Source organism: Mesoplodon mirus, assembly GCF_964341445.2.
Source record: "Mesoplodon mirus genome assembly, chromosome: 12".
Taxonomy (NCBI): domain Eukaryota; kingdom Metazoa; phylum Chordata; class Mammalia; order Artiodactyla; family Ziphiidae; genus Mesoplodon; species Mesoplodon mirus.
Window position 1 is genome coordinate 3,676,070 of NC_138988.1, and position 141,590 is coordinate 3,817,659.

At 51.7% G+C, this 141,590-nt stretch overlaps 1 protein-coding gene across 2 annotated transcripts; it reads left to right on the forward strand.

The window, feature by feature from the left end:
• The first annotated feature begins 18,753 nt into the window (after positions 1–18,753).
• Positions 18,754–99,392, forward strand: SLC6A6 (solute carrier family 6 member 6). 2 transcript variants are annotated; one of them, XM_082637373.1, is made up of 15 exons: positions 18,754–19,036; positions 31,224–31,261; positions 57,664–57,906; positions 59,837–59,971; positions 61,054–61,288; positions 70,707–70,839; positions 77,770–77,904; positions 79,057–79,160; positions 79,293–79,417; positions 83,119–83,231; positions 88,022–88,159; positions 89,097–89,199; positions 89,788–89,888; positions 92,450–92,620; positions 95,274–99,392. In XM_082637373.1, exons 3-15 carry the CDS (start codon positions 57,678–57,680, stop codon positions 95,412–95,414), a joined length of 1,863 nt encoding a protein of 620 aa, XP_082493499.1. In that variant the 5' UTR covers positions 18,754–19,036; positions 31,224–31,261; positions 57,664–57,677; the 3' UTR covers positions 95,415–99,392. The 2 variants fall into 2 exon arrangements, with proteins under 2 accessions (XP_082493499.1, XP_082493500.1); XM_082637374.1 differs by lacking the exons at positions 18,754–19,036; positions 31,224–31,261; positions 57,664–57,906; ... (3 more) ...; positions 77,770–77,904; positions 79,293–79,417 and having other exon boundaries at positions 79,082–79,160.
• Positions 99,393–141,590: the final 42,198 nt, after the last annotated feature.

Below are 141,590 nucleotides of genomic sequence, written 5' to 3' on the forward strand. Positions count from 1 at the left end.
GACAACTAAGACCCTGCAAGCCAAAAAAAAGAAAGAAAGAAAGAAAGAGAGAGAGAGAGAGAGAGAGAGAAAGAAAGAAAGGAAGAAAGAAAGAAAGAAAGAAAGAAAGAAAAATAGCACACCTATGTGAAGATAAGGCAAATATGCCAAGACATTAACAGTGGTTGTGGGACGTCCCTGGTGGTCCAGTGGGTAAGGCTCTGCGCTCCCAGTGCAGGGAGCCTGGGTTTCTATCCCTGGTCGGGGAACTAGATCCTGCATGTAAGCCTCAACTAAGCGTTTGCATGCTGCGACTAAGACCCAGTGCAGCCAAAATAAATAAATATATATATATAAAAAAACAACCTAGTGGTTGAACCTAGGTGGAATATATGAGTGTTTATTCTATATTCTTTCAAATGTTTCAAATGTTAGGACATTTTTATAATAAAAGTTGGGATACAATGAATAAAATCTAAAGGTCTGTCTGTGGCCTGTGTGGTCCTGTGTCATCCTGCCCCTGCCATCCCTGATCTCATCCCCTGTCACTCTCCCCCTCACTTTCCCTGCTCCAGCCACACACGCACACGCACACACACACACGCACAAGCACATGCACAAGCGCATGCACACGTGCACACACATGCACATATGCACACACGCACACACACTGGTCCAGAATACACGAAGCTCCTTCCTGCCTGGGCCTTTGCACTGGCTGTTCCCTGTGCCTGCAACACCCTTCCCCTCAATTATCACACGGCTGGCTCTTGTCACTCAGGTCTCAGCTCTGATCCCAGGGGGACTCAGTAGCTCAGTGCTGTCCCAGGGACCCCAGCACTTTCTGACGTCCCACCCTCGGTGATGACACCTTCCTCAGCTTGTCAGAGACACCTTCCCTCATGGACACGGATGACGGCTCCAGCCCGGTTACCAAGTGCCCTCAGCTGGGAGAGACGGGGCAACAACTTCCTCCCCTGAACAGTGAGGTGTCCTCTTCTCTCCACGAGGAAAACCTTTCCCAAAAGCCCCTCAGCAGACTCTCTCTTACGTTTTATTGGCCAGAACCTGGTGGCACATCCACCCCAGACCTGTCACTGGCCATGGGCAATGGGAAGGCTGGTGCTCCCTCCCTCTAAAGCAGAGTCCTCTTGGCCACAGGGGGTGGCTACTGGGGAGACCACGCCAGGGTGGTTCTCCCACGTGTCTGGAACTTGCAGATGACAAAGCTCATTTTGCATCTGGGCCTTCTTTTCATTCTTCCAACAGGCCAAGGGAGCAGCTGGTAGTCTCAAGTCCCATTTTACAGATGGGCAAGTGGAGGATCAGAGAGGCAGAATTACTTACTTAGACTTGGCTGGTCCAACTCCAAATTCCCTGTAAGTACAGAAGTTGCAAGGGCAGGGTGGGAAAAATGTCACGGATGTCCAGGAGCTGGGGGTTCCTTGGGACTGGGAAATGCAGCAGGCTTCCCGGAGGGGGTGGCCCTCGATGGTGCCTGGAGAATGGAGGGGGTTCAGCAGGGACTGGACAAAGTGTCAGATGAAGAGAACAGAGTGACCAGGGCAAGGAGGGGCAGAGCACAGGGCACATCTGGGCACCACGGAGGGGGAGAGCTGGGAGGAGGGTGTGGCCAGATGTCAAGGCCTCCTGGAGCACCAAAGGAGGGGCTGTTCTCTGTTCTGCAGGTAGCGGGGAGCCACCGAAGGTTCTGGGGGCTGAGCCTTGCAGAGCAAGCTGAGAGAGGAGGACTGGAGGGGTGAGATGGAGGCTAGGAGACTGTGGAGGAGGCTGGCACAGAGCTGCGCACGTGGAGAGGACAGTCAGGGGCCACTGCTTTGGGGAGAAAGTCTCGACTTCCGGGGGATTAGGCCTCATCTGTGAAGTGGCATCTGCAGTGCCCCCACCTCGTGGGGCTCTCACGAGGACTGAAGTTCTAACGGCGCCTGCTCATGGGGGCCTCCCCTGCCCTGGGCCCTGTACTGAGAACTGCGCTTGCTTCTCGTCGCACTGAATTCCTGCAGCCCCCTGTGAGGGTCGCGTTATTTGAAAAACCTCATCCACCACACACAGCTAGGGAAGGGGCCTGGCCGCGGTGTCCTGGAAATCGGGGCCTTTGCCCCAGCTGCCACGTGACCGCCTGCCTGCAGCCCCACTGAGTCAGGCCAGCCCAGCTCAAGGGACCTGCAGTGGCCTCTGATGACCTCACCCACCTCCAGCCCACCTCTGGGCCACCTCTCAGGTCCCCCATCCCTGCCTCTGTCCAAGCCTCATCTCCCAGCCCCGACTCCCTTCTGACAGTGCCTCTGCCCTCTGGCCAGGCAGAGGGATCTGAGCCTCCTGGAGGCCAAGAAGACAGGCTCGGTGCCAGGCGCCTCCTGCCAACCCCGGGGCACAGCAATTTTGGTCTCCAGGAAACCTCCCACTTGGAAGAAGTACCTGGAGTCGGCAGTGAGCTGAGGAGTTCCTTCCACTGCTGACTGATGCAGTCCTGTCAGTCATGGAAATTGGCACAGGGTACAGCTCTTCGCAGCAGAACCACCATTGGCAACAACGGCCTCAGGTAAGCCTCTGGCCGGCATCTTCTGAGATGCTTTGGGTGCAGGATGTTGGGGCTTGCCGGCTTCTCAGGTTCGCTCAGGTTTGGAGGCCCCTTAGGCCTAGATGCTAAGTCTCCGCTGCCTGATAGTCCCCTGTTAGGACACTGGGACTCCACTGAGGCTTATCTCCTGTGGTTTCTTGGGCTGAGAGCCCACCACTGTTCCATCCTCCCCGTGAGCCTGGGGAGGAGGTGCAGGGGTGCAGGGGGTACAAAGAGGGCCAGACTCTGCCCCCAGCCTCAAGGAGCTCAGGAGTAATTGTGCAAAATGCACAATGGTCAGACAAATTACCAAGCTCTGTCCCCTAATTCAGGAGGAGCCCTCTGCTTGGCCTGGGGAATAGGAGGGTGGACCCACAGAGGGGCTGCTCAAGCAAAGGCATAACAGTGGGAAAAGCCTAAAGGAGGGCTTCCCTGGTGGCGCAGTGGTTGAGAGTCCGCCTGCCGATACAGGGGACGCGGGTTCGTGCCCTGGTCTGGGAAGATCCCACATGCCGCAGAGCGGCTGGGCCCGTGAGCCATGGCCGCTGAGCCTGCGCGTCCGGAGCCTGTGCTCCGCAACGGGAGAGGCCACAACAGTGAGAGGCCTGCATACCGCAAAAAAAAAAAAAAAAAAAAAAAAAAAAAGCCTAAAGGAAAGAGAATCCTTTCATGTGGCTGGTCAGAAGAGTTTAGGGGAGGCAGCTGGCAGTCCTGGTGGAGAGGTAGGCTTATGAGAACTTGAGGGCTGGGCTGAGGGATTTGATCATTCGAAGGGCAATAGGGAGCCACTGAAGGTTCTTTAGCAAGAGAGTGACATGTGAGTTGGCTTTTCCCCAGGGGCTCAAGTGGAAGTGAGCCAGTGAGGAGGGTTCTGGCAGAGGCCGGGCAGGAAGCAGGGCCTGAGTCAGGGACAGGCCTTGGGCATTGCATCCCCATGGCCTGGGGACAGGGACTGACGGGGGGCTGACTGGGTGGGGCATTTAAGCCCCCGTGAAGATCAGGAAGAGGCCAAGAGAGAGGACCCTCTAGGAATTCAAGATGGCTGGGCTTAGCCCCTTTCTGGCACAGGTAGGGTAACCAAGGTCCGAAGAGGGCCAGGGTCCCACAGCAAGTCTGTGGCAGTTCCGGGCCCCAACCCAAGACTGCGAGCTCCTCATCCCAGGCTCTGTCTGCTCAGACAGCCACCCCCTTCCCTGATCGCTCTGGAATCAGGCCGCCAGGATTCCAGTCCTGCTCTCCTCCCAGGTTCAGTCACATGGGGTGGATTGCTTCATTCCCCTCTTGGCAAAGTGCAGATGATCACAGCACCTGCCTCGCTGGGCTTCCGTGAGGATTAAATGAACTAACGCGGTCGGAGAGCTGAGAATAAGAGCTGCACTCAGGCAGGGCTCAGGAGCCTTCCCGCCACCATTACCCTGTCCCATGTCCCTCCTGCCCCTCACCTTCCTTCCTCTACTCCACAGACAACTCTTCCCCCATTTTCTTTTCCCCTTCTTAAAAAAAAACAGGCATTCACCTGGTCAGGTGTGTTTCACGAAAACAAAAATATCAAACTCACAGCTCCCTGGGGGATCCGCCAGCCAAGGGGAGCCTCTCCCACCCACATGCTGATCACTGAGCCCTCCCTCCTCAAGGTCCCCCTGCTCCTTCTCATCAAAGAGCCTGAAACTACCACAGCTCCACTGCACAGGGGAAGAGGCCTTAGCTCAGAGAGGTGAGGTCATTTGCTCAAGGTCACACAGCTTGGACGTATGAGAGCTGGGGCTGTCCTACCCGAGAGCCTGTGTGCTGGGCCCCAGCGCTTTGCTGGGGCGAAAGGCTAGCCCTTGGGGACATTTACCCAAGAAGATTTCACTCATTCATTGGTTCATTTATTCATTCGTCCATGGTCTCTGTGTCTCCTCATGGATCTCGTGTTTCTTGAAGATGTAGACTGTACTGTTTACTTCTGTATCCCCCAGACCGTCGGGGCATAGGAGGTGCTCCTAATAGAACTGAAGAAATGCATACATAAGAATATTTGGGAACATAATACGTCCACACTGCATGCCTTCCCTTGCTCACCAGCTCACTCCCTGAGCCACTGTGCTCAGACTTCCGTCTCCTGCACTCCACAGAATCCCATCTCTAGGGCCATTGATGGCTGGCCTCCAGGTGGACACATCCAGTTGTCACTGTCAATCCTCTTCCACTGACTCGGTTAACCCCTCCTCCTCCTTCATGATTCCCATGCTCTTCGCTGGGCTCCCAGGACATGCCCTCTTCCCTCAACCCCCGCCACTCGTCTTCAGGCCCCTTTATGAGCTCCTCTTCTGAAGTCCACTCCTTCAAGGCTGGGGTTCCCTTCTCTCTCAACATGCTCTCTCTTGGGTGTCCCATGGATTCTAAGACACTAGTCAAGGAGGACATGAAGGGTACCTAACCCCAAGCCACCAACAGGAGACCCTCTATAACTAAGACATGGAGAAGGGAACCAATCTCAGGTGAGATAAAATTGGTGGTAAAACTCACCAACCCCACAAGAGGCCTCACCTTCTTTCTTTCACCTTTGACGCAGGAGTAGGAGAAGACCAGCACTTAGTGGGCATCCTCTCTGTGGCCGGCACTGTCCAAAGTGTTCCTTACTCCTTCCCAGCCAGAGAGGATTGGAAGAGGAGGTATTAGTTAGCTCTAGCTGCGTAACAAACATCTGGAAACTAAGTGGCTTAAAATAGTAGCAACTTATTTGGCTCACAATTCCATGGGTTAGCAGTTTGGGCTTGGCTCAGCTGGGTGGTTCTCTGCTGGCCTGAGTCTATGGTCAGCTGGTGGGCTTCCGCACATGGTCTCTCATCCACCAGTGGGCTAGCTGGGCTTTTTCACGTGGCAGGGAAAGGTTCTGAGACAGCAAGAGCAGAAGCTGCAAGGCCTCTCATGGCCCAGACTTGAAGCCGGCACATCGTCACTCCCGCTGCATTCTATTAGCCTGAGCAAGTCACAGGACAGCCCCGAATCACGGCGGTAGCAGCAGACCCCACCTCTTTTTTTTTTTTTGCGGTACGCGGGCCTCTCACCGTTGTGGCCTCTCCCGTTGCGGGGCACAGGCTCCGGACGCGCAGGCTCAGCGGCCATGGCTCACGGGCCCAGCCGCTCCGCAGCATGTGGGATCTTCCCGGACTGGGGCACGAACCCGCGTCCCCTGCATCAGCAGGCGGACTCTCAACCACTGTGCCACCAGGGAAGCCCAGACCCCACCTCTTAATGGGGAAGACTACAAAGCATCAAGGTCATCTTCCTATCTGCTGCAGAGACAGTCTTCATTTTACAAAGGAGGCTGGTAGTGACAAAACAGCCGGGTGGACTCCAGCCCACTGACCCTCCCACAGACACAGACCTGTGGGCCTTTGAGCTCGGAAAGGCAGGCCTCACCGAAGAGGCTGTTCAGAGGGGTCCCAGGCAGGCCGGTGACAAGCAGGCGCTTGACTCAAGAGGAGGATTAAGGACACTAAATCCGTCCTGAGGTTTGAAGGGTGGCCAAAGCAGCAGGGCACCGCTCCAAGTGCAGGCCTCCCTCCAAGGGAGGGGAGCACAGTGGCCTCCCCACCCGACTGCCTGGCTCCAGCCTTGCTGGCCCAGCCCACTGGGAATCTGAGTAGCCAGCATGTGCCAGGCCCAGGCATCCGATGACCAGCCATGGTTCCTGCCCAGACTAGCAGGGCACACAGGTGCCACTGACAAGAGCCCTTGGTGTTTCCCCTGTGGGTGTCCTAAGGGCCAAGGCTGAGAAAAATGAGGCTTTGGAGCCTGCCTGTGTAGAGCCCAGCCTTCCTGCTTCCCAGTAAGGGTCAGGCCTTGGGCAAGTACTGCTCTCTGTGGGCCTCGGTTTCCTCCTCTGTAAAATGGGATTGAAGATGATGCTTTCCTCACAGGAAGGTGACAAAGATTCAGGAAGACAAGCACATAAAGTGCTTCTCTCTGGGCTGGGCAGATGCAACATTGTCCAGAAATGGTAGCCATCACCAACTATAGCCTAGGGCCCTCAGTCCTCTCTCCAAGGCCCGAGTCCCAATGTGACTGGGGATTAGAAAAGCGATGTGATGCATATACCACATAGTACACGTCACCCCTCGGGGCTAGAGCAGCCCCCATCCATCACACTGATTTGTCTATGGTGGAGCTTGACTATTCAAGGCATCTGGGCTCAAGTTTCCAGATAGCTTCATAGAATTTCAAGTTTTCCCACTAAATCAGTTTTTTTTTTTCAATTTCATTTTTCAACAAATTGTTGGCTATGAGAAGCACAGGTAAGGGATTCTTTGGATCATCGTAATTATTACTCAGCAGTCCTCAGTCTTGGCTGCATATTAGAATGAGGTGGGGAGCAGGTTAAAATGCAGATTCTTGCACCTGACACCAGACCAAAGGAATCAAGTTTCAGGAAGTGGGTCCCGGGGAACAGCATTTAAAAAGCGCTTCCAAGGTGAGTCTGATGCATAGGCAGGGATGAACCGTATTCTAGAGATTATAAAACAGGGAAGGGGCTTCACTGGTTTAGGAGGGTCAGGGAATACTTCTCCGAGGGCAGGACCAAGGTTGAGGAAACTGAGTGGGTAAGAAAGGGGAGGAAGAAGGTTCCCAGCAGAGGGGACAGTGGGCACCAGCTCCTCAAGGCAGGAAGGCACTCAACAGCAAGTTAAGGGAACGGAAAGGTCCCGGGTGGGCTGGAGGAAGGGCGAGCTGCCTCCTTGGGTTCTTCTTTTGGTGGGGTTCATGGGGGAGATTTGAGACCGGGACCTTCCTGAGGGCGAAATCTGTGCAAAGAGGCTCTTTCTTCCCAGATAAAAGGGAGCAGCAAGGCCAGGGGAGGGGAATAAATTAAAATCAGCACGTGGGGACTTCCCTGGTGGCACAGTGGTTAAGAATCCGCCTGCCAACGCAGGGAACAGGGGTTCGAGCCCTGGTCCGGGAAGATCCCACATGCCGCGGAGCAACTAAGCCCGTGTGCCACAACTACTGAGCCTGCGCCCTAGAGCCCGCGAGCCGCAACTACTGAGCCCACGTGCCACAACTACTGAAGCCCACGTGCCTAGAGCCCGTGCTCCGCAACAAGAGAAGCCACCACAATGAGAAGCCCGCACACCGCAACAAAGAGTAGCCCCCGCTCGCCGCAACTAGAGAAAGCCTGCGCGCAGCAACGAAGACCCAACGCAGCCAAAAATAAGTAAATAAATAAATGTATAAAAAAACCAAATCAAATCAAATCCGCATGTGTTGGGCTGGGAGGCATCCCACAATCCGATAACCCAATGGGTTTTAAGCGTTTTTAAGTTATTTTGGTGGCTTTTTGTCAAACAAAATATTTTGCTACTGTCCCTGTAATGGTTGGAGGAAAGTGATGGTGATGTAGGCGATCTGGGGTCCTGCCCCCTTTGACCTTCGCCACCAACCCTCCCCAGGTCCCCTTGGGACTCTGAGGAACCCAGTTTGAAAACCCCAGGGAACCAAGGCTCAGAGAGGTATGATGGGATTGCCCAAGGTGCCCCCAGTCACGAGGGCAGGGCTGGGGCAGGACCCTGGCCCCCTGGCTCCCTTTCCTGTGCTCCTTTGTCTTGGGCAGAGTCCCCCAAATCTTTGTCAAGTAGGTCTCCCTTTACAAGTTTTTCTTTTGCTACAACTCACTTATGGGTTGAACTGTGTCCCCCAAAAAAGATATGTTGAAATCCTAACCCCCAGGACCTTATTCAGAAGTAGAGTCTGTGCAGATGTCATCAAGTTTAAGATGAGGACATTAGGGTGGCCTTTATCCAATGTGACCAGGGTCCTTATAAGAAGAGGGAAATTTGGGGACTTCCCTGGTGGTCCAGTGGGTAAGACTCCACACTCCCAATGCAGGGGGCCCGGTTCCATACCTGGTCAAGGAAGTAGGTCTCACACGCACGCTGCAACTAAAGGTCCCGCATGCCACAACTAAGAAGCCTGCATGCTGCAACTAAGACCCGGTGCAGGCTAAATAAATAAATAAATACATTAAAAAAAAATAGAAAGAAGAAGAGGGGTATTTGGCTGCAGAGGAAGGTGGCCATGTGAACTCAGAGACACATGGAAAGAAGGCCAGGTGACCCCCGAAGCAGAGGTGGGAGCGATACAGCAGCAAACCAAGAAACAGCAAAGATTGATGGGAACAGCCAGAAGCTAGGAAGTGGCAAGGAAGGCTTCTGCCCAGAGCCTCAGAGGGAGCACAGCCCTGCTGACACCTTGATCTCAGACTTCTGGCCTCCAGAAATGTGAAAGAAAACATTTTAGTGGTTTTTAAGCCATCCAGTTTGTGGTACTTTGTTACGGCAACCTTAGGAAATTAATATACCTCCTAAATCATTACTCATTTAATGTTTTTCCTTCAAACAGACTCATTTTTAAACAACACATTTTGCTAAAGAGCACACATTTTGCTAAAAAGTAAATCTCCCATCACTGCTAGAAATGGAAGCCCACGATCCTTTCCATAAACAGTAGGTGCCTTAAAAGTAAAGACAATGAAAACTGGCTAATCTAGCTGGAGGAAGTTGCCTGACGGCTCTGATCTGGGGATGTCTTTGTTGGAAAAGAAGATGAACAGTTGACAGAGGGCATTGAAGACACACAAGCCCCCAGCAGAGACCTCTCCATGTATCAGAGGGAGAAAATGAGAATTGAAGAGAGAAAACTCCCTTATTACCCGAAAATGTCTCATCCTGAGATGTGTCCAATGATTAGGATTTCAGGGTGGCCATCCCCCACCAAGCCCATCCTCCTCTTATGTTTGAGGAAATTGAGGCCCAGAAAGCTTCAGTGATTTGTCCAAGGTCACACAGTGTTGGTGGCCAAGGTTGGATTTGAACCGAACTCCTATGTGCTTTCCAGGAAATTACATGTGAGAGACTTCTTGGTCCCATCCAGCAGCCCCGGGTCATGCTCGGGTGGCCATGGACCAAGCACAGGGACACAGAGTAGGGGCAATAAGCTCTGAAGGCCAAGCAAACAGACTCAGCCTGTGTGTCCTAATCCCATAGCAGTTGTAGCCAAGTGAAGGCCATGCAGAATTATTACTATGCTTCAAGGCAGTTGGACCTGAGCAAAACTTGGCTCACACCGAGGGTTGTAATTCAAGTGATGATCACAAGATTTTTTTACTTCTTGCTTCATTAGACTGTCTGTATCGAAAATCAGCGTCGATGCAGGCAGCCGTCCTTGTCCTGTTACATATAGTCACATGCTAAACAATGGAGGTCATGGGGCCCATCCCCAAACCAGGCATCTCCTTCCCCCTCGTCTGACCAGGTGGCCACCCTCTTCCCTCTCCCTCTGCTTCTCTCTCTTCATCTCTTAGCTTCCATTGCCTGCTATGGCCCCTGTGAAGGAGCAAGGCTTAGAAAGTAGAATCTGATACACTTGAGTTCAAATCACAGCTCCCTGTGTGGACTTGGGTGAGTGGCTCATCATCTCTGAGCCTCAGTTTCCTCATCTGTGAACTGGGTCTCTTCCTCTGAGGTCATGTCTATGAGCGTTTGACTCAGCGCCTGGCACATGGCAGAAGCTCAATAAACACTGATTTTCTCCACCTTCCAGGATGCAAGCTCCTGGTTTCTCTGCCAAACCTCAACTGCCATGGGAGTTTTCAACATCACCAGCCATAACGCTAACTGTGCCTCTTTATGAGCCGAGTCCTGTTCCTGCATTAACCCATTTCATCTTCCCATCAACTGTGTGCAGGCCATACTGTTACTGCCCCAGACAGAGGGGCACACACCTCAGAGGACCTCTCTGGGATCCTCCCCTGCTGCACACCTTCCCCCAGAATGAGGGTTCTGCAGGGTCAAAGGGAGGTGTACATACAGAGCCGGCACGCTACAGTACCCCAGCCCTGAGTGCTCCACTGTCAGCCCCTCCCCCATCCATCCACCTGAGGGTGGAGAGGTCCACGGTGTGCACCAGGCCCAAGGGTGGATGAGCGGGGCTCCGCGAGGGAGTGCGGGTGTGGCTGAGCTGGAATGGGAGGCCGGGTTGTCCATATAGGTGAGTGTGCAAAGCTGCTCAAGGGTGAGGGCGGAGCCAGGGGTGGCAGGAGAGGGGTGAGGGGGGCCACCAGCCATGGCCACAGGCGGAGGACGGGTTCTCCCTTGCCCCCACTTGAGGTATAGAACTCCAAGGAGACTGAGACATTTTCATTCAAACCTGGCCCCTGGCTCGCCATGAAAATACACCTGCCAAGGTGAGAGAGCAGGATAGCTTCTAGTTAAGAGCGCAGTAGCTTGATGTGTAATTTGTCAATATCAAAACAGTTACATGTGGGTCTCTTTGAAGCCTGGGGGCCACCCCACCAGCGTGAGGAACGGCCTGGTGTCATCTCTGTTTTCTCAACTCCCGACCCATAGAGGACAATGCATTTGTCAAATAAAGGAATGTGCTGGGCCCAAGGCTTTCTATACACAAGTGGAGAAGACCGGGCTTAAAAACAGCAAATAGCGTCTAAGCACAAGCGATGATAACATCCCTGGAGACCAGGTTCAGGGCCCCGGTGGCAGCCACCTCCTCCTTCACTGCCTCGGTTTCCCCACTTGCACAGGAAGGGCATTGGCTTCTCTCCTACCCCAGGGCCTGACTAGGATCCCCCTTGGTTATCTAGACCTAGACCTGTCTCTTCCCTTCCCATCCTCTAAAACGAGCCTCTTACCCCAGGTCAGGCATCTGAGATCTAACAGATAACGTCCTATATCCCCCTTTCCCACCGTCCTCCACATGGTCTTCTCACTTGCTCATGCCAGCTGGCTTTGTCAACTTGGCAAAAATAATCAGAATGATGGAATCACTTTAAGGACTCACCTTGTACAAGCCCTGACCTTCACAGAGCCCCTGGAAGGGGCTCTAGTGCCATCCTCATTTTACAGATGGACAAACTGAGGTTCAGTTAGGGCCTGGTCCCTTGCCTAAGGTCACAGCTGGTAAGGGGCAGAGCCTAGAACCGAACACACATCTCTCTGACCCCTAGATCCCACACATCTGCCCTACAGCCAGAAATCACAGAGAAGAGGGGCCTTCTCGGCACTGCTGTGTGTCCTGGGACAAATCACTTGTCCTTTCTGAGCCTCCATTTCCCCAGAGAAGTGGCCACGGAGGGCGCCTGGGGTCACCTAGAGCTGACAGATTCTGGGATTCCAGGAGTGGAGCTGGGGCGGCTGGCATGCCAGGGGCCCACCCTGTCTGGCTCAGATGACCAGTCCTGAGGGCCCAATCAGGCCAGTCTTGGATCAGGCCATAAGTGGGAACAAAACAGTCAGGGAGCTTGCCTCCTCAGCTTTGTTTATTGTCTGGGAGCTGGGAATATTTTGAATTGTTGTGTTTGGGGAGGGAGGGAAAAATAACCAAATATAAGAAGGCAGCCAGCGAGAGGCCTAGGCAGGAATGCAGAGGAATTAGGCCTGCCTGGGTATGTCTGGGAGACGGTGATGCTCCCAGAAACCCAGCACCCTCTGGGTCAAGGATCTTCCACTCTGACGAGACATTCAGATTGCCTGGAGAACGTCATTTAAAAAAAAAAAAAAAAGCCTCATTTCCTATTAAATTAGGATTTTGGAGGGAGGGTGGGACCCAGATAGAAAGATTTTTTAAGCTTCCCGGGTGATGGGGATGGGGATGTGCACCGAGGTTGAGAACCAATGCTGCTCTCGGCAGTGCCCGTCAGAGGGCTGGGGAGACGCGATTGCTGGCCCTGACCCAGAATTCCAGATTCGGGAGGGCCGGGCGGGGCCTGGGACTGGGCGTTCCTCACAGGTTCCCAGGCACTGCTGCTGGTCTGGGGGCCACACTTTGAGAGCCTCCCCTCTGTACTCTTATGACTCAAAGCGTGGTCTGGGGAGCAGGGGCATCTGAGCACATCAGAAATTCAGAACGTCAGGCCCCATGCCGGACGGTGCCGTCGAATCTGCCTGTGAACCCGTGCCCAGGAGACTGTATGCACTTCGCAGTTGAGGGTCTGACCTAGGTCACCTTGGCTAGCCATTCAGGCCACAGATGGGGAGACCAAGGCACTGAGAAGCAGAGGCCCTCAGGGCTACAGAGCCATTAAAGATCCCTCGGTGCTTGGATCCAGCTCTCTCCGGGGAGGGGCTTCCATGTGGGGTTGAATGCACAGTCTTGAAGATGGGGGAGGGAGGGGCTTTAACCCCAGCTACACAAACGGTTAGCTTTACAGTTTGTGGACCTGAGTGTGTAGGAGGGGGTACCCAGCACAGGGGTGGCGAGGCATCTGTAGGCGGCTACGGTCCCATTCATTCATTCAGCAGAGGTCTGGGGGCACCTACCAAGGGCCAGGCACTGCTCTAGACCCTGGGAACCAGGTAACTCAGCCCTGCCGTGCGAAGCAGGCAGCCCAGATGTGGAAGCAGTTATGGACAGGTGGACATAAAAGCGATCAAGGTACATTGACATGGTTCTCTGAGTCAGGGTGAAAATATAACCAGGGAGGAGACATTGGCCTAAATGATGGGAAGGAGCCAGCCCGGGAAGGGTTGGGGGGAAAGTATTCCGGGAGGGGGAGCAGCCGGCAAAGACCCTGAGTGGAGTCTGGGGTTTGAGGGAAGCCTGAAGGGCTGTGTGTGTGGCTGGAGGGGAGGAAGAGGTGAGTGACAGAGCCGGGGGGCGGGTCTCAGAGGCTGTGAGGAGTGTGGGCATGGGGCCAGCGGGCAGTGCGTGGGCTGCTTCAAAGCAGGAAGAACTCAGGGGCTCTGGGGCTCTTCCGTTTGATTTTTACTGAGGTATTCATCGCATTGAGTGATACGTTCAGATCTAACGTGTATGGGTGTTTGCAGATGTACACACCTGAGGGGGCTTCACTAGATCAGGAGATGGCACCATTCCAACCCAGAAGGTGGTCCTTCCAGCCAGCCCCTCCGCCACCCCAGGGGCAACCACTGCTCCTATTTCCAAGACCATAGATTCGCACTCCTGATTTAGAGTCCATATAAATGGCCATTTAAACGGTGGTCTGTGGTGCCTGGTGTTTCGGCGATCAGCCCTGGTTTGGGGCATCTCAGGAGCCCTCCATCTGTCTGTCTATTTTGCTTAGTCCTCCTCTGGATGTTCCGTCTTTTGGCTCTTAAGAATAATGCTGCCATTCACATGCTTGTACAGTCCTGCGTGGGCGTCTGTTTTCATTTCTCCTCGGTCAATGCCGAGGCATAGAATTGCTGGCAGATCGTTTAGGTGGATTTTTAACATTATGAGAAATGGCTGAACTGTTTTCTGCAGTCTCTGTGCCATTCCTGCCTCACCAGCCATGGAGGAGAGTCCTGGATCCCTGCAGCTGCCGAGTGGAGATGGGCCGGGTGGGAGGGGACACAGGGAGGAGGCCTGCAGTCACCAGAGGGAGATGAGGGTGGCCTGGCCTGGGGAGCTGAGGACCTGGACAGCTGAGCTACGTGGTGAGTGAATACACAGGCGCACGTGTTCCCTCCCCACAGGTTTGTCTCCTGCACTGTCCCCTTCCCTGGGGCAGATTTGCTGTTCCCACCAAGGGAGAGAGGGAAGGGCGCCCTGGAGGCCTGCCACCCACAGACCACATCCAGGCAAGGGCTTCCTGGGATCCTCTGTGCTCCGGCCTTGTGCTGGGCACTACCAGGGCCCCCTGCCTACTGGGTGCTCCCAGTCGGGCTGAGATCCAGGCTGCTGGAGGGCAGTGGGCAAAGTGCTTTGGGGGAAGGAACAGCATGGGGCAGGGAAAGGCGTGGGTGAAGGCCGGGAGGTAGAAAAGCCCAAGACACGTAGGCGGGAGGGTGGGCAAGCGCCTGGTTAACCAAAGGCTAGACTGTGTGCAGTGCTCTGTGTGAACCTCCACTTACTCCCCACAGCAACATGGCATAGGGGTTCTGACCAGTCTGGTTTTACAAATGGGGAAACTGAGGCACAGAGAGGTTACACAATTCCCTCTGGGTCACACAGCCCCTGAGAGATGAAGCTGGGATTTGGCAGCAGATAGGAGGAGGGTGGGTGGGCGGGAAGCAGATTCCTGAGGCTAGATGTGCCGATAAGGCCTCTATGGTGCCACCATCTGTCCGTCCACATCCAGAGATGTGGACACGGCCGTGCCCAGGAGAAAGTGACCAGGATGGGGACCACTCGGCCACTCCATCACCATCCCTTCCCTCTTCAGGGAATGAGGTTCTGAGAGGCAGGGAGGCCGGCCAGACGACCCTCGGCAGGGCTGGTGCCAGGGCCTCCCTGCACTGGCCAGATGGCCCAGCATGGCTGGACCCTAGCAGTATTTCAGCAACTCTTGTTGGTCGCCTGATAGATGGATGAGACGGACGATTCCCTGGCAAGGGACGAAGGGTTTTGTTCAAAGCCCTGGATCGATTTTATGTTATTATTGCCAGCTGCTGAGAAAAGCATCATCGAGCAGCCTTTTCAAAATTTCATTCACTGCCTTTGAGTCCAGGGCCTTCCGTGAGCTTTCCCTGCAATTGATTGCTGTTCTTGGAATGGGAGGAGTTAGTCCCCACGGAATTTCAGGCCAGGATGTGGCTTCTGAAGGAAACCTCTGCCTGGGTTTCCTTGAAGGTCCCTCCTCCTGCCAACATGTTCACTTCCTTGGTGCTCACAGCCTTGTCCTGGAGCTTCAGACACCCCACCCTGGCAGGGGGGACAGGGCCGTGCACAAAGGACACCCAGGTCTCACACTCAGCCCTTTGCAGGGAACTGGCCGGGTGGGGACTGGCCTCTGGGGAGCCACATCCCCATGTGAGGGGGTGGTTGATGCCTCTCAGCTCCAAGTGACAGTAGGTAAGTGCTCTGAGGTGGCTCCATCTTGCCGCCTTTTCCAGAGAAAGCAGACATTCAAGTTTGTAAAATGTCAACCCTTCCAAACTTTCATTCACGGCAATTAACTCAAAATATTTTAAAGCACAGTGGAGGCCAAAGAAGTACATCTGGGAGCCGGATTCCGTGCAGAAGCACCAGCCCCGGCAAGTTTGAGACCTCTTGTCACAATGGCTCAGTGAGGCCGAACTATGATCTCCTAATATGGATGAGGAAACTGAGGCCCAGAGAGCGGGCATGCAAGCCCAAGTGCCAGCAGAAGGGGGCTGGAACCTGGGGGTCTCTGGCCTCCATGCTGGCTCTCCCCACCTCACCCGGCCCTTCTCTGCCTCTTGCTGCTTCGCCTTGGGGTGGAGGTTGGAGCATTTCCTGGTGCCTTTCCTCCTCCTCCTCTCCCTCTCCTGCCCTCTGGGGTTGGGTTGCGGTCTGGCAACCACTAAAGGCCCCAGAATCCCTTCAGTTGAGTGTGGCCTCTGGAACTAGATGGCCTGCTGAGTGACCTTGGGCAAGTTACTTAATTTCTTTGTGGCTCAGTTTTCCTTTCTGTAAAATGGGGGAGATTAATAGTACCAACCTCACAGGGTGGTTGCAAGGATTCGGCAGGTTAAGATATTTAAATGCATTGTACAGCGCCCGGCATGTAGCTAAGTGCCATACGAGTGTTCGTTAAAATAAATGCAATGGGGCTTCCCTGGTGGCGCAGTGGTTGAGAGTCCACCTGCCGATGCAGGGGACGCGGGTTCGTGCCCCGGTCCTGGAGGATCCCACATGCCGCGGAGCGGCTGGGCCCGTGAGCCATGGCCGCTGAGCCTGCGCGTCCAGAGCCTGTGCTCCGCAACCGGAGAGGCCACAACAGTGAGAGGCCCGCGTACTGGAATGAATGAATGAATAAATAAATAAATAAATAAATAAAATAAAATAAATGCAACGAACATTTGTTGAGTACCTGCTGTGTGCCAGGCCCAGGTCTCGATGGAGGCACAAGGACAAGGTCCTGTCCCTCGTGGAGTTGATGGTCTAGAGGAAGAAGGCAGGTGGTTGAAAGGGCCTCGTCCGTGGTCCTGCACCGATAGCGTCTGCACTGCACCGCCCCACCTGGAGGTTAGCCGATCCAACAGGCCTTTCCAAATGGCAGCCGTGGACATGCCGCTCCCCATCACAGGTCCAGTGGCCTCCACTGCCCTTGCTCACTCCCTGCGGCCCACAGGCCCACGTTACCTTTGCTTACGGCCTCTCACTCCTGCCAGCAGGCCTACGCACAGCAGATTCCTCTGCCTGGAACACGCTCCCTCTCCCTTCCCCTCAACCCTCTGGCTTAGTCACAGCCTCCTCGTGGTTCAAACCTCAACGCCAGGGTCACTTCCCTGCACTGTGACGTGCCACTCTGCGCTGTGTGCAGTGACACACGGGGGGTCTGGGGAGTTTTTGCTTGCCGTCTGCTCCTTCAGCTCACGGGGGAGCCTCACGCACATCAGGAGAAGGGGACAGGTGTGGGGACTCAGTTGCTCGATCTCCAGCTTTGGTTTCCTCACCTATAAAAGGGGGGGCAGGTACTCTGAACTCAAAGGAGAGAGCTGAGGTGCCCAGAGTAGATGCCACCCAGGGTGGCTGGGGTGCTAGAGGCACTGCTGGTCTGTCGGTGCTTCCTGGAGGAAGGGGCACCTGGGCCAGCAGAGAAGGGCAGGGAAGGCTCTGGAGCAAGGTGCAGGAGGATATGTGCCAGTGCCTGGCTTGGCTGGAGCTGCCATGGGGGCAGCCTCTAGAAAGTCAAGATGGAGCCAGAGATCAGGAGCCTCAGTGAGGAAACCAGGGAGAGATGAAGGGTCACTCCCGAAATCCTGTTCCTCGCATCCCTGGGTGCCTTCTGGGGCCGCTCCAAAGAGGGTGTTACACAGCACTTTCAGGAGGTGGATACAGGCGGGGCCAGGTCTGGCAACGGGGATGGCTCTCTATGGGGCCTGTTTGGTATTTCTTCTTTCAACCTCAATCTAAAAGGTTCTCTGCACACAGCCTCCCAGGTGCAGAGACGGAGTGAGAGAAAGTGAGAGACCAGCACTGGGCTCAGAGAGGGGAAGGGCATGGTGGAGGTCATACAGCACTTCCCTCAGGCCTGGCCAGGGCGTGGATGTGGAACGTGGTCTCTGAGGACCTGCTCATGCAAATAAGGACAAGAATAATGGCACATTCCCCATTTTTAAAAATTTTTATTTATTTATTTTTGGCTGCGTTGGGTCTTCCTTGCTGCGCGCAGGCTTTCTCTAGTTGCGACAAGCGGGGGCTACACTTCATTGCGGTGCACGGGCTTCTCACTGTGGTGGCTTCTCTTGTTGTGGAGCTCCGGCTCTAGGCGCGCGGGCTTCAGTAGTTGTGGCACTTGGGCTCGGTAACTGTGGCTCGCGGGCTCCAGAGCATAGGCTCAGTAGTTGTGACACACGGGCTCATTTGCACCGTAGTATGTGGGATCTTCCCAGACCAGGGCTCGAACCCGTGTCCGCTGCATTGGCAGGCGGATTCTTAACCACTGTGCCACCAGGGAAGTCCCACATTCCCCATTTTCATTTAAAAATAGACACTCACTTGGCACTTCTGTGCCGGGAGCTCTTCTGAGCTCTTTGCACTGTTAACCTTGTGTCTTCATAGAAGCCAGAGAAGATAAATTCCATTATACATATTTCCATTTTACAGATGAGGAAACTGAGGTAAGGAAGAGAGCCTGAGTAGTCCCCCAAGGTCAGCCAGCCAGGGCAAAGCCAAGAAGCCGGGGTGGTTTCACATCACTTTCTCAGGTCACCCTCCGGCCTGGGGGAGGCGGGAGGGTGGAGTGGTTGTGCCTGGTTTTGGGGGGGGGTGGTTGGGGGGTGCATACAGAGGCTCAGAGAACCTGGATGCCGCCCAGGAAGACGCAGTGGAGTGCTTCAGACCTCACCACTCAAGGAGCCCTGGCCCCACCCCATGAGCCAGGTGGGTGACAAGTGGTGAGCTTGGTGGCTCGTGTTGGGAGGGAGCGAGTAGGCGTCGTGGGCTCTCTCATTCCTAATCGGAAGACAGGAAGGGGCTGAGGACGCGCTGCACTCACTCCTTGTCTCCAGGGTTTGGAGTAAAGGGTTTCCTCGGAAAGAACGCGCTAAGGGGGAGGCAGGGGACCGAGTGCTCGCCCGCCGTAGGAGGGTGTGTGCACGCGCGCTCGGCGAGCCCGGGCTCTTTGTGTCCGAGCCCGAGCGCGCGTGCGTGTGCGGTGTGTGTGCGTGCGTGCGTGTGTGTGTGTATGTGTGTGTCCGTGTGTGGGGCGGGGCTGGCGCCCCGGCCCCGCCTCGGCCCCGCCCCCGCCCCGGCCAAGCTGGTATTTTTCCACCCAGCAGGATGGGTGATGCTGAGAGCTGCCTGCTCAGACAACAGACACGCGAGGTCAGGAAGAAGCCGCTTATAAATTACCGCTTCCTCCGCGCCGCCGCCAGCGCCGAGCTTCGGGTCCTGGCTGCAGCACCGCTCGCTGGCCGGCACCGAGTCCCGAGGACCGCGAGCTCTGAGGCCGAGCCCAGACTAGAGGGAGCGCCGAGCGCGGACCCCGCGGGCCAGAGATCGAGCCGGCTGGCAGCCCTCGGTGAGCGGAACCGACTGCAGCCGAGTGCAGCGCCGCGGCCGCCCCAGGTACCGAGGGAGAGGGAGCCGGGCGCGCGGAGCCCCCTCCCCATTCCCGCGCCCCAGCTAGCCACGACCTCCTCCCCGCCCAGGGACCCCGTTCCGGCGCCCCTTTCACCACCCAGCGGGGGACGGAGGGTCGCCCTCTCAGTCCCGCTGCGGGGCTGTTATTGTTTCCCGGGCGAAGGGGCTCGGGCTTCTCGTGCAGGAGCTAGGTGTGTGTGTTTGTGTGTGTCTCTTTTGGTGTCTCGATCTCACTGGGGGTCTGCATGTATCTCCGTGTGTGTCTGTGTGTTTCTGAGGGTGGCTGTTTCTCCATGTTCCCAGCAGCATGCACTTGTGTGTCCCAATGTGTGCCTGCTGTTCTGTGACCTGGGCTGTGCATGTGTGTGTTCTAGTGTGTGATACCTGTGTGGCTGTGTCTTCAGATGTTTGCTCTTGTGTGTCCTGGAGTGTGTCTGTGTGAACCTGTGTGTGTGTGACTGTATCTCCGAGTGCCTGGCTGCGCACGTGTGTGTCCCAGAGTGTGGCTCTGTCTCTGGGTCCCTGCTTTCGGACACTCATGTGCCTTCGACTGTACCCGAGGGAGTGTCCCCGGTGCCTAGAGGGCCACACAGCCAGAGATGGTTCTCCAGAGCAGGCGCTGAGTGGGTAGAGGTGATAGGGCGGCATGGCTCCAAGGGTGCCGCCTGTGTGCAGCGTGCAGGTGGCAGTGCCAACGTCCAGCAGCCTTCAGTGGCAGGATCCAGGCCCCGAGGGACAGCTGGGAGCCAAGTGGACAGCGGGCAGGGAAAGCAGGACACATCCATCTCTAGACCTTTCCCTTCCTTCTGGGGGTTCCTCTTTTGAGCTGGAGGTTCTGGTCCCCCTCCCACTAGGAAAGCCAGAGAGAGGATCTCAGGGATTTCATCCTCCAACCGCTGAGGTTTCGTCCTGGACCGGAGGGGGACCTCTGGGCTACCCTCCCTGGCACTCAGAGGGAGGTGTGTGCTGGGCAGGGCCACCGGCCTGGCTATTTTGGTCACTGCCCAGCCTCTGCCAGATCCTGGCCTCCCCCAAGACCAGCCCCAAAAGCTTGGGAGGCAGCCTGGACCCCCATTTCCTGCCTGGAGAAATAAATCAGCTCAGTAACCGCCCGGACACTTGAACAGAGGGTCTTGGGGCTGAGGTTAAGAGGCACGTGGCTCCGTTTGGACTTGGGTGAATTGGCCCATGCTTTGGCACCGCTGATGTTCAAATAAATGTCATGGGGGAGATCTTTTTAAAATTTCTTTTTAATTTTTTCTTGGCTGGAAAGGAGGGGATCTCATCCAGAGTCTCCCAGCCAGAAGGAGTTTATTTTTATGAGAAAGAGCGGGTGAGCGCTTAGCAACCGCCTGCCTCCCTCTCGACCAGGGAGTCATCCGGGGAGTGTGGGGTGGGCACAAGGGAGGTGTGGTGTGGGGGCGGAGTGGGGGGAGGAATTTGATCAGGGTGGTTTTGGGGGCGTTTGGAGGGGGCCCGAGGGCAGTGGCTGAGAACCCACCATAGCGTAGGAGTGGGAGACTGGCTAGAGGTCTTGGGCCTAGCTCAGCCCCCTGTTGACCTTGGGCAAACTTTTTTTGTCCTCTGTTTCCTCATCTGTAAAATGGGTGGAGTAAAGTGGTTATGGGGTAAGCTGAGAATGAAAGGCAGGAGCTCTTCCCCAGGGAGCTGAGTCCAAGTACTGTGCCTCTGTCTTAGTCAGCAGGCGACCTTGGGTGATTCCCTCAGCCGCTTTGAACCTCAGCGTCGCTGTCTGGGCAGCAAGGACGCCAAAGCCGGCCTCACTGCGTCCTTGAGGGGATTGAGGGAGATGAGGCAGAATAAGCCTGTGGTAAGCTGTAAAGCCGGGCTCGGCTTCGGAGCTGCCGATTAGAGGGTGTCACGAGGTCCTAGGTCACTGTGGTATGTGGCAAGGGCCAAGGCTCGCTCTCAAGCTCTTGTGCTTCGGGGATGTCCTTGTACCGACCTGTGGCGCAGCCACAGTCACCTCTCCTGCCCTTTCCCTCCCATCTCATCCTGCGGAGATCCGGTCCCATCTGCTTTGTGGAGTTGGGAGGCCCTAGCGAGCGGGTAGTGCCCCTTTTACAGATGGGCAAACTGAGAGCCGCCCAGAGGACTTTGCCTTGTTTGGACAGCAGCAGGATTGGGCTTCAAAGGCCTTCCCTGGGCCAGCCGCGAGTTTGGGCTCTGTGGGACTTTAATCACTGATGTCCTGGGGAGTTGAAATTGGACCAGAACCTTGGGAGAACAAGGGACAAAGACTCCGGGTCTTCAGGGTTGGAGGGTGAGGGCATGGACCCCACTGGCACCTGGATTCCAGCCCTGGTTACTCATTCTCCCTTCTCTGTGCCTCTCAGGGAGCCCTGCCACCCTTCCTACTCAAGTGTCAGCCCCCCACGAGGCAGTGTGGGCTCTGGGGATGGTGTTTTCTATCACCTATCAGCCTATCGGCTTGTCAAAGGATTTGGGAGCCTGTGAGACTTTATCTGGAAGTCTTTCCAAAGGTCCCGAAATGATAAGACACTTGTGAGTCATTCAACACATTCCTGTGTATAGGAAAGAGGTGAAAAATAAATGACAAGGAACACCTGGGATGCAGCCTGGTCACAGCTGGAAGGGGTCTGGGTGGGAATTCGGGCTGGCCTTGGAACCCCAGGGCCACCCGCCAGGTGTGGGCTGACCCCCGCCCCCCAACTTCTGGCGAAGGTCATAAGTGAGGGTCGGATTCTTCAGGGCTGCATCTCCGAAGAATGCAATCCCGTGTTGCAATCCCCGTCTCCAATCTCCATGTTGGCTGACTTATCTTGGCCAAAGTGTTTGCTTGAATTTACGGGTTCTGGGGAGGAGCCCTGGGTGTGGAAATGCCCAGGGTGGCCTTCAAGTGTGAATGGGAGCTCTTTTATAACACGCCTTGTTTCTTTGCTGCTGTCAGTTCTGGCCAGGCACTGGATTTGGGGTAGAATATTGGCTTTCGAGGATCTCATAGCCCAGAGGGAGATGGGCAGTGCGGCAGCCGCTGTGACCGTGCTGCGCGTGGGTGCCCATGCTGCGCGTGGGTGCCCGTGCTGCGCGTGGGTGCCCGTGCTGAGCGTGCCTAGATGGTAAGGGTCACAGGCAGGAGGCATTTCAGCTTCTTAGAGGAGGTGATGCTGGAGCTGGCAGCTTCTGTGGGCAGAGGAACAGGGTGGGCTGGCATTCCGGGAAGGGGGCATAATAGGTGTAAAGGGACAGGGCATGAAATAGCCAAGCGTGTTTGTAGAACAAGCCTCACAGGGACCCAGCGGGAGAGAGGAATAAGAGCCAGGTGTGGCGGGCCTTGAGCGCTGGGTAAATGGGGTTAGGCTTTATTCTGAAGGCAGCAGAGATAGAAATAGCATCAGGCTGGGTTTGGGGACAGCAGTGTCGAAGCCAGTTAAACCCGGGAGACCCTCATGGTGAGTGAGGAATTAGGCTGAGGTCCAGGACTGAAGGTGGCCGGGCCACTGCTAGTCAGGGCACAAAGCATTTTCCATGCCAGCGAATCTTGCCCTGAGCTCTTTTTGTAAACATGGGGTGAAGGCCTGGACATGCTGTCTAACAAGTACACAGGCCATTAACTGTGCCTCTGACCTCCCCGGAGCACACAGCCCTGGCGCCTTGGGTGAATTACGTCTGTCCTGGACAAGGCTTCTTTTGGGGTTTCCCTGCCCGCCTCACCTGCTCAGAGTTTCCTTTTGGAAACCTAAGCTGAGGGGCAGGGATTAGGGGTGGTGGGGAGAAGGCAGAGAGAATGGAAATTGCTCTTCTGTTTCTAAAAACCAACATAGAAACAACAAATCACCCAAAACAATCAAAGGGGGAGGGGGTGTGGGGGGAGGGGCAGGTCGCCTTAACTCTAGTCAGGCATCAGAATTACCTGAGTGACTTTGTACAAATTCAGGTTCCCAGGCCTGGACATATGGAATCTGAATCCCCAGGGGGTGGAGCCTAGGAATCTGTATGTTTAAAAGTTTTCAACTGTGACTGTTAGAAATATGAATATGAAAATTGAGATATAATTTGCATTCAGTGAAATGCAAAGATTCTGTTACAGTTTGTTGAGTCTTGATACACCCGTGTAACCACCATCCAGATCAAGATATAGAAAATTTCCAGCTCCCCTGGAAAGTTGACTTGTGCCCTTCCGCTCCCAGAGGCAACCAGTTTCTGATTTCTATCACCATTAGTTTTGCCAAGCCTAGAACTGGATGGATTTGTATGGTATATACTCTTTTGTGTCTGGCTTCTTTCTGCTTGATGATTTTAATATACATTCATGCTGTTGAGTATATCAATAGTTCAGTCCTTTTATTGCTGAGGAGTAAACCATCATATGGATGCCTCACACTGTGTTTATCCACTCTCCTGTGCATGGACATTTGGCTTGTTTCCAGTTTGGGGTGATTATGAATGAAGCTTCTATGAGCCTTCGTGTACAAGTCTCTTTGTGGGCGTATATTTTCACTTCTCTAGGAGTGGAACTGCTGGGGCGTAGGGTAGATATTTGTTAACTTTATGAGAAACTGCCAAAAGAGTCTCTTTTAATTAAGAAAACAATAGATCTCAAGCAATACAGCACTGTACAAACAAAAGGTGATTCTTAAAGATCATTTTTTTAAAAAGTGCAATCTAGTCTTCAGTCGTCTGTCCATCATCTCTATCTTCCTATAATAACAATAAAAGCCTTTAAGATTATACATATTCCTCTGCATACAGCTTTGACTGTACCCCTCAGATATCTAGATGGACTTATATTCCTTTTTATTCTTTTTAGATCAGTTTTCATTTCAGTTTTGATTTCCTCTTTGACCCAGGGTTATTTGGGATCATCTGTTGAGCAAGCTAGCTGTAGTTCTGTTTTGTTGTTAACGAAAATGACATCATACTGTTCTTGGTTCTGCCACAACACTATTCAAACAACAGACCATTGTGGAACGGTCATTTGTCAGAACATACAGATCTCCAGGCCATTCTGAACAGCTTGTCTGCATGTGGGAATCACTGACTGAGTCTGGCTTGTCTTAATCACCCCGAGTACTGCCACCTTAGTGAATGAAACGCTTCCACCCAATGGCTTTGAACTTACTCTGAAGGTGGGCAGAGAAGCAGCCCAAGGCAGCTCAGTATTCTGAGATGGGAAGGAACCAATACTTTTTCAGCACCACTAGGTCCTATCTCCCTTCCTGCATTTAAGCCCTGTGCCTGACTTGGGGGTTCTTACCTCCATCTTCTGGAAGAGTTCATCCAGTCTCAGAAAAGTGACTTACCGCCCCTCACACAGCTGGGACCTGGGAGGGAGAACCGGAACCACTGCCCATCCTCGTTCCACTGCACATGGTTTTCACTGAGCACCTACAAGGTGTCTGGCATAGGGCCAAAGCCAGAGGGAGGGATAAACAGAACAGCCCCTGGGCTCAAGTAGCTCACAGTCTCACAAGAGGGGAGAAGATCTGTATCAGGAAGAGGTTAATGAACAATCCCAGAGGATTATGCCAAGGGCAGGGAACCCAGGGAAGGTGTCAGGGAGGGTGCGCGGTCCACTGGCTGGGAGTGTGGGGACTTTGGGGTCATGGAGTTAAGCCCCCCTGCCCACCCACTTAATGGATGAGGAGACTGAGGTCTGAATGAGGTCTAGATCAACAAGAGGGCCATTATTCACAGACTTAAGGTTCTCCCCCTCCCCGCCCCGGCCCACCTGCCGTTCAGTGCTGATGAAGTTACGGACAGTGTTTTTACTTCTGTCTCGCACTTTCGATGACTCTCTTCACAGCTCTCCGGTCCTGATTGTGTCACAGCAGTGGGAAGGGGGATGGAAGGGCCAAGCCATACAGATCCGAACGATTCCTTGGGCTTGGCTGTGCAGGAGACACCTTCAGCATCTGGAACAGGGCTTCCTGGGCAGCGGGACCGCCTGCTCAGGGAGGAGCGGGGAGCCTGGCTCTGGTGGGCAGCTCTGGCCACTGTGTGGGACGGAATGGAGGCAGTTGTGAGAGGGCTGGCGAGTGTCCCTCCTGGAGGGGCGGGGCAGCTGCCTTCTGGTTCCGCTCACCTTGGGTCCTCAGTGGACAGACACCAGGCCCTCAGCTTTGCCCCCGCCCTCCTCCACTGAGCGGAGGCTGGGACCACATCTCTGTGGTGTCCCTAGGGTGGACATTCTGAGAGTTTTTTCCTTCCCACCGCTCTCCTTTGCACACGATGAAGGAATTCTACCATCCGCTTTCCTGCAGAAAGTTCTTAACGCAGCCAGGTTGCCAGCCAGGTTGCCATCACCTGGTGGTGGTGGAGGGGTGTGGTTGGCCTTGGGTTTCAGCAGAGTCATGCTTCCTGGGGGAGGGGCTTCAGAAGGGGGCGGTCCTGAAGGCTCTGCCCTTTTGCCCCATGGCCATTTGGCACCTGGAGACAGAGGGCTGCTCAGTCCTGACGGTGGACTCAGGCCATGGTTTTAAGAACATTCATTCTATCACCAGATGGCACCTGGTGTCTCCTCTCTGGGTGGATGCCACCACAGCTCAAGACAACAACCTCCTCACCAACCTCCACGCCTCCTGGGCTCTATAGCATCGGGGGCCAGCTCTCAGCATGTCACTCTCTCCTGCTCCCAAGCCTTCTGTGGCTTCCTAGTGCTTTGTGAAATCAAGTCCAAACTCCTTAGCCTGGCATTCAGCGCCCTTCATGATCTGGCTCCTGGCCAATGTTTATTGTCATCTGCCACCACTTCTCTCTGTTCCCTGTGATCTGGCTGGTTTCTGCTCTTAGTCCGAGCCTCAGGCTCTCAGCCCTGCCCAGACCTCAGCCCGAAAGGCTCTTCCTCCCTTCCCTCCTAATTCCCACTCTTCGAGGGCCAGCTTGAGGCCACCTGCTTCAGGAAGGCTTCCTGGAACCCCTTAATGGTACATGACACATCATAAGCACCCAGCAAAGATCCTCTGAGTCAAAGTGGACTTAACCTCGCCCTGCTCTGAGCCCTGTGGACCTTTTCTCTGGCTGGAACCCAGACCTGTGTGGTCTTACCTTTTTTCCAGCCACCTGACCAGAGGCACATCAGGGGAGTGACAGATGCCTCAGCAGCCAGCCAGCACGGGGCCTGGTGCACAGTAGGTGCCCAGCACAGAAATAGAGGCCGTCTGATTCCCTCTGTCCTGAAATGAGAGCCTATGATTTGAATATCTGAGTGGGTCCAAGCTTGGAAATTATATCCACCCATCACTATCCATCCTTCCAACAAATGTGTGTTCTAGACCCTGTCGTAGGCCCTGGGGATGTGGCTGTGAACAGGATGGACCAACTCATGCCCTCAGGGAGCTGACCACAAGAGTTAAGTGAATTGTTACAGGAGCACTGTGACACCAGGGTTTGGATGCCCTTGGCCACTGACTTGCTGTGTGACCTAGGCAAGTCCTTTCCCTGCTCTGTCCTAACCTGTAAGGAAGCTTCATGTTTGAGGGAAATACCTGCTGAGTGAAGGGGGGAAAGACCCTTGTTTCTCTCTGTTGGGGAGCACATGTCACTACATGGGTGATGGTCCTGTGGGATTTGATTGTAGTCCCATTGGTTTTCAGGATGTTTTAGCCCTCGCTCTGAAAGGGGGCACCCGATTTGGGGACTGGAGTTCAGAGATGCTCTGAGTAGAGCTGTAGCAACAGGATTTTAGTGGAGAACACTTCCTTGGAGAAGAAAGTGGGGTTTCTTTTAAAAATATTTATTTATTTATTTATTTGGTTGTGCTGAGTCTGAGTTGCGGCAGGCAGGCTCCTTAGTTGTGGCACGTGGGCTCCTTAGCTGCAACAGGTGAACTCTTAGTTGTGGCATGCACGTGGGATCTAGTTCCTGGACCAGGGATGGAACCCGTGTCCCCTGCATTGGGAGCGTGGAGTCTTAACCACTGCGCCACCAGGGAAGTCCCAGAAAGTGGGTTTTTATTCCATCATTGGTAGAAGAGTATAGATCAGAATAGACCTTTAAAAAAAAAAAAAAAAAAAGACCCAACCTGCCAGCCTCTGTCGCCGGGACTGAGCAGAATCTGTTTCTGCTTCCACTTCTCACCAATGCAAGGTGTGGGCTGTTTGCAAAGGATTGCATCCCAGGCCTGAGAAAACAGTACTAGTCGCTGCAAAATCGTCCCCCACAGGCAGCTCCAGGCCTCCTGTATGGTTTGTGTTGTCCACTCAGAGTTTCGTGAAATCGAGCCAGTATTTTTTCAATGTGGGTTTTTTTGTTTGTTTGTTTGTTTGTTTGTTTTTCTGCATCTGCCTCTGGCCATTTGGTTTCTGTGAACGGCCCTCCATTGGTTGGGACCCGGCTGCCTTGAGGCAGGGACATGCTGCCGGTGGGTCCTGGGCAGGTGGGAGCCTTCCTGCGGTGTTCCTCCAGCAGGACTGATGGTGCAGCGTAGGGAAGAGGGATTCCTACCCCTTTCAGGGGACCCGTAGTGCTTTCAAGAGGCATTTCAGGGCTGGAGCAGGAGAAATCCAGCCACCCCTACCTGCGCACTGCTCTGTGGGTGGCTCGGGGGGTGGCCTGGCTGCAGCACGCACCTCCCAGGGCAGCCCCCTCTGCCAACCTCTGCTGGGAGTTCCGGGTGGTGCTGCAGGCAGAGAGGGTGATTTGCCTCCTTGAATGTAAAGCGTTCAGCCTTCTGGAGAGCAGACCAGGCAGCCGGGTCTCTGCCAAAACCCGCACATCTGAGATCTGTAATTTTTTCAGTGTATTTTGTTGCCTTGACTGAGCCGTGAGTTAAGCCCGATGGTCCGCACCTACTCGCTAAGCCCTGTGTCGTTAACGACAAGCTTGTCGTTAGTTGGGAGGCTGGGGAAGCTGGAGAATTTTTCTTCCCTCTCTCAACATTTCATTACCTTTGACCCCTGCCTGCCATTCCCCCAGGCCTAGGGGTTGTGGGTGCATCTTGGGTCTGCCCTGGGGTGTTGCAAGAACGACAGTAGTAATTATCACGTACACCAGCACTCCTCAGACGTGGAAGATGTAGGCCTCACTCGCGATCTTGTTAAAATGCCCCTTGCCTGGCAGGAGGGCTAAGGTGGGGCTGAGATTCTGCATTTCTAACCAGCTCTCAGGTGCTGCCATGTTGCTGGTCTGTGCGGGTAGGGCACACTTTGAGTAAAGGAGGTTCATCATAGCTTTTGCCACACTTTGTAAGCCAGGCCCTGTGCCTTATAAGCATCATCTTCCTAACCATCACAAAAGGTACCATCTTCCCATTTTGCATGTGAAAAGCTGAGGCCCCAGAGAGAGCAGGTAACTTGCCTGAGGTCACACAGCTGGGAGGCGGCTGAGCCAGGCCAAGCTCTCTGGGCCGGTGCCACCTTGGAAAGGCTGCTGGTGGGGAAGCCCTTTTCTGCTGAATGGTGTCCGTGGTCCAAAAGCCACAGGAGGCTTTTCAAGGCAGCCAAGTCGGATGTAAATCAAGGAGAGCCAGGGGCCAGCCAGGCCGCGCTGACAGCAGGGTGGCCCAAGGCAGTGTGTCAGGACCAGGCCTGCTGCGGGATTTGGTGCTGGCATATGGCCTGGTTGGGGGAGCAGCTGGGGGATGCTCACAGCTCCTGTACGACCGGTGTGGGGCTTGCCTGGAGCCCAGAGGCACCAAGTCACACTTATTGGCTCCCCATTATTTAGATAACTCCCAGGATGCAGGGCTGGCTGGAAGGGTCAGCAATGGGACAGGCGGAAGCTGGGACCTGGTGCTTTAGTTGTTTAAAGGCTGGCTCATCCTTGCAATCACATGGGCACTTTCCCTTAATTGGCGGTCTGCTATGGGGACTGAGGGGCTGTGGTCTGCCTGTCTGGGCCTTCATTTTTACACTAGACACCTGCCCCAAGCAACTGGGAAGAATAGAATAGATTTAGAGTCTGGGTCCTCAAAATGTGGTCACTGGACGAGCAGTCTCAGCATCACTGGGAGTTTGTTAGAATGCAGTATCTCGGTCCCTACCCCAGCCCTGCTGACTCAGACCCTGGGGTAGTACCCAGTCCTCTGTGTTTTAACAAACCCTCCAGGCTTAACTTTGAGAAGGGCTGATTTCTCCATCTCCAGCCAAATGCCCAGGGGTAGGGGAAAATCAATCCTAACCTTTGCAGTTGGCTAGAGTGCCAGGGCTGCAGGAGGACCGCAGATGTCATTTCATCTGTGCCTCCCTTTTCTGATGGCCTGAGTGTCAGAGAGATAAAGAGACATGCATAAACTTACACCGCAAATTCAAGGCAGATTTGGGTCTGGGTTCTTAGGATTGCAAGTGGCGATAATCAGTTCAAACATTTACTGACTCATTTAACAGAAAAGCCCAGAGTCGTACTTCAGGTATGGCTGGATCCAGATGCTGAGAGATGTCACTGGAGCTCAGTTTCTTCCTCTCCCTTTCTGGCTCCATGTCCCTCCTCTGTTGGCCCCATTCTCCTTGGGGTGCCCCCAGCTGCACAGGGTGTTGCCCACCCGCACCCCCAGCAAAGCCATCCCAGCCTAGAAAGAGCTTTCTTTTTTCCCAATATTTTCAGCACAAGTCCCTGTTGTCACTCTCAGTGTCCAGTCTTGGTCATGTGCCTGTCCTGGAGCCACTCATGACAGCCCTCTGATTGGCTCAGCCTGGCTCATACACCCAACCCTGGAAATAGGAGGTGGGCTCAGCCCCACCCAGAACCCCATGGGCTGAGAGTGGCATGTGGGCGTCTCCAGGGGGAATAGATGCAGGCTGTCCCCAGAAAAAAGGGTCCAGGTGCCAGCACAGTAGCTAGAGATACAGGGACTTGGTGCCATTTCTATTCTCCTCTGAGTTGGACTCATGCAACTGCTAATGTCTCACCTCAGATAAAATTATACTCTCATTCCTCTGGTTCCTTTAACGTTGTGCCTGTAATTGTGCATTGAACATGCTACCTTCATTTCCCCTTTGTCCCTCTTCCCTTGGTATGGTCCTGGATAACCAGGAAAACATTGCCACTTCCACCACCCACACCTGCTGCAGACATTACTAATCCACCCAGACTTCACAGAGCCGTGCGTCCACCCAGAGAATGAAGCCTCGATGGCATCCATGTCAGCCCCTCCTATGTGATTCCAGGCTCCAGGAGAGTGGCAGCCTCAGCTGTCTTGTTCACTGCCGGGTTCCAGTGCCTAGCATATAGTAGATGCTCAATAAATAATTGACTCAGCATTCCTACACGCAGTGCCTCAGACACAGTGGGTGCCCACTTGAGCCTGGTGAACGTGGAAGCCCAAACACGGCAATGAGGTTGTCTAATTTGGGGGACAGGGGGCTCTGTAGACTGCTGGAACCCAGTTCTGAGTCTGGGGAAGAGGCTCCAAGGGCAGGGCTGCAGGTACAAAGAGGAAAGAAGTGAGCAGCCCTGGAGGCCTCTCTGCTCTTCCACCACAACCCCCTTGCCTGCTAATCTGTTTAACTGTTCATTGAAGTGTAAGATCTTCCTATAAGGAAGCATTTCCTGGTTTTCTGCATTTTTTATTCCAGGAAACCAGGAGAGCCTTCCAGAACAGCTCTGCCGGTGGAATGAGGCAGAGGTGATCTGCCCCCACTTGCATTGTTTCCCAACCGAGTCCAGAAGAACAGAGGTGGTCTATTTAAAAAAAAAAAGCTTCAGGGGTCAGTCACACTTGGGGACTACTTGACTCAGCACAGTTCAACAGAGTTCCTTGGCACGGTGACGCTCAGCCTCTAACCAGGTGATGAGTATCGGGTTCTCCATCTGGCTTCGGCGCATCCCTGTGCTCACAGGGGACGGTCACTCACAGACCTGGGCAAGTGGCTGAGCTCGTGGGGGGCTTGGGGGAGCGCAGACTTTTGGGTTAGGGCTGGGGAGCTGCTTACCTGTTCTCAGCCAGCCACCCCTCCCAGCTCTGGTTCTTGCCACTGACAATTTCAGGGATGCTGCACCCGGGCGAGGGGTGTGTAAGCATGTGCCTGTGTGTGAACACGTGGTGTGTGTGTGTGTGTGTGCATGCATGTGCGAGTGTGTGCAGGAGCACCCGGACGCCTGGGTTTCCCCCGCCCCGGCCCCACTGGGTGTGGACGGGGCCCCTCCCAGCTGTGTGTGCTGGGTGGTCACACGGAATAGAGTCTGGGTCCTGAGTACATCACACCCTGACCAGATCTCTTCTTTCCTTCTCCGCCTTCTTTCCTTGCAATAGGTCCAGAGCGACAGCGCTTTGTGAGGAGCCTCCAAAACGTAAGTGGCATTTGACCTCCCCATGGTCTTGGTGTCTCGCCACGGGTGGCAATGACCCCAGGTGGGCGCTCAGGATCTCAGAGGAAGAGACAGAACCCCCGAGGCCCCAGGACCTTGTCCACAGGTCACCTCTGGGTGGCGGGTCCACGGCCCGGCTTGGCCACCTGTGCACATCGGTGGCAGGGAGGTAGCCCTACAAATGGGCTGAGCACTGATTTTGGAGTCCTGGCCTGGACCCCAGCCTGGCTCTGCACCAGGCGGTGAGGGGACCTTCGTGCAGCTGATTCTAAGGTTCGGGGTCAGAAGCGTGTGAAAGGGTGAGCTGCTTGGCTCCCAGCAGACAGGATGCTCTAGGAATCGGGCTGCTGTCCCAACTATCTCTTTATTGAAGGTTTTATTTTTTAAAAATTGAATACCTTCAAGAAAGTTGCACGAATGTTACAATGAACTCCTCTAAGTCCTTCACTTAGATTTTCCCATTGTTAACATTTGCCTCCTTTGCTTCCTCGCTTTAATATATGCTATAAAAACAGTCACATTGATATCCTGAATCACTGGGGAGTTTCAGGCATGATGCCCCTTTACCTCTAATCCTTCAGCATGCATTTTGTAAGAGCGAGGCCATTCATTCTCTTATATAAGTACACAATGATCAGCCCTGGAACATTTAACATTGACACAATTCTGTTATCTAACCTAAGAACTTCATGACGTTTTGCTGATTGTCTAGTATTTATAGAACCTCCCGCGCCTCCACCCCAGTTCAGGATCACAGTAGCGTTTTTAAAAGGGGTTTAATGGGGCAGGAACCTGACGCAGTCACTTTTCTGCAGCTGCCTTCTACACCTTGATTTAAACATTCTCACTATAGGGGCTTTCAAAGAAGTCTTTGACTCGTGACATTCAGTAAGAAGTATACTTTACAGCAGGATGCCGCGTGTACTTAACACACACGTGAAACTGAAACGAAAGTTTCACAAAATAAAACTCGTAGCCTCACAGTCTGCAGGGCTCTGTTCTGTTCTGTTCTCTTTTATAAAAATGATAGCCCTGACCTCCTAATTTGATTGCACGCCCCACTAGTACACCCTCCTCTGGAATTTGAAAAACCTGGCTTCCTGGGCAGAAACTTCTCGGGATCAAGCTCCCACAGCTCCGGGGCCAGGTTTGGTTGATCGGGGTCCCCTAGGAAGTCAGGACTGGGAGAAAAGCCTGAAGGCCCTTGGCCTCTTGCTGCCGGTGGTGGACCCGATTCCACCCCAGTCATCAAGCTCCCAGCCCTGGGTCTCTGTCACCGGCAGCCACCGGCCTCTGGCACCACCCAAGACCTGTTCTTCATGCTGTGACATCAGATGCGGAGAATCAGGCTGGCATATCCCTGGTGGTCAGGAGATGCCCCGTTCCGGATCAGCCTCCAGAGTCACCACTGTCATAAATAGCAAGAGGAATAATCGCGAACATTTACGGAACTCTTTAACAACGTTCACGATGCTGCCGAGGGTTTAATGATAGCAGCAGATTTTATCCTGCACCTGTCCTGTGATGGGCGCTGTGGTTCCACCATTTATTGAGCGCTTGCTCTGTCTCGGGCAGTGCTAGCACCTTAGTCGCCTGCAGTCCTCACAGTAGCCCTGTCAGGTGAGCACTGTACAATGGTGGTCCCCATTGTACAGATGGGGATACTGAGGCTCAGAGGTGGTGAACTGCCCGCCCCCTCACCCCCAGGTCACACAGGATTTGAACCTGGTTGATCTGACCCTGGTGCCCACACCATCCAGCATGGCCCTCCCCTCCCCCTCCCCCAGGCTGGAGCAGACTCTGGTCCAGCCCCTTCCTGAGGCCTCTCACTGGTTAATGAGTAGCCCAGGGCAGCCAGGAAGCCAGGTGCCTGCCGCTGTGAAGCTGGAATGTGAGTTCTGCTTCCAGATAAAGAGAATCTTGTGCAAGGGGCTTGGCCTTTAGAGGCAATAAACAGAGGCCGGCCTCGGTTCCTCTCCCTGAGGCTTGCTGATCCGTCATACTTGGTGGGAGCCCATTTTACAAGAGAGGCCGCTGAGGCTGAGAGGCCTGTCTGACACCTCCTCCAAGCAGCCCTTTTGGTTTAGTCTTGCCAAAAGTGCTCACTGCCGCCTGACATGGCAGGCAGTGGGATTTGGAGGGAGGTGTCTTTAGAGAACAGTTGTCGTCTCTGAAGTCTGAGCCCTGCTGGGTGTGCGGCCTTCAGTTCCCACCTGCGAAAGGGGATGGTGATCACTCAGGAGCCTCCGCAGGGTCAAAGAGATGACAGATGTGTGCATGTCCGTTGGGTGTTCAGCAGAGCCTGGGGTATTAATGAACCAGCCAAAAATAGTATTCCTGAGCTGGGGGCAACCCGGGTAGTAGAAAGTCCTTGGAGCTGGAGAGTCAGACAGCCCAGGTTCAAATCCCGACTCCATCCCTGGCCAGCTGTACGACCTTGAGAGGGCAGTCAGAGCCTCTTGGAGCCTCCTCTTCCCCACCTGTGAAATGGAACAATAACAGCCCCGGGAGGAGCAGAAAGTGAGTATGGGATCAGGGGTAACGATCAGTCATCACAGTGGGGTTTAGAAGAGCGCAAGGGGCCTAACAAAGTCAGTGCCCCGCACCCAATAGCATTTCTTTTATTTATTTATTTTTTATAAATTTTATTTATTTATTTATTTATTTTTGGCTGCATTGGGTCTTCGTTGCTGCGCGTGGGCTTTTTCTAATTGTGGTGAGCGGGGGCTACTCTTTGTTGCAGTGTGTGGGCTTCTCATTGCGGTGGCTTCTCTTGCTGCAGAGCATGGGCTCTAGGCACACAGGCTTCAGTAGTTGTGGCTCACGGGCTCAGTAGTTGTGGCTCGCGGGCTCAGTAGTTGTGGCATACGGGCTCAGTAGTTGTGGCGCACAGGCTTAGTCGCTCCACGGCATGTGGGATCTTCCCGGACCAGGGATCGAACCCGTATCCCCTGCACTGGCAGGCGCATTCTTAACCACTGTGCCACCAGGGAAGTCCCCCCAGTAGCATTTCTTATCTCATCTCCCACGTGGGATCCCCTGAGCGACTCCCCCCAACCTGAAAATCAGATCCACCCTCTTGGGTGCCCAGGAATTTTAGGGAGGGGGAACCTCTCTGGGCTTGTCGTGAGAATTCCAGCAGGGCCTTCTCCACCTGTGCCTCCCCCGACCTCACCGCCCTCCCTCCCCAGCTTGTAAACTCTGGCAAGGGAGGGGGTGTGTCAGTACGACCTCTGACCATCCACCAAAGCACTCGCTGCCTAGAAGGGCCAAGACAGTGAGAAAATGGTATTTATTGTTTGTTTACCCTGATTATAAAAGTCATACAATTTTTCAAATATTGAGATAGGGTTGGCATACAACGTCGATGTAAATTTAAGGTGTACAGTGTGTTGAGTTGCTCCGTTGCTATTGTGGTATGAGTGTCACCATAGCATTAGTTAACAACGCCATCCAGTCACTTAATGATTTTTTCTAGTGTTGAGAAGTAATATGTTTTACATACAGAAAATTTGGAGAGCACAGAAAAGTCAAAACAAGAAAATAAAATTCATCTCTATTCCTACCATCCAGAGATAAGCACCTAATGGTACATTTATACACGTGTGGATAATATACCTTATTTAAAATTTTCCTTTCCAAATTGAACTCGTAACATGGCTCTTTAGGAGCCGGTTTCTCCCAGCACACCCTCCAACCTATTTCTGATAGCGTTTTGGGGTCTTGGGTCTTCCAAGTCCAGGTTTGGCAAACTTCTTAAAGGGTTGGATAGTGTGTATTTTGGGCTTGTGGGCCATGGGCTCTCACCTCTGCTATTGCAGCCAGAACCCAGTCCAAGGCAATAGGCAAATGATGGATGGAGCTATGGGCCAATAAAACTTTATTTACAAAAACAGTGCTGAGCCTAACCCAGGGGCCACAGTTTGCCGACCCCCTGTTCTAGTTTGTTTTGATTCGTTTGGGTAAACCATCATTTATTTAAGTAATCCCCTAGTGAGGAGAGATTGGCTGTGTGTAGTTTCTCTTTCTTGAAAACCACTCTGCTGTGAACATTTTTTTGGTCTATTTTTAATTATGGTAAAATACACATAACATAAAATTTGCTGTCCTAACCATTTTTAAGTCTACAGTTTAGTCGTGTTGAGTGTATTCACATTGTTGTGCAGTCAATCTCCAGAACTTTTTCATCTTGCAAAACCGTGTGCGGTAAATTACGCATTGGTCTGGTCAGGAAACTGGAATCGCTAGCCTGAAGGGAGTGTGCATTTTTAAGATGCTGGCACTTGTTGCCAAATTATTGACCCTCCAGAAATTGCCCTAATGTCATCAGTGACAGCCCTCAGTCCTTGAGAGAGAGAGGTGGCACGTTCCTGGTGAATGTGCTTTCAGGGTCTTAGGGGGCAGAAGATTTAAAACAATCCATCCCAGAGGAGCTGCTCCCAGTCTGCCAGCCTTCCGTTTTTGGGAAGAACATAAAAACTCAGGAAATATAAAATGCTGTGAATCCTAGGCCTCCTCCGAGGCTGGTAAATACACCCTTTAGAGAGAGGATAGGTGTGTTTAGGACCTAATCTCACCATGAGTCTGGGTGTAACTGTCTTTTGGTCTCTACCTTGCTGTGTGACCCAGGGCATGTCACTTAACCTCTCTGGGCCCCGGGGTCTTCTGTCAAAATAAACATGATGTAGAATCTCCCTTCTGTGGTTGTGGTGAGGATCAGGGAAAAAAAACTATGAACCTTCTCAGTACAGTGACTAGCCCATAGCAATTACTGAAAGTGGTAGTTGTCACTGTAATTGGTCTTCCTATTGCTACTATGACTCTTAATACTTTTGGTACCTCTATCAGGGTAGGCTGAACATATGGACGATAGTAGCGTGCGCAGCTCTTTGCAATTCTCAAAAAGGTCTCCCATCTTTCATACTTGCATTATCATATAGCGTAGTTATTACTGTCGCCACGTAACAGGTGAGAGGTGTGAGGCTCAGGAAGGCAGTGGCCAGCTTGAGGTCAGCCGTGTTTCAGGAGGGGACCTGGGGTGAGCCACATCTTTGGCTTCTAGTCTTGAAGTCAAAGGTGCTGGGAGACGGGTCCTCTGGACCACCAGGTCAAGCAGGAGCCTCCTCTTCTGGCTTAACCTGTGGTGGGAAAGCTTGGGCCTCAGGTGGAGAGAAGATTCCTTGGGCGTTATCTTCCTGTCTTGGCTCTGACCCCAACGGGGGTCACACAGGGATTTCTTCGAGGAGAGAGATTATTATTTTAATGTGTGTGGTTCTCTCCCCACACCACCAAGCAATTCTCCAGCACCAGCTGGGCGTCCTACGACTTAAGTCAATACTGACGCTGTTGGTGTGGAGGTAGCCTCAGGTTCCCCAGGTGAAGGGCTCAGTCCCACAAGACTGCCCCCACCCCCGACTTCAGCCCGAATGGCTATGAATCGGAGGGTCCCACGACCCCCTCCTCGGGTTGGATTAATTTGCTAGAGCAGCTCACAGAACTCAAGAGAAACATTTTACTTACTACATCACCAGTTTATGACAGAACGATATAACTCAGGGACCAGATGGCAGAGACACACAGGGCGAGGTGTGGGGAAAGCGAGGAGCTTTCATGCCCTCTGCAGGCACCCCTGTCCCTGAATCTCCACGTGTTCACCAACTGGAACCTCCCCAAACCCTGTCCTTTCGGGATTTTACGGAGGCTTCATTACCTAGGCGTGATCCATTCAACCTCCAGCCCCTCCCCCTCCCCAGGGCTGGGGGGTAGTGGGACTGAAAGTTCCAGCCCTCTAATCACTGGTGGGTTCTCCTGGCAACCAGTCCCCTTCCTTAGCTCCCTCCTAAGTCGCCTCATTAACATAACAAAAGACACCTTGATCCCTCTCACCACTTAGGAAATTCCAAGGGTTTTAGGAAGTCTGTGCTGGAAACGCGGATGAAGACCAACTTTATCTTTTTTATCATAAATCACAATATCACAGTTTCCACCCCACCCCCGACCCCCGGTTTTCAAAAACCAGAGCTTCCCACAGTGGTGAAACCTGTGAGGTTTCTGAAGGATACTGCTAACTGTTAGCCTGTGCTCAGCCACCAGACAGCAAGTCCAGAAACCTGGGCTCCTAAAGCAAAGCAGGCACCTCCCAACCCCTGGGGCTGCATTTGGCCTCTGGCCTCGGAGGGCCTGGCTCCCTGGGGCAGTTCCCTCTAGCACCTCCTTTATTTACCCATTTGCTGGGGGACCTTGGACGAGTCACTTCCCTTCTCTGGGCCTTAGGATTTCCTCACGTGTAAAACAAGGGTCTGGAATCCTCTCCCTGGGGTGGCTGCTGGCGTGGCAGTGCCGAGCTTTGGCTACGAATGTCAGCTCTGCCATTTCAGAGTCAGGTGCCCTAGTGTAAGGGGTCTCCCTGACTGAGCTGGGTGTTCTCTGTAAAAGGGGCAAAAGTGCACGTGCCCCCACCCCCACCCCCGGGGTCTGCAGGCTTAGGAAAGGGGCCGCCCCCACCGCAGCCTGGTCGCTGCTGGCACACCCTCCGTGGGGCCTTACACGGGGACACCTGGCATCCCCTCATTGCTCCTCCCCCAGAGGGAGTTTGGGATTGGCCTGCCCTCCTGCCCCTCATTCCCACCCTCCTCACCCCCGAGTCCCCCTCCTCACTCCTCTCCTCCTCCCGGAGCTCCTGCTCTGTGGGTCCACGAGGGCCCACACCTCCCTCCCTCCCTCCCTCCTGCCACAGTGAGGGGGACGTGGCTCTTCTTTCTGTTTTTGGGGTCCAGTGCCGTGAGATTCTGCTTGTCTTGCTGCCCCCCTAGTCTTTTCTGGGCATCCTGCCTGCCCCTGACCATCTCCCTCATGTGAGCGCATTCTCTTGTCTGTTAAGTTCCTGAGGTCCAGAGGGACGGGGTTCTGATAAGGAATCTAAGGCTGAGTCCTGATGATCAGTGGGAAGTATGCCATGATCGATTAGCAATGTCTGTTGGGGGTGCGGGATAGGATAAGGTGGCATGTAGGTGGTACACGACCCCCTTTGGTAGCAGACACCTGCTTTGGAAAAAAGGAGGAGCTGAGAGGACTGTGAAAGTTCTCTGCAGCCACCAGGCAAGAGGCTTCTTCTGGGTGGGAAGAAAGAAAGGAACATGACTATGGGAGAGGGTGACCCTCAAGTCCCAAGTTCCTTAATTCATATTTAGGTGGAGGTTTTCGGACTAGGCACCCAGAGTATTTGATTACTCTTATTTTCTGGGTCTCATATTTTTGCTAGATATGGGATGGCGGGGTGATAACACATCAAGACCCTCCAGATGAGGTTGCCAGATAAAATGCAGGTGCACCTGAGAGGTGCAGCGACCTGCCCAAGGTCACACAGCACCTTGACGTTGGGCACCTCTCCTCTGCTGCTTCCTGGCTGTGTGACCTCACGTGAGTCCCATCCGCTGCCTGGGCCTCAGTTGCCCCATCTGTTAAATGGGGACAGAGATCAAGATGCTCAGCGGGTGAACTGGCACACATAGGAGAAAGCAGCTTGGTGTATTGAAAAGTTGATGAGCTGATTTCTTATTAATGTGGCTTATGAATAATAGCTGTAATAAAGTGCTTTCAGGGAAGGGTTAGTCACACTAAACAGACCAGACACTGAGTGAAGTCTCTCGCCCTAAAAGAGACAAAACTAGAAAAGCTTGGAAGGTGCCGGGTGGCTGCTTCTGGGCAGTGATTCCCGACACCTCGGACCTCTGGGCTAGCTGATCCCCATGTGGCCAGTCCTGAGAGCGCCACGGCTTGGGCACCTGGCCTGAAGTGCTTCTGGGGAGAAGGGTCCCCCCTAACTTTATTAAATTAAGTTTATTTCATATTCATAAACATTATGACAGGTGCTGGTGATACAAATGTAAGCAAGATAGTGTCAGTTTTTTAGAATTTACAGTCTAGTAGGTGAGACTGTGTGAATGTGTAAATTACGTTAAATTTTGGTGATTTTTTTTTCCAGTTTTATTGAGAATAAACGACATACATCACTGTATGAATTTCAGAGGTACAGCATGATGGCTTGATTTGCATATACTGTGAAAACAATGACCACAATACGTTCTGTTAACGTCCATCACCTTGCGTAGATACAACAGCCCCCGACTTAAGGTCATGAGGGGCAGACCTTTGCCTTCCCTTGGGCCTTTCCAGTCCATTGAGAAATTCGCATGTTTTCAAACCCTTTCCAGCTCTGCTGAGTGGGGGAAAGGCCCAGGCAAGAACATTTGATGTCAGGGGAAGTTTGGGGAAAACCTGTAAGCATCTGAAAACCGAGAATTGAAAGTCTGCTCATTCAGTCATCAGGGAGTTATGGACTTGTCCCGTGGCTCAGGCCCCTGCTGGGCCCTGGGGACCCAGAGATGAGCCTCTCTCTGCCCAGCCTGGGAACTGCCTGGCCAGCAAATCGGGATGCTGCAAATTGGGCCTCCATTGGCGGGGTCTCTTGAAGATGCTTGGGCACCCAAAGTTCAAAGAACTTTCCCAGAGGCCTTGAATGGCAAAGCATGCCAGCTGGGCACAAAAGGGGAAGGGCATTACTGGTGAGGAAGCAGCCCGTGGAAGGGCTGGCAGAGCGTGAAAGCGTGGAGCGAGGACCCCGGGGCTGAAGGAGCCTGGGTGGCTGGGGGGCTGTGTTCTGGGGCGGGAGGAGGAGCCGGATGGGTGTTGGTGTAGCCTGGTGACCCCAAGTGCCCTGCTGAGTGCTTGGTCTTGATTCACTTTGGGGAACCAGCCTGGAATCAGAGTCCTCATTTAATGCTTCCAGGTGTCCCTTAAAGGTAGTAACTGTTTAGTTGTTTTGACAACTGGCTTCTGCTCAGGAAGAAAAACAAACAAGCCCAGCCCTCACCACCCAGACCCGCTTGTAGGAGAATCACAGGCTCGGCCAGAGGTCCCAAGAGGAAACCCACTCTAATGAGATGTCTAACCTAGTTTTGCTGATTCACGTGGTTTGGGGAGCACACGAAGTGCCTTGGGAGGGGATGGCGGTGCCAGCAGACTTGGCTGCTGGTTTGACACAGAACGCTGGATGGAGAAACTGTTTATTTGGTATTTTCCCCGCTTGACAGATCAGCCCTGGGTGTTTGCTTCTGCCTCTCCCAGCACTTAGCTGGATGATGCTAACAACTGGTGGAGTCCGTGTTTGTTGATTTAACTGCATGAAATGCAAGGTGGCTGATCTCTCTGGTTCAGGGGCAAACTGTTTCTCCTGAGAGCAAAGCCAGGTTTGTATTGAGGCACTTCCTTGTACCTTCCCTTGTGTAATGTGAGGTGGCCCATTTTACAGATGGTGCAACTGAGGCCCCGAGGGGAAGAGACATGCCTGAGGTTACTATTTGCCGCTGACAAGTGGCAGAGTTAGGTTCCAACTAAAATCTCTGATGGTGACGCAGAACAGGCGAAAGCGGAACCAGGCAAAGGGTATTTGGGGAACAGAGTCTCACTGGCGGGGTTGGGGGCGGGAGGCTCACTCTTGGGGAATTCAGAGAACAAAGCTGGAGAGGCCAGGAAGGTCTTTCCTCTCCACTGACATTATGCGGGGGAGGGAATTTTGTACAACTCGGCCATCTGGGGGTCAGCCGTAACTGACTGACCAAATAAATAGATGAGTCAGTTAAAAAGGACAACGGATTTCTCGACTATTTATAGTTGTGGCCTAGATCTCAGGTATCCTTGCCCCCAAGGAGTAAAAGGAGACTTTTTCAGATGGCCCAGGCTCTGCACAGGTTGAATAAGCTGATTAAGTCCCAGGCTGCAGTGGATGGGACACTTTGAGGGGGGTCAGGGTGAGAAAGGTCAGAGGAGGTAGGGGCGGGGGGATGCTTCTGGGGCTGAGAGGGTGCAGACAGGCGGGTACACCATTTCCAAAAGCGGTGCAGGCTAGCAGACCCCACAGCCCTCCCTTCCTTTCATCAGTTCTCTGAGATTAGCCGCATCCCTGGACATTAGCTCTGGGCAGGCTAAATTTAAAGGGTTAAAAGCTCTTGCTGGCCTAAGGGGCCAGTATTTAGCCATCCCAGCAGGTATACGTAATTAAATGGGAAGGTCCTGTAGAGCACACAGCCTCAGTGAGGTGGATTCTTTTGGTTGCTGCTGTTCTGTGGTTGAGGCCGCTGGGTCCTAGTCCATGAAGATATGTGTGATGTGGGCCCACTCAGGAGATTCTAATCCTAGCTGGTGAATTTGCCAAATGACACCCCTACCTCCTGCTGGCCTCAGTTTCCTCCTGTGTCAGGTGAAGAGGGAGACTTCCTGGTATCCAAGGTCATGGCCAGGAGATGCCCCAGAGCCCTGGTCGAGGACCCAGGACCCTCGAGTCTTGCCTCTTCCTGGCTGTGCAACCCTGGTTAAGTCGATTGATCTCTCTGAGCCACAGATGGGTAAGATCAGTCATCTCATAGGGTGGTTGGTAAGGACTGGGTAAAATAGGGAACCCAGGTGCCAGGTGGTGCCCCAGGCACACTTGGGCGCTCAGCCCAGGGATCTGGTATTCCTCTCTGGAACTGACTGTGCAGCTGGAGGATTTTTCCATACATTTAAGGTATTTCAAGTGTGCTTTTTCTCCTATCAGACTCTCTGAAAATGCTATAAAATCTCATTACCTTTGGACTGGTTATAGGAAAAAAGTGAGCAGCCATAATCAGTGAAAAGTGATTTAAGGAAATAAAAATATTTAGCTTTTTTTTTTTTTGTGTGGTATGCGGGCCTCTCACTGTTGTGGCCTCTACCCTTGCAGAGCACAGGCTCCGGACGCGCAGGCCCAGCAGCCATGGCTCACGGGCCCAGCCGCTCCGCGGCATGTGGGATCCTCCCAGACCGGGGCACAAACCCGTGTCCCCTGCATCGGCAGGCGGACTCCCAACCACTGGGCTACCAGGGAAGCCCTAGCATGTTTTTAAAAAGTTACTATTAACTAAAATCATATCAAGTGGCCAACACAGTGCCAGGTACATAATGTCAGCCGCAATTATTATTGTTTCCAGGATGTAAGAACAGCTGGAATTAGAACAAAGGGTTGTTATGACAGTGGTAGACCAGGCTCCTCATTCGCTGCCGCCTGGGAGGAAGCCGGGACCCCTGCACTAGAGCCCCCAGATCAGGGGAGGAAGAAGACACGAGGATTACAGCTGAGGAATGAGCACCTCGTTCCTCTGGGAGATGGGCAGGGAGGGGACGGTCAGGGAAGTCTTCCTGGAGGAGGTGGCATTTGAGGATGGAGAAGAGTGGAGATGTGCATTCCAGGGCCTGGAATGGCCTGTAAAAATGCACCAAGCTGTGACAGCCTAGGGTCTTGCAGGCAATGGTGTGTAGAGACGGTAAGCTCTGTGATCAAGGAACCCTCTCTCTGGCTTTAGTTCTGCTAAGGGATGTTCCTAATTGGTGGCATTTTTCTGGAGAACGAAGTCTCTGGGCACCTGGGCTGTGTTGGAAGGGGCATTGTGACCTCATGAGCAAATATTCTGAGACCCAGAGCCGAGGTGCTGGGCATCTTCTGTACTCTCTCTGGCCTCCGATGGCATCCCATTTCCCAGTGCCTGGGGTAAGTCACATTTGCTTGTCCACCCGTGTCTCTGTTTGCTCACAGAGCCCCTGTCCCCTTAGAGAACCACCCTGGGCTGTCTTCTATGATTCAAGCTTGTGAGGTCTCCAACAGCTGCAGTTGCCTAGGAGATGGTGTTCAGGGAGACTGCCCCAGAGGGGGAGCAGGAGACAAATGTGGGAGCCCTTCAGCACTTACAAGTTCTGACCCAGTGGTCCTGCTGGGGGCCTGGTGGGAGGAAGGTCTTCCTCAGAGGCATCCAGCTCGGAGCAGGCCATGGCTCCCCTGGCTGGAACTGCTCTACCAGGTCACCCACCCCGGACCACCAGTAGGACCCTCTGTTTACCCACCTCCTCAGCCCAAGTCCTTGCTTGATGGAGCCTCTCAGCCCCTGAGCTGACTGCAGGTAGGTCGCCGGGTGAAGAGACAACGGCATTCCCTTGGAGTCAGGGGCCTCCATGGAACCTGGGGCTCTGGATTTCCTGAGCCTGGGAAAGGGTCCTCAAATAAGGAGTCGAGCTGGTCCAAGGCATCCAAACAGCAGGAGCTGGCGGGAAGGGGCACTGGCTGTGGAGAGCTCAGAGCTGAAACCTTGGAGACTGAAGCTCGTGCACCTGGGCCTCAGTTTCCCCACCTGTAAAATGGGCACATTAGGCCAGATGATGGTGCTGAATTTCATGAACTAGTACATGTTCAAAAATCAAATTGGGGTTGAGGAGCAGAGTGGCCCACCCTCGGGCCGTACACCTATCATTTTACCCCTTCACAGCAGTTCTATAAAAGTGACCATCTGGTCTCACTCCGATGCTGTGAAATAAAGACAATTTTAACCTCCCCTCCAAATAGGAAGGCTGCAGTTTCAGAAGGTGGGGGCACATGTATCTAAGAAAGAGCCCTTGCAGCCTCCAGGCTTAGCCTCTTACTGCACCATGGGCTGGAAGAGGTCTCATCCCAGTTGGCCCCGCCTGGTGTTGGGCAGCTCGGAGTACAAGCTCTGAGAACCACCCCAGCCCTCGCTGTGACTCGCCTTCCTGCTGCTCGGCCCTTCCCCAAGACCAGCCTCAGTGTGAACAGACGCTCGTCCTCACGCAGGACGTGGTGATAGCACCTGTCTGTGTGCCCGCCCCATGCGGAGCGGCGCACCTGCATCAGCTCACGCGGGAGCCCTTCCACCCTGAGAGGTCGAGGCTGCTCTTGGCCGCAACTTACAGCTCAGGAAGCAGGGTCACCCTGAGCCTCCTGGCAAGCCCCCTTCCCTTTCAGGCCTCAGTTTCCTTATCTGTAAACTCTGGGTATTGGGCTCCTGGGTTGATCTGTCACTCAGTGATGGCCAGGAGAGGGGTCTCACATACCCAGGGACCTCCAGCTAGGATCCTTGGGCTTTCGAGGCTGCCAGGAGTTGAGGGGTCACAGAATCCGATTTCTGCAGCTTCAGCCATCCTGGGGGACACCAGCGAGACCACCTTCCCCTCATAAAGGTTTTCTTGACTGCTGCCCAGGGCCTCTGGCTGTGACCAGGGGGATGGAGGGAGGCTGCTTGGCCACTCTTCGATTAGCTGGTCTGTAGTTCACGCCATGGGTTGTCACGGCCACTCTGTAGCCCCATTTCCCAGCAGCAAAGCCTTTGTCTGCTCTCAAGTTCAGGTCCAGCCCCTGTAACTTCCACCTCCCCTGCTTGGCAGGTGCCACCACCCAGGGGCCCGAAGGGTACCAGCACCTTGTATGGGGAGCTGCCTGAAGTGCTCTCCAGTCCCACCCCAGGACTAGGCCAGGGAGGTGAGGAAGGTTTCCATAGCCAAGCTCAGATCCCCAGGGAGTACCAACCCAGGGGACCCCAGGGTCCACCAGTCCCACCCACTGTGGAAGCGGACAGGAAGTTGGAATAAGAGGGGGCAGGGGTGTTAGGGTGACGCTCCGAGTCTCAGAGCTGGTTGACCCTGGTCCTGGCTCTGTGGGGTATCTGTCAGGTTCCCAGTAGGCCTGGCACACAGGAGGTGCCCAGTAGGGCCTTGGCTGTGAGTCCAGTCTGCCGCTGGCCTCAGGCAGAACACGCGTGAGTTTGTTCACCGTCCTGACGCTGATAGCGCACACGCTGTCCAGGTGCTGTTCTCAGTGGTCTGTACATACTCGCTTATTTAATCTCAGCAGCCCTAAGAGGCAGGTCCCCATTCACTATTACTGTCCCCATTCTACATTTGAGGAAACTGAGGCACACAGGGTTTACTGATGATGTACATTTTCTCCTGCTGGGGAGACTGCCTTCGCTGAGGGAGAGAGGGCTGTGTGTACACGTGTGTGGGGAGGGACAGGACACTGCACCTCCAGGCTTGGGGTCTCCTGGTCCGAGGGTCTAAGCCATAGCCCAGAAAGGGGAGGCCCTCTCTTGGTCAAGCAGCTGTCACTGGCAGAGCTGACCCCACCAGGGCCTTGTGCTTGGGCGGCTGGCATTTAAAGGACAGGGGTTTCTTTAGGGAAGGCCCCACCTGCTGCCTCCACCTTAGAAAAAAGTGACTGCCAGGGTGACAACCACGGGGTCCCCGAGTCCCAAGCGGTGTGCCGTGCACCTCGTCCCTGTCCTTGGAGAAGCTGCCTGAGGTCTGCTCAGCTGGACTCTGCCCTTTACCAGGCTTCAAAACCAGGTCCTGGCTTCCTTTGTGTGTCCCACTCCCAGGGTAGGGGGCTCTCTCTGACGCTTGTCCCTCCAGGATCACATATACCCACTCAACTCCCTGCCCCAGAGGCCCCAGGTAATGCACCTGCCAGCCCTCACCTTCAGTTCTCAGCCCCCTTTTCACTTAGTAAGCGGATATAAAGGAGCACTGGCCTTGTCCTGGGTTCAGTCCTGGCTCTGTCACTCACTCTCTGGGTAACCTTGGGCCAGGTCCTGTCTCCTCTCAGAGCCTCAGTTTCCTTATCTATAGAACGGGGCAAAAGTGCCCATGCCCCGGGGTGCTGCAAAGAGCAGCGGCAACAGGGAAGATCAAGTCTGGGATGGCCCTGGGCTCAGCAGGGCTGGCAGAGGTGAAACCCAGCCGGCCCAGCCTCCAGCTACTCACAATCTGGCGGAGGAGACCACGCACGTGCGCTCACACACGCACACTCACGTGCTCAGGTGCATTGTCATCACCAACAAGAGTCCTTTTCATTGGTTGGTTTTCTTTTGCATTTTACCAAGAGTCTCCAGTCCATTGGCACCACTGTCCCTGGCCTCACCTGATGCTGAGATTCGCCTGGGGGCTCGTTTAACAGCTTTGAAGATTCAGTCAGGAGAGGTGGGTGTTGGGGGGAGGCGTCGGCATGTTCAGCCAGAGCCCCAGGTGATGCTGGTGTTGAGGCCCGTGTGAGGGTCTTGGGCATCTACTAGCTCTGCCCGAGAGCCCAGAGACTTCAGCCAGGAATGGCTTTATAGATTAGGAGGCCCATTTTACAGGAGAAGAAACTGAGGTTTCCCAAAAAGAACTTTGTCCAAAGTTGCACAGTTCTGAACAAGAGCCCAGCACCTGGGAGATGGGGGTGGGGGTGTGGCACTGGCCAGAGGAGGTGAGGGAAAGAGTGGGGTGGGCATGAAGGGCTTCCTGGAGGAGGCGACACTTGGGCCAGGTCTTCAAGGTGGGTGGGATCCACCTAAATATAAGGGAGCCCACAAGCAAAGCACAGGGCGGAAGGGGATAATGCTGGGGAGAACGAGGAGGCCCCAGGATTCATGCAGGACAAGAGGAGAAATAAGGCGGCAGGGACTGCGGACAGGGCCAGACGTGTAGAATGAGCCTTGGTTTCCAGGTGGGGAAATTGAGATGATTAGTCTCCAAGCAGCTGGGATAGTTCCACTGATAGTTGTTGAGCTAAGGGCGACATGGCGGGCAGCGGGGTCTGCCAGAAACAAGCTTGGCTAAGCTGGTGGGAGCAGAGTTCAGGACGCCCCTCTGGGGAGTTTCCAGGGGCTGGGTCGGCCTCGTCTTGCGGCGCTGTTTGAGTGGCAGGCTGTGCCAAGTCCCCCACACCGTGCTCTTGGCAGGCACCATGGAGGCATAAGTGGATCGCAGTGAAAGGTTAGGGGTCATGGAGGCTGTGTGGGGCTGCCTGGGAGGTGGTCTGCACGTGTAGGAAGACCACAGTTGAGGAGTGTCAGCCATCCCTGGAGCCCGCCCCGCACCCCTGGGGTGGATTTTAATGCTGAGTTTTTCTTCTAGCCAAGCAGTAGCTGCCGTTAGGCACCGTCTTGTAGCCCTGGAAGTCGCCGCTGCTGCTGCACCAACATTCACCAACCTGACGGAGTTAGATATGAATCCGGTTCACTCAGGTTTGGAATAAGACCTTTACTTTCCGCCTCTGGCACCCACTGTGCTCCACTGGGTTGGGGGTGTCGGGAGCATCCCTGCCCTCCATCAGCTCCTTCCAGCCTCAGTTTCCCCTCCAGCTCTGATGGTCCGTCCGTCTGTGAAAGAGGCTGATCCTCTTTGTTGATCCGCCGTGGGTCCAGGGCCTCGGTTTTTCCATCTAGAAGGTGGGCTTACGTTCACACATGCCAAGACCTCTAAGGGCCCAGCTGGAGCCTTCAACTTTTGTGCAGGATCCACTGGGATCTCCAGCACTGGACAAACCTTTAGGGAACCAGAGAGAATTCACTTCAAACTCATTTTTGGAAGATGCCCGGGGAATACAATTAATGAAAATTGATTTCCTAAAGATTTGGGGCTCATCTCTCAATAAAAGGCAAAGCTTTGTGGAGTTTTGATCCTTTGGGGGCAACTGTGCTCAGATGCCAGGGATACATGTAATAGAGTTACATCTACAGCTCTTTGCTCCATCACCCTCATCGAGGGGCCTCACAGCTGCAAAGTGGAAGAGACTTGCTCCTGCAGTGAGTGTCCCCAGAGTCCTGAGCCCTAAGTGTTCCCTCTGACAAATACTCACAGTGCCAGGCCTTGTACTGGGTGTCGGGAAGCAGGCCCGGGGAGTATGGGGCAGAGGTGGAGGTGGTGTGGCCTGTGGAGCCCAGGGAAGGCACTGGGGGGTCCTCGGGGCCACCATCCTGGGGGATTGCCTGTGAGTTACTCGGGGAGCAGCGTGCTGGGCTAAGGAAACAGCAGGAGCCGAGGTATGGAGGGAGGCATGGGAAAGCATGGGCTGTGTGGGTTCAGAGGCCCCTGGGCATCTTGGGTGGGCTCTGGATGGTGGAGGATGCTTGAAACTTGACTTCCAGACAAATGGGGTAAAAGCCCAGGCAACAAGCCCCTTTGCTCTGCGGTGGGCGCAGCAGCAGCCCGTGCCAGTGGATCGCCCCCTCTTCCTTGCTGAATCCCAGGCTGTTTCACTCCACAGGCACCAAACTCTCCTTGAGCTAAATTTCTAAGTGAGGGAGAGGTAAGCGTGGAGCTGGGCAGGAAAAAGAAAGTCCTTCCTATTTGAGAAGAAACATGATTAAAAGAGGAACAGTGAGAACGGGGAGCTTGTTTACAAACACTAATGAGCTACGAGTTGTCACAATGTAGACAGGATGTGATGCCCATCTTACGGAAAGTGCCACCAAGGCTGAGAGCAATGACTTGCTCAAGGCCCTACTGCAAAGGCTGCTCTGGCTGGTTTACCTGGAGCTGTAACTTCCAGCAGAGTCCTGGTGACAGAGTGGGGGATGGCCGGCTCTGAGCGAGCACTGGGCCACGCGTGCCCTTAGCTGGCCTTGCCCCCAGGGCCTGGCTCTCTCCAGTTTCTGTAGAGGGAGGGAGGGGCCTGCCCTCTGTTTGCTTTTTACAGCCAGCTAGAGAGGAGTGAGGAGCGTTAGGGTTCTTACAGCTTGAAAGGGGAAGTTTGAGGAAACAGAAACCGAGCCTTTCTTTTTTCTCATGTCTCTTTTTTTTGTGGCCTCCAGAAATAATCCTGGGTTCTGCAGAGCCTGCCTCAGGATCCTGGTTGACCTACTCTACCCACACTTCCGGCAGAGCCCGGCTGGGGCCGGGGCGGTGGGGAAGCAGGCGGGGAGAAGAGTGACAGGCTTGCGGCTGGTGAGTCAGTGGCAGGAGGCCGTTGCCTGCTGACTCACCGCCCTGTGCGTGAAAACAGGCCCCCTGAGTCCCCCGCAGCCACGGCGCCCTCCCGGCTCCCTGCTTCCTCTCTTTCACCTGACTGGTGGTTACAGCGCGTGCTGGCAATCTCAGTGGCATTTGGGGTCCAAGCCCCCTCAAACGGATTCATGCAGCTTGACTGTTCCTGGACATCCACCTTACCCCAGGGACCAGGTCCAGCCTGGCCGCGGGCCCAGCCCAGGGGGTGTCACGGGACCTGCTCCTTGAAGCCTCGCTCCAACCAGACACGTGACTCCTGTCCTCCTCCTGAGCTGAGAACCATTTTTGTGATATTGTGACAAAATGAGACCCCCACCCCCGGATAGTAGTACCCTGAGGACAGGAAGGCGGTAGGTGCTCGGTCCAGGTAAGGCAGGTTCGGCTTTTCCTGGAACCAGTCCGAGGGAAGTGACGTGTCCCAGATCGTATAGCATCAAAGACTGACCCTGTTCTGTCCAAAACCCATGGGTTTTATCCACGGAGGGGCCAGGGGTCTAGACTCACAAGGACATTTTCTTCTCTCGGTCACCCATGTTATGGTCCTTGGCCAAGGGACAGCAGTTCTGGCCGCCCATCCTTGGCTGGTCCCTCTTTGCAAAAGATGGCGGTCACTTCAGCCTGTCCCATGGGTGCTCGGCTCACAATGAGGAGGCCAGCGGCTCTGAGGTGTCGGGGTTCAGGACTTGGGCTCTGCAGGCCCCACTAGAAAGTCCCTACTGGCAACAGCTTATAGAGGAAAGCCCAACATGGGCCCTCGAATCCCTTCAGGGTGGACGGGAGCCAGGTGGTCAGGGACAGCCTGAGTTGAGCACTCCTTGGACAGCACAAAGCTCTCCAGGGTCCCTCACCACCCGCTAGATAAATCCAGGTTCTGACCTGGCCTCCAGGCCTGGCTTCCTCTCCGCGTTGCCCCATGCCCTGTCCCCCTTGCTCTGTCCCTCTGTTCCTTTGCCGTGCCCAGTGTGGCTTCTTCACACACGCTGTCCCTGCTCTGAGAACACCGTTCCCCCAGATGTTTGCTGTGCAGATCCCAGCTTCAAGGTGGTTGAAAGCACAGACCCTGAAGCCCATTGCTGTGTGACTTTGGGCAAGCGACTTCACCTCTCTGGGCCTCATTCCTTCATCCAGGCTAGTGAGAGGAGTAGATGAATTGGTACCTGCAAGGGCTTAGCACAGGTCCTGCCCAGAACCAGTCTTTAGTGAGCGTCTGCCACTAGGAAACGTCACCTCCTCAGAGGGTCCTCTGACTCCCTGTGCCCTCATGTTGCTTGGTTGTCTTCTGCTCACCGGTCCGAGTCGTAAATATTTACTCATGTATGTATTTAGTGTCTGTCCTCCCTTCTGGAATGTCAGCTGCAGGGCTCACCTCCGAGTCCCCAGTCCCTACAGCAGCGCCTGGCCCCCAGTAGAGGATGCTCTCAGTAAATATTTATTTGGTACTCACTGCTTGCCGGAGCTGCCCTCTCTCCGTCTTATCCCCAAATATCCAAGAGGCACAGGGGAAGTGCTTGGCCTGCAGAACTGGACCTGGAACCAGACCCAGTTTTCTGACTCTTCACCTACTGCTCTGTCCCCTGACTCGGTGGCCTACTGGGCCAGTGCCTGGGGCACCTCTGTTTTGGGCGTGTTGTGTGCCCAGCTTGCTTTCCCCTCGAGGGCAGCGCCTGCCTTCCTGCACCTGCTGCCCGCCCATCCCCGGGCCACCCGGCCACCGAGCAGCCTGCTCGCGCCTTCCTCCTCCCGCCCGCCTGCAGGTTTGGTGCCGGGGAGAGGAGAAGGCTGTACACTGGGCCCACATCCTGCTCCCCGCCCCGGCGTTGTCCTAGAGGCCAGTTCTTTGGAAAACCTGCCCACCTTCACCCACTTTTTCCTCTGCGAACCATAGATCAAGAAGTATGACCTGCTCTGTTAGGTCCCTGTACAGAGGCCACCTTACCCTGGGGTGTCACCAGCTACGTGGAGTCGGGATCTGGGTGCAAATCTTGGCCTCGCCTGGTGGCTGTGTGACCTGGGCCAGACCCTCCCCTTCTTTGAGCCTCAGCTTACTCATCTGTGAAAAGGAAGGCTCCGTGAGGCTTGGGGCGAAGTCAACGCTCCTGTAGGTTGAAGGCCAAGCCTGAGCCAGGCAGGGTGTTCTTAGCAGAATGGGGGTAGACATGAGCCTTCGTGGGGGCAGGGGAGGGCCTTGCCCACGGATGCTGAGCCCAGGAGATAACAAACCCTGTCCCCAGAGCTGCCGTGCTGAAAACAATTCCCCAAACAGAACTCACTTTCACTAGGACCACAGAATTGTCGCTCATTGTTTCGACTTTGTTCCTGGCAAAACAATGCCGGGCTTCCTGGATGACCTCACTGGGGCGAGCCATCGGACCTTGGAGGCTGGGCTGGTCAGCATCTCCAGCCGAGCCTGCACTGCCCTTTGCTGCGACTGCCTTGGGTGACCTGAGACAATGGTCTGACCAAAGAGGACAAACTGGGTATTTGGCCCACACGATGTTACAGAAATTGGAAGTTGTATGTGCACATACGTCTCAGATTTCAACACCTCTCCAGAAATTGGAGGATCTGGCCTCGGTGGCCTCGATCCCAAAGGCGACCACAGTAGCTGGAGCTGAGGAGAGCTGCCCGTGGCGTATTCTGCAGGCCCTTCCCCACTGGCCTCCATTCTTTGCCTGCCAGGTCCCTGGAGGCCTTTGAGCTTGTCATGCTTGAGTTAGCCTGAGTTAGGAATAGATAACCAAGAGAGAAGGATACAGACCTTCTGATTGAAGGTCAATCAGATGATCAAATCTTTTAAAGTTGTACCTTTTCATGAAAAAGAATAAAAACACTTTTTAAAAATTAATTCCTGCTTTCTTTTCAAAATCAGCTACCCTAGGTAGTGAAATCGTGCTCCTAACACACGTTTTTCTTTTCCTTTGGTGCTTAACTGTTAAATACTCTCTAGGGCCAGGATTGTATGTAAGCAGCGTGCCTGGGGTACACATTATTAATTGATCCTGGCCCTCCTCCTTACTGAGCCTGTCCCTCACCTGCAGTCTGTGGGGACAGTGCTCGAAGGAGCCCCTCCAGGGCTATCAGAGAAGTTTGGGAGAAACTCTTCCTGTTTGCTAGAGGAAGCCTCAGGTCCATGGCTCCATCCATCCTGCCCCAGTGAGCGTTCCATCGGCCTGCTCAGCCCACCCCTGTGGCCCTGGGCACTGACTGCTGCACGGGTCCCCAGGCCCTGCCCTGTGTGTCTCTGTCATGTGGCCCCTCACTTCCCTGTTTGCCTTCACCTACTTCCCTAATTTGTCAGCATAGCCCAGTAGCTTGAAGCTGGCATAAAGGCGCCAGACCTGATTTCACTTTGTGACATATCTAGAGCAAGTGATCCAAAACAGCCGAGTGGTTGAGAACGTGGAATTGAGAGGCCAAAATAGACCTGGGAGCCATTCGAAGCTTCAGCGGCCTTTTGCTTGCTATGTGACCCTGGGCAAGTAACTTCACCACTCTGTGCCTTGTCAGCGAAAGGCAGATGGAAATGGCCACCCATGGACAGGGTTAATTCAGAAAATGCTTGCAAAGTGCTTAGCACAGTGCTAAATAAGTGTGCGTTGCAGCCAATACCCAATAAATGCAGCTTGCTTTCTTTTTCTTTTTTTTAAATGCTCAGGATATGATGCCTGCCACATATGTAGTAAAATCCCAGTGTGATCAGATGTTTTCTTCAATAATAGCTAATATTTATTAATCACTTATATGTACCAGGCACTGTGCTCAGTATTTTACAGGCATCATCCTATTTGATCCCTGTAAGGCGAGTTTTATTTTTACCCCCACTTTTTTAACCAGTGAGGAAACTGAGGCACAGAGAGGGTTGTCACTTGGACCAGGTCACTCAGCTTAGTTGTGGCCTCTGTGAGCCCAGAACACTGGGTCTGGAGTGGAGACGGGGGACAAGGAAAGGAGAGAGGAGGAGGGACGCTGCTCTGGAAAGGGCAGACAAGGGGTCCAGCCGCTTGCTTGTTTCCATAGCAGGCCCAGCGGGCTGCGGGCCGTGCAGGCTGCAGGCTCCCTACCTGTGAAATGAATGGATCTGTCGTCCAGCTGTCCTCCTGCCCCAGTTCGGGGATTCTGGGAGTCGCCTGCCAAACCCCAGATGTCAGGCCCAGAGATAGATCCTATAGCCCAGCTGTGGGCTACGCCCTTTTGGGGTGGGGAAAGTATTCCAAAATGGAAACAGAAGAAGTACCTGCCCTCTTATTTAAAAACCTTGTAGGGACTCCTGAGTGACAACAGGGGACTTGAGTCATTGTTCTCGACAGGAGAGAGCCACACGGGAAACTGTTTACTTGAGAAAGTTCAAGTTCTGCAGGGGAGGGCAAGGCAGAGAGCCCCCCAGCTTCTGGGCTTGGTTCCCCCAAAGCCTTGGGCTGAGGTGGCAGGTGTTGGGGAGGAGCCTCAGTAGCATCTCAATTTCAAGACCCAGATGGCTGGTGCGTGGGCACCTGCTGGCTCTGTACCTCTGCGGTCCTTTCCCTCTGAACTCAGTGTCCCCATCTGCCAACCCTGCAGAGGCTGCTCTCTAACCTTCGCTCCAGTGCTTTTAGCGTTGGGCAGACCAGCTGGGAATTCTGCCTCCAGTCTCCTTCCCACCTGTGTATCCTCAGCCAGGCCACTCTCTTCCCTGCTTGAGCCTCAACTCCCCCCATCCGTAAAATGGTCCTAAAAATCCCTTCTGCTGTATTGAGGGTGTCTGAAGAATGCCTAGAAAACTGTGTATAGGCAGCTCAGCACAGAATTAAAGTACTCAAAAATTTGGTAGTTTTACATTGGGAGGAAGCAGAGGAACATCTTGTCAACCCATGGCATCTCTGGCCCTAGGTTGACTGTGTCTGAGTACGCGCCACAAGCCAACCAGGTGATCTGCACGTTGGTCTTCAGGCACCGGAAGCAGGCCCTGGCTGTGACCTCCACCCCAGGAACAGAGTAGGAGTTTCAGCTGGGCAAGAAGGGAGCCCTCGTCGTGGAACCTCTGTATTGGAGCCGATTCTAATCACTCGTAGCTGTAATAACCAAATAGGAAGCTCTTAAAATGGGGAATAATGTATCACGGTCGCTAGAAAATAGCCCTGGGCCTGGCGCCAAGGAAAACAGCGCTCAGCGGCGGCCTGCAAGGCAGCGGGCGTCTGGGATGCCTCGGAGGGGGCTCGTTCCCAAGTGCTGGCTGCACCGGGGGCGTGATGTTGGTGTGTGACGGGCGAGAGAGAGTTAGTGAGTCTCTTGGGGGCCTGCAGAGTTGGACGGGCTGGACTGGCCAAGGGACAGTGAGGCGGAGCTGGGGGCTCCAGAACATCATGGTCGCTGTCACTCCCAGCTTCGTGACCTCAGGAGTGTCACTTGGCCTCTCTGGGTCTTGCTGATCTCACCCTGAGTAGGACTAAGGCCTTCCGTACCGCATGGTCAGCGTGGACCCCATAATAATTAGAGCAATAACAGCAGAGCTGTACTGGCAGATACTAGTTCAGGAGCACTTGCCATGGGCACCCCCTCGTTCAATCCTCATAACATCCCTATGAGGTGGCCACAGTTATCCCCCTTTACACAGGAGAACACTGAGGGCCAGAGGGTGGAGTAACTCGCCTAAGGTCACTCAGCCAGGAAGCGACTCTCAGCTTCTAGGCCGGGGCTCACCCTTTGATTCCTGCAGGGGCCAGGCTGCCACTAGAGGGCCTGGAGCGGCCATGCAGGAAGCCCGAGCCTGAGGGGTGGGCTGAACTAAAGCGCTTATGTGGGACCAGTGTCCCAAGGAAAAGGGGCCTGTGCTGAGACCCAGTAGCTGTGGTGAGGGGTGTGTCTTTTCTTCCGGGAGGGACGGAGGGTTGCGGCGGGAGGGCATTATGATCTGAGTCTGCTTCGTAAGTTGCCTTCAGCTGCTGTTTTGAGAACAGATTGTAGGGGTGGGGTGGGCAGAGTAGCAGCAGGGAGACCCAGGAGGAGGCTGCAGGGGATGCCCATGGAGGGCTGTCGAGCCTGGAGCCACGCAGTTGCCATGGTGATGGAGAAGTGGGTGGATGCCAGGAATGTACAGGAGGCAGAATCCGCAGATAGTGCTGCCGGGACCTCCTAGGACACCCCACAGGAGCTTGGAAGGAGCCCCGCTGAGAGGGAGTTGGGGTGTCTGCACCTGGGTCAGACCACATCCAGGCGTGAGTCTTGAGCGAGGCCATGGACATCCCTGGGCTATGTGTTCTCAATGGCCAGGTGAGCCTGTGATGGCAGCAGCCACAGGTGGGACAGGTGTCAGTGATGCAGGAACACATCTGCAGGTACACCTTGGCAATGAGGAGTGAGGAGACCACTACAACACCAGGACATGACAGGCCTCACCCCTGATCCTGGTTCAGGTACAGGCGTTGGGAAGATGGGGTCCTGAGTGCGGAAAAGGGGGCTAGAGGTCTCATCTTATATGGAACCAGGGCCTGGAGCCAAGGGTCTCAGGGAGCTTGTTGCTGCTCCCTGCCTCATGTTTCGAGAGGGTTCTCTGAGGGCCAGAGTGGCCAGTGGGCCTGGGGCCCAGAGGGCAGAGCCAGGACTCAGGGTAGCTTTCGCCAGTGCCCCCAGCCTATGTGAGCAGAAGCCGGCCACCTCCCCCCTCCGTCTGGCTGACCTGGTGAAGTGCCTTCCGGCCCCGAGATCCAAGGAGGGCCCGAAAGGGCGGCACCGGCCCTTCTTGGAGGAGCCTCAGGGGTCATTCCCTGGAAAACATCCCCACTAGGAGGGAGTGGAGTCCCACATCCTCCAATTATGCTTCCATCCAGCCAGCCCACAATGGGCTGCTCAGATAACCATCGGGGGCTGCACGGATCAGCGCTGGAACAATGCTGGCCGCCCGGGCTATTTTTACAGCAGCCGTGCGCTCGGCAGAACCCCGCGTCGCCCCGAGGGAGCGGGCAAAGAAAGGCCTGCGGATGCCGTCGCCGGGAGACAGAGGAAGGCCCAGTGAGCCGCCCGGCGACTCCAGGAAGCCTTTTCTTGGTCTGCTTACCACCAGATAGCGAAACAATCGGGGTCCCCCACCCCCAGCCAGGAGAGGAAAGAGGCGTGGGGGAACGGGGGTTCTGTTGTGCTGTGTGCCTCTTCTCCTCAGAGCACGGCCCTGGAGGGCCCACTGCTGGGGCCAGGCCAGCGCGTCCCCTCGGCAGCCCTCGCCTTGCCCTGCCCCGATGCCTCTGGGCCACATGCCGAGGACCTGCCAGTGTCATGGGGTTGGGAAGCGGCAGAGCTGGGGTTCGTACTTGGCCCCAGCTGCTTGCAGACACACTCTGGGAACCATCTACCCAGCAGTCCTTGCCTGACGACCTACTGTGCGCCAGCTCGGGGCACCCAGCAGTGGACAAGGCAGGTCCCGGTGCCACGGAGCCTCTGTTCTAGCTGTGGAGGAGACCATTAACAAGGAAGCAAGGAAGGCATTTTCAGCTAGTGCCACTGTGACAGGCGGGCTCAGATGCCCCTGGACAGGTCCAGTGAGCCGGGGTGATGGCTGCCTCTGGTCCAGCTGGTGGTCACTGGAGGGATCGTGAACCCAACGTGGCCCACCTGCCGATTTTGTAAGAAAACCTAGAAATCTCGACTTTTCTCTGGAATCTGATATTTCAGTGTTGACCACCGAGTTGGATCACGGAAGTAAGCAGGTTGTGTTCAGAGCTGCTTGACTGTGAGTCGGTCACCTCTGCCATCATCCTTTTCGTTCTGCAGGTGGGGAAACTAAGGCTCATCTGTCTTCACGGTCCTCTGCCACGTGGGGGTAGAAGGCACCCTCTCCCCCTGGGCTGGGACTTGGGGTGCTCTTGCCCTCAAGGTCGAGCTGCCAGGGACAGCGAGGACTCGGGGACCTGAGGAAGTACAGAGAGCAGGGGCGCTGCGCTGGCCGCTGGCCGACTTCCTCTAAAATGGGGTCCCAGCAGGGGTGGGCTGAGGGTGACTGTGAACGGCTCCTGGGGGCTTAGAGATTTGTTGTCTCCTGGGGCCTCCCCTTGCGAAACCCACAGGGTAGTCAGAGGGCCAGGGCCCTGGATGATACAGGGGTCAGAGCAGGCCAGAGCATGGAGAGAGAGGGCTGGACACGTGGGGATTAACCGGCATTCTTCCATAATCCTGACCAGTGCAAATCCCTTACTTCTTATGCCGCAGAGATGTGACTGGTTAATAAGTTGCAAATATATTTTATAAGCATCCATCTTCTGTATGTGATGGAAACCCTGTTTTCAAATATCGTCTCCATTCCAGCCTGAAACCCCATTCCTCACTTGTTTGTGTTTATCCATTCTTTAAACAGTGAGGAACGAGCACCTCCTGTGGGCCAGGCCCTGTGCTGAGGTGTGAGTGAAATGGGAGGCATCGCTCTCTGTGCAAATCTGAAATTTGGAGATCATTTCTAGAAAATGCAGGCAGGCTGTTATTCGGAAGCTGCCCTAGACCTGCCTGGAGGGTGCTGTATTCTGCAGAGATGCTGCCAGGGCTGGGTGGCTTCATGCTTATCTCCCTGCAGGTGGAGGGTGCGGTGTGACATTCGGGGATGCCGGGCATGGGCCCCGCTGCTTCCGTTGGGAATGGCACCTGTCAGTCCCTGGATCACTAGGTCCCCCGATCACCTAGGAGGTCAGAGGAGTGGACAGACGAGGCGGCAGCAGGCCAGAGCCGGCCAGCCGGGTTGTGTTAAGACACACAGGGTGTCCCTTACTGACGCACGTTGTGCTCTGTTCTGTCCCCCACAGAAAGCGAGAAGGACATGGCCACCAAGGAGAAGCTGCAGTGTCTCAAAGACTTCCACAAGGATATCCTGAAGCCATCCCCAGGGAAGAGCCCAGGCACACGGCCTGAGGATGAGGCTGAGGGGAAGCCCCCGCAGAGGGAGAAGTGGGCCAGCAAGATTGACTTTGTGCTCTCCGTGGCTGGTGGCTTCGTCGGCTTGGGCAACGTCTGGCGGTTCCCGTACCTCTGCTACAAAAATGGTGGAGGTGAGCCTGGACTGGGCAGAGAGTGGCATTGGAGGAGAAGGGTCGGGCCAGAGCGTGGGTGGCCTCCCCATGCCTGGCTTTCCAGGCTCCCACCTTCACCTCCCCCGGGTCAGCCTGCTTAGCCCCCAGCCCACTCCTCAGAAGCAGGAGATGAGCATGACTAGGAATCAGGTGGTGTTCTGTCAGGGTCTTACTGTGTTACCTTGAACAGATCCCTCACCCTCTCTGATCCTCCAGTTTACCATCTCTGAAGAGTGCCATGAGGCCAGGCCGGAGTCTCCCAAGCCTCAGATATTCACACGCCCCCTTTGTAAATTCCCTCACAGCTCTGCACCTCCCCAGTCTTCCTTACTTTATAACTTTTTTAACCTTTGCTTTTCTAACTTAAACCAAATGTAGTTCAAAAGCAAGCTTGGTTTCCCACCTTAAATGTAAAAAGCCAGTATCATTTGCCATAATGGAAAGGTGGTATCCAGGAAAAAAAAAATACAGTGAAGATTTCTAAAATTTTTAATTTTTACTTTTTTCCAGTTTTATTGAGATAGAATTGACATAAAACCTGGTTTAAGTTAAGGGATACAATATGATTTATGTCTATATTGAGAAATGATCACCGTAGTAAGTCTAGTTAACATCCATCACCTCACATAGTTACAGATTTTTTTTTTTCTTGTGATGAGAACTGTTAAGATTTTGTTCTCTTAGCAGCTTCCATTTTTTGTTTTGTTTTTTTCTTGCCGCGCCATGCGGCCTGTGGGATCTTAGTTCCCTGACCAGGGATCAAACCCGTGCCCCCTGCGTTGGGAGTACGGAGTCTCAACCACTGGACCGCCAGGGAAGTCCCTTAGCAACTTTCAAATGCACAGTCCAGTACGTTGTTACTGGAAGTCACGATGCTGTACATGACACGCCCAGGACCAACTTATCACCGGAAGTTTGTCCCTTTAGACCCCTTCACTTAGGTGAAGGTGTTTTTTAAGTGTACATTCTCTGTTTGGTCTGCTGGTTAGTTGGTTGGTCTGAGTTTTTTGGGTTTTGTTTTTTTACCTGTTGAAGGCTCTGAGCTAGAATCCTCTTCTGTTGGAGAAGTTCAAGTTGGTTAGACACGATGGAGACTTTCTTGCTGATGCAGTAAGAACTGGTAGTAAGAACTCACTCCCAGCTCCTCGTGGCACCCCATGACCGAGGGCTGGCGCACCGGCAGAGCCGGGCATGCGCGTGCTGCTCCCGTCAGGAGAACCACCTTTCGGGAAATTCTGCCTTCGAGCCTGGTTTCTTAACGTTTTGTAGGTCTCAGGTGCCTCTGGGACTCTGATGAGTACCCTACACGCTCCCCAGAACAAAGTACATACACATAGACCCAAGTTGCCCACAGTTTCAAAGGGTTTATGGACCCGCTGAAGCCATTAGTGGACAGCAGGTAGGAACCCTTGCCCGATTATTTGCCCCTCCCTCGTCCCCTGGCTCCCACCCCCGGCTGGAGAGGCCCACCTCTCGCTTCCCATCACCCTTCCTAACTAGTTCTTCTCAGCTTCCTGCCCTGGGCGGGCCAGGGAAGGCTAGCTGAAGGCTTCAACGAGGAGGCCCGTTTGAGACGGATGTTAAGGGCTGAGCATTCCTTCTTCGGGTGGACGGACATGGGGAAGGCAGGCAGGTGGGCAGGCACGCAGCTTAAACAAAGGCTCAGGGACTTCAAGCACCTGGTAGATTTGCAGAAGGCAAGAGGGCACCCAGGAAGGGTGATGCCGGCTGGACAGGTGGGCAGGGCCTGGAGAAGTTTCAGCCAGGTCCAGGAGTTTGGCCTTTACCCTCATGTCCCTCACCCATGCCCTCTGATTCCACTGGCCGGGAGGGCTTGGGAAGGAGACCTACAGCCTTGGCCCCGTGACAGCCGCCGCCTGAGCCTCACCCCGTTCTTCTCTCTCTGCAGGTGCATTTCTCATACCATATTTCATTTTCCTGTTTGGGGGCGGCCTGCCTGTGTTTTTCCTGGAGGTAATCATAGGCCAGTACACCTCTGAAGGGGGCATCACCTGCTGGGAAAAGATCTGCCCCTTGTTTGCTGGTGAGTGTGGGACAAAAGTCACCTGGGGCCTGGTGTTCATCGGTTCAGCAAATTTTTATTGAGCACCTACTGTTTGCCAGGTACAATGGAGCCTCACGCAGGCCGCTTGGCACCGTGCCTGACGCAGGTCACAGCCAGCACATTGTACACGTGATGCTGCTGCTCATTCCACATAGCTGTTCCCGCCTCTCTGGGTTGTTAAAGGATAAGGGAGCCAGTAGCTTCTAAGCAGTAGAGTGTAGAAGAGAAGCCTTTCAGGAACCGTTCTGTCTGGCTTCAAGTCCCAACTCCTCGTTTTGCTAATTCTTGTGTCTTTGGGAAAGTCACTTAATCTCTTTGTGCCTCAGTTTCCACATCTGTAACATGGAAATAATATGCTTACTTCAAGGATTGCTATGAAGACAAAACGACATAGCCATGTAAAAGTGCTTTGTACACATAGTAAGCCCCAAACCAGTGGTAGCTTTATTATTATTATAACATTTAGTCCTGTGCCTAGTTCCTAGTATGCCCTCATAAGGTAATACTGTCATGATTATAATTGGCAGGGGTGGGAGAATGTGTGAGTCTGTTCACTCAGTCATCCATGTAAATCTACCCATCCATCTATCCATTAAACCTTTCTTTCATTAAACTAGTCAATAGTTAGGCAATCCATCTATCCATCCAACCATCCTCCATCTACCCATCCACTCGTTCATCCGTCCGTTCATCTACCTAAACTTCCCTTCAAACACCATCCATACATCCATCCAACAAAGTGAATATCCATCATTCCAACATCCATCCATTCATCTATGAGTCCATCTAATCATCTATCAGTCCATCCATCCATCCATCCATCAATCTATCCCTCTTTCATACATCCTTTGATTCATCCAACAATCTGATTTATCTAAGCACCCATTCTTTCACCTATCCATCCATCCAGTCATCCATTCATCCTACAGATATTTGCTGGTCACTGTTGAAGGACCCCTTCTGGCCCCAGGCCTGCAGATTTGGGGGTTTTCTGGTTCAGGGTGTGGCTGTGGTGGGTCTGGCCTCCCTCTGATGCTTGTCTCGCTTACCCACACTTGCAGGCATCGGCTATGCCTCCATTGTGATTGTGTCCCTCCTGAATATATACTACATCATCATCCTGGCCTGGGCCACGTACTACCTGTTCCAGTCCTTCCAGTCGGAGCTCCCCTGGGCAAACTGCAACCACAGCTGGAACACACCCCAGTGCTTGGAAGACACCTTGCGCAGGAACAAGAGCCTGTGGATCTCCCTCAGCACCACCAACTTCACCTCCCCCGTCACCGAGTTCTGGGAGTAAGGCTGGCCTCGCGGAGGATGGAGGGGGCAGGGGAGGAGGCAGTGGACAGCCCGCTCCCTCGTCTTCTCCCCAGGGATATGGGAGCCACTCTCTTGGGGTGGGGTGGGTGGAAGGAGGGGTACAGATCTGGAGATAAATCCATGCCTTTGGTCTCAGACAGGCCTGGAATCGAACCTCAGTTCTGCCATTTTACTGGCTGTTTGACCTCCAGCAAGTCACTGCCCCTTTCTGAGCCTCAGTTTCTTTAACTGTCAAATGAGGGGAATGAATCGTTCCTACACCCATGGGATCTCTGTGAGGATTGTTTCCCAAAGGCAGGTATATGTTCTTATGTTGTCTGAAAATGATATAGTTTTCTTAATGTATTTTAGAAAAGATATAGTTAGCACATCAAACCTGTTATTGCACAGAGAAAAATGCATATATGAAGCTGAAGTAGTTACTCAAGTCAAGAGGTGAGTAGCTAGAGTGAAAAATATGTATCAGTTAGCATTTGCCGGGTAACACCCATCCCCAAATTCAAACAGCCATTTATTTTATTTGGCTCATGGTTCTGCTGTTTGGCAGTTTGGGCTGAGCTTGGCTGGGCAGTGGTTCTGATCTTTGCTGGGCTCCCTCACTAGTAGGTCAGCTTTAGGGCATCAGGGTAGCTCTTCTGGAAATTGGCTGGCTGGGGTGCCACAGAGAACTGGTCCCTAAGGTCTCATTACCCTGCAGGCTAGCCTGGGCTTGTTCCTAGGTGTCAGCATTCCAAAAACAACAGATGGGGAAGCCCCAGTGCAGGAGCGCTTTTCAAGCCTCTGTTTGCACCATTTTTGTTAATGTCCTCTTGGCCAGAAACAACCACAAGACTAACTCAGACTCAAGAGCTGGGGAAATAGGCTTTGTCTCTTGATGAGAGGAATGGAGAATTATGGGCATTTTTGCAGTTTTCCACGATATAGTCAATAACTGCAGAAGTATACACATAGACCAAACATCAGAAAGGCAGAACATGGAGGCCTGAAGTCTGGGTAGCTCTTAGCTGACAGATCGGGAAGTCCTTCTAACACAGTGCTTGGAGACGAATCAAAAATGTATTAGTGCATTGCTTTTCCTGCTCTCCATGAGCTATTAAATTGAGTGCTCAGTAGTCGCTTCGATCCTGGAAATAACAGATGAGGCCTTGCATGGGGTTGAGAGCCAGGGGCAGGGGACGGTGTTAAGGAAGGGGGTGGCCCCTCATGATCAGAAGATGAGACTCCCTCTCTTTTGTGTGTGGATTTGCTGCTTCAAGGTGTCTCTCCACCTCTTAGAACCTGGCCCAGGAGCAGGCCCACAGAAGAGGGAGTTAATTGCTGGCTGGTCCCAGCCAAGCGTTAGGACCAGGCCTGGGGAATCTTAGGCCAGAAAGGGTCAGTCGGCCTACCCAGGTGGTCCACGTCCGTCTGCTGACACGCGGGCCTTCAGTATGTGCTCACAAATACCCGGGCTCCTGGAACTGGGGCTCTTTTCCATGGACATATTTCCCACTTGCAGACAAAAACCATTACAGACACATTCACCCCCTACCCTTGCTCCCCACCCTCTGGACAGCTGAGTTTATAGACAAAGAAATGCAGGCACTTCATTCTTCTCACTTGAATGGGGCCCGAGACCACAGCCCCGTCCGTTCTCTGCCGTGCCTGGCACAGCCTGACCACCTAGGGCCCTGGCACTCACCCAGCTACTCAGGTGCCCACCGGGGCCTCGTTGCCTCAGGCATGGCTTGGCTGCCTGGGCTGAAACCCTTGCTCTGCCACTGCTAACTCAGGCAGGTGCCTTTTCCTCTCTGGGCCTCAGGGTCCTCAGCTATGCTTGGGGAGATCATAACCCTGCCCTCCTAGGGTTGTAGGGCCGCCCTAATGGAACAAGGTCGTGTATGGCCAGCCCTGAGAGCCTGCTTGATAAATGTGGGCCATTACTGTTAATTTAGTGTCCTCATTGTGGATAAAACTGCCCCCTGGGGACAACTTCAGAGGGACTAAGAATGGCCCATTCTCAGGTGCCCGTATGGTCCCACTATTACAAAGGGGCTGTGCCCTCTATCTCAGGCCCAAGGGCTCTTGGGAAGGAGCTCACGTGAGCCGTGAGGTCCTTACCTGTGCCTCCTCTCCTGCCTGTCCCCCAGCCTGGGCCCTCCTGGGGGCTTCTAGGCCTCCTGCCTTCCAGAACCCCCATTCTGAGTGCCCGAGCTCCCTTTCCTGAGCCAGAAGACATTGACAGGATTTATCTTTGGAAACATCCTGGTCCTGCAGGCACCTTCCCAATCCTTGCATGGTCCACATAGACTTGCTCAGTCCAGAGAATGTCGGCCACCCGCCTGGGCTCCCCTCCCGCTCTAGCCTTCACACCCTCCCCTGGGCCCCGGCAGGGCTCTGTGAGCCCACCTGAACATTCACGCATAACCTTCCCTCTTTTTAGAACCCCAAGGAGGACTGGGGTCCACAGAGGAGAGGAGAGGACCTGCCTGCCACCTGTGAGAGCGGAGAGGCTGAGGCCACCTGCCTTCAAGGGCCTTCCCTTCTCTTGGGCATGAAAGAGGGGGAAGGAAAGAGAACTCGTGTGGAATAACTGACTCCCGTGAGCATCGGCCCAGGGACTTGCCCCTGTCATTTTGTCCCATTTTTGCAGAGGCCCTTTAAGTAGGGAACATATCTAAGAATCATCCCAAACTCCTTTCTGCCTCAAACCCCACATCCAATTCGCCGGTCCTCTTGGCTCTCCATTTAAAGTACATCCAGAGCCTGGCCACCGTCCCCACTTGCACTGCCACCCTTCCCCCACAGGACCCCCTCATCCCTCTCCCGGACCCAGCATGGCCTCTTATTGCTCTCTCCACCTTACCTTTGCATCTCTGCAGTCAGCTGTGAATCCAAACATGTCATTTCTCAGCTTAGAACCCTCTCATGGCTTTTTCCATGATCATAATCTTGCCCAGCCAGGGAGGATTAAGTGAGAGTGTTTCAACACTGAGTAAGTGCTCACTGAGTGCTGATTCTTATTCATTCCATGTTTGCATCCACCTGGCTGTGTAGCTTGGAGCAACAAGTCACTACCCCTCTGGCCTCATTTCCCCATCTGCAAATGGAGGGGCCATGTGAGCTGGGCTTTGGGGGATGAGTAGGAGTTCGTTAGGCTGGAAAAGAGAGAGGGAAAGACATCCTGGACAGAAGGAACAGCCATGCTGAGGCTCAGCGTTCGTAAAGCATATGAGTAGCAATGAGTCATTGGTTTGGCCGGAGGATAGGACACATGGGGCCAGGGAGAAGGATGGAGGCCTTGGATGTTAGGCAGGTAAATTTGGGCTTTGTTCTCTAAGAGGGGGAGCCACGGAAGCTAAGGAGAAGGGAAGGGGAGTCATGTGATTGAATTTGTGTTTTCTAGACTTACTCAAGGAACGCACTGGTGAGAGAGAGGCTGGGACATATATTAAGCGCCTACTGTATACAGGGCCTCAGAGGACTCAGCCATCAGTATGGCTGAGTATGGGTTCCCTTTAAGGTGACACTTAGCTTATGTGATTTCCCCTGAAAATAGCCACCAGCCCGGCAGTGACTAACTCTGGGATTTCCACTGAGAGAGAATTGCTGAGAAGTGACTGAGGTGTCGCTGGCTGGTACCCACTGGGCTGCTGAGCAGTAAGCATCCTCTCAAGGCTGGTCTCCGGGCCCCTTGAGCCAAAGCCCAGCCCCGGCCATCGCTTCCTTCACCTCTCTCATCTGCACCAGACACGTGGGTCCCTGAGCTGGCCCTTCTTTCGGCAAAAGAGGCCTGACAGTGCTCAGGAGCCACCTGGGGTTCCAGATAACAAGACACCACGGAGCTAAGGCTCCCTCCTGGCTCTGGACAGGAAAAGACCTGGTTGATCATCCCTGCCAGCCCCTCTGCCCGCTCTGGTTTCACAAGAGGAGCTACCGGAGAGCCACGGGCCATGCTCCTGTCTCCTAGAGCAGGGACAGTGACTCTGGTCCGGGGTCCCAGCTGCATGGCCTCAGTGCAGTCACCACCTCTCCAGAGCTCAGAGGTAGCGTGGTCCTAACACCTCACAGCCTGGCTGAGTGTTAAAGAGCTAGAACAAGCGTTATGCTGAGGATGGAGCCTCTGGGTGTGACTTATTAGGTGGAACGCTGAGGACCAGAGTGGTTAAGTGACTTACCCAAGGTTACATAGGCAGCTAGACATAGCAGAGAGCTCAGCCCTGATCTCCAGTACTGGACGCCACCTCCAGGGTCTACGTCCCCACCAGCCGTAAGTCCAGGGCAAGTCCACGGTCACAGGTAACATTGTGCCGTGTGTGTGTGACCCCACTGTCAGGTTACGCATGGGGTCTTCTTTTGGCCTGGATCCCCGTGCCTACCCCGTCTGCAGCGCTAAAGCACCATCCTCAGTGGAAGCTGGTGAGATGCCCCTCTCCCTTGAAAGCCGCCCAGGCCCCTGAGACAGTCATTTCACGCTGGCTTTATAATTTAACTCTGAATCACTCTGTGATGGGGAAGCAGAGCTTGTGCCCGCAGTCAGCCTCATCCTGCTCGCCCCTGCTCTGAGGTCACCTCAGTCCCGAGGGTCCTGCTTCGCCCCCAGCCCTGGAAGACGGGTGGGGCCAGATCTGGCTAAATGCCCTCCATCATCCTGGAGCCATGCCTTCCTCCCCGGTTCCTCCAGAGCCCCCTGGGAGCTCAGCACATATCATTAGACTTTATTAGAATCAAAGAAATGAGTCATATTTGCAAACAAGCCCTGCTCAGCCAATCTTCCCCTGCAGCTATCGGAAGGGAGAGACGGCGGAGAGAGCCCTGTGCGGCCCCATGCTTGGGGCGGATGGGCTCTTTTATAATTGTTGCCTCCGCCAGTCTCCAGGGAAGAGCCATAGCCAATAAATGGCTGGCCGGCAGTCAAAAGGAAACGATTTGGCCCACTCGGAGGACGTATTTACATCTCTGAGTGCCGGCTGGACGGCAGCGGGGCGGCCGACTCAAAACAGACGTCCAGGCGATTCTTTTTTGGATCCCACCCTGGAATGAATCATTACTATTCTTGGACAAGAATGCAACTCACCTCTAGGTCTCCTCCTCTCTGTATGAGAGAGGCAGGGAAGCCTGGAATGCTGGGGCCCCTCTCGAAGGGTAGCATGGTACCCAGTGCATGGGCGGCTGCTCCCCAGGGTGGGATCAGAAAAAGGAACCAGGCCTAGGGTTGATTTTTTTTTATCTGGGTAATTTCAGATGAATTCCTGAACCTCTCTGAGCCTCAGTTTCCCCATCAACCAAATGGGTATAACTAATTTACTCAACTAATGTCTATTAAGCATTCACTATGTGCCAGGCACTGTTCTGAATCCAGCAGTGGTCAAGACAGACACAGGTCCTGCCTCCATGGAGATGACATTCTAGTAGGACAGACAGACATTAAACAGATGATACAAGTAAAATTGTAATATACAACCGATGATAAGTGATGTAAAATAAAGCCAGGGCAGGGGAAGGAGAGTGACCAGGGATGCTTTTTACATTGGGTGGCCAGGAAAGGCTGCCCTGGTGAAGTGGCATTTGAACAGAGACCTGAAGGTGGTGGGGTGGCATGTCATGTAATGAGTGGCCAAGGGAACAGTCAGTTCAAAGGTCCTGAGGCAGGAGCATGCTGGACCTGTTCAGGAAACATTCCAGGAGCCAGTGTGGCTAAAGGAGGAGGGGAAGGGGCCACGAGGATGAGGTTTGGAATGGGACCGCTACACACGGAGCTTGTCCTGGACAGGTGCCATTTATGCCTGTGGTCCCAGCCTCTTATTAATAGGCACCACCCTGGCTCTTTAAGATGTCTGGGTCTGAATGACAGACTGTTTCGTCACCTTATTCAGGGAGGCGAAAAGGATATGGGGCAGGTAGGTGGGAGCCATGGGGGTTGTGGAGCAGAAGTGGAGTATCACCTGACTTGGGTATTGCCAGATTCTGTCTTGATAAGAACAGACTGGGGGTGAGAGTGGGGGCAGGAAGACCAGTGAGGAGGCTGCTGAAACAGCCCTGGGGAGCAATGGGGCCTGGACAGGGGTGGTGGCAATGTTGGGGCGATGTGGCCAGATTTGGGGTAACTTGTGCAGCCTCCAGGCGAGGTTAGGAGGCATTGGTGAGGGCCAGTGCACCCAGTCCCTCTGGGGCACAGTACTCTACAGAGCGCTCCCATGCACCAGAGGGAGAAGGGTCAACAGACCCTGGTCTGTGCCTTGTGGCTGAGACTGTGCGGGCCCGACAGGGAAGGGTCCTTCAAACTGGGTCCCTTCAAGAAGGGGTTCAGATGGACTCACACAGTCTCCAGCCTCCTCGGCTATCCCTGAGATGACTTTGGAAAGGATGTCGGTTACTTTGGCCCCGAGCCTACATCAGGCTCTGTTATGACAACTGCTGTTTGATGAGACAAGTTCACTCCATTCCTAGAATGTCTGCATGGCCCCATGCAAGCATTTTTTAGAATTTAAAGTAATTTTTATAAAGGTGATATGAGCACGTTGAAAACATTCAAATCGTTTAAAAAACATATTCACTGCCAAATGAGTCCCCACGCCACCCCCCGCCCCTGCATCCCCCGGGGCAGCGACTGCACCATTGTCTTGTATGTCCTGCCAGAGTCTGCGAATCTGAGCGCGTGTGCCCGCCTTCCGCACAGTGAGGCAGCCTCAGCACTGTTCTCTGTTCACTTATCTCGCCCCTGGGACGTCGCCCCTTATCAGCACACAGGGAGAGTCCCGAGGTCTTAAGGGCTGCGCAGCATTCCGCCAGGAGCCTGCTCCGTGCCTGCTGGGCCCCGACCCATGGCCATCTGGATGGTTTCCAATCATTTGCTCTCTCCGACAGAGTGGAGATGAATAGCTGGGGGTGGACCCTATCATTGGCCACACCTGCAGATGTAACTGTAGGAGAGTCTTAGGATAGAACTGCTGGGTCACAGAAAACGTGCCTTAAACTGTCGCAGGAGGGCACCGCAAAGGGGACTGCCACCAGCAGTGGAGAAGCAAGTGCATGACTCAGTTTTCCTCTTGTGGCCTCCGTGGCTGGTCAGCTGCCCAGAGCAAGGCCATGTGGCAGCCTCCTGTCCATAGTGGGCACCACAGGTTTGCCCAGCACGGTGGTGGGAGAACGCAGAAGGGCACCAGTGACCTGAGCGCGGGCTGGGTGTGGTCAGAATTGGGGCTCTGGGGTTTCAAGCTCTTGGCCAACTTGCCTTAAAGGAGAAAAGGAAAGGCCGCCTTGTGACTGGGCACCCCCTCGGCATTGGCTGAGCGCCTGCTGTGTGCCTGCCGTGGTGTGTCTAGAGTCTGGTAGGCAAGACAGACTCTCACCTGAGGGTGACGTCCAGTGTAAGAGGACGGCCTGGGAGACAGAAGGATGCTGGTCGTCCGGAGCATCATGGGAGGCCTCCCTGGAAGCACGGGGATGGTGTGCCTGGCGGTGGAGAGGTGCCTACCCGACGCAGCCCATTCACAAGGAGGCCTTGGCTGCTGCCCAGCAGGCCCTGGGCTTTCATTGAAGGCGCCGAGCTCTGGAGGCTGCACAGGGAAGGGCTTTTTGTTCTAAAGCTGCCGTAGCCACCAAACCCACGTGCTTGGCAGGGCCCCAGCCGGGACATGGTTGGCCCACAGCCTGCCTTGTGAGGATGCCCCCTGCCCTGAGGCTCCAGTGACCCCTGTTGAAGCAAGGCCCGGAGAGATTCTTTTCAAGGTTTAGGCTCTGTTTTCTCTATTAAGCAGAGGGGCAAGGTAGTGGAGTCCAGAGAACACTGGCGTTGGGGATCAAGACAGCCCGGGTGTAGGGTGGCAGTTCTGCCACCTGGTGGCTGTGTGTCCGTGGATGATTGGTTCTCCAAACCTCAGTTTTCCCCATCTGTAAAATGGGGCAAGTGACGTCTAGTCCTTGGACCAGATGATATAAATTAGAAAAGCTCGTTGATGGAGCCCCTTAATGTCGGTGTGACCAGAAGAAAGGCCTCACTTGAATGCCAGTTGAGGCGGGAATCTTGGATTTATTCAAGGTCCTCGTGCTGAAGCTTCTCTGGGAGAAAAGGAAAAAGCAATGAGAAAGTGTCCTGGGCCAGTGGGCCTTCCGAGCCCTGACCGTGGGGATCATCCCACAGACTAACTGAGAGCTGGGGATGGTCTGGGGGCAGGAGCTAGTGTTCGTGTTTTACAAAAGAGGAAACTGAGGGCAAGGTCGCACGCCCCTCCTGCCTCTCCTGCCTGAGACTGTGGCCCTCGAACGGGGAGCTGACTCATTAGACGGAACCCAGCTTCTCCCCAGGGAGCACGAGCCCCCATCTCCTGTGACTCCTGTGACTTCGGTGGCAGTGACCCCTGTGGACCGATGTCCCTGTGCTCGGCGTGGCTGCCCTTGGTCACTGCCACAGCAGTCGGAGCTCTGGGACCATGGGGACACTTTCTGGGCATTAGGTCTCGTGGTCTCTCGGCTGCAGCGTCCTGCGTCATCCCAACCCAGCTTCAGAAGGCTCCTGCCCCTCGGGGGTGTGTCTGAGTAGGTGTTGCGTGCGTCTGCCTCGGTCAGCAAATTTCTTGGACTCCAAAGAGCCAGGCTTTGCCATGTGATGCTAGTCGGGGTTGGTGGCTGCCCTGTGCTGATTATCCTGCAAACCGTCCACTCACCTCCTCCTGAGCCCTTCACAACCCTGGCAGGGAGCAGGGGAGGAAACGGCACTGCTTAGGTGTCCGGAGCTGCTCTGGGGTCTCTGCGCCACGATAGTAACAACCGCTGAGGTTTACCGACTGCTGGCTGCATCCCAGGCCAGTAGCTAATACTTCGAGTGGGCTTTCTCCTAACCGTGTAAAAAGGTGTGTGAGTGTCCTACAGCCACAGATAGAACAAACACTCTGCCCCCTTGAGGCTTACCTTTTAGAGAGAGATCCAGGTAAGAAACAGGGGCGAGTACAATAAAAGAGGGACAGGACAGAGAATGTTGGGGGAGGGTAGTTGTTCCCATTTTAGAGATGAGGAGACTGAGGTCGGGCAGTTGGGTAGCTAGCCCCAAGTCAGTGGTTGCATGGTGGAGCCCAGTTGGAACCCAGTGTTTGGCCCACAGTGGGCACTGAGGAAGTGTCTGCCGAGAATCAATCACACAGGAATCAGCACTCAATTCACAGATGAGGAAACTGAGGCTTAGGGGTTTAACTTAACTTGCCCGAGGCCTGGCTGGGTAGAACCCAGGTTCGCCTGACTCAGGAGTCCGAAGCTATACCCTTGTTGGCCTCCCCCACGACTGTGACACAGGTGTTAACTATTTCCCAAGGTCAATGGGATTCCACAGCTTGGAGCCAGGATTTGAGCCCCAGCCTGTTGGAATCCAAGCATCAGCTCTCTCGGGCCCCGTCTGACTTGTGTCTCTGTTTGCTTGAAGGCGTAATGTGCTGAGCTTGTCTTCTGGAATTGACGAACTGGGCGCTCTGAAGTGGGACCTTGCTCTCTGCCTTCTCCTCGTCTGGCTGGTCTGTTTCTTCTGCATCTGGAAGGGCGTCAAGTCCACCGGCAAAGTGAGTTGGGCTCCTGTCCCTCCCCTGCCTCATGGAGACTGGCCCTCCGCAGAGACCGTCTCCCGCGCCCCCAGGTCTTCCTGCTCGAAACTGGTCCTGATCAACCAGTCCTCCCAGCAAATACAGAGCCCTGGTTTGTGGCATTTGCCCACCTCATGATTTAAATATTCCCACCAGGTCCAATTACAAGTTATTGATGGTTCAACGGCCAGCTCAAAAAATTCCTGAAATTCAGCTCTCCTGAGCCTGCACAAGCTCCCACACACCACTGGCTCCCCATCAGGGAGTGGGCAGCAGTGTGAATGTTAGCAGATAACAAACCTTGGAGATGCCACTGATAAGTTAGCTGGTAATTGCATTGTTAATTACCAGCTGCTCTCCGGCCACATGCACCCTTGTAGCCTCAACATCCCCTGGGGGCTCGTTAGAAATGCAGACCTGTGGGCTGACCCCAGACCAACAGAATCAGAAGCTGCATTTGAACACTTTCCCCAGATAATCCAAATGCACACTGAGGTCTCAGAAGCACCAACTGGGATTTTTGCTGCTAAATCAGATTAACTGAATTATCTGACGATTTGCATTTCAGCTGGTAGCTAAGATGTTAGTTATTAAGGAAAGCTTTCACTGATGATTAAGTCGTTCGCTCATAACCAAAGTGTTAGTTGTAACTAAAGTATCTGCTGCTGTTTAATATATTACATGATGATCAAGATGTTAGCTATTAGCAAAGGTGGTAGCTGATAATTAAAATGTTACCTTATAATTCAGGTTTTAGGTGTAGCTGGTATATTGTCAATATGAAAATGTTAGCCTGTAACAAAAATGTTACCTGTTAGCAGAGCACAGCAATTACCTTGGTAACCAAGACACTGGCTGATATGATATCATAGTTTTTCTGATGACAGAAATCTGTGCAGAGGGTTCTGTTGGGATCACAGGTGTGAACCCAGCGCACTGACTAAGCCACAGCAAAGGTGTTGGCTGATCTGCCCTACATGCCCCTATCATGCCCCGACCCCTGTCGTTTGCATCTCGATAGGGGGAAAATCTCTTTAAGATCAAAAAGCCCTCAAAGGTCAAAAGAGTAAGTTAAGGTGGCATTTGAGGGACATCGATGGGCAGTGGGTGAAGTCATTTGGAGAAGGGGCCTTGCTGTACACATTCACCCCAGACAGAGAGGCCCTTAGGCAAAGTCATGGATCTGAAGAGACCCCAACAGTACTCAGGGACACGCCGGGCAGGAGGTGGGTGTCCGGTGGTGGAGGCAGAATGCGCACGGAGGCCTGCGCGCCCACACCCTCCGCCTGTTTCTCCGAGTAGAGTCACCTGCAACCCTAAAACCCAATCTGGAAAGGAAGCGGGCCAGGCTTCAGAAATCTGCACGGGCACACCCGCCGCTGACATCACCCACCCCGACAGGCAGGAAGAGGGGACGTGGCGTATTCCCGCCGCTCCTTGGGACGCGCGTCCTGTCTTGTCCCATGTCCTCCACCATCTTGTGTGCGAGCTGTTTCCTTACCACCTCTCTTTAAACAGTGAGGGAACTGGGCTGGGATTCGTTAATGACTCGTCCAAGGTCGCCCCTCCCTCTGAGCTTCAGTTTCCTCATCCAGAGATGGGTGAGGGTTAAAGCAAGCTGTGTCAACACCCGGCACAGTGCTCGGCACAGACTGTGCGGTAAGCGACAGTCCCTGCTTCCCTCTGTCCCTGCTCCCCACGTGGAGGCGAGCCCATCAGGAAGCTCTGTGGACCCTGGTCCCGAGCAGTGCTGCAGACACACTTACGCACGCGTGCTTTGAGCCTCTGCCATCTGCCGGGCGCTGCCGTGGGCATGGGGCCTGAGGTGCACAGAACAGACAGAAATCCCTACTGTCCAGGAACTGACAGACTTGTTGGTTGCAACAAGGGGAAGGTGTAAACCATACAGGCGTCAGTTGGCCACAAGAGCTATGGAGGAAAACAGGAGTGTCGGGTGCAGTTTCAAGGGGGGTCGGCCAGGCAAGGCTCTCCGAGAAGGGCACTTCGAGGCAAGGATCTGAAGGAAGTGAGGGTGGGCCGTACAGAGGCCCGGAGGTGTGAATGACCAGACCCTCTGGGAACCCCCAGTCTGATGGAGGAGCTAATGTCCCCTAGGAACAGTGAGCAGCGCTTGAGACACTTGCTGGGGCCGGAGAGTAGGGTCAACGCGAAAAGGAGAGGGTATGGGGCTGCATCGGGGGCGGGCTGAAGGACGTGACTTGCTAGAGGTCCCCCTGCCCACCCCCAGAGACGAGGCTCCAGGCCCCCAGGGGCGGGTGTGGTTCCCAGAACAATAGCAGGGCCTGGGCCAGCCGGGAGAAGCCAAGACAAACACAGTGAGGCTCAGTGGACTTCCTCAAGCCCCTCCGCCTGCCTACCCGCCCACCGCCAGCCGGGACTTCCAGCCCTGGCCACAGACCAGGCTCGCAGCCGCCATGGGGGCTGGGCCCACGGGCAGCAGGACGGCCTCATTCCTGGCCGTGGCCTCGCTCCAGTGGCTGACCCTGGTGCGGCAGGGGGTGGAAGGAGGAGCGCCGGGTCCTGGGAGGCTCAGGACCTGAGTTCAATCACTTTGCCTCTCTGGGTCTCAGTTCCCTTTTTTGTAATGTTCAGCCTTCTGAGGGTCTGACACTTGGCCCCGAATTTGCTGCCGCTTCATTCATTCAAGAAATTGAGATAATGGCGGCAGATGCTCTGTGGCACGTGTGTGCCAGGCACTGTTCTCAGTGCTGATTATTAATTATTAGTTCATTTAATCTCCTGATGCCTAAGGTATGTGTGGCTCTTACTACCATTTTACAGATGCGGAAACAGAGGTGCGGAGAGGTTAATGAACTTGCCCAAGGCCACACATGTTGTCGTGGCCGAGGTGGGATTTGAACTCGGGCAGCCCAGCTCCTAGCCTCAGTGCCCGTTGCCTGCTCTCTGCCCTCAGTCCTGTGCTGGGCTGACGGTCGTGTCCGACGCGAGTCCCAGCACGTAAAGTCCAGGGAGGTGACACAGAGGCCCAGATCCTCACACAGGAAGTGCAGCTCTGTGGACCCAAATGGCAGTTTGGTCCCGGACACGACACAGGCGCTGGCCTCTTCATCACCAGCCTCCAAGGCAGCTCTTCTGTCCAGTGCTTAGAAACAGGCAGGGGCAGCCGGCAGAGCCAGACCTGGTTTGGGATTTCAGCTCTGCCCCTATAGCCAGCATGACTGGGTGCCAGTCCTTTTCCCCCCTCTGAGTCTCGGTTTCCCCTTGTGTGAAATGAGTAGCGGTACCCACCCCCCAACAGGAGTGCTGTGAGGACCCTCAGGACCTGCCCAGGCGCTGGTCCCAGACCCTCGGCCCCAGGTCTCTGGGATGAGTGACCCACGCTGCCCAGGCCTTCTCCTCAAAGGAAGCTCAGGACAGCAGGAAACAAGCCCATCTCCCCGCTGCCTGGCTAGCCACCCTCTCCCTACCGTCCCTAAGGAATGAGGTAGCGTTGTCCTTGTAAGTTTCCAGGGCAGTTGGGCCACAGGGCTTTTGGGTCGAGGGCTCAGAGGAGCCACGGAGGTTTGCCAGCAAGAGTGGAAAAATACCACATCCCATGGCAAGGCCTGCTGGGCCCCCGCCAGAGGCCCATTGGTGGCGGCTGGCACCAGAGTCTCCCACGGGCATCCCCGGAGAGTCACAGAGAAGTTGAGAGAATGGCTCTCAGGGGCTTGTCCTCAGCGACAAATTTTGCAAAATAAGGGTGTCTTTCCAAAGAGGCGGCTGGGTGGCATGACCAGGTGGGCTGTCCTGTTCTGGGTTTGGGGAAGACAGCGGACACACACACACACACACACACGCACGCACGCCAGCTGGCCTGGACCACATCCCACCTCTGCCACCTACTGGCCCTGGGCCCCCGGGCAGCTGACATGACCTCACTGGGCCTCCCTGTCCTCATCTAGAAAATGCAGGTGATAATAGTTCTGCTTCTTCCAGTTGTGAGTTAACACGCATAAAGCTCTGGCATAGCGCCCGGCACACAGCAAGCGCTATATAAGTGCTTGTGAAACGAATTAAATACGTGGAAACACGGGAAGCCACCCCCACCCGGGAGGTGTCCTGTGTCCGTGACACAAAGCCCTCTGGCCACAGCCCCACGCCCGCCCAGCCCAGGGGGCCCTCAGGCTTTGAAGCAGCTGCCCTCCGCCCTCCGCCCTCCACCCTCCACCCGGCCGCTGTCAGCAGCCATTGTTCTCCGGGCCCTGAGCTAGGGGCCGGCGAGCCTGTCGGCAGGAAGGGAGGAACGGCCTGCGGGCTGGTCTTCTTTCTTCTCTCACCCCTTCCGTGGCTTCCTGACCTGCCTCCACCCTCCGCGTCTGCCTTCTGGTCCCTGGGAAATGGAGGGCTCTCTGCCTCGGGAGAAGAGAGTAAGGTGGCTGGGGAAACTGAGGCCCGGGGGAGAGGGGCGTCCAGGGAGGGTGTGGCAGAGGCGGAAGGAGGGTGGCCTTTTTCGCCTGGGACCCTCAGGAGGACCCGCTGCTAGGGTGAGTGGGGAAGCTGCCCGCTGGGAGGTTGCAGAGGTGCATACGGACCCCAGTCTGTGCAACCCCAGCTGACCCTCTTGGCCACTCCACCCCTCCCGCTGGCAGAGCTGGAGGAAACCTTAGAGCCCAGCTGGTTTGAGTCCCCCAACTTGGCAGGTGGGGAAATGGAGCCCAGAGAGGGGCAGTGACTTGCCCAAGGTCTCACAGCAAGCTTGTCACTGAGCCTGAATTCTGACCTGAGCCCTAGAGCCCTTGGGGAGTGCAGCTTCCCTCTGGCCTTTGGGAGGATTGAATGAACTGCCAGACGTTGAAGGGCTTTTTACTGCCCTGCTGTTGTCACTGGAGGAGGTTCTAGGCCACCCCCGCTCTGCTGCTTAAGTGCTGTGTGACCTGTGGGCGAGGGACAGACTCTCTGGGCCTCAGTTTCCTCGCTTTCAAGATGGAGTTAGGGCAGGACCAGGTGAGTGTAGAAGTCACTGCACTTGGATTAGCACTAGGCACACAGTAAGCGCTCAATAAATGCTGGCTGGTGGTATTGACTGAAGGTAGCTGAGCCCGACAGTCCCTGAAAGCTTCCTTCTTGCCTTTTTCCAAAGCCCCCTGCTAGTTGTTTCTACTCAGAGGGATGGCGGCTGTCTGAGAACTGGGCTCCGTTATGGCAGCTGGGTGAGGTTCAGGGCTCTATCACCACCCCCCGCATCGGTGTCTGTTACCTGCTTGAGTCCCAGAAGTGCCTGGCAGTGTTCTGGCACTGCCCCCTCCCCCAACACCACGAGCCTTTCATCCTGTTCTGTTTCCTCACCTGTAAAATGGGTGCATTGGCCATGCAGTGGTCCCTCCCTGGGCCCCTGGCCCCAAGGCCCTCAGAAGGGGTCAGGGGCTCTGTGAGCTAGTCTTAGCATTTCCACTGGTCACCACGGACTTTTGCATGTCCTGCACCTTGCAGTAAGATGCCTCATGCCTTGGCTCGGGGCTGACCCTCCACCCGCTGGGTGCAGGCCTTGAGCACGGTGGTGGCTTGGAGAAGTCTGGGAGCCCTGCCCAGCCTCAGTTCCTTCTCCAGCGGCAGGTTAGCCAACGTACCGATTTGGGGGTGTGGTGAGCATGAAGTGGGCTGGTGCTGGGGAGGCCTGGCTCAGCTGGTGCCCTGCTGAAATATCAGGATTTCACTGTCCATTCAGCCAGGCATCTTTGAGCTCCTCTCAGGCGTAAACCCTGCCCGGGAACTTCTTGTGTTGAAGAAAAAGTTGGGAAAATCCATCCACGAACTGAGGCTACGGGAGGTATGAAGGCTGGTGCTTTCGGGACAGGAGGAGTAGAGAAAGTAGGGCAAGGCCCTTGGAGATGGAAAGGCCTGGCCCGGGTCATCTCTGGTCCCCACCTTGATTGACCTAGGCCTGCCTGGGACGTGCTGTGTGACCCAGGGAAGGCTGTGGCCTCCTGCACCTCCAAGGAAGTGGAGGCCTTCCCCATCCTTGTTTCCCCTCTCCAGAAGTTCCTGTTGCTTCCTGCACAATCACATGGCCAACGACAGGCCCCATTTCTTGCTCAAGCACCTAAGTGGCCACCTAAGTGCCACACACTGTTTTGACCACATCATGAGCATCATTCCATTGAATCCTTGCCTAATCCCTTAATGAGGGCCTTCTATTACTCTTTCTTTCTTTTTTTTTTTTTTTTTTGTGGTACGCGGGCCTCTCACTGTTGTGGCCTCTCCCGTTGCGGAGCACAGGCTCCGGACACGCAGGCTTAGCGGCCATGGCTCACGGGCCCAGCCTCTCCGCGGCATGTGGGATCTTCCCAGACCGGGGCACGAACCCGTGTCCCCTGCATCGGCAGGTGGACTCTCAACCCCTGTGCCACCAGGGAAGCCCTATTACTCTTATCTTCGTTTTACATGTGAGGCCACAGGCCCAGAGAGGTTAAGCATCATGCCCAAGTTCACACAGCATGTGAGGGGACAGAGCGGGGATTTGAACCTACACTTACCTGGTTCTGAGCCATGAGTCATACTAATGGTTGGAATGTTAGCTGATCTGTGCTACGTCCTGTGGGCCAACCACTGGGCATACACACTTAATAGTTTACTGTCATATTGTGCATTTTCCTTCTTCACCTGCTAGAATGTCAGTTCCATGAGGGCAGGGATTGGTTCACTGTATTTCCCGGGCCTAGTATATATTTATAGATTTTTTTCATTGAATCTCAGTACATCTATGAGGTAGGTACTTGTATTATACCCAGGTTACAGGTGAGGCACCTGAGGCCCAGAGAAGGTAAGCAGCATGCCCAAAGTCACCCAGCAAGGGAAATATCAAGCTCAGCTCCAGAATGCCTGCCTCGGAGAGGATGCTCGAATTTAGCAGCAGCAGGCCCCCTAAATCGCTCTCGTCCCTTGCAGGTCGTCTACTTCACCGCCACTTTCCCGTTTGCCATGCTCCTGGTGCTGCTGGTCCGGGGACTGACGCTGCCCGGTGCAGGCGCAGGCATCAAATTCTATCTGTACCCCGACATCAGCCGCCTGGAGGACCCACAGGTACTGTAGGGCAGCCTGGCCCCCCTCCTACCCAGGGCCGGTGTGGGGAAAGGAAACTGAAGCAGTGTCCGTGGTTCTGGGCACACAGATCTAGCCGGGCCGTCAGCCCTGGTACTTTTCCACTGGGCTGTGGCGGGTTGTTCACGGTGCTCGTGGGCCATTCCGGCTGCGTGTATCTTTCCACATCGAGGACTCTGGAGGCCGGCCAATTATAAAGCTTCTTTAGGTATCGCGCCAGGTAAGGGAGAGAAGTCGCTATGAGCTGTTCTCCTCCTCTGCCACAGCGGCCTTGAGGGCTGCATCGTGGGGGTGGGAGAGTTGGGCTTCCTTGTCTGAGGATGGAATTCAGAGTTGGTGACTACTTAGAAGGTCGGTGGTGGGGGGGGCAAATACTAAACGTCCACCTCCAGGCACTCAGCCGCATGACCGCAGGCAGTTGAAGAGTTTATTGGCCCATCTGGGGATCTGGGGACCTTCTGTCCCCAGGGTCCTCAGCCTTTAGGTTGCCTCCAAGGGCCTGTGCTGCTTCGGGTCTCTTCCCTACTGTCCCCTCGCCCTAGGCAGGAGGTGGGTGGGAAGGGCTTGGCCATCATCAGAGGACAGCTGGGGAGGCAGCTCTCCTGGCCGACAGGAGCCACTTGATGAAGGTTCTGGAGAACAGCTTTGCCTGCATAATCCATTCAGGAATTCCTCCCCCTTCTAACTCGGGGGTCCCCAGACAAGAACAAGTGCAGTAATGGTAGCAGCTTTGACTTACAGGCTTACCGTGTGTCTGGCACTGGGCTAGATCTTAACTCTTTGAACCTGCAAAATAGCGCTGTGGGGCAGGGCAGTGGAGCCCATTTTACAGATGTGAAAACTGAGGCTCCAGGAGTCATATTTACATCATTCCACTGTTGGAATCCAGGTCCCTCTGCTTCAAAAGCCAGCCTCTTAACCCTGATGATGAGTGACTGGGGGCTTCTTAGACTTCTGGGATTCCTTGCAGCTTGGATTCCAGCGCAAACGCTCCAATTGCATCAAGAACCTGCATACTCCGAGGTGGTGCCCTCGGGGCCCGGTGGCCAGGGACCCGCGCCATCTCCTCCAGGCAGCCGGCTCTAAAGTCTCCTTTTCTCTCTCCTTGCCACCCTTCCCCTGCACCCTTCCCAGGTATGGATCGATGCTGGGACCCAAATATTCTTCTCCTACGCCATCTGCCTGGGGGCCATGACCTCGCTGGGGAGCTACAACAAGTACAAGTACAACTCGTACAGGCAAGTGTCGCACCAGCGGGCCTGGTGGGCCTTAGAAATGATGATGATGTTTAAAGAAAAAAGAGAAGAAGTAGGGAGCGTGGCTTCCTTGTGTTGTGAATTAACTTGCTCCCTGACATATGTGTAACATAGGGACTGTATGCTGCTGGGATGCCTGAACAGTGGTACCAGTTTTGTGTCTGGCTTCGCAATTTTTTCCATCCTGGGCTTCATGGCACAAGAGCAAGGGGTGGACATTGCTGATGTGGCTGAGTCAGGTATGGTGGTATCGGTGGCAGTGGTGGTGGGCACTGCCACCTAGTGTGTAAGCCGAGTACTGCAGGCATGAAGCCAGACCCCCCAGGGGGCTTTGTGGGGGGGATGAGCCTGGTTTCTGAAATGGACCCCCCCCACCAAGACGTCCCCCAAGTATCAAAGAGTATAAAAGCTAAATTTTAAACACTTCCAATTGCAATTTTGCCCAAGGGGCGGCAGAAACATGGGGGTTGGTTAAGTTGGGGAATATTCAGCTATTCTCATGTGGTCTTTCCCCCTCCCTGTCCTTCCCCAGCAAACTCCTGGTTTCAGCAACAGAAACCACTTCCTAACTCAGGCCCAAGGCAGCCACCAATCGGCATTCCATCACCACCTTCTCAGCTTTGGTTTCTGTATTTTGCACTTTGCTCCCAGCACGCCCCCTCTAAGCGAACCCATTCATTCATTCCACCGCTGTTTCTTGATTTGCTGAGTCTCTGCCCTGTGTCAGGCACCACCGTAGGCCCGGGTGGGGGAGGGACAGGGGGTGTGGCAGGCCACCCTCTGGGACGGTGACAGGTCCAGTTTGGGGGAAGGTTGTTGGGGACACCATCACCCCCCTGGGGTGTGGGCCCCATTGGTGGGGCACTTCCTGCAAGACACCTGCCAGTGGAGAGAGAGTCTTAGAATCAGAGTCTGCAAAGCCTGGGGTCTTAGGCTGGGATCCTGGGGTTCCAGCGAGATGGTTCTGGAACCCGAGAATTGTGAGGGCTTCAGCTGCTAGAATCCTAGAACGTCAGAAGCACAGGTGTCCCAGTTCTAAGACGTGCCCGTGGGTGCTCCCAGTCCTGCACCCCAGCTCTGCGGCTGCGGGGACTTCGATGTGGGAGTGAGAACCTTATTCCCAGGGTCCCCAAGGTCCGCCTTTCCGGCCTCTGTGCCCTCCTCCCATCCTGCTCAGGTCACTTGGAGGGTAGTTGTTGCTGTTTCACAGCCTGACCACCTGACTTCCCACGGCCTCTCAGGGGCCACTTGGAAGCAGGTGAGGGCCCTGGGCTGAGGCCCCTCCCAGGCCCAGAGGAGAGCGTGAGGTCCTAATTCCAGGGATCACAGACCAGGGTCAGGCACAGCTGGAGTCCCCGTATGGCGCTGCCTTTGCCCTTGTTGGAAACAAGGGCTGGTGTCCTGGTTCCCCAGCCAGGGACCCTAGTGTTGGGGGGTTGGGTGCCCCAGCATCATGCATTCAGATGTCACCACCGCAGATGAGGCCAACGGCTTGAGACCTAGGGCCTTGCTTGGGCTGGTCAGGGTCAGAGCTGGGATCTCCTGGACAGGCCCCTCTGACACAAGGATATCCCCCTGCAGCCTCCCCCTCCCACCGCGCACACATGCGACCGCTGGCTTCCTCTGGCCTCTCAGAGCCCCAGGCCCCGCTTCCCCGCCTACTTGGTGAAGATGCTCACTGCCCTGCCCACTCCTCCCACGCCCAGTGCTGCAGGACAGGCCTGACAAGCCCGCGCCTCAGCCCCACAGCTGTCTCCACTGTCCCCGCTCCCAGACCGGACCTTCAGACATAGTTTTCCTTCCCTGAGAGCCCCCAGAGGCAGGCCAGAGACTGAGGACACAAAGTAGTTCCAGAAGTGAAATAGCCACACGCGTGTGGGAGTTTGGCAGAGTGACGAAGGGGAGACAGTTGACATCTCCTTTGCAAATGGCTTTTTTTCCGGTTGAGGGCTTGCAAACCAATTCTGATCGATGGGGAATCGCCAGGAGCATGGAGGGAATTTGGCAGTGGGAGATTATGAAATATGTGAAATAGATCTTTCAATAGATCTGTCAATATATGAAATAGATCTTTCTCTGTGGACAGCTAGATACTATTATATATGTCTTCATCGTCAAGATAAGTTGTTTCTTATTCCCGTCCACCTCAAAGACCTTGTCATTTATTCCCCACGGTGATGTCTGAACAGCCGACACATCAAGAGTGATTATTTCGCTAATAAGCTTTTAACAAGCACCATATTGAGCGAAGTGCATTGGAACGAGATAATTATTTAGCCGAACGGAGTGCAAATTGCAAATGAAGCGTAGAGCGGGGCATCTCTGCTGCCCCAGGGGCTCCAGCGGCTGCCGTGTCTCCCCGACTTCTCTCTCTAGTTCCCTTGCTTTCAGAGAAGGATGCTCAGACCCTCCCCCGGAGGCTGGCTTGAAAAAGGCAAAACTGAAATACAGAAACAGCCGTTGAGAAGCTTCAGGGCCCAGCGGGCGGGCGGGGCAGGGGCGGGGCGAGGGCCCCATTTTACATCTGTCTCACAGCGGCTGGATTGATTCCTTCCGGTGCCGCCTACAGTCAGGCCAGAGCTGACCTGGGGGGCCCAGGGGGCCCCAGCCAGGTGGAGATGCGGGTCCTACTCCAGCTGGGGCTTTGGGGTTGGGACGAGCACCCTTCCACTTCTTCCGGGGTTTTTCCCCCATTGCCTCCGAGGACATGGTCACAGTCACCGTTGGGCTTGCCTCACGTCGGGGACTCTGGCTGTACAGGGTCTCGCCCTCGCCACCACGTGTGTGGTCAGTGCCGTACGATATGGTTTCTGGCTCCAATTTATTTCAAAAGTTTTTTTTTTTTTTCATTCTCAGACCATTCATTTGGTTCCTGATACCTGTTTCAAATATCCTGCCCTCCAGCCCTTCTTGTTTCACATTTCTTGTCTTTTTTTAATTGTTTTTGAGTTGTGGATTTTGCTCTATTTTTTTTTCAGCCCAGGCCCTCCCTGTCTCCTTTCTTTGGCGGCTCCTGACCGTCTGGTGGACCCACAGGTCTCGGTTACAGCTCCGTCTTTCCCCCGGCGTCTTCTCTCAGGCCGACTGGAGGCGAGAGGGGACGCTTCCAGTTGGAGGCACCCCCAGAGCTGGTGGGGCTCCTGCCTGCAAATAGTCACGGCCCTCCCTAGAGATCAGAGCCCTTTACCAGGGAAATGGCACCAGCACCCAAGAATCTGAGCAGGAGAAACCTCGTTGGGGTTCACGTACGGGAACCTGCCCCTCACTTCTGGGGGGCGCCTGAGGCCCCGAGAGGGCGTACGGTGACGTGATGCGGAGGTGGTGGGCCGAGGACTGGACTGCAGCGCCTGGGGTCTTGCCCCGCACTCACCTCCCTCCGGCTTTGGGCCTTGGCTGTGACGGTGCTCCAGTGGATGCACAGATGCACCCCCAAGAGACATCGGCCCCGCGGGGCGTGGTTCTGTGTTCTTTTTTCTGGCCACTCATTTAGTGTTTCAGTAGAAAGCTTTTCTTTGCAAACAGGGCGTTAGTAGTCAGATAACTCTGGTAGTCAGGACGCTCCCTTTTTTTGCTTCCTTCCAGCAAACGTTGGTGTGGTTCTCTGGTTTGGGGGGAGGTCCTCCTTTCCCAAGCCGGCAGACTGAGTTCCAGGCTTGGTCCTATTTCCTACCCCATAACCGGTGTCCGCTCGGAACCTGGCGTGTGAGGAGGCCACCTGTGCTGCTGCATAGGAGACAGATGCTAAAACGGGGCCCCGCCTGAGCCCCGGCGCGTCCCACCCCACAGTGAGACAGGCCTGGCCTCTTCCCCCAGGCGGGACCCTGCATCTGGGGCTTGGGAGACCCGCCTCAGACCCGAGTGTCTTGTGTGGCTCCGGGGCTCGGGGCGGCTCGGGCGCTGATGTCTCCCCTCTGCCCCTCCCCATCTTCTCTTCCGTTAGGTCCTGGCCTGGCCTTCATTGCCTACCCGAAAGCTGTGACGATGATGCCGCTGCCCACGTTTTGGTCCATCCTTTTTTTTATTATGCTTCTCTTGCTTGGACTGGATAGCCAGGTATGTACAGAGCGAAGGGATGGCCCCTGGGTGGGACCGCCTCCGCCCCCCTCCACCCCCCCAAACCTGGTTCTGGAAGAGCCTCCCTCTTTGTGCTGTGAGTGAGCTGCTCACACCCCTTCACACCCCTCTGCAGACCTTCAGCAGCTTTGGCCAGCCAGGGTTCCTCGGGGACCCCAGGAGTGGAAACAGCCTCAGGGCAGCAGCAGGGTGTTGTCTGCCCCAAAGCTCGAGTCTTTGACCTCGGCAAGGGGAAACGGACAGCCACAGGGTGTGGTCCACAGGGAGCCATGGGTACGACTAGCAGGGCAAGCCCGAAAAGCAGTGGCGTGTGCCGTGGAGCATGGGGCACCCAGGCAGGCCAAGGAGGGACATGGCACATAGGCCGTTCGGGCAAGGGGCCAACACCTCTCTCTAGGGCATGAGGTGGTCACTGGCCAGGCCGTCACTGGCAGACCTAAGTGTGGCCACAGAAGCTGGAACTGCGGCTGTGTTCTCTGCTTCCTGGGGCACATGGGTCCACGAGCTTGGCCCCCACGGGGAAACTGATCCTCCGGGGCCTTGCCAACACCCATCCTGCCCTCCAGCCTTCCCGGCTTTCTGCCCCCTCCCCGCAACAGGCAGGACTCCATGTACACCATAGTTATTTCCCACGCTTCTTAACCCCCGCGTCCCATCCCTCCAGGACTCAGGCCTCCTCCCGACCCCCTGGGGATGTCAGTGAGAGCCAGCTGGGGCTACATCTGGCTTTGGAGTAACACTGTTCCCAGCCCCCATGCTGCTCTGTGTCATGGAACACGTTTCCTCCCCCACTCAGCCTCAGTTTCCTCATCTGGTAAATGGGTATGGTTATACCTACATTGCCTTGTGGGAAATGCCAGGCACAGTGCCTGGTAGGGAGCAGTCAGTGGTGCTTGGAGGACCGTAGAGTGAGCCCCTGGGACACTTTCCCTGGAGATAGGTGTGTTTTCTCTGAGGCCTTCTTGAGAGCACAGGTGTGGCTCCAGGGGTGGACAGGTAAGGTGTGCAGGGTGGGCTGGCCCTGTGCGCATGGCCATACGGGCCTTCATCTGAGGTCAGGCACTGAAAGGCAGCCTTGTCTGCAGGCTGGGCTCCGGCTGCCTCACAGAGGTCTGGTCTCACCCTGTGAGAGGTGGGGTCCTGCTCCTGTTCAGGAGAGAGCTTTGCCACTGCCCCCTGGGCAGCAGCCTCAAAGCCCGTGCCCGGATGGTCCCCGGGGACTCAGAACGGGGCAGGAGGAAAGTCTTAGAAGGTCAGGCAGCGGAGAGGAGGTGGTCCACTAGCAAGGTTAAGAGCAGAGTGGAGGATTTGGCAGAAAGAGGACCAGGATTATCAGAGAAGACGGAAGGAAAACATTTGGGAGACTGTAAACAAAATACTTGTGCCGTTGTTGATGGGCTTGAGCTGTGTAAACAGCAAGAGGACTCCATCCATCATTCCTAGTTAATGAGTTTGGCCTTCAGAGGCCCCAAGCAAATGGCTTTTATAACTTCTTCCAGAGCTCTCAATGAAAGCCAAAGACAAAAACAGAAAGAGGTTAATAAATGACAAAACATGACATCTCCATGGGCCCAAAATTGGCCTCTTGGGATGCGGAACTGCTTCATGAACGGGCGGAGGTGGTTATTCATTAGATTCCCCCTGGTTGAGGGTGTGCACCTCTGAGCCAGGCCCACTGCGGCTGTTTGCTCAGGGAACCTCAAAGCTCTCAAAGCCAGCCTCGCAGGGAGCCGGTGCTCTCCTGCTTCAGAGCAAGGAACTCATGGCACTGAACGACCTGCCTAACTGATGTGCCAGGAAAGGGCACGGTGGGATTCGAACCCTGGCATCCCTCCCCTGCATCTACGTGCTCTGTGAAGTCAGGGACGTGGGGGAAGGTTTTGCAGATGCCAACGACCACCTCGTACAGCCCCAGCAGTGATAGGGGCCCTGCCCTGCGAGCTGTCCACTCGGACCAGGCTTCACGTGTCGTGTGTGGCAAAATACAAATAACACAAAATCAACCGTCGTATCCTCCTTTTTGCTTTTTGCGGTACGCGGGCCTCTCACTGTTGTGGCCCCTCCCCCGTTGCGGAGCACAGGCTCTGGACGCGCAGGCTCAGCGGCCATGGCTCACGGGCCCAGCCGCTCCGCGGCATGTGGGATCTTCCCAGACCGGGCACGAACCCGTGTCCCCTGCATCGGCAGGCGGACTCTCAACCACTGCGCCACCAGGGACGCCCCATCGTAACCATTTTTAAGTGCCCAGCTCAGAGCGTTAAGTACGCTCACGTTGTCGTGCAGCCATCACCACCATCTCCAGAACTTTCTCATGTTCCCAAACTGAAATTCTGTCCCCACTAAACACAAACCCTCCCCCCTAACCTAGCTTTTATGCATCAGCTCCTTAATCCACGCAGTGTCCCGATGCCTGGGTACAACTGTTCCCCAGAGCCGAGAAAACTGAGGCTCAGAGAGAACTGGACCTGGGCTGAGGCCGCACCCAGTGGGTTAAGGACTGGAGTCATGGCTGCCTGTCCCCAGACCTGCCCGTTTGTCCCTGCTAGTTGGCCTTTCCTTTGAGTTCCCCCCAAAGAACTCCGTTCTTTGGACATGCAGGGATCCACAGCCAGTCTCAGGCAGGGGGCGCGTGAGCCTCGCTCATTAGAGGAGGGAGGGTTCCTAGCATTTGGGGGGAGCACTGTGTTTGGCTGAGGGGCCATCGTACCGCTGTGTGTTTCCCAGGGAGAGGGAGTAGGACCGTCACCCATATGGAGGCAGATGCCTGTCGCTAGCTGGCCCGCCCAAGGGGGACACAGTCTGTGAACAAACAGCGCAAGGAGAAGAGAGCTGGATTCCCTCTCCCCCAGGAGCTCACCCATTCAGCCCCTGACGTGCGTTAGCAGGAATCACCCCATTGCCAGTCTACTCTAATGATTTCCCATCTTTCTCATCACCCCTGTTGAGTACGCAAGATGCTCCCATTCTACAGAGAAGGAAGCTGAGGCTCAGAGAAGTCAGGGTCACACCACTATTAAGTGAGGGAGGTCTCGAGAGGCTGGTGGAGGGGTGAGGGCTGGGGTTGGTGTCCCCCAGAGGTGCAGTGAACTTGGAAACAAGTTTATTTTTTATCTTTGGCTGCGTTGGGTCTCTGTTGCTGTGCGTGGGCTTTCTCTAGTTGCGGCGAGTAGGGGCTCCTCTTCGTTGTGGTGCGCGGGCTTCTCATTGCGGTGGCTTCTCTTGTTGCGGAGCACGGGCTCTAAGCGCGAGGGTTTCAGTAGTTGTGGCACGCAGGCTCAGTAGTTGTGGCTCATGGGCTCTAGAGCACAGGCTCAGTAGTTGTGGTGCACAGGCTTCATTGCTCCACGGCATGTGGGATCTTCCCGGCCCAGGGATCGAACCCGTGTCCCCTGCACTGGCAGGCGTATTCTTAACCACTGCACCACAAGGGAAGTCCCAGAACCTTTGTTTTTAACTGCTTTTCAAGCTTAATGTTTGAGCTGCGGGTCTGCTCTAATCCAGTGGCAATTTAGGCTCAGAACCCCTTTGGCTGACACATCAATCAGAGGTCAAATCGTCAGTCCCCTGTTCTCTTTGGACCCCTTTCAAGAGCCTCTTGATCATCTTTTCCCTGAATTTCCAGCCCCTTTGGGCACATGAAAGGGACTTGCTCCTTGTGTATATTCCTCAATCCTCCCGTGATGCTTCCCAAAGGAGTCAGCGGTTGGCCATGTCTTGTAGGAAGGCTGGGGAAACCTCCTTCCCAAAAGCCTCTCCCAGATGAAAGAGCAGACAGGTCGAGGTTTTAGCTTTTTAACGTTTAAAGGAATCAGATGGCCTCAGAGGGTGTGTTGGTTGGCAGAGCAGTTTGGCTATAGCCACCCCAATTATAAGTGCATCTGCATGGCCTTTAACTCTGAAGTGTACTTCTAGACTGTGCTATGGATACTTGTGCACACATGCCTAAAGACAGACTTGGGGGAAGAGTCCTGCCCAGGTCAGCAGCCGCGGAGGCTGGACACTGTCTACCGGGCACTGGTTAGATCCATGATGATAAGCGTCCACAGGGTGGAGTTTTATGCCACCATTTAAAAACCGAGGCAGCTGCATGGACTGATGTGGGATGACCTCCGGGATAAATCATTAGGTGCAAAGATGAGAAGATTTAGAAAGATTGAGGGTCACCCTAGAAAGTTACCCATGGACTGGCCTTTTCGATCAGCTATTTTATCTTTGGGAGCCCAGGGGAGGGTTCCTGGGGTCACGGGCAGCATTTGGCTCACACACATGGGCCTTTGGGCGGCATGCACGTGTGCAAAATCCCCCCACGGGCCCATGATCCCCACAGGGTTAAAAACCACCATGTGAATTGGATGGGGAGCTAAGGCCCAGATTTGCCTGGGTTACCACCCATTGGTCACGTGCTGCCGTGCGGCCCTTTGTGCCAGGCCCGGCCGGGTGCTCAAGGCCCAGAAATGATGGGGCACCGCCCTTGGCTTCAAAGATGACCCAGACCAAAGTGGCAGGTTGCCGCGTCGACGCACACGTGCCAGCAAGCGTGCCCAGTGGAGGGTCAGCACGGGCCTCAGAGAAGCGCTCAGGGCCGCAGAGGTGTGGAGTATGTGGGCAGCGGCGCGTGGCCCGCCAGGCCTGGCTCAGCGGGCAGGACTACTCTCCACACGTAGCCCAACGGTGTGGACACTGCCCCACAGCCAACCTCGCCGGGGCCTTGTCTCTGAGCTGAGGGGCTGCTGGACCTCTGCCACTCACCCCTCTCCTTTCCTCCCCAGTTTGTGGAAGTGGAAGGACAGATCACATCCTTGGTTGATCTTCACCCATCCTTCCTAAGGAAGGGTTTCCGCCGGGAAATCTTCATCGCCTCCATATGTTGTGTCAGCTACCTGCTGGGGCTGACCATGGTGACGGAGGTAGGTGGCTCTCTCACCTGGCATGAGGGGCCTCCCCTGGCAGGGCTCCTGTTGCTCTAAATATGTTTCAAAGGTCAGTTCAAGGCCACGCCACCTCCCCGCTCCCCCCTGTGGAGGCAGCTGGGTGAGAGGTCCAGGCCCGCTGAGCTCCCGGCCACCCTACTTCAGGAGTCCTGCCCCATCCAGGGGCAGCAGGAGGCAGCTCAGGACCCAGCACTTGAGCCAGACTCCCTGCCCCACTTCCCTGTTACCCTGGTAGCACAGTGACCACCCTCTGCCCTCTGTCCCTCCTCATCCCCAGAGGCCTGAGGAGGGGTCCTTCAGCCGAAATCCATTTTAACCACAGCTCTGTCCCCCTCCCCGCCCCCCACTGTGTGCAGTGGCCCTTCTCAGGCCTGCAGGGGAGGCATGTGAGCGTGTCAGCCTAAGCCCGGACCCGGGCTCATCCCTCCTGTGCCCCTCACCCATCTCTCCATACTCTCCAGCACAGGGTTGCATTTGCCCCCAAATTTGGGGTTTCACATCACCGATTTTCCTTACCAGAAGTAAAAATAAATGCTTTTCTCGAAGTGTCTGTAAGAAACACCCCCTGAAAGGCAGACCACAGGTTCATACACTGAGCAATGGGGTCTCACTGAAGTCTTCTGTGTTGGCCACAGTGAATGTTAAGCCCCTCCTTTGGAAACAGGCTTCAGAGAACCCATCATTTTTTGCTAAGAAAGACATGTTTTGCTTTCTTTGCTGTGTGTGTGTGTCTTTTTAATTAAATTTGTCATGAAGTTAAGCATCTTTTTAGACATGTGTCTGGTCCTTACACCCTCTGCACTTTTTTTTCCCTTGGGTTTTCTATTTCTTATTGACAGGCCAGATCTCTTTATATATTGAGGGAATGAGATGCCAAATAACAAATCCACCTTCTCTGGTTTTTTCTTCACAGGGTGGCATGTATGTGTTTCAGCTCTTTGACTACTATGCAGCTAGCGGTGTATGCCTTTTGTGGGTTGCATTCTTTGAATGTTTTGCTATTGCCTGGATATATGGTGAGTAGAGATGTTTGCATATCTTACTCAAGTCTCTCCTTTGGGCTTCTCTATCTAGAAGCTTCAGAAACAGAATTCTAGTGGGAATTTCATTTTGAGTCAGACACAGAGGCACTCCCTGCCCGGACTTTTCCTCTCAAGGCCGCCCCTTCCAGCACAAATAATCTGACCGTAGCCACACCGAAGATTCTCCCCATGCTGAAGGTGCGAGGTGTGAGTGGATGCTTTGACAAACGCAGAATGTGGCCGTGCAGGGGTCTGTCTTTGATGAACCACTCTAGGGTCCAGGAATGGTCCATTCTGACTTCCTCGAGACCTTGGAATGGCCACACGGGGATTTGGGGGGTCTGTGTAAAGTTGCCAGAAAAATACCGGGTGCCCAGAGACGTGAATTTTAGATCATTTCAGATAAACGTCTGCCAACACTTGGGTCTATGTGGTATGGAGATGCAGGGACCTGGATGAGGCCCTGGAGACACCCCCTCCCCGCCACCACCCCCAGGGCCCTTGAGCCCCTCCTGTGCTGTTCCCGGGGCGGATGCTGCATCGGACACCGGGTCAACATCTGTCTGCCTCTGTCTCTTGCAGGCAGTGATAACTTTTATGACGGTATTGAGGACATGATCGGCTATCGGCCTGGGCCCTGGATGAAGTACAGCTGGGCCGTGGTCACTCCGCTTCTCTGTCTCGTGAGTGTCCTTCCGCGCGGCCGTGGGCAGTAGCCGTTCCTCCCTGGGGCTTGACAGTTTCACCCGCTAACGCATCGTTTGTTCAACATCTGCTTAGTGCTGGCCTCTGACAGGCCTAGTGACAGCTGTGCTGGGGAGGGGCCAGGCTGCTCCAGAGGGTTCCCCATGCAGCATGAGCAGGAGCTGGTCAGGAGGAGGGAGTAGGAATGGCAGTGCTGGCAGAGGGGTGCGAGTCGGGCACGCCAATGAATTTCAGGGTTCCATCACTGAGTACATGACCTTTCCCCAAACCCTTCCAGAGTTCATGGGCACAGTCAGGGTCACTGATTAAGTTGAGGGGCCTTGGGGAATGTCGAATGGAGACGTCATAGACCCTGGAAATGTGGTGTTTCCCATGGAGGGTGGGGCTTGTGCCTGGAGAGGGGAGGTCCCAGCAGAGGGGACCCCTGGGCTCTCCCAGGAACAAGGAAGCTTGGTAGCCGCCAGGACCCAAGGGCAGTGATGTGCACGTCCCCCTTCGCAGCAGGGTTCCTGCACCTGCCATCTGGGGACGTGGCCTTGGGGCCCAGGCACCCGTTACGCTCCGCTAGGAGGCTCTGGCCAAAGGGAGGTCCTCTGCAGCAAAAGCTGCTTCCCTGCCGGTGTTTGAAACCTATCGTGAGCTTGGAGCTAATTGCAAGGAAAGACGTCTGCTCTGCTGCTCTCAGCTCAGACTGTGGGGAGCACAGATGGCAGAAATGTTCCTTGTGTTTAGGAACCAGGTGCCGGGAGATACATGGGCCCTCCCCTCAGTGACCTCTGTTTCCAGGCCTTTCCTCGCAGGGCCCCAGTTCCTGCATTTGTAAAACAAGGAGACTGACTGATGCGGGGCTGAGTGGCAGCGACCATCTTAGGTTGTCTTAGGTTGTTACTTTATTCCTGAGCGCGGTCTCGGCCTTTTCATCTGAGATGCAGATTTTCCCCACAAAATTAAGGAAGCTGTGGCAGCCAGTAACCACGATCGGGGAGTGCATTGTTGGAGGTGAATTTAGGTGGGTGCAAAGCCCATGTTCTCATCCTCACTTAATGATTTATTTGTGGGCAACTCCCCTCACCACTCTGACCATCAGATTCCTCCTCCCTCCCTCCCTCGGGGATTGGATAGGTGAGAGGCTGCATTCTGAGGTGGCGGGAAGAGGAACGTGACACAGGCAGGCATGCTGCTTCCCGGGTTGAGTTGGGAGGGCAGAGCTGCCCTCCCTTGGGACCCTCCCCCACTAAGCTTCACCCCACACGTAGGACAGCAACAACAGGGCCAGGCATACAGTAGGTGCCTAATGAAGAGCTTTCCCCCCACCCCCTCAAACCCCCCTTATTAGATAATGAAGGTTTGAGTCATTTTCACTGGGTTCTACACGGAGAGGCTGTAGTTCTGACCAGAAGCAGCCCTCCAGCCAGCCTAGCGTGCAGGCTTTGGGGCGCAGAGCTGACCCCACCCCACCCCTATGTTCCTTAAGAACTAAAAGCCACTTCTGTTTTTCCTTTTGATGCCACCATTTTGAAGTATCATTGATCATTGGTGAGTCTGACCCTCCCAGAGGAAAAGACAGTCCTAGGGAGGACCACAGGCCCGGGCGGGCAGCGCCACACTGAGAGTGCAGGGGAAAAAGCCTGTTTGGCTGGAAGTAGGTCTGTCAGTCAGTGATGTGGACACGCTTAAGGGACAGAGCCCTATGCTGTGTTCTGATAATGGACCCCTGGATGCAAAGGTGGTTCAAAACCAACCTTCAAGATAAAGACAAGCTGATCCTAAAATATAGTTCACTTGAAGTTTTTGGATGCTTATTTTTAAGATTAGAAAATGCTTAGGATTATTATAAATCAATATTTATCAAAAAGTAAACATTTTTGATAAATGGCTTGGGCGTGGCTTAGGCTGGACCCCCACAACAGGGCAGCAAGGCTCAGGTCCACACCCTGCCTTGGGGGCTGGGCCTGGGGCTCAGAGAGGGAGGTGGAGGGGTGGCAGTGGGGGAAGGGAAGCTGTGTGCCCCCAGAGCTACACCACGTGTCAGGGAAACAGGGGAATGAGACAGACACACCTCCCGCTCTCATTGACTCAGGCTGGGTGGGGGACGAGTAATTGATCACGAAGAATCGAAGAATCGCGCTTTCTGGGAAGGGAAGTGTGGGCACCTGACTGAGCCTGGGCGGGGCCTGGGCAGGACCATTAGTGCAAATTTAGGGTGAGGAGAAGGTGAGCGAGAGAGAGGTTCCCAGTGAGTGGGAACAGCCTGCCCGGAGGCCCCAGGGCAAGCGGCTGAGAAGCTGAAAGGAATTCCAGCTGGAGTATAGTTGCAGAGGAAGAGGCAGTGGGTAGGTGACAGGGAATTGCCGGCCAGACAAGGAGTTTGCATCCCGAAGGTCCTGGGGAGCCGCAGAAGGGTTTTGAGCAAGGAGGCGGCTTGATCAGGTCTACCCTGGGGGCAGCCCTCCTGCACCAGAGGGAGAAGGGTGTGAGCCTCTTGGGTGGAGCCTGCCCTGGTCCCAGAAGCCCCCTGACCGCCCCCGTCTCTCCACAGGGATGTTTTATCTTCTCTCTCGTCAAGTACGTACCCCTGACTTACAACAAAGTCTACGTGTACCCCAACTGGGCCATCGGGCTGGGCTGGAGCCTGGCCCTGTCCTCCATTGTGTGCGTCCCCTTGGTCATGGTCATCCGCCTCTGCCAGACGGAAGGGCCATTCCTCGTGGTAAGCACACAGGGCCCCGAGTCTGGATTTGGGGTGGGGGCAGGATGCTGAAGGCCAGCCAGCTGTCAGTTTGCTGTGTGACCTTGGGCAGGTCACTTGCCCTCTCTGAGCCCCAGACCCCTCACCTGCCCTGTGGAGTGGTTGAGATTGTGGGCAGGAGAGTGTGTAGTGGGAAAATGGGCAGCAGTGACACATTCAGGGGCCGGGCCGGGGGCCGGAGAGGTGGTGGCGCCTTTGGATGCCAAGATGAGAGCCAGGGCTTTACCCGGGAGCACTGGGGACCAGGTTTCCCAAGCGGTGAGACGGGAGACAGGAGCTCAGGAGCAAGGCTAAGCTGCAGCCAGATGCCTTCCCTGGCCCTGGAGCCAAGTTTCAGACGAGCCCAGCCCGTGCTGGTGTTCTCCTCGCCGGACATGTGGCCCCATCTGCTGCCTGACCCTCAGAAACCACCTGTGCACCGAGCAGACCCTCCAGCTCCCAGGCCCCTGTGCCCGCCAGTCTCCTCCCTGAGCCTCCCTCCCGCCGCCATGCTCTCAGAAATTCCTCCAACAATCCTGGAGATTCCAGGCCCTGGCAAAAGTCGGGGCTCTTTCCAAGAAATCCTTTTCTTAGAATCTCCCTTAACCTTTGGGCTTGGGCTGGCTCCAAGACGGCACTGTTTTGTTCTGGGCTGTTTTTATTGTTATTCTCTTAAAAATCTGGAGCCAGGATGTCCTGGGGCCCTGGCTCCCTCTTGGGCTGGGCCGGTTTCCTTGTGGGCAGGGGATTGGCCTGGAGGTGTTATTGGTGGGGAAAGATGCCAGGCCGGGCAGAAGGAGACCAGACCAGCCTTCCCGAGACAGAGGAAGTAGGCAGGGGTATGCCAGGAGGAAACCATGAGGCTGGGGTCTGTCTGAGCCAGGAGGACCCTTGGGGTGTTCCTGCAGCACTGGACCCATTGTATTTTCTCAGAGGACACAGGGAAGGACCCCAGCATTCAGCTAGAATGCTGATTGGCCTTATTATTTGTCAAAATACTGAAATACTGGGCCTGGGACGGACCCAGCCCCTCCCCCAGGAATTTCCAGAATGTCCCTACCACCCAGAAATCAAAGGGTTAGTTGAGGGCACAACAGGGGGTGTTGGATGTCTGTCCTGATTGCTCAGTGCCCACAGCTACACCCAACAGGTGTGTCTCTTTGAAGCCTAATTTTAAAATATTGTTGCATCCCAAGTTTAGAGGTTTGGGCACAGTGGGGTTGGTGTGGGGGAAGGATTCGAGTCCACCCCAAATTCACAACCGGTCCTCACCCCCAAACCTGACCATTAACCAAAGCCCCCTCCTCTGAAGGCAGCTGGCCGCCATCCACCTGTCTTCACCACATGCCCCTCGACCACCTACCTGCACAGGTTGCCAAGGGGTCCTCCCAGCTATGAACTTCTCTCTGAGCTCCATCCTGGGAGGATTCCAATTATGTCTGCACTTCCTGCATAAACGGGGCCCCAGGTAGCTGCCCGGGGGTGTTTGCCTCATGTCCCCAGTTCGGGGCTCACACCCATTGTACAGATGTCAGGAGAGGCAAAGTGATGAAGGGGGAGCAGGGCCCTACCCTCCTGCTGGGTTCCACCCTTGCCCTGTACCTGGGGCCTCTGGTCTGGTTCCTCCAGGGCCCAGGCAGCCAACCCAGGTGGGGAGGGGGACTGGGGAGCGGGGGCTCAGGGGAAGATGAGCACCATTGCAGGATGCAGTGATGCTCTCAGCTCTGGCCCCCGTTTTCAAGGAGATGTGGGCCTGGGGTTGCCAGACCTGTGGTTTTTAAAGAGTAGATGGAAGTCTGGATTTTCAAATGAAATATCGTAGCTTTTAACAAGCAGCTTTTAAAAATTGTTATATACCTAATTTGAACGTAAATGCTGAGATAGAGGGTTTCTTGTTAGCACCTGCTTCCTACTTAAGCCTCTGAGTGGACGCTTGGCGGGAGGTGGGCCGGGAGGCGGGAGGTGGGCCGGGAGGCGGGAGCTCTGAGTTCAAGTCCCAGCTCTGCTGTTGCTTTTCTGGGTGCCCTGGGGAGGGCTCTTTCCCTTACTGATCCTATTATCTGGCAACCTGGGGAGGACAAACTGCCGTGTGCCTGGCAGTGGTCCAGCTTCTGGCCCCTCTGTTGGGAGGGGCAGCGCAGACCCAGGCAGTGGTCTTCAGGCCCTCAGTGGGGAAATGGAGAAGGCAGGACATGCAGCTTGTGGGAGACGGAGGTTCTCCTCGGGGAAAGTGGGAGCCATGGGAGGCTCAAGACAGTTACCCAACCTCGGGCATACGAATTGCAGAAACTCAGCTGCTTTGCAAGTAAGAGAGATAGGGGAACGGGAATCACAAGGAGGTGTATTTCAGCTCCATGGGAGAAAGAATGGGGAAAGAGTTTGGAGGCGTGAGTCCCCTGTCCCTGAGGTATGTAAGCAGGGCTTGGCCAAGGAAATTACCGGCGGGCACTCTGCCCTCATTCAGGGCCTGGAGGGACCTTAGTTCAAGTCCTCTATTTGCCAGTGGATGAAATGGGTGGTCCAGAGAGGGTACTAGTTTGGCAAAGGCCACAGAGCACACTGGCAGGACCCGAGGTGAAGAGGGAAACCAGGCCCACTGACTTGCCTCCCTATGCCTGTCCCCTTCTTTCTCCAGAGACTCAAGTACCTGCTGACCCCGAGGGAACCCAACCGTTGGGCCGTGGAGCGAGAGGGGGCGACGCCCTACAGCTCCCGCATGTCCGTTAACAGCGCGCTCAGGAAACCAACCCACATCATAGTGGAGACCATGATGTGAGCTCTCTCCCAGTCGACGGGCTGCTTTCCTGCTGTTTACTAACATTAGATTCTTATAGGACCAGGTTTACAGAGCTTTATATTTGCACTAGGATTTTTTTTTAATTGTCACAGAAAATGTTTGTGTGTGTGTGTGCGTGTGCGTGTGTGTGTGTGTGTGTGTGTGTGGTGTTGTGTGTATGTGTATTTTGTTTTGATTTGGGGATATTTTGTACAAAAAGAATACCCACAGGCAGCTGCCCGGGGTGAGGCACAGCTTTCATATGGAATTAGATGTATTTTATGGGAACTTGGTCAATTTTTCTTTGTATTTTTTTTAACATATAACTGTGTATACACGTAGAGATTGTCCTACACTTTTACCACTTGAATTGATCTTGCCAGCAATAGATCTTGTTTTCAAAAGCAATTCTTCGGTGCTGTGTAGCTGGCAGAAAGTTCTGCCCCCAAAATGCAGGGTGGAGTTTTCCTGGGACAGCAGACCCATTTTAAAGGTGTAGTACCTTACCAGCCTGGTTCAAGCGAAGCAAACAGCTATCTGGCCAGACCCCGAAGGGGCTGGAGAAAGGAAGGCTGTCGGGACGTCTCACGACACTTGTCTTAGCCAACAAGAGAGATGCCAAAATAATGAACCAACCCCTCAAATATAAAGGGACTCAAAGCCCACAGATGAGGCCCAACAGGAAAAGTCTGATGCTAAGAGCACTGGGAACCATTGCATCAAGAGCAGAGTCCCTTTTACTTCGAGTTTGAGGGGTGGATAGTGAGAAGGACCGTGAGAACCATCCGTGTGCGAGGGGGCGGCGTCCTTCCTGGGGCGTCCCAGGGAGGGAGTGGAGGCTGCCCAGCAGGAGCCGGGGGTCTCAGGGCTGCAGACCTCACACAGATGGGGCTCTGGCCTGGATGGGGATTCCGATCAGGTTCTGGTTGTTCCCCCAGCCGACATCTCTCGCAGCTGCTTGTAGGGGAAGCGTGGCGTACGTATTTGGTGAGGGGCGAGGGGTGAGCAAGTGGACCAAAGGACGTGGCCCCAGGCGCCCGGGACCTGACTTGGGGGAGGGGGCGGTGCTCTTCTTTCCTCAGCTCTCCACCCTCAGCTCTGTATTCATCTCTCAGAGGCTCTTGTTGAAGACCCCAGCCCGGGGCCGCCCTGGCGCCTAGCAGGGAGTGCCAGGAGCGAGCTTTCATGGGGGCGAGGTGCTCCCCAAACTTTCCTGCAAATTCAGGCACAAGTACAACCCGCGCTGGTAACCTGGGAGATAAGGAAAGTCTTTATTCCCCCTTCCCCACAAAAGCTGGGGTCGGGTATGCACTATGTGGGTGATCGAGGTCAGGAGGTGAGTCAGGGTTGTTCGGGGGGCAGGCACCCCAGAACCGGCGTTCCTCCCTGAACCAGGACGGAAGGTGCTCCACCTTTAAAATCCCAAGTACGGACACCCCTCCACCCAGCCCGCATTTGGATCTAAACGGTGCCATTTAAACAGAAACTTCCAAGTTCAGGGTCTAAAGTAAACTGAACCGTTGTCACGCACAAACGGCAGTGACTGCCTCGGGGGGGTGGAGAGCAGGATCCGGCTCTGGCGTTCAGAGCAGGGGCTCTCTGAATCCTGGGACCCCCTCCCCAAATCCGGGCAGGGGAGGCGTCTCGGGTGTCCCCCTCCTAAGGGGCAGAGACGATTCTGAACCTCTCGTCTTCAGCAAGCATTCACAGTCCGCTGTCTCCAAAACATACACCCTGCCAAACAGCACCCAATCCTATTCCAAACCGTCAGCAAGTCTGTGTGCCTGTTTTACGATGCATTTATGGTTGCTACTGTGTCTGATTGGTTGTATTGTTTTTGGTTTTTTTCCTAATTTTATCAAGTAGGAATGTGACCTGTTCTCCTTTGTGTTACGGAACTTTAGTAAACTAACCACTGTTGATGACTGGGGACAGGTTACGTGCGGGGGTGACGAGGGCCACAATGTTTCGGGTTGGTAGGCAAATTGCAACATTCTGGAAATGGCCCGAAAAAGGCCTCTTCTTATAAGATTCCCAGACCAAATTCTAGACCAAAGACACATGCAGACCAAGCCCCCAGGCCCCGCCTGGAAGGGAGGTCAGCCACTTTCCCAAGCCTGGTCCTCGCCCATCTCCCGGAGCACCTGTCTCCACTTGTGGCCCTCCTGTCTGATACCCTGGCTCTTGTGTATCAGCAGACTCTGCTCTATGAGTACAATGTGTAATGGTGTGTGACTTCTATGTCTCCACATAAAGGAAACTTGTCATTGGAGCTCACGACTCTGGTCCGCCTGTCCCTGGGCAGTCCCCCATCCATGCTCTGCCTGGGATGGGTTGGAAATTCTGATGCTTGCAGCCATATCTGGAAGGGATGCAAGAGAGAGGTTTAAAGGATGTTTTTAGCATGCAGAAATGGGTAATGGCCCCAGGATAATCTCACCTGGGGAGATGCTCTGTCCAGCTGGGCCTGGGCCCTGTTAGTCCCTATGGTGGAACCGCACGGCCACTGATAGAGAGGCTTCCTGGGCCCCCCCCGGTCAGCACCCTCATTGTCAAAGGGGCGTGTTCTCCCTGAAGACCAAAGACCAGCCTTTATGAAAAAGGACATGCTCCGTTCGTCCCTGAACTCTGGGGACGCGGTGAGCTGCAACCCACCCTGTGACCATGCTCATGGGCCAGCTGGATCCCAAGCTATGGCTTAGTGGGACGGGAACACCGGTCCACCCGGCAGCCTCCCCTCAGCAGCCGTCTGGAAGCGGGGCACTGAGACGTCTGTTGCACCACAGGAAACTGAGAGGTCCAGGCAGAGCCCCTCAGACAGCATTTAGCCTGAGGCCACGTGGGAAATTCCCAGGTGGCCGGAAGTGGCCTTGGATGATTTCTGGGCCATACACAGCTCCCTCTCTGTAGCTCCGGTCCCACATTCTCACCCCAGATCCCCAGCACACCCCAAGATGGTGGGGAGACAGAGGGGAGAGGGAGCCCCCCTCAGCCTAGCCCAGAGTGTTCTTGTGTCCCCGGGTGCCACCGCACGGTGGTCAGGGCCCCAGCCAACATCTCCCAGCACTACCCCTCCAGCTGGGGCAATGCTTTGGGCAGCCAGTGCTCCAGCAGGCGTGCCTCCCTTCCGCACCAAGCCTCAGACACAGTCTGGGAAAGGACCCAAGAGAAACCCCCTCAAGGCGGCTACAGGTCCCATCCAGCCCTCAAACCCAAGGTCAGGTGGGCCAGGCAAGGCTGTCCACGTGGATGCTATGAATATCACTGTGCAAAAATCCAGCAAGCACAAACCCACAAAACAACAAAGCTCAGACATCAAAACTTGGAGAGGGGTGTAGGTACCCAGCAGCCAGGAAATAGCATTCCCCCCTCCTCTGTGCTCCCTCTCAGTGCCAGGCTTTCAGACTGCAGCTCGGAAGCTGGGTTTCATTGTTCTCTTATGGGTGTCACTACAGACTATTCTGCCGTGTTCCCTGAGGGATTGGAGCATCTTGTTATATACTTGGCTTCAAATTGAGATGTTGGCTTAATTTTCTTTTTTAAACCCAATTAATTTTCGAATCCTAGCAACTGTGACTGTATTTAGCACAAGAGAATGCTGAGAATGTGGATCTTGCTTCCTTCCAGAAATATGTCTGGCTCACCAGAACTTTTTTTGAAACTTCAAAATATTTTTAAGATATTTTAAACTTTTGTAAAAAAAAAAAAATCAACCAACAAGAGACTCTTCTGAGGAGGAGCATTTGTATTGGAATAAAATCCTTGGTGTGTAATTCAGTCTTGCAGTATACAAGCTTTTATGTATAAATGTTTTCTGATATGAATCCCTGTATTTTGCAGGGGTTTTCTTTTCCTCTTTGGCTTTTTAGATAAATATGTATACCTATATTTTAAATTCATCTTTGCTTTTTTTTTTTTAGAGGAGTTTGTAATCACCTTATAACATGAAAATAAACATTTCCTTTTTAAAATCCAAAACGTGTGGGTTCTGTTCTGACGCAGCTGTTTCTCTTTACGTTTGGCAAGTAGTTTACAGTTTACAAAGGGCTTTCATTTCTGCCCTGGGTCAGAGCGGGGTGTTATTCTCTGAGGTTGGAGACACTGAGGTAGAGGTTCAGGAGGGGACAGTTTGCCTCAGGGCTCATGAGTCCCTGAAAGAGTGGGGAATCTCCCCAGATTCCGCCTCTGCTCCAGCTGCTTCTACTGATGTCCTGAGACTGGGAGGTCTCATCACCTGAGCCCACCCCCTTCATGCTGATTGGAGGCGGTGCTCACCACGCCCCAGCACCAGGTGGTATCACTTACACCCAAACGAAGGCTCTGACCTTCCGGCCGAGAGCGCAGGCTGCTGGGAGGCTGGTAAGCGACCAGCCCCGGAAGGATGAAGCCGCGGACACTGGGACCTCAGAAGCGAGGGCAGTCAGGACCCCAGAGGTCAGTGGTTGGCATAGCCGTGGTTGGCCCTGGGAATCATGAGCCCAGCCCGCTGTTATAAACGGGGAAACGGTGGCCGGGAGAGGGGCCTGGCTTCCCTGGGGTCACAGAGCCGGTCCGTGTTTGAGGCAGCCTTTGGGCCCACTGGCCCAGCCACCTTTGTGAGTGTGCGAGGTCAGGGGGCTTGCAGGGTCTTTTCCCCGAATCCCCAGACCAAAAAACCTTTCTCAGTAACTCATTCTACGTAGACAATGCTAGAGTAAAATCTCCCTTCCCACTCTTTCTGTCTGTCTCCCTCCCTCCCTTCTTCCCTGAGTATCTTGGTCACCTGGCCTGTGTTCACATCCTGCTTCCATCCCTGACTACCTGTGTAAAGTACTTAACCTCTTGCCTCCTTCACTCCTCTCTATGTTGAGATCATAATACAGCTCCCTCTGAGGCTGTTGGGGAGATCTATAAGGGGATTTCTTTTTTTATTGAAGAATAGTTAATTTGCAAAGTTGTGTTAGTTTCAAGTGTACAGCAATGTGATTCAGTTGTACATACATATATACTTTTTCAGATTATTTTCCATTATAGGTTATTATAAGATATTGAGTAGAGTTCCCTCTGCTATACAGTAGGTCCTTGTTGTTTATCTATTTTACATAGTGTGTATGTTAATCCCAAACTGCTAATTTATCCCCTCCATCCCTTTTTGAAATTATAAGTTTGTTTTCTATGTCTGTGGGTTGATTTCTGTTTTGTAAATAAGTTCATTTGTATCATTTTTCTATACTCCACAAATAAGTGGTATCATATGGTATTTGTCGTTCTCTGATTTACTTCGCTTAGTATGATAATCTCTAGGTCCATCCATGTTGCTGCCAACTGCTTTATTTTATTCTTCCTAAAGCTGAGTAATATTCCATTAAATATATGTACCACATCTTCTTTATCCATTCATCTGTCAGTGGACACTTTGGTTGCTTCCATGTCTTGGCTATTGTAAATGGTAATGCTGTGAACATTGGGGTGCGTGCATGTGTCTTTTCGAATTATGGTTTTCTCCGGATATATGCCCAGGAGTGGGATTGCTGGATCATATGGTAACTCTGTTTTTAGTTTTTTAAGGAAGCTCCATTCTGTTCTCCAAAGTGGTTGCATCAATTTACATTCCCACCAACAGTGCAAGAGGGTTCCCTCTTCTCCACACCCTCTCCAGTATTTATTGTTTGTAGATTTTCTGATGATGGCCATTCTGACTGGTGTGAGGTGATACCTCATTGTAGTTTTGATTTGCATTTCTCTAATAATTAGCAATGTTGAGCATCTTTTCATGTGCCTGTTGGCCATCTGTATGTCTTCTTTGGAGAAATGACTATTTAGGTCTTCTGCCCATTTTGTGATTGGGTTGTTTGTTTATCAATGTTAAGCTGTATGAGCTGTTTGTATATTTTGGAAATTAATTCTTTGTCAGTCACATCGTTTGCAAATATTTTCTCCCAATCCGTAGGTTGTCTCTCTCTTTTTTTTTTTAAGAAACACTTTTAATTTTATTTATTTATTTTATTTTTGGCTGTGTTGGGTCTTCGTTTCTGTGCGAGGGCTTTCTCTAGTTGCGGCAAGCGGGGGCCACTCTTCATCGCGGTGCACGGGCCTCTCACTGTTGTGGCCTCTCCCGTTGCGGAGCACAGGCTCCAGACGCGCAGGCTCAGTAGTGTGGCTCACGGGCCTAGTTGCTCCGCGGCATGTGGGACCTTCCCAGACCAGGGCTCGAACCCCTGTCCCCTGCATTGGAAGGCAGACTCCCAACCACTGCGCCACCAGGGAAGCCCCATAGGTTGTCTTTTGGTTTGCTTGTTTATTGTTTCCTTTGCTGTGCAAAAGCTTTTAAGTTTAATTAGGTACAATTTGTTGATTTTTCTTTTTATTTCCACTACTCTAGGAGACAGATCCAAAAAGATATTTCCGAGATTTATGTCAAAGAGTGTTCTGCCTATGTTTTCCTCTAGGAGTTTTATAGCATCTGGTCTTACATTTAGGTCTTTAATCCATTTTGAGTTTATTTTAGTATATGGTGTTAAGGTGTGTTCTAATTTCGTTCTTACTATAGCTGTCCAGTTTTCCCAGCACCACTTATTGAACAGACTGTCTTTTCTCCATTGTATATCCTTGCCTCCTTTGTCATAGATTAATTGATCATAAGTGTGTCGGTTTATTTCTGGGCTTTCTATCCTGTTCCATTGATCATTATGTCTGTTTTCTGTGCCAGTACCATATTGTTTTTTGTTTTTAATAAATTTATTTATTTATTTATTTTTGGCTGCATTGGGTCTTCATTGCTGCGTGCGGGCTTTCTCTAGTTGCGATGAGCAGAGGCTCCTCTTCGTTGCGGTGCACGGGCTTCTCATCACGGTGGCTTCTCCTGTTGCGGAGCGTGGGCTTCAGTAGTTGTGGCTCGCGGGCTCTAGAGCATAGATTCAGTAGTTCTGGCGCACAGGCTTAGTTGCTCTGCGGGATCAACTGGACCAGTGATCGAACCCATGTCCCCTGCATTGGCAGGCGGATTCTTAACCAATTTGCCACCAGGGAAGCCCACTATGTAGCTTTGTAGTATAGTCTGAAGTCAGGGAGCTTGATTCCTCCAGCACTGTTCTTTCTCAAGATTGTTTTGGCTATTTGGAGTCTTTTGTGTTTCCATACAGATTTTTAAAAATTTTGTTCTAGTGCTGTGAAAAATGCCATTGGTAATTGGACAGGGATTGCATTGAATCTGTAGATTGCATTGAACAACATGGTCATCTTAACAGTATTGAGTCTTCCAATCCAAGAACACAGTATATCTTTCTGTTTGTTACAGGGAATTCTTGCAAAGCACTCAGAACAGTGCTTGGTTTGCAGCCAGGCTGTAGGACCAGTGCTGCCTCTCTGTCTTGACTGGCCTGGCCCACACCTCCGTCCTGTTTCAGAAGAGCCCCAAGCCTGTCCCCCTCCCAGTGCTAGGGAGAGCAGCAGTGCCCTGTGCACAGCTCTGGCCCCCAGCGACTCTGGCCCAGCCACATAAATGCACCCGGTATGACCCGGAGCCTGCTTGCACACCCTCCAAGACAAGGTGCTCACTCCCTCCTGCATAGCTTATGGCGAGAGGCTCTTCCTCTGCTCACAGAGCTGTGGTTCTTCCAGCCAGGCCCAGCCCTGCGCTCTGGGCTCATCCTGCCCTGGAGCCCATTTGGAGACTCAAGGGCATCGCTGGGCCCCCACCCAGGCTAAAGGGGCTCCATACAGCAGACCCAGCACTCAGTTGCCTCAATGGCTTCCTCTGCACACAGAACAAAATCCGTAGTCCCCACTCAAGCTTCACGCCTGGTCCCTGCAACCTCGAGCCCCACACCCCTTCCTGGCCTCCTTTCTCTTCCTGAGCCCACCAACCTCATTCCACCTCAGGGCCCTTGCACTTGCTGTGCCCTCTGCCTGGGACACTCTACCTCTAGATATCAGCACAAATGTCACCTTCCTGACCCCTGAACTAAAGCCCCCGGTCACTCTATCCCATGACTCTCTGGTTCTCTCCACTGCACTGTCTACCTCTTGGAATAACTCCTTATGACTCACTCACTGGTTCACTGTCTTGCACGAGAATATAACCCTCCTGCACGCAGACAGGTCCTCATCTGTCTTGTTCATGAAGTTTGCCAAGGGGGTAGAATGATGCATACTATATTAGTGCGTTATGAATGAATGCATTAATCAAAAGCAGGTGACATGTGACAAGATCCAAAAGAAAGATGACTCTTGCCAACCTCTGATTTTCTTTCTTCTTTATTTTAAATTGACAAATAGTTCATTTAAAATACTGTTAGGCTCTGAAATACACCAGAGGGATTCAGATATATATATATATATAAATTTAAATATAGGGCTTCCTTGGTGGCGCAGTGGTTAAGAATCCACCTGCCAGTGCAGGGGACACGGGTTCGAGCCCTGGTCCCAGAAGATCCCACATGCCGCAGAGCAACTAGGCCCAGGTGCTACAACTGCTGAACCTGCTCTCTAGAGCCCGGGAACCACAACTACTGAAGCCCGTGTGCCTACAGCCCATGCTCCGCCACAAGAGAAGCCACTGCAACGAGAAGCCCGTGCACCACAACGAAGAGTAGCCCCCGCTCGCTGCAACTAGAGAAAGCCCGTGTGCAGCAACAAAGACCCAATGCAGCCAAAAATAAATAAATAAATAAACATATATATATATATATATATATATATATATATATATATATATATATATATTCTTTTTCAGATTTGTTTCTGTTATAGGTAATTAGAAGACATTGAATCTAATTCCCGGTGTGTATACTAGGACACTGTTGATTATGCATTATGTGTATAGTAGTCTGTATCCGTTCAACCCAACCTCCTATTTATCCTTCCCCCACACATGTCTCCTTTGGTAACAGTAAGTTTCTTGTCTATTTCTGTTTTATAAATAAGTTCATGAGTATCATTCTTCTAAATTCCACATGTAGGTGATATTATAAAATATTTCTTTTCTCTGTCTGACGTCTTTCACTTAGTATGATAATCACTAGGTCTCTCCGTCTTGCCAGAAATGGCATTATTTTATTCTTTTTGATGATTGAGTATTCTATTTTGTGTGTATGTATATATATATACACACACATGCCACATCTTCTGTGCAATTTATCTCTCACTAGACACTTAGGTTGCTTCCATGTCCTGGCTATTTTAAATACCGTTCCTATGAATGCTGAGGTGCATGTGTCTTTTCGAACTATGGTTTTTTCCAATATATGCCCAGGACTAAGATTTCTGGATCGCTAGGTAGCTCATGTTTTGGATTTTAAAAAATACTACATACTTTTCTCCACAGTTGCTGTTCCCAATGTGCATTACGACCAGCAGCTGAGGAGGTTCCCACTTTATCCATATCCTCTCCCAAATTTATAATTTGTACTCATGATACACATTCTGACTAGTGCAAAGTTACCTCAATGTAGTTTTCATTTGCATTTCTGTAATAATTACCAATATTGAGCAGCATGTCATATGCGTTTGTATTACTACAAACAGGGTGAGTAAAATTTCCCGCTTGAAATTGGCTACGTGAAAGTCTACTCTGTTTCGAATTATCTTTTGATTACCTACCCCAGGTCATTTTTTGAGCACACGTGCCATGAAAAGCCCCACAGGCTTTGTGAACAAAACATGACCTGTAGCACCGGTTGTAAAATTGTTGTTAAGGGAAAAGTCCACAAGGCGGCAGCATTTCTTCGTGCCCAACTGGTTACTCGGCAACAAAAGATTTAGGAAAATTCATCTTACTGGGCTGTGAATTAGAGAGGAAGGTACCAGAGGCAACACCCAAGGGCTTGTGTGTCACTATGTCTTCCCCGTTAAGCCTCATGTCCCCGAAAAATCCGACCCCTGGCTAAACCTGCGGGTGCTGCGGTGTGAAGGTGGGGTGCCTCCTGGCAAGCAGGCTGGATGTGGTAACCCCACCACCAGCAGCCGTGGAGGCTCGGTCACTTTTTGAAGCTCCTGCAGCCGAGACGGTCCCCCATAGTTTGGGTGCACTCGGCTTCGTTTTAGCTCTAGGACAGCTCACGTGGACCCTGAAATTGTGGTTCCACCCAGAAGGGAAGAGACACTACGTCTTTAATGAGGTGCATTTGCAGGCACATCCTCCTCAACTCTCTCAGCACTACCTCAGTGCACCCTTGGGACCCCAGGCTGCTCAAGCTCCAGAGATGTGACGCTATCGATTATCACAGAGGCCAGAGGCGAAAAGTGTACACATTTCTTTCCTTTTACGTTCTTTTTGAGCTTCATTCTGATGTTATGTTGCACTAGAGTTGATTTCCAATGTGGTGTTTGCTGTAGGTGTGCAGCAAGTTGATCCAATTACAATATAATATATCTAGAGTTTTTCGAATTCATTTTTCCATATAGGTTATTGCAGAACGTTGAGTAGAGGTCCTGGTGTTGTACAGAAGTCCTTGTCAAGTTCGTGTTACATATATATATATATATATATATATGTTGATAGGTATTTTACTGTGTATGTGTTCATGTGAACTGCCTAACTTATAAATCCTACCCCACCGATCTTTTTTGGTAACCCTAGGTTTATTTTGAAAGTCAGTGAGTCTGTTTCTGTTTGGTAAACTAGTTCAGTTGTATGTATGTTTCCATTCCTCCTATCCGTGATATCATATGCTATGGGTCCTCCTCTGTCTGACTGACTTCACTCAGTGTTTGGGCATCGCAGCTCCATCCATGTTGCTTCTAATGGCATTATTTCATTCTTTTTCCCGGCTGAGTAACAGTCCCTTGTATACACGTATGACCTCCTCTTTATGTATTCATCACTCGCTGGACTATTTCTTTTAGTGTCGTGGCATTTGTAAATACTGCTGCAATAAACATTGGCGTGCTTGTGTGTTTTTGAGCTATGGAGTTTCCCGAATAGCACCCAGGAGTGGGACTGCAGAAATATAGGGTCGATCTCTCTTTAGATTTCTAGGAACTGAAATACAGTGCAGTTACAAATGTACAGGTCCGCGTGGGGAGATTCCCTTTTCTCCACACTCATTCCCCATCGACTGTTTGTAGACTTTTTGACGCTGGCCATACTGCCTGCTGCGAGATGCTGCTGCTTTATACTTTTGAAATGCATTTCTCGAATAATGAGCGATTTTCTGCCTCCTGTCGTGGTAGGGGTGTTTTTTTTTAAACAGTGTGAGTAAACTTTCCCTCCAGAAATTTGGCTTCTTGACAGTCTGTGTGTTTCCAATTTTTTTTCGGTTACCGAACCCATGTCATTTTTGAGGACACGTGTCATTAAAAGCCCCAGAGGCTTTGTGAATATTAGGGTCCATGAAGCACCAGTTGTAAACTTGTTATTACCGGAAATGTCCACAAGGCGGCAGCATTTCAGCGTGCCCTACTCGTCCCTCCACAACTAAGTGCTTTAGGAAGAGTCATTTTCCTGGGCTGTGAATTAGAGGGGAAGGTGCCAGAGGCAACACCCAAGGGCTTGTGTGTCACTACCTCTTCCCTGTTAAGCTTCATGCCCCCGAATATTCCAAACCCTGGCTAAACCAGCGGGTGCTGCGGTGTGTAAGTTTGGTGACTCCTGGCAAGGAGGCTGAATGTGGGAACCCCACAAGCAGCAGCCGTAGATGCTCAGTCACTTTTTAAATCTCCTGCAGCCTACATGGTCTCCCATGGTTTGGGTGCACTTTCTTCCTTTTACCTCTAGGAAGGCACACCTAGATTCTGAAGTTTTGGTTCTCCCCAGAAAGGAAGAGACACTACAACTTTAAGGGGGTGCATTTGCAGCCACACTCTCCTCACGTCTCTCCGCTAAACCTCAATGCACCCTTGGGACCCCAGGGTGCTCAGGCTGTGGGGATGTGACTGAAGTGCATATCACAGAGGCCTTAGGAAAAAAGCATACACATTTAGTTCCTTTTACTTTATTTTTCAACATAATTCTGATGGTATGATGCACTAGAGTTGATTTCCAAACTGGGTTTTGGTGTAGCTGTACAGCAAGCTGATTCAACTACACATATAATATATCTAGTGTTTTTCAGATTCCTTTTCCATATAGGTAATTGCAGAACGTTGAGTAGAGGCCCTGGTGTTGTAGAGTAGTCCTTCTCGAGTGCGTGTTTTATATATATGTTCATAGGTATTTTATTGTGTATGTGTTCATGTGAACCGCCTAACTTATATCTCCAACCCCACTTCCTTTTTAGTAACCCTAGGTTTATTCTGAAAGTCAATGAGTGAGGCTGTTTCTGTTTTGTAAACTAGTTCAGGTGCATATATGTTTCCATTCCACCTATACGTGATATTATATGCGATGGGTCCTCCTCTGTCTGACTGACTTCACTCAGTGTTTGGGCATCCCAGGTCTATCCATGTTGCTTCTAATGGCATTATTTCATTCTTTTTCCTGGCTGAGTAACAGTCCCTTGTATACACGTAGGACCTCCTCTTTATGTGTTCATCACTCGCTGGACTATTTCTTTTAGTGTCCTGGCGTTTATAAATAGTGCTGCAATAAACGCTGGGGTGCTTCTGTGTTTTTGAGTTATAGAGTTTCCCGAATAACGCCCAGGAGTGGTACTGCAGAAGTATACGATCGATCTCCCTTTAGTTTTCTAGGAAGTGAAATACAGTGCTTTGTAGTGGCAGTTACAAATGTACAGTTCCACTCAGCGAGTGGGAAGATTCCATTTTCTCCCCACTCATTCCCCCCATCGATTGTTTGTAGACTTTTTGATGCTGGCCATATGCCTGCTGGGAGAAGATGCCGCTTTATGCTTTTGATAAGCATTTCTCGATTAATGAGCCATTTTCTGCCTCCTGTCTTGCTCGGGGTTTTTTTTCTTAAGCAGTGTAAGTAAACTTTCCCTCCTGAAATTTGGTTTCTTGAAAGTCTGTGTGTTTCGAATTTCTTTTCAGTTACCTAACCCAGGTCATTTTTGAGGAAACGTGTCATTAAAAGTCCCACAGGTTTTGAAAATATTAGGTGCCCTGAAGCGCCCATTGTAAAGTTGTTGTCACCAGGAATGTCCACAAGGAGGCAGCGTTTCTTCTTGCCAAACTCTAGTTCCTAGGCAACCAAAAACTTTAGGAAGACTCATCTTCCTGGGCCGTGAAATAGAGGGGAAGGTGCAAGAGGCAACACCCAAGGGCTTGTGTGTCACGACCTCTTCCCTGTTAAGCTTCATGCCCCCGAAAATTCCAAACGCTGGCTAAACCAGCGGGTGCTGCAGTGTGTAAGTTTGGTGACTCCTGGCAAGGAGGCTGAATGTGGGAACCCCACAAGCAGCAGCCGTAGATACTCAGTCACTTTTTGAATCTCCTGCAGCCTAGATGGTCCCCCATGGTTTGGGTGCACTGGCTTCCTTTTAGCTCTAGGAAGGCCCACCTAGATTCTGAAGTTTTGGTTCCCCACAGAAAGGAAGACACACTACACCTTTAACAGGGTGCATTTGCAGGCACATCCTCCTCACTTCTCTCCGCTAAACCTCAGTGCACCTTTGGGACCCCAGGCTGCTCAGGCTGCGGGGATGTGACACCAGCGTACATCACGAAGGCCGTAGGAGAAAAGCATACACATTTATTTCCTTTTACTTTCTTTTGTAGCTTAATTCTGATGGTATGTTGCACTGGAGTTGATTTCCAAATTGGGGTTTGGTGTAGCTGTACAGCAAGCTGATTCTTTTACACATATAATATATCTAGTGTTTTTAAGATTCCTATTCCATATAGGTAATTGCAGAACGTTGAGTAGAGGCCTTGGTGTTGAAAAGTAGTCCTTGTCCAGTGCTTGTTATATATATGTTTATAGGTATTTTACTGTGTATGTGTTCAGGCGAACCGCCTAACATACATCTCCAACCCCACTTCCTTTTTAGTAACCCTAGGTTTATTCTGAAAAGGTCGATGAGTGAGGCTGTTTCTGTTTTGTAAACTAGTTCAGTTGCATGTATGTTTCCATTCCTCCTATACGTCATATCACATGCTATGGGTCCTTCTCTGTCTGAATGACTTCACTCAGTGTTTGGGCATCCCAGGTCTATCCATGTTGCTTCTAATGGCATTATTTCATTCTTTTTCCTGGCTGAGTAACAGTCCCTTGTATACACGTTGGACCTCCTCTTTATGTATTCATCACTCGCTGGACTATTTCTTTTAGTGTCGTGGCATTTGTAAATACTGCTGCAATAAACATTGGCGTGCTTGTGTGTTTTTCAACTATGGAGTTTCCCGAATAGCACCCAGGCGTGGGACTCCAGAAATATAGGGTCGATCTCTCTTTAGTTTTCTAGGAACTGAAATACAGTGCTTTGTAGTGGCAGGTACAAATGTACAGTTCCACTCACCGCGTGGGAAGATTCCCTTTTCTCCACACTCATTCCCCATCGATTGTTTTTAGACTTTTTGATGCTGGCCATATGCCTGCTGCGAGATGATGCAACTTTATACTTTTGGTATGCATTTCTCGATTAATGAGTGATTTTCTGCCTCCTGTCGTGGTTGGATTTTTTATTTAAACAGTGTGAGTAAACTTTCCCTCCTGAAATTTGCTTTCTTGAAAGTCTGTGTGTTTCTAATTTTTTTTCGGTTACCTAACCCAGGTCATTTTTGAGGGCACGTGTCTTTGAAAGCCCCAGAGGCTTCGTGAATATTAGGTGCCCTGAAGCACCGGTTGTAAAGTTGTTGTTACCGGAAATGTCCACAAGGGGGCAGCATTTCTTCGTGCCCATCTGTTGTTCCTGGGCAACCAAAAGCTTTAGGAAGAGTTATCTTCCTGCGCTGTGAATTAGAGCGGAAAGTGCCAGAGGCAACACCCAAGGGCTTGTGTGTCACTACCTCTTCCCTGTTAAGCTTCACGCCCCCGAAAATTCCAAACGCTGGCTAAACCAGCAGGTGCTGTGGTGTGTAAGTTTGGTGACTCCTGGCAAGGAGGCTGAATGTGGGAACCCCACAACCAGCAGCTGTGGAGCCTTGGTCACTTTTGGAATCTCCTGCAGCCTAGATGGTCCCCCATGGTTTGGGTGCACTGGCTTCCTTTTAGCTCTAGGAAGGCCCACCTAGATTCTGAAGTTTTGGTTCCCCCCAGAAAGGAAAAGACACTACACTTTTAAGGGGGTGCATTTACAGGCACACCCTCCTCACGTCTCTCCGCTAAACCTCAGTGCACCCATGGGACCCCAGGTTGCTCAGGCTGTGTGGAAGTGACACCAGCGCATATCATGAAGGCCGTAGGAGAAAAGCACACACATTTATTTCTTTTTACTTTATTTTGCAACTTAACTCTGATGGTATGTTGCACTGGAGTTGATTTCCAAATTGGGGTTTGGTGTAGCTGTACAGCAAGCTGATTCTTTTACACATATAATATATCTAGTGTTTTTCAGATTCCTTTTCCATATAGGTAATTGCAGAACGTTGAGTAGAGGCCCTGGTGTTGAAAAGTAGTCCTTGTCCAGTGCGTGTTATATATATATATATATATATGTTGATAGGTATTTTACTGTGTATGTGTTCAGGCGAACCGCCTACCATACATCTCCAACCCCACTTCCTTTTTAGTAACCCTAGGTTTATTCTGAAAGTCGATGAGTGAGGCTGTTTCTGTTTTGTAAACTAGTTCAGTTGCATGTATGTTTCCATTCCTCCTATCCGTGATATCATATGCTATGGGTCCTCCTCTGTCTGACTGACTTCACTCAGTGTTTGGGCATCCCAGGTCTATCCATGTTGCTTCTAATGGCATTATTTCATTCTTTTTCCTGGCTGAGTAACAGTCCCTTATATACACGTTGGACGTCCTCTTTATGTATTCATCACTCGCTGGACTATTTCTTTTAGTGTCGAGGCTTTTGTAAATACTGCTGCAATAAACATTGGCGTGCTTGTGTGTTTTTCAACTATGGAGTTTCCCGAATAGCACCCAGGCGTGGGACTGCAGAAATATAGGGTCGATCTGTCTTTAGTTTTCTAGGAACTGAAATACAGTGCTTTGTAGTGGCAGTTACAAATGTTCAGTTCCACTCACCGCGTGGGAAGATTCCCTTTTCTCCACACTCATTCTCCATCGACTGTTTTTAGACTTTTTGATACTGGCCATATGCCTGCTGCGAGATGATGCCGCTTTATACTTTTGATATGCATTTCTCGATTAATGAGTGATATTCTGCCTCCTGTCGTGGTCGGGTTTTTGTTTTAAACAGTGTGAGTAAACTTTCCCTCCTGAAATTGGGCTTCTTGAAAGTCTGTGTGTTTCTAATTTTTTTTCGGTTACCTAACCCAGGTCATTTTTGAGGGCACGTGTCTTTAAAAGCCCCAGAGGCTTTGTGAATATTAGGTGCCCTGAAGCACCGGTTGTAAAGTTGTTGTTACCGGAAATGTCCACAAGGCGGCAGCATTTCTTCGTGCCGAACTCGTTCCTCGGCAACCAAATGCTTTAGGAAAGTCATCTTCCTGGGCTGTGAATTAGAGGGGAAGGTGCCAGAGGCAACACCCAAGGGCTTGTGTGTCACTACCTCTTCCCTGTTAAGCTTCACACCCCCGAAAATTCCAAACGCTGGCTAAACCAGCAGGTGCTGTGGTGTGTAAGTTTGGTGACTCCTGGCAAGGAGGCTGAATGTGGGAACCCCACAAGCAGCAGCCGTAGGTGCTCGGTCACTTTTTGAATCTCCTGCAGCCTAGATGGTCCCCCATGGTTTGGGTGCACTGGCTTCCTTTTAGCTCTAGGAAGGCCCACCTAGATTCTGAAGTTTTAGTTCCCCCCAGAAAGGAAGAGACACTACACCTTTAACGGGGTGCATTTGCAGCACACCCTCCTCACGTCTCTCTGCTAAACCTCAGTGCACCCTTGGGACCCAGGCTGCTCAGGCTGCGGGGATGTGACACCAGCGCATATCACAGAGGCCGTAGGAGAAAAGCATACACATTTATTTCCTTTTACTTTCTTTTGCACCTTAACTCTAATGGTATGTTGCACTGGAGTTGATTTCCAAATTGGGGTTTGGTGTAGCTGCACAGCAAGCGGATTCTTTTACACATATAATATATCTAGTGTTTTTCAGATTCCTATTCCATATAGGTAATTGCAGAACGTTGAGTAGAGGCCCTGGTGTTGAAAAGTAGTCCTTGTCCAGTGCTTGTTATATATATATATATGTTGATAGGAATTTTACTGTGTATGTGTTCAGGCGAACCGCCTACCATACATCTCCAACCCCACTTCCTTTTTAGTAACCCTAGGTTTATTCTGAAAGTCGATGAGTGAGGCTGTTTCTGTTTTGTAAACTAGTTCAGTTGCATGTATGTTTCCATTCCTCCTATCCGTGATATCATATGCGATGGGTCCTCCTCTGTCTGACTGACTTCACTCAGTGTTTGGGCATCCCAGGTCTATCCATGTTGCTTCTAATGGCATTATTTCATTCTTTTCCCTGGCTGAGTAACAGTCCCTTGTATACACGTTGGACCTCCTCTTTATGTATTCATCACTCACTGGACTATTTCTTTTAGTGTCGAGGCATTTGTAAATACTGCTGCAATAAACATTGGCGTGCTTGTGTGTTTTTCAACTATGGAGTTTCCCGAATAGCACCCAGGCGTGGGACTCCAGAAATATAGGGTCGATCTCTCTTTAGTTTTCTAGGAACTGAAATACAGTGCTTTGTAGTGGCAGGTACAAATGTACAGTTCCACTCACCGCGTGGGAAGATTCCCTTTTCTCCACACTCATTCCCCATCGATTGTTTTTAGACTTTTTGATGCTGGCCATATGCCTGCTGCGAGATGATGCAACTTTATACTTTTGGTATGCATTTCTCGATTAATGAGTGATTTTCTACCTCCTGTCGTGGTTGGGTTTTTTATTTAAACAGTGTGAGTAAACTTTCCCTCCTGAAATTTGGTTTCTTGAAAGTTTGTGTGTTTCCAATTTTTTTCGGTTACTTAACCCAGGTCATTTTTGAGGGCACGTGTCTTTAAAAGCCCCAGAGGCTTCGTGAATATTAGGTGCCCTGAAGCACCCCTTGTAAAGTTGTTGTTACCGGAAATGTCCACAAGGGGGCAGCATTTCTTCGTGCCGCACTCGTTCCTGGGCAACCAAATGCTTTAGGAAAGTCATCTTCCTGGGCTGTGAATTAGAGGGGAAGGTGCCAGAGGCAACACCCAAGGGCTTGTGTGTCACTACCTCTTCCCTGTTAAGCTTCACGCCCCCGAAAATTCCAAACGCTGGCTAAAGCAGCAGGTGCTGTGGTGTGTAAGTTTGGTGACTCCTGGCAAGGAGGCTGAATGTGGGAACCCCACAACCAGCAGCTGTGGAGCCTTGGTCACTTTTGGAATCTCCTGCAGCCTAGATGGTCCCCCATGGTTTGGGTGCACTGGCTTCCTTTTAGCTCTAGGAAGGCCCACCTAGATTCTGAAGTTTTGGTTCCCCCCAGAAAGGAAAAGACACTACACTTTTAAGGGGGTGCATTTACAGGCACACCCTCCTCACGTCTCTCCGCTAAACCTCAGTGCACCCATGGGACCCCAGGTTGCTCAGGCTGTGTGGAAGTGACACCAGCGCATATCATGAAGGCCGTAGGAGAAAAGCACACACATTTATTTCTTTTTACTTTATTTTGCAACTTAACTCTGATGGTATGTTGCACTGGAGTTGATTTCCAAATTGGGGTTTGGTGTAGCTGTACAGCAAGCGGATTCTTTTACACATATAATATATCTAGTGTTTTTCAGATTCCTTTTCCATATAGGTAATTGCAGAACGTTGAGTAGAGGCCCTGGTGTTGAAAAGTAGTCCTTGTCCAGTGCGTGTTATATATATATATATATATGTTGATAGGTATTTTACTGTGTATGTGTTCAGGCGAACCGCCTACCATACATCTCCAACCCCACTTCCTTTTTAGTAACCCTAGGTTTATTCTGAAAGTCGATGAGTGAGGCTGTTTCTGTTTTGTAAACTAGTTCAGTTGCATGTATGTTTCCATTCCTCCTATCCGTGGTATCATATGCTATGGGTCCTCCTCTGTCTGACTGACTTCACTCAGTGTTTGGGCATCCCAGGTCTATCCATGTTGCTTCTAATGGCATTATTTCATTCTTTTTCCTGGCTGAGTAACAGTCCCTTATATACACGTTGGACGTCCTCTTTATGTATTCATCACTCGCTGGACTATTTCTTTTAGTGTCGAGGCTTTTGTAAATACTGCTGCAATAAACATTGGCGTGCTTGTGTGTTTTTCAACTATGGAGTTTCCCGAATAGCACCCAGGCGTGGGACTGCAGAAATATAGGGTCGATCTGTCTTTAGTTTTCTAGGAACTGAAATACAGTGCTTTGTAGTGGCAGTTACAAATGTTCAGTTCCACTCACCGCGTGGGAAGATTCCCTTTTCTCCACACTCATTCTCCATCGACTGTTTTTAGACTTTTTGATACTGGCCATATGCCTGCTGCGAGATGATGCCGCTTTATACTTTTGATATGCATTTCTCGATTAATGAGTGATATTCTGCCTCCTGTCGTGGTCGGGTTTTTGTTTTAAACAGTGTGAGTAAACTTTCCCTCCTGAAATTGGGCTTCTTGAAAGTCTGTGTGTTTCTAATTTTTTTTCGGTTACCTAACCCAGGTCATTTTTGAGGGCACGTGTCTTTAAAAGCCCCAGAGGCTTTGTGAATATTAGGTGCCCTGAAGCACCGGTTGTAAAGTTGTTGTTACCGGAAATGTCCACAAGGCGGCAGCATTTCTTCGTGCCGAACTCGTTCCTCGGCAACCAAATGCTTTAGGAAAGTCATCTTCCTGGGCTGTGAATTAGAGGGGAAGGTGCCAGAGGCAACACCCAAGGGCTTGTGTGTCACTACCTCTTCCCTGTTAAGCTTCACACCCCCGAAAATTCCAAACGCTGGCTAAACCAGCAGGTGCTGTGGTGTGTAAGTTTGGTGACTCCTGGCAAGGAGGCTGAATGTGGGAACCCCACAAGCAGCAGCCGTAGGTGCTCGGTCACTTTTTGAATCTCCTGCAGCCTAGATGGTCCCCCATGGTTTGGGTGCACTGGCTTCCTTTTAGCTCTAGGAAGGCCCACCTAGATTCTGAAGTTTTAGTTCCCCCCAGAAAGGAAGAGACACTACACCTTTAACGGGGTGCATTTGCAGCACACCCTCCTCACGTCTCTCTGCTAAACCTCAGTGCACCCTTGGGACCCAGGCTGCTCAGGCTGCGGGGATGTGACACCAGCGCATATCACAGAGGCCGTAGGAGAAAAGCATACACATTTATTTCCTTTTACTTTCTTTTGCACCTTAACTCTAATGGTATGTTGCACTGGAGTTGATTTCCAAATTGGGGTTTGGTGTAGCTGCACAGCAAGCGGATTCTTTTACACATATAATATATCTAGTGTTTTTCAGATTCCTATTCCATATAGGTAATTGCAGAACGTTGAGTAGAGGCCCTGGTGTTGAAAAGTAGTCCTTGTCCAGTGCTTGTTATATATATATATATGTTGATAGGAATTTTACTGTGTATGTGTTCAGGCGAACCGCCTACCATACATCTCCAACCCCACTTCCTTTTTAGTAACCCTAGGTTTATTCTGAAAGTCGATGAGTGAGGCTGTTTCTGTTTTGTAAACTAGTTCAGTTGCATGTATGTTTCCATTCCTCCTATCCGTGATATCATATGCGATGGGTCCTCCTCTGTCTGACTGACTTCACTCAGTGTTTGGGCATCCCAGGTCTATCCATGTTGCTTCTAATGGCATTATTTCATTCTTTTCCCTGGCTGAGTAACAGTCCCTTGTATACACGTTGGACCTCCTCTTTATGTATTCATCACTCACTGGACTATTTCTTTTAGTGTCGAGGCATTTGTAAATACTGCTGCAATAAACATTGGCGTGCTTGTGTGTTTTTCAACTATGGAGTTTCCCGAATAGCACCCAGGCGTGGGACTCCAGAAATATAGGGTCGATCTCTCTTTAGTTTTCTAGGAACTGAAATACAGTGCTTTGTAGTGGCAGGTACAAATGTACAGTTCCACTCACCGCGTGGGAAGATTCCCTTTTCTCCACACTCATTCCCCATCGATTGTTTTTAGACTTTTTGATGCTGGCCATATGCCTGCTGCGAGATGATGCAACTTTATACTTTTGGTATGCATTTCTCGATTAATGAGTGATTTTCTACCTCCTGTCGTGGTTGGGTTTTTTATTTAAACAGTGTGAGTAAACTTTCCCTCCTGAAATTTGGTTTCTTGAAAGTTTGTGTGTTTCCAATTTTTTTCGGTTACTTAACCCAGGTCATTTTTGAGGGCACGTGTCTTTAAAAGCCCCAGAGGCTTCGTGAATATTAGGTGCCCTGAAGCACCCCTTGTAAAGTTGTTGTTACCGGAAATGTCCACAAGGGGGCAGCATTTCTTCGTGCCGCACTCGTTCCTGGGCAACCAAATGCTTTAGGAAAGTCATCTTCCTGGGCTGTGAATTAGAGGGGAAGGTGCCAGAGGCAACACCCAAGGGCTTGTGTGTCACTACCTCTTCCCTGTTAAGCTTCACGCCCCCGAAAATTCCAAACGCTGGCTAAAGCAGCAGGTGCTGTGGTGTGTAAGTTTGGTGACTCCTGGCAAGGAGGCTGAATGTGGGAACCCCACAACCAGCAGCTGTGGAGCCTTGGTCACTTTTGGAATCTCCTGCAGCCTAGATGGTCCCCCATGGTTTGGGTGCACTGGCTTCCTTTTAGCTCTAGGAAGGCCCACCTAGATTCTGAAGTTTTGGTTCCCCCCAGAAAGGAAAAGACACTACACTTTTAAGGGGGTGCATTTACAGGCACACCCTCCTCACATCTCTCCGCTAAACCTCAGTGCACCCATGGGACCCCAGGTTGCTCAGGCTGTGTGGAAGTGACACCAGCGCATATCATGAAGGCCGTAGGAGAAAAGCACACACATTTATTTCTTTTTACTTTATTTTGCAACTTAACTCTGATGGTATGTTGCACTGGAGTTGATTTCCAAATTGGGGTTTGGTGTAGCTGTACAGCAAGCGGATTCTTTTACACATATAATATATCTAGTGTTTTTCAGATTCCTTTTCCATATAGGTAATTGCAGAACGTTGAGTAGAGGCCCTGGTGTTGAAAAGTAGTCCTTGTCCAGTGCGTGTTATATATATATATATATATGTTGATAGGTATTTTACTGTGTATGTGTTCAGGCGAACCGCCTACCATACATCTCCAACCCCACTTCCTTTTTAGTAACCCTAGGTTTATTCTGAAAGTCGATGAGTGAGGCTGTTTCTGTTTTGTAAACTAGTTCAGTTGCATGTATGTTTCCATTCCTCCTATCCGTGATATCATATGCTATGGGTCCTCCTCTGTCTGACTGACTTCACTCAGTGTTTGGGCATCCCAGGTCTATCCATGTTGCTTCTAATGGCATTATTTCATTCTTTTTCCTGGCTGAGTAACAGTCCCTTATATACACGTTGGACGTCCTCTTTATGTATTCATCACTCGCTGGACTATTTCTTTTAGTGTCGAGGCTTTTGTAAATACTGCTGCAATAAACATTGGCGTGCTTGTGTGTTTTTCAACTATGGAGTTTCCCGAATAGCACCCAGGCGTGGGACTGCAGAAATATAGGGTCGATCTGTCTTTAGTTTTCTAGGAACTGAAATACAGTGCTTTGTAGTGGCAGTTACAAATGTTCAGTTCCACTCACCGCGTGGGAAGATTCCCTTTTCTCCACACTCATTCTCCATCGACTGTTTTTAGACTTTTTGATACTGGCCATATGCCTGCTGCGAGATGATGCCGCTTTATACTTTTGATATGCATTTCTCGATTAATGAGTGATATTCTGCCTCCTGTCGTGGTCGGGTTTTTGTTTTAAACAGTGTGAGTAAACTTTCCCTCCTGAAATTGGGCTTCTTGAAAGTCTGTGTGTTTCTAATTTTTTTTCGGTTACCTAACCCAGGTCATTTTTGAGGGCACGTGTCTTTAAAAGCCCCAGAGGCTTTGTGAATATTAGGTGCCCTGAAGCACCGGTTGTAAAGTTGTTGTTACCGGAAATGTCCACAAGGCGGCAGCATTTCTTCGTGCCGAACTCGTTCCTCGGCAACCAAATGCTTTAGGAAAGTCATCTTCCTGGGCTGTGAATTAGAGGGGAAGGTGCCAGAGGCAACACCCAAGGGCTTGTGTGTCACTACCTCTTCCCTGTTAAGCTTCACACCCCCGAAAATTCCAAACGCTGGCTAAACCAGCAGGTGCTGTGGTGTGTAAGTTTGGTGACTCCTGGCAAGGAGGCTGAATGTGGGAACCCCACAAGCAGCAGCCGTAGGTGCTCGGTCACTTTTTGAATCTCCTGCAGCCTAGATGGTCCCCCATGGTTTGGGTGCACTGGCTTCCTTTTAGCTCTAGGAAGGCCCACCTAGATTCTGAAGTTTTAGTTCCCCCCAGAAAGGAAGAGACACTACACCTTTAACGGGGTGCATTTGCAGCACACCCTCCTCACGTCTCTCTGCTAAACCTCAGTGCACCCTTGGGACCCAGGCTGCTCAGGCTGCGGGGATGTGACACCAGCGCATATCACAGAGGCCGTAGGAGAAAAGCATACACATTTATTTCCTTTTACTTTCTTTTGCACCTTAACTCTAATGGTATGTTGCACTGGAGTTGATTTCCAAATTGGGGTTTGGTGTAGCTGCACAGCAAGCGGATTCTTTTACACATATAATATATCTAGTGTTTTTCAGATTCCTATTCCATATAGGTAATTGCAGAACGTTGAGTAGAGGCCCTGGTGTTGAAAAGTAGTCCTTGTCCAGTGCTTGTTATATATATATATATGTTGATAGGAATTTTACTGTGTATGTGTTCAGGCGAACCGCCTACCATACATCTCCAACCCCACTTCCTTTTTAGTAACCCTAGGTTTATTCTGAAAGTCGATGAGTGAGGCTGTTTCTGTCTTGTAAACTAGTTCAGTTGCATGTATGTTTCCATTCCTCCTATCCGTGATATCATATGCGATGGGTCCTCCTCTGTCTGACTGACTTCACTCAGTGTTTGGGCATCCCAGGTCTATCCATGTTGCTTCTAATGGCATTATTTCATTCTTTTCCCTGGCTGAGTAACAGTCCCTTGTATACACGTTGGACCTCCTCTTTATGTATTCATCACTCACTGGACTATTTCTTTTAGTGTCGAGGCATTTGTAAATACTGCTGCAATAAACATTGGCGTGCTTGTGTGTTTTTCAACTATGGAGTTTCCCGAATAGCACCCAGGCGTGGGACTCCAGAAATATAGGGTCGATCTCTCTTTAGTTTTCTAGGAACTGAAATACAGTGCTTTGTAGTGGCAGGTACAAATGTACAGTTCCACTCACCGCGTGGGAAGATTCCCTTTTCTCCACACTCATTCCCCATCGATTGTTTTTAGACTTTTTGATGCTGGCCATATGCCTGCTGCGAGATGATGCAACTTTATACTTTTGGTATGCATTTCTCGATTAATGAGTGATTTTCTACCTCCTGTCGTGGTTGGGTTTTTTATTTAAACAGTGTGAGTAAACTTTCCCTCCTGAAATTTGGTTTCTTGAAAGTTTGTGTGTTTCCAATTTTTTTCGGTTACTTAACCCAGGTCATTTTTGAGGGCACGTGTCTTTAAAAGCCCCAGAGGCTTCGTGAATATTAGGTGCCCTGAAGCACCCCTTGTAAAGTTGTTGTTACCGGAAATGTCCACAAGGGGGCAGCATTTCTTCGTGCCGCACTCGTTCCTGGGCAACCAAATGCTTTAGGAAAGTCATCTTCCTGGGCTGTGAATTAGAGGGGAAGGTGCCAGAGGCAACACCCAAGGGCTTGTGTGTCACTACCTCTTCCCTGTTAAGCTTCACGCCCCCGAAAATTCCAAACGCTGGCTAAAGCAGCAGGTGCTGTGGTGTGTAAGTTTGGTGACTCCTGGCAAGGAGGCTGAATGTGGGAACCCCACAACCAGCAGCTGTGGAGCCTTGGTCACTTTTGGAATCTCCTGCAGCCTAGATGGTCCCCCATGGTTTGGGTGCACTGGCTTCCTTTTAGCTCTAGGAAGGCCCACCTAGATTCTGAAGTTTTGGTTCCCCCCAGAAAGGAAAAGACACTACACTTTTAAGGGGGTGCATTTACAGGCACACCCTCCTCACGTCTCTCCGCTAAACCTCAGTGCACCCATGGGACCCCAGGTTGCTCAGGCTGTGTGGAAGTGACACCAGCGCATATCATGAAGGCCGTAGGAGAAAAGCACACACATTTATTTCTTTTTACTTTATTTTGCAACTTAACTCTGATGGTATGTTGCACTGGAGTTGATTTCCAAATTGGGGTTTGGTGTAGCTGTACAGCAAGCGGATTCTTTTACACATATAATATATCTAGTGTTTTTCAGATTCCTTTTCCATATAGGTAATTGCAGAACGTTGAGTAGAGGCCCTGGTGTTGAAAAGTAGTCCTTGTCCAGTGCGTGTTATATATATATATATATATGTTGATAGGTATTTTACTGTGTATGTGTTCAGGCGAACCGCCTACCATACATCTCCAACCCCACTTCCTTTTTAGTAACCCTAGGTTTATTCTGAAAGTCGATGAGTGAGGCTGTTTCTGTTTTGTAAACTAGTTCAGTTGCATGTATGTTTCCATTCCTCCTATCCGTGATATCATATGCTATGGGTCCTCCTCTGTCTGACTGACTTCACTCAGTGTTTGGGCATCCCAGGTCTATCCATGTTGCTTCTAATGGCATTATTTCATTCTTTTTCCTGGCTGAGTAACAGTCCCTTATATACACGTTGGACGTCCTCTTTATGTATTCATCACTCGCTGGACTATTTCTTTTAGTGTTGAGGCTTTTGTAAATACTGCTGCAATAAACATTGGCGTGCTTGTGTGTTTTTCAACTATGGAGTTTCCCGAATAGCACCCAGGCGTGGGACTGCAGAAATATAGGGTCGATCTGTCTTTAGTTTTCTAGGAACTGAAATACAGTGCTTTGTAGTGGCAGTTACAAATGTTCAGTTCCACTCACCGCGTGGGAAGATTCCCTTTTCTCCACACTCATTCTCCATCGACTGTTTTTAGACTTTTTGATACTGGCCATATGCCTGCTGCGAGATGATGCCGCTTTATACTTTTGATATGCATTTCTCGATTAATGAGTGATATTCTGCCTCCTGTCGTGGTCGGGTTTTTGTTTTAAACAGTGTGAGTAAACTTTCCCTCCTGAAATTGGGCTTCTTGAAAGTCTGTGTGTTTCTAATTTTTTTTCGGTTACCTAACCCAGGTCATTTTTGAGGGCACGTGTCTTTAAAAGCCCCAGAGGCTTTGTGAATATTAGGTGCCCTGAAGCACCGGTTGTAAAGTTGTTGTTACCGGAAATGTCCACAAGGCGGCAGCATTTCTTCGTGCCGAACTCGTTCCTCGGCAACCAAATGCTTTAGGAAAGTCATCTTCCTGGGCTGTGAATTAGAGGGGAAGGTGCCAGAGGCAACACCCAAGGGCTTGTGTGTCACTACCTCTTCCCTGTTAAGCTTCACACCCCCGAAAATTCCAAACGCTGGCTAAACCAGCAGGTGCTGTGGTGTGTAAGTTTGGTGACTCCTGGCAAGGAGGCTGAATGTGGGAACCCCACAAGCAGCAGCCGTAGGTGCTCGGTCACTTTTTGAATCTCCTGCAGCCTAGATGGTCCCCCATGGTTTGGGTGCACTGGCTTCCTTTTAGCTCTAGGAAGGCCCACCTAGATTCTGAACTTTTAGTTCCCCCCAGAAAGGAAGAGACACTACACCTTTAACGGGGTGCATTTGCAGCACACCCTCCTCACGTCTCTCTGCTAAACCTCAGTGCACCCTTGGGACCCAGGCTGCTCAGGCTGCGGGGATGTGACACCAGCGCATATCACAGAGGCCGTAGGAGAAAAGCATACACATTTATTTCCTTTTACTTTCTTTTGCACCTTAACTCTAATGGTATGTTGCACTGGAGTTGATTTCCAAATTGGGGTTTGGTGTAGCTGCACAGCAAGCGGATTCTTTTACACATATAATATATCTAGTGTTTTTCAGATTCCTATTCCATATAGGTAATTGCAGAACGTTGAGTAGAGGCCCTGGTGTTGAAAAGTAGTCCTTGTCCAGTGCTTGTTATATATATATATATGTTGATAGGAATTTTACTGTGTATGTGTTCAGGCGAACCGCCTACCATACATCTCCAACCCCACTTCCTTTTTAGTAACCCTAGGTTTATTCTGAAAGTCGATGAGTGAGGCTGTTTCTGTTTTGTAAACTAGTTCAGTTGCATGTATGTTTCCATTCCTCCTATCCGTGATATCATATGCGATGGGTCCTCCTCTGTCTGACTGACTTCACTCAGTGTTTGGGCATCCCAGGTCTATCCATGTTGCTTCTAATGGCATTATTTCATTCTTTTCCCTGGCTGAGTAACAGTCCCTTGTATACACGTTGGACCTCCTCTTTATGTATTCATCACTCACTGGACTATTTCTTTTAGTGTCGAGGCATTTGTAAATACTGCTGCAATAAACATTGGCGTGCTTGTGTGTTTTTCAACTATGGAGTTTCCCGAATAGCACCCAGGCGTGGGACTCCAGAAATATAGGGTCGATCTCTCTTTAGTTTTCTAGGAACTGAAATACAGTGCTTTGTAGTGGCAGGTACAAATGTACAGTTCCACTCACCGCGTGGGAAGATTCCCTTTTCTCCACACTCATTCCCCATCGATTGTTTTTAGACTTTTTGATGCTGGCCATATGCCTGCTGCGAGATGATGCAACTTTATACTTTTGGTATGCATTTCTCGATTAATGAGTGATTTTCTACCTCCTGTCGTGGTTGGGTTTTTTATTTAAACAGTGTGAGTAAACTTTCCCTCCTGAAATTTGGTTTCTTGAAAGTTTGTGTGTTTCCAATTTTTTTCGGTTACTTAACCCAGGTCATTTTTGAGGGCACGTGTCTTTAAAAGCCCCAGAGGCTTCGTGAATATTAGGTGCCCTGAAGCACCCCTTGTAAAGTTGTTGTTACCGGAAATGTCCACAAGGGGGCAGCATTTCTTCGTGCCGCACTCGTTCCTGGGCAACCAAATGCTTTAGGAAAGTCATCTTCCTGGGCTGTGAATTAGAGGGGAAGGTGCCAGAGGCAACACCCAAGGGCTTGTGTGTCACTACCTCTTCCCTGTTAAGCTTCACGCCCCCGAAAATTCCAAACGCTGGCTAAAGCAGCAGGTGCTGTGGTGTGTAAGTTTGGTGACTCCTGGCAAGGAGGCTGAATGTGGGAACCCCACAACCAGCAGCTGTGGAGCCTTGGTCACTTTTGGAATCTCCTGCAGCCTAGATGGTCCCCCATGGTTTGGGTGCACTGGCTTCCTTTTAGCTCTAGGAAGGCCCACCTAGATTCTGAAGTTTTGGTTCCCCCCAGAAAGGAAAAGACACTACACTTTTAAGGGGGTGCATTTACAGGCACACCCTCCTCACGTCTCTCCGCTAAACCTCAGTGCACCCATGGGACCCCAGGTTGCTCAGGCTGTGTGGAAGTGACACCAGCGCATATCATGAAGGCCGTAGGAGAAAAGCACACACATTTATTTCTTTTTACTTTATTTTGCAACTTAACTCTGATGGTATGTTGCACTGGAGTTGATTTCCAAATTGGGGTTTGGTGTAGCTGTACAGCAAGCGGATTCTTTTACACATATAATATATCTAGTGTTTTTCAGATTCCTTTTCCATATAGGTAATTGCAGAACGTTGAGTAGAGGCCCTGGTGTTGAAAAGTAGTCCTTGTCCAGTGCGTGTTATATATATATATATATATGTTGATAGGTATTTTACTGTGTATGTGTTCAGGCGAACCGCCTACCATACATCTCCAACCCCACTTCCTTTTTAGTAACCCTAGGTTTATTCTGAAAGTCGATGAGTGAGGCTGTTTCTGTTTTGTAAACTAGTTCAGTTGCATGTATGTTTCCATTCCTCCTATCCGTGATATCATATGCTATGGGTCCTCCTCTGTCTGACTGACTTCACTCAGTGTTTGGGCATCCCAGGTCTATCCATGTTGCTTCTAATGGCATTATTTCATTCTTTTTCCTGGCTGAGTAACAGTCCCTTATATACACGTTGGACGTCCTCTTTATGTATTCATCACTCGCTGGACTATTTCTTTTAGTGTCGAGGCTTTTGTAAATACTGCTGCAATAAACATTGGCGTGCTTGTGTGTTTTTCAACTATGGAGTTTCCCGAATAGCACCCAGGCGTGGGACTGCAGAAATATAGGGTCGATCTGTCTTTAGTTTTCTAGGAACTGAAATACAGTGCTTTGTAGTGGCAGTTACAAATGTTCAGTTCCACTCACCGCGTGGGAAGATTCCCTTTTCTCCACACTCATTCTCCATCGACTGTTTTTAGACTTTTTGATACTGGCCATATGCCTGCTGCGAGATGATGCCGCTTTATACTTTTGATATGCATTTCTCGATTAATGAGTGATATTCTGCCTCCTGTCGTGGTCGGGTTTTTGTTTTAAACAGTGTGAGTAAACTTTCCCTCCTGAAATTGGGCTTCTTGAAAGTCTGTGTGTTTCTAATTTTTTTTCGGTTACCTAACCCAGGTCATTTTTGAGGGCACGTGTCTTTAAAAGCCCCAGAGGCTTTGTGAATATTAGGTGCCCTGAAGCACCGGTTGTAAAGTTGTTGTTACCGGAAATGTCCACAAGGCGGCAGCATTTCTTCGTGCCGAACTCGTTCCTCGGCAACCAAATGCTTTAGGAAAGTCATCTTCCTGGGCTGTGAATTAGAGGGGAAGGTGCCAGAGGCAACACCCAAGGGCTTGTGTGTCACTACCTCTTCCCTGTTAAGCTTCACACCCCCGAAAATTCCAAACGCTGGCTAAACCAGCAGGTGCTGTGGTGTGTAAGTTTGGTGACTCCTGGCAAGGAGGCTGAATGTGGGAACCCCACAAGCAGCAGCCGTAGGTGCTCGGTCACTTTTTGAATCTCCTGCAGCCTAGATGGTCCCCCATGGTTTGGGTGCACTGGCTTCCTTTTAGCTCTAGGAAGGCCCACCTAGATTCTGAAGTTTTAGTTCCCCCCAGAAAGGAAGAGACACTACACCTTTAACGGGGTGCATTTGCAGCACACCCTCCTCACGTCTCTCCGCTAAACCTCAGTGCACCCTTGGGACCCAGGCTGCTCAGGCTGCGGGGATGTGACACCAGCGCATATCACAGAGGCCGTAGGAGAAAAGCATACACATTTATTTCCTTTTACTTTCTTTTGCACCTTAACTCTAATGGTATGTTGCACTGGAGTTGATTTCCAAATTGGGGTTTGGTGTAGCTGCACAGCAAGCGGATTCTTTTACACATATAATATATCTAGTGTTTTTCAGATTCCTATTCCATATAGGTAATTGCAGAACGTTGAGTAGAGGCCCTGGTGTTGAAAAGTAGTCCTTGTCCAGTGCTTGTTATATATATATATATGTTGATAGGAATTTTACTGTGTATGTGTTCAGGCGAACCGCCTACCATACATCTCCAACCCCACTTCCTTTTTAGTAACCCTAGGTTTATTCTGAAAGTCGATGAGTGAGGCTGTTTCTGTCTTGTAAACTAGTTCAGTTGCATGTATGTTTCCATTCCTCCTATCCGTGATATCATATGCGATGGGTCCTCCTCTGTCTGACTGACTTCACTCAGTGTTTGGGCATCCCAGGTCTATCCATGTTGCTTCTAATGGCATTATTTCATTCTTTTCCCTGGCTGAGTAACAGTCCCTTGTATACACGTTGGACCTCCTCTTTATGTATTCATCACTCACTGGACTATTTCTTTTAGTGTCGAGGCATTTGTAAATACTGCTGCAATAAACATTGGCGTGCTTGTGTGTTTTTCAACTATGGAGTTTCCCGAATAGCACCCAGGCGTGGGACTCCAGAAATATAGGGTCGATCTCTCTTTAGTTTTCTAGGAACTGAAATACAGTGCTTTGTAGTGGCAGGTACAAATGTACAGTTCCACTCACCGCGTGGGAAGATTCCCTTTTCTCCACACTCATTCCCCATCGATTGTTTTTAGACTTTTTGATGCTGGCCATATGCCTGCTGCGAGATGATGCAACTTTATACTTTTGGTATGCATTTCTCGATTAATGAGTGATTTTCTGCCTCCTGTCGTGGTTGGGTTTTTTATTTAAACAGTGTGAGTAAACTTTCCCTCCTGAAATTTGGTTTCTTGAAAGTTTGTGTGTTTCCAATTTTTTTCGGTTACTTAACCCAGGTCATTTTTGAGGGCACGTGTCTTTAAAAGCCCCAGAGGCTTCGTGAATATTAGGTGCCCTGAAGCACCCCTTGTAAAGTTGTTGTTACCGGAAATGTCCACAAGGGGGCAGCATTTCTTCGTGCCGCACTCGTTCCTGGGCAACCAAATGCTTTAGGAAAGTCATCTTCCTGGGCTGTGAATTAGAGGGGAAGGTGCCAGAGGCAACACCCAAGGGCTTGTGTGTCACTACCTCTTCCCTGTTAAGCTTCACGCCCCCGAAAATTCCAAACGCTGGCTAAACCAGCAGGTGCTGTGGTGTGTAAGTTTGGTGACTCCTGGCAAGGAGGCTGAATGTGGGAACCCCACAACCAGCAGCTGTGGAGCCTTGGTCACTTTTGGAATCTCCTGCAGCCTAGATGGTCCCCCATGGTTTGGGTGCACTGGCTTCCTTTTAGCTCTAGGAAGGCCCACCTAGATTCTGAAGTTTTGGTTCCCCCCAGAAAGGAAAAGACACTACACTTTTAAGGGGGTGCATTTACAGGCACACCCTCCTCACGTCTCTCCGCTAAACCTCAGTGCACCCATGGGACCCCAGGTTGCTCAGGCTGTGTGGAAGTGACACCAGCGCATATCATGAAGGCCGTAGGAGAAAAGCACACACATTTATTTCTTTTTACTTTATTTTGCAACTTAACTCTGATGGTATGTTGCACTGGAGTTGATTTCCAAATTGGGGTTTGGTGTAGCTGTACAGCAAGCTGATTCTTTTACACATATAATATATCTAGTGTTTTTCAGATTCCTTTTCCATATAGGTAATTGCAGAACGTTGAGTAGAGGCCCTGGTGTTGAAAAGTAGTCCTTGTCCAGTGCGTGTTATATATATATATATATATATGTTGATAGGTATTTTACTGTGTATGTGTTCAGGCGAACCGCCTACCATACATCTCCAACCCCACTTCCTTTTTAGTAACCCTAGGTTTATTCTGAAAGTCGATGAGTGAGGCTGTTTCTGTTTTGTAAACTAGTTCAGTTGCATGTATGTTTCCATTCCTCCTATCCGTGATATCATATGCTATGGGTCCTCCTCTGTCTGACTGACTTCACTCAGTGTTTGGGCATCCCAGGTCTATCCATGTTGCTTCTAATGGCATTATTTCATTCTTTTTCCTGGCTGAGTAACAGTCCCTTATATACACGTTGGACGTCCTCTTTATGTATTCATCACTCGCTGGACTATTTCTTTTAGTGTCGAGGCTTTTGTAAATACTGCTGCAATAAACATTGGCGTGCTTGTGTGTTTTTCAACTATGGAGTTTCCCGAATAGCACCCAGGCGTGGGACTGCAGAAATATAGGGTCGATCTGTCTTTAGTTTTCTAGGAACTGAAATACAGTGCTTTGTAGTGGCAGTTACAAATGTTCAGTTCCACTCACCGCGTGGGAAGATTCCCTTTTCTCCACACTCATTCTCCATCGACTGTTTTTAGACTTTTTGATACTGGCCATATGCCTGCTGCGAGATGATGCCGCTTTATACTTTTGATATGCATTTCTCGATTAATGAGTGATATTCTGCCTCCTGTCGTGGTCGGGTTTTTGTTTTAAACAGTGTGAGTAAACTTTCCCTCCTGAAATTGGGCTTCTTGAAAGTCTGTGTGTTTCTAATTTTTTTTCGGTTACCTAACCCAGGTCATTTTTGAGGGCACGTGTCTTTAAAAGCCCCAGAGGCTTTGTGAATATTAGGTGCCCTGAAGCACCGGTTGTAAAGTTGTTGTTACCGGAAATGTCCACAAGGCGGCAGCATTTCTTCGTGCCGAACTCGTTCCTCGGCAACCAAATGCTTTAGGAAAGTCATCTTCCTGGGCTGTGAATTAGAGGGGAAGGTGCCAGAGGCAACACCCAAGGGCTTGTGTGTCACTACCTCTTCCCTGTTAAGCTTCACACCCCCGAAAATTCCAAACGCTGGCTAAACCAGCAGGTGCTGTGGTGTGTAAGTTTGGTGACTCCTGGCAAGGAGGCTGAATGTGGGAACCCCACAAGCAGCAGCCGTAGGTGCTCGGTCACTTTTTGAATCTCCTGCAGCCTAGATGGTCCCCCATGGTTTGGGTGCACTGGCTTCCTTTTAGCTCTAGGAAGGCCCACCTAGATTCTGAACTTTTAGTTCCCCCCAGAAAGGAAGAGACACTACACCTTTAACGGGGTGCATTTGCAGCACACCCTCCTCACGTCTCTCTGCTAAACCTCAGTGCACCCTTGGGACCCAGGCTGCTCAGGCTGCGGGGATGTGACACCAGCGCATATCACAGAGGCCGTAGGAGAAAAGCATACACATTTATTTCCTTTTACTTTCTTTTGCACCTTAACTCTAATGGTATGTTGCACTGGAGTTGATTTCCAAATTGGGGTTTGGTGTAGCTGCACAGCAAGCGGATTCTTTTACACATATAATATATCTAGTGTTTTTCAGATTCCTATTCCATATAGGTAATTGCAGAACGTTGAGTAGAGGCCCTGGTGTTGAAAAGTAGTCCTTGTCCAGTGCTTGTTATATATATATATATGTTGATAGGAATTTTACTGTGTATGTGTTCAGGCGAACCGCCTACCATACATCTCCAACCCCACTTCCTTTTTAGTAACCCTAGGTTTATTCTGAAAGTCGATGAGTGAGGCTGTTTCTGTTTTGTAAACTAGTTCAGTTGCATGTATGTTTCCATTCCTCCTATCCGTGATATCATATGCGATGGGTCCTCCTCTGTCTGACTGACTTCACTCAGTGTTTGGGCATCCCAGGTCTATCCATGTTGCTTCTAATGGCATTATTTCATTCTTTTCCCTGGCTGAGTAACAGTCCCTTGTATACACGTTGGACCTCCTCTTTATGTATTCATCACTCACTGGACTATTTCTTTTAGTGTCGAGGCATTTGTAAATACTGCTGCAATAAACATTGGCGTGCTTGTGTGTTTTTCAACTATGGAGTTTCCCGAATAGCACCCAGGCGTGGGACTCCAGAAATATAGGGTCGATCTCTCTTTAGTTTTCTAGGAACTGAAATACAGTGCTTTGTAGTGGCAGGTACAAATGTACAGTTCCACTCACCGCGTGGGAAGATTCCCTTTTCTCCACACTCATTCCCCATCGATTGTTTTTAGACTTTTTGATGCTGGCCATATGCCTGCTGCGAGATGATGCAACTTTATACTTTTGGTATGCATTTCTCGATTAATGAGTGATTTTCTACCTCCTGTCGTGGTTGGGTTTTTTATTTAAACAGTGTGAGTAAACTTTCCCTCCTGAAATTTGGTTTCTTGAAAGTTTGTGTGTTTCCAATTTTTTTCGGTTACTTAACCCAGGTCATTTTTGAGGGCACGTGTCTTTAAAAGCCCCAGAGGCTTCGTGAATATTAGGTGCCCTGAAGCACCCCTTGTAAAGTTGTTGTTACCGGAAATGTCCACAAGGGGGCAGCATTTCTTCGTGCCGCACTCGTTCCTGGGCAACCAAATGCTTTAGGAAAGTCATCTTCCTGGGCTGTGAATTAGAGGGGAAGGTGCCAGAGGCAACACCCAAGGGCTTGTGTGTCACTACCTCTTCCCTGTTAAGCTTCACGCCCCCGAAAATTCCAAACGCTGGCTAAAGCAGCAGGTGCTGTGGTGTGTAAGTTTGGTGACTCCTGGCAAGGAGGCTGAATGTGGGAACCCCACAACCAGCAGCTGTGGAGCCTTGGTCACTTTTGGAATCTCCTGCAGCCTAGATGGTCCCCCATGGTTTGGGTGCACTGGCTTCCTTTTAGCTCTAGGAAGGCCCACCTAGATTCTGAAGTTTTGGTTCCCCCCAGAAAGGAAAAGACACTACACTTTTAAGGGGGTGCATTTACAGGCACACCCTCCTCACGTCTCTCCGCTAAACCTCAGTGCACCCATGGGACCCCAGGTTGCTCAGGCTGTGTGGAAGTGACACCAGCGCATATCATGAAGGCCGTAGGAGAAAAGCACACACATTTATTTCTTTTTACTTTATTTTGCAACTTAACTCTGATGGTATGTTGCACTGGAGTTGATTTCCAAATTGGGGTTTGGTGTAGCTGTACAGCAAGCTGATTCTTTTACACATATAATATATCTAGTGTTTTTCAGATTCCTTTTCCATATAGGTAATTGCAGAACGTTGAGTAGAGGCCCTGGTGTTGAAAAGTAGTCCTTGTCCAGTGCGTGTTATATATATATATATATATGTTGATAGGTATTTTACTGTGTATGTGTTCAGGCGAACCGCCTACCATACATCTCCAACCCCACTTCCTTTTTAGTAACCCTAGGTTTATTCTGAAAGTCGATGAGTGAGGCTGTTTCTGTTTTGTAAACTAGTTCAGTTGCATGTATGTTTCCATTCCTCCTATCCGTGGTATCATATGCTATGGGTCCTCCTCTGTCTGACTGACTTCACTCAGTGTTTGGGCATCCCAGGTCTATCCATGTTGCTTCTAATGGCATTATTTCATTCTTTTTCCTGGCTGAGTAACAGTCCCTTATATACACGTTGGACGTCCTCTTTATGTATTCATCACTCGCTGGACTATTTCTTTTAGTGTCGAGGCTTTTGTAAATACTGCTGCAATAAACATTGGCGTGCTTGTGTGTTTTTCAACTATGGAGTTTCCCGAATAGCACCCAGGCGTGGGACTGCAGAAATATAGGGTCGATCTGTCTTTAGTTTTCTAGGAACTGAAATACAGTGCTTTGTAGTGGCAGTTACAAATGTTCAGTTCCACTCACCGCGTGGGAAGATTCCCTTTTCTCCACACTCATTCTCCATCGACTGTTTTTAGACTTTTTGATACTGGCCATATGCCTGCTGCGAGATGATGCCGCTTTATACTTTTGATATGCATTTCTCGATTAATGAGTGATATTCTGCCTCCTGTCGTGGTCGGGTTTTTGTTTTAAACAGTGTGAGTAAACTTTCCCTCCTGAAATTGGGCTTCTTGAAAGTCTGTGTGTTTCTAATTTTTTTTCGGTTACCTAACCCAGGTCATTTTTGAGGGCACGTGTCTTTAAAAGCCCCAGAGGCTTTGTGAATATTAGGTGCCCTGAAGCACCGGTTGTAAAGTTGTTGTTACCGGAAATGTCCACAAGGCGGCAGCATTTCTTCGTGCCGAACTCGTTCCTCGGCAACCAAATGCTTTAGGAAAGTCATCTTCCTGGGCTGTGAATTAGAGGGGAAGGTGCCAGAGGCAACACCCAAGGGCTTGTGTGTCACTACCTCTTCCCTGTTAAGCTTCACACCCCCGAAAATTCCAAACGCTGGCTAAACCAGCAGGTGCTGTGGTGTGTAAGTTTGGTGACTCCTGGCAAGGAGGCTGAATGTGGGAACCCCACAAGCAGCAGCCGTAGGTGCTCGGTCACTTTTTGAATCTCCTGCAGCCTAGATGGTCCCCCATGGTTTGGGTGCACTGGCTTCCTTTTAGCTCTAGGAAGGCCCACCTAGATTCTGAAGTTTTAGTTCCCCCCAGAAAGGAAGAGACACTACACCTTTAACGGGGTGCATTTGCAGCACACCCTCCTCACGTCTCTCTGCTAAACCTCAGTGCACCCTTGGGACCCAGGCTGCTCAGGCTGCGGGGATGTGACACCAGCGCATATCACAGAGGCCGTAGGAGAAAAGCATACACATTTATTTCCTTTTACTTTCTTTTGCACCTTAACTCTAATGGTATGTTGCACTGGAGTTGATTTCCAAATTGGGGTTTGGTGTAGCTGCACAGCAAGCGGATTCTTTTACACATATAATATATCTAGTGTTTTTCAGATTCCTATTCCATATAGGTAATTGCAGAACGTTGAGTAGAGGCCCTGGTGTTGAAAAGTAGTCCTTGTCCAGTGCTTGTTATATATATATATATGTTGATAGGAATTTTACTGTGTATGTGTTCAGGCGAACCGCCTACCATACATCTCCAACCCCACTTCCTTTTTAGTAACCCTAGGTTTATTCTGAAAGTCGATGAGTGAGGCTGTTTCTGTCTTGTAAACTAGTTCAGTTGCATGTATGTTTCCATTCCTCCTATCCGTGATATCATATGCGATGGGTCCTCCTCTGTCTGACTGACTTCACTCAGTGTTTGGGCATCCCAGGTCTATCCATGTTGCTTCTAATGGCATTATTTCATTCTTTTCCCTGGCTGAGTAACAGTCCCTTGTATACACGTTGGACCTCCTCTTTATGTATTCATCACTCACTGGACTATTTCTTTTAGTGTCGAGGCATTTGTAAATACTGCTGCAATAAACATTGGCGTGCTTGTGTGTTTTTCAACTATGGAGTTTCCCGAATAGCACCCAGGCGTGGGACTCCAGAAATATAGGGTCGATCTCTCTTTAGTTTTCTAGGAACTGAAATACAGTGCTTTGTAGTGGCAGGTACAAATGTACAGTTCCACTCACCGCGTGGGAAGATTCCCTTTTCTCCACACTCATTCCCCATCGATTGTTTTTAGACTTTTTGATGCTGGCCATATGCCTGCTGCGAGATGATGCAACTTTATACTTTTGGTATGCATTTCTCGATTAATGAGTGATTTTCTACCTCCTGTCGTGGTTGGGTTTTTTATTTAAACAGTGTGAGTAAACTTTCCCTCCTGAAATTTGGTTTCTTGAAAGTTTGTGTGTTTCCAATTTTTTTCGGTTACTTAACCCAGGTCATTTTTGAGGGCACGTGTCTTTAAAAGCCCCAGAGGCTTCGTGAATATTAGGTGCCCTGAAGCACCCCTTGTAAAGTTGTTGTTACCGGAAATGTCCACAAGGGGGCAGCATTTCTTCGTGCCGCACTCGTTCCTGGGCAACCAAATGCTTTAGGAAAGTCATCTTCCTGGGCTGTGAATTAGAGGGGAAGGTGCCAGAGGCAACACCCAAGGGCTTGTGTGTCACTACCTCTTCCCTGTTAAGCTTCACGCCCCCGAAAATTCCAAACGCTGGCTAAACCAGCAGGTGCTGTGGTGTGTAAGTTTGGTGACTCCTGGCAAGGAGGCTGAATGTGGGAACCCCACAACCAGCAGCTGTGGAGCCTTGGTCACTTTTGGAATCTCCTGCAGCCTAGATGGTCCCCCATGGTTTGGGTGCACTGGCTTCCTTTTAGCTCTAGGAAGGCCCACCTAGATTCTGAAGTTTTGGTTCCCCCCAGAAAGGAAAAGACACTACACTTTTAAGGGGGTGCATTTACAGGCACACCCTCCTCACGTCTCTCCGCTAAACCTCAGTGCACCCATGGGACCCCAGGTTGCTCAGGCTGTGTGGAAGTGACACCAGCGCATATCATGAAGGCCGTAGGAGAAAAGCACACACATTTATTTCTTTTTACTTTATTTTGCAACTTAACTCTGATGGTATGTTGCACTGGAGTTGATTTCCAAATTGGGGTTTGGTGTAGCTGTACAGCAAGCGGATTCTTTTACACATATAATATATCTAGTGTTTTTCAGATTCCTTTTCCATATAGGTAATTGCAGAACGTTGAGTAGAGGCCCTGGTGTTGAAAAGTAGTCCTTGTCCAGTGCGTGTTATATATATATATATATATGTTGATAGGTATTTTACTGTGTATGTGTTCAGGCGAACCGCCTACCATACATCTCCAACCCCACTTCCTTTTTAGTAACCCTAGGTTTATTCTGAAAGTCGATGAGTGAGGCTGTTTCTGTTTTGTAAACTAGTTCAGTTGCATGTATGTTTCCATTCCTCCTATCCGTGATATCATATGCTATGGGTCCTCCTCTGTCTGACTGACTTCACTCAGTGTTTGGGCATCCCAGGTCTATCCATGTTGCTTCTAATGGCATTATTTCATTCTTTTTCCTGGCTGAGTAACAGTCCCTTATATACACGTTGGACGTCCTCTTTATGTATTCATCACTCGCTGGACTATTTCTTTTAGTGTCGAGGCTTTTGTAAATACTGCTGCAATAAACATTGGCGTGCTTGTGTGTTTTTCAACTATGGAGTTTCCCGAATAGCACCCAGGCGTGGGACTGCAGAAATATAGGGTCGATCTGTCTTTAGTTTTCTAGGAACTGAAATACAGTGCTTTGTAGTGGCAGTTACAAATGTTCAGTTCCACTCACCGCGTGGGAAGATTCCCTTTTCTCCACACTCATTCTCCATCGACTGTTTTTAGACTTTTTGATACTGGCCATATGCCTGCTGCGAGATGATGCCGCTTTATACTTTTGATATGCATTTCTCGATTAATGAGTGATATTCTGCCTCCTGTCGTGGTCGGGTTTTTGTTTTAAACAGTGTGAGTAAACTTTCCCTCCTGAAATTGGGCTTCTTGAAAGTCTGTGTGTTTCTAATTTTTTTTCGGTTACCTAACCCAGGTCATTTTTGAGGGCACGTGTCTTTAAAAGCCCCAGAGGCTTTGTGAATATTAGGTGCCCTGAAGCACCGGTTGTAAAGTTGTTGTTACCGGAAATGTCCACAAGGCGGCAGCATTTCTTCGTGCCGAACTCGTTCCTCGGCAACCAAATGCTTTAGGAAAGTCATCTTCCTGGGCTGTGAATTAGAGGGGAAGGTGCCAGAGGCAACACCCAAGGGCTTGTGTGTCACTACCTCTTCCCTGTTAAGCTTCACACCCCCGAAAATTCCAAACGCTGGCTAAACCAGCAGGTGCTGTGGTGTGTAAGTTTGGTGACTCCTGGCAAGGAGGCTGAATGTGGGAACCCCACAAGCAGCAGCCGTAGGTGCTCGGTCACTTTTTGAATCTCCTGCAGCCTAGATGGTCCCCCATGGTTTGGGTGCACTGGCTTCCTTTTAGCTCTAGGAAGGCCCACCTAGATTCTGAAGTTTTAGTTCCCCCCAGAAAGGAAGAGACACTACACCTTTAACGGGGTGCATTTGCAGCACACCCTCCTCACGTCTCTCCGCTAAACCTCAGTGCACCCTTGGGACCCAGGCTGCTCAGGCTGCGGGGATGTGACACCAGCGCATATCACAGAGGCCGTAGGAGAAAAGCATACACATTTATTTCCTTTTACTTTCTTTTGCACCTTAACTCTAATGGTATGTTGCACTGGAGTTGATTTCCAAATTGGGGTTTGGTGTAGCTGCACAGCAAGCGGATTCTTTTACACATATAATATATCTAGTGTTTTTCAGATTCCTATTCCATATAGGTAATTGCAGAACGTTGAGTAGAGGCCCTGGTGTTGAAAAGTAGTCCTTGTCCAGTGCTTGTTATATATATATATATGTTGATAGGAATTTTACTGTGTATGTGTTCAGGCGAACCGCCTACCATACATCTCCAACCCCACTTCCTTTTTAGTAACCCTAGGTTTATTCTGAAAGTCGATGAGTGAGGCTGTTTCTGTCTTGTAAACTAGTTCAGTTGCATGTATGTTTCCATTCCTCCTATCCGTGATATCATATGCGATGGGTCCTCCTCTGTCTGACTGACTTCACTCAGTGTTTGGGCATCCCAGGTCTATCCATGTTGCTTCTAATGGCATTATTTCATTCTTTTCCCTGGCTGAGTAACAGTCCCTTGTATACACGTTGGACCTCCTCTTTATGTATTCATCACTCACTGGACTATTTCTTTTAGTGTCGAGGCATTTGTAAATACTGCTGCAATAAACATTGGCGTGCTTGTGTGTTTTTCAACTATGGAGTTTCCCGAATAGCACCCAGGCGTGGGACTCCAGAAATATAGGGTCGATCTCTCTTTAGTTTTCTAGGAACTGAAATACAGTGCTTTGTAGTGGCAGGTACAAATGTACAGTTCCACTCACCGCGTGGGAAGATTCCCTTTTCTCCACACTCATTCCCCATCGATTGTTTTTAGACTTTTTGATGCTGGCCATATGCCTGCTGCGAGATGATGCAACTTTATACTTTTGGTATGCATTTCTCGATTAATGAGTGATTTTCTACCTCCTGTCGTGGTTGGGTTTTTTATTTAAACAGTGTGAGTAAACTTTCCCTCCTGAAATTTGGTTTCTTGAAAGTTTGTGTGTTTCCAATTTTTTTCGGTTACTTAACCCAGGTCATTTTTGAGGGCACGTGTCTTTAAAAGCCCCAGAGGCTTCGTGAATATTAGGTGCCCTGAAGCACCCCTTGTAAAGTTGTTGTTACCGGAAATGTCCACAAGGGGGCAGCATTTCTTCGTGCCGCACTCGTTCCTGGGCAACCAAATGCTTTAGGAAAGTCATCTTCCTGGGCTGTGAATTAGAGGGGAAGGTGCCAGAGGCAACACCCAAGGGCTTGTGTGTCACTACCTCTTCCCTGTTAAGCTTCACGCCCCCGAAAATTCCAAACGCTGGCTAAAGCAGCAGGTGCTGTGGTGTGTAAGTTTGGTGACTCCTGGCAAGGAGGCTGAATGTGGGAACCCCACAACCAGCAGCTGTGGAGCCTTGGTCACTTTTGGAATCTCCTGCAGCCTAGATGGTCCCCCATGGTTTGGGTGCACTGGCTTCCTTTTAGCTCTAGGAAGGCCCACCTAGATTCTGAAGTTTTGGTTCCCCCCAGAAAGGAAAAGACACTACACTTTTAAGGGGGTGCATTTACAGGCACACCCTCCTCACGTCTCTCCGCTAAACCTCAGTGCACCCATGGGACCCCAGGTTGCTCAGGCTGTGTGGAAGTGACACCAGCGCATATCATGAAGGCCGTAGGAGAAAAGCACACACATTTATTTCTTTTTACTTTATTTTGCAACTTAACTCTGATGGTATGTTGCACTGGAGTTGATTTCCAAATTGGGGTTTGGTGTAGCTGTACAGCAAGCGGATTCTTTTACACATATAATATATCTAGTGTTTTTCAGATTCCTTTTCCATATAGGTAATTGCAGAACGTTGAGTAGAGGCCCTGGTGTTGAAAAGTAGTCCTTGTCCAGTGCGTGTTATATATATATATATATATGTTGATAGGTATTTTACTGTGTATGTGTTCAGGCGAACCGCCTACCATACATCTCCAACCCCACTTCCTTTTTAGTAACCCTAGGTTTATTCTGAAAGTCGATGAGTGAGGCTGTTTCTGTTTTGTAAACTAGTTCAGTTGCATGTATGTTTCCATTCCTCCTATCCGTGATATCATATGCTATGGGTCCTCCTCTGTCTGACTGACTTCACTCAGTGTTTGGGCATCCCAGGTCTATCCATGTTGCTTCTAATGGCATTATTTCATTCTTTTTCCTGGCTGAGTAACAGTCCCTTATATACACGTTGGACGTCCTCTTTATGTATTCATCACTCGCTGGACTATTTCTTTTAGTGTCGAGGCTTTTGTAAATACTGCTGCAATAAACATTGGCGTGCTTGTGTGTTTTTCAACTATGGAGTTTCCCGAATAGCACCCAGGCGTGGGACTGCAGAAATATAGGGTCGATCTGTCTTTAGTTTTCTAGGAACTGAAATACAGTGCTTTGTAGTGGCAGTTACAAATGTTCAGTTCCACTCACCGCGTGGGAAGATTCCCTTTTCTCCACACTCATTCTCCATCGACTGTTTTTAGACTTTTTGATACTGGCCATATGCCTGCTGCGAGATGATGCCGCTTTATACTTTTGATATGCATTTCTCGATTAATGAGTGATATTCTGCCTCCTGTCGTGGTCGGGTTTTTGTTTTAAACAGTGTGAGTAAACTTTCCCTCCTGAAATTGGGCTTCTTGAAAGTCTGTGTGTTTCTAATTTTTTTTCGGTTACCTAACCCAGGTCATTTTTGAGGGCACGTGTCTTTAAAAGCCCCAGAGGCTTTGTGAATATTAGGTGCCCTGAAGCACCGGTTGTAAAGTTGTTGTTACCGGAAATGTCCACAAGGCGGCAGCATTTCTTCGTGCCGAACTCGTTCCTCGGCAACCAAATGCTTTAGGAAAGTCATCTTCCTGGGCTGTGAATTAGAGGGGAAGGTGCCAGAGGCAACACCCAAGGGCTTGTGTGTCACTACCTCTTCCCTGTTAAGCTTCACACCCCCGAAAATTCCAAACGCTGGCTAAACCAGCAGGTGCTGTGGTGTGTAAGTTTGGTGACTCCTGGCAAGGAGGCTGAATGTGGGAACCCCACAAGCAGCAGCCGTAGGTGCTCGGTCACTTTTTGAATCTCCTGCAGCCTAGATGGTCCCCCATGGTTTGGGTGCACTGGCTTCCTTTTAGCTCTAGGAAGGCCCACCTAGATTCTGAAGTTTTAGTTCCCCCCAGAAAGGAAGAGACACTACACCTTTAACGGGGTGCATTTGCAGCACACCCTCCTCACGTCTCTCCGCTAAACCTCAGTGCACCCTTGGGACCCAGGCTGCTCAGGCTGCGGGGATGTGACACCAGCGCATATCACAGAGGCCGTAGGAGAAAAGCATACACATTTATTTCCTTTTACTTTCTTTTGCACCTTAACTCTAATGGTATGTTGCACTGGAGTTGATTTCCAAATTGGGGTTTGGTGTAGCTGCACAGCAAGCGGATTCTTTTACACATATAATATATCTAGTGTTTTTCAGATTCCTATTCCATATAGGTAATTGCAGAACGTTGAGTAGAGGCCCTGGTGTTGAAAAGTAGTCCTTGTCCAGTGCTTGTTATATATATATATATGTTGATAGGAATTTTACTGTGTATGTGTTCAGGCGAACCGCCTACCATACATCTCCAACCCCACTTCCTTTTTAGTAACCCTAGGTTTATTCTGAAAGTCGATGAGTGAGGCTGTTTCTGTCTTGTAAACTAGTTCAGTTGCATGTATGTTTCCATTCCTCCTATCCGTGATATCATATGCGATGGGTCCTCCTCTGTCTGACTGACTTCACTCAGTGTTTGGGCATCCCAGGTCTATCCATGTTGCTTCTAATGGCATTATTTCATTCTTTTCCCTGGCTGAGTAACAGTCCCTTGTATACACGTTGGACCTCCTCTTTATGTATTCATCACTCACTGGACTATTTCTTTTAGTGTCGAGGCATTTGTAAATACTGCTGCAATAAACATTGGCGTGCTTGTGTGTTTTTCAACTATGGAGTTTCCCGAATAGCACCCAGGCGTGGGACTCCAGAAATATAGGGTCGATCTCTCTTTAGTTTTCTAGGAACTGAAATACAGTGCTTTGTAGTGGCAGGTACAAATGTACAGTTCCACTCACCGCGTGGGAAGATTCCCTTTTCTCCACACTCATTCCCCATCGATTGTTTTTAGACTTTTTGATGCTGGCCATATGCCTGCTGCGAGATGATGCAACTTTATACTTTTGGTATGCATTTCTCGATTAATGAGTGATTTTCTACCTCCTGTCGTGGTTGGGTTTTTTATTTAAACAGTGTGAGTAAACTTTCCCTCCTGAAATTTGGTTTCTTGAAAGTTTGTGTGTTTCCAATTTTTTTCGGTTACTTAACCCAGGTCATTTTTGAGGGCACGTGTCTTTAAAAGCCCCAGAGGCTTCGTGAATATTAGGTGCCCTGAAGCACCCCTTGTAAAGTTGTTGTTACCGGAAATGTCCACAAGGGGGCAGCATTTCTTCGTGCCGCACTCGTTCCTGGGCAACCAAATGCTTTAGGAAAGTCATCTTCCTGGGCTGTGAATTAGAGGGGAAGGTGCCAGAGGCAACACCCAAGGGCTTGTGTGTCACTACCTCTTCCCTGTTAAGCTTCACGCCCCCGAAAATTCCAAACGCTGGCTAAAGCAGCAGGTGCTGTGGTGTGTAAGTTTGGTGACTCCTGGCAAGGAGGCTGAATGTGGGAACCCCACAACCAGCAGCTGTGGAGCCTTGGTCACTTTTGGAATCTCCTGCAGCCTAGATGGTCCCCCATGGTTTGGGTGCACTGGCTTCCTTTTAGCTCTAGGAAGGCCCACCTAGATTCTGAAGTTTTGGTTCCCCCCAGAAAGGAAAAGACACTACACTTTTAAGGGGGTGCATTTACAGGCACACCCTCCTCACGTCTCTCCGCTAAACCTCAGTGCACCCATGGGACCCCAGGTTGCTCAGGCTGTGTGGAAGTGACACCAGCGCATATCATGAAGGCCGTAGGAGAAAAGCACACACATTTATTTCTTTTTACTTTATTTTGCAACTTAACTCTGATGGTATGTTGCACTGGAGTTGATTTCCAAATTGGGGTTTGGTGTAGCTGTACAGCAAGCGGATTCTTTTACACATATAATATATCTAGTGTTTTTCAGATTCCTTTTCCATATAGGTAATTGCAGAACGTTGAGTAGAGGCCCTGGTGTTGAAAAGTAGTCCTTGTCCAGTGCGTGTTATATATATATATATATATGTTGATAGGTATTTTACTGTGTATGTGTTCAGGCGAACCGCCTACCATACATCTCCAACCCCACTTCCTTTTTAGTAACCCTAGGTTTATTCTGAAAGTCGATGAGTGAGGCTGTTTCTGTTTTGTAAACTAGTTCAGTTGCATGTATGTTTCCATTCCTCCTATCCGTGATATCATATGCTATGGGTCCTCCTCTGTCTGACTGACTTCACTCAGTGTTTGGGCATCCCAGGTCTATCCATGTTGCTTCTAATGGCATTATTTCATTCTTTTTCCTGGCTGAGTAACAGTCCCTTATATACACGTTGGACGTCCTCTTTATGTATTCATCACTCGCTGGACTATTTCTTTTAGTGTCGAGGCTTTTGTAAATACTGCTGCAATAAACATTGGCGTGCTTGTGTGTTTTTCAACTATGGAGTTTCCCGAATAGCACCCAGGCGTGGGACTGCAGAAATATAGGGTCGATCTGTCTTTAGTTTTCTAGGAACTGAAATACAGTGCTTTGTAGTGGCAGTTACAAATGTTCAGTTCCACTCACCGCGTGGGAAGATTCCCTTTTCTCCACACTCATTCTCCATCGACTGTTTTTAGACTTTTTGATACTGGCCATATGCCTGCTGCGAGATGA

Bases quoted from the DNA above. Each gene is read 5' to 3' on its own strand.
- SLC6A6 (XM_082637373.1), top strand. From the start codon at position 57,678: ATGGCCACCAAGGAGAAGCTGCAGTGTCTCAAAGACTTCCACAAGGAT. The intron at 57,907-59,836 runs GTGAGCCTGGAC...CTCTCTCTGCAG, and splicing joins CTGCTACAAAAATGGTGGAG to GTGCATTTCTCATACCATAT. The intron at 83,232-88,021 runs GTATGTACAGAG...TTTCCTCCCCAG, and splicing joins TGCTTGGACTGGATAGCCAG to TTTGTGGAAGTGGAAGGACA.